This window comes from Schistocerca gregaria, chromosome 8 (genome assembly GCF_023897955.1).
Source record: "Schistocerca gregaria isolate iqSchGreg1 chromosome 8, iqSchGreg1.2, whole genome shotgun sequence".
Classification (NCBI taxonomy): domain Eukaryota; kingdom Metazoa; phylum Arthropoda; class Insecta; order Orthoptera; family Acrididae; genus Schistocerca; species Schistocerca gregaria.
The window spans coordinates 292407779-292551957 of NC_064927.1; the positions used below are offsets into that span (position 1 = coordinate 292407779).

Sequence of the window (144179 nt, forward strand, 5' to 3'; positions counted from 1 at the left end):
TCACCAATATCCTATGGCTGTCATAAGTTGTGCCCTCTAATCGTAGACTTCCTGAAAACTTTTCAATGAAATAATTAATTCCCATAATTCGTCGACGGCCTTTCCAAAAAGAGAAGGTCTTAGCAAATAAAGATTCTGGGTATTTCAGATTCTTGGAGCACAAAACTGGTACTCAAAACGAAAGTCTCGGTTGTGATCAAAGACACAGAAAGCAACGCTAAAATTATACTAAAGGCTAAGTATTTAAAGCATCCACAAAGTATGAATTAACATAATATCGTAATGAGGATTTCTTTCACAACAAAATTCGGTATGTGCAGTTATTCGTTATCTGATTAACCGGATATGGAACGTTTAACAAGACGGTGTCGGGAGAATGACGGTCCTGACGTCCTGCGAGCGAAGACTGGGGTGAATGGAAAACTTGATGTTGAGACAAAAGGGAAAAATCTGGATAAAAGGGAGGTTGGGGAGGGGGGGGGAGGTCAACTGGTTTGGAAAGACAATAGAGATGACCCGTCTTGTCCTAACTGCACCTAACGAAAACGTGATGCCGCCGCGCAGATCTGGCGAAAGAACACTGGTCTCGCAGGCGTTGATCGTATGCTGCCATCTAGTAGCGACAACCGTAGGCAGCAGCGCCCTAGTTACGGGAACGTCCGCGAGTCCATGGAAGCGCAGTTGATCAGGATAGAAGGCGCTTTTCCTATGTTGCTTTCCGGCTCGATAACAATACCGATGTGACGCTGAAATACACATAAAGAGCTAAAGATACATTAAACATCGTGCGTGCAATAACATCTTGACTTAAGACACATATTCCATGAGGCTCATTGCTTTACTCATTGTCATCATCAGATGGAAATGTTTTCAACTACCGCATTCGCATCAATTCGAGTAGCTGTCATGACTTACTGCATTATTAGTTTATCAACTTATTTCCACTGTCTGTATCACTTACTAGCTACACACATAAATCCATTTCATAAACAGCAAATCACTTTGAGCATAAAATAAAATTTCTAAGACACAGACCAATTTAGTGCTCACCCATTAGTACACGTTAATATCAAATGTTAAATTACCTTGTTTTTGTTTACACTTAATCATTAATTACAATGCACATTATACAAAACTATTTCTTTTGCACGCATTCTTTCCAGTTACGAGGGCTTGCCAAAAGTCAGGCCTCCGACATTTTATGTGAAAGGTCTTAAAGCTTTTTCGATGAAACAGACTTACGTTGTACATCCTCATTCCTCGTATTCTCGTATTTATTTCTCAACATACTCAACCCGGCGATGAAACCATTTCTGTCAATGAGAGATCAGTTTGCTTGAATTTGTTGATGGAGCCAGAACCTCACTTTTGCACTGTTTCATCGCCGTGAAAATGAAGTCCTCGAAAATGATCTTTAAGTTTTGGAGAAAGCTGAAACTCAGAAGGGGCCTAGCCGGAACTGTATGGAGGATGATCGATGACACTGAGCCCAAGGCCTCCGATTGTTGCAGATGTCACACCGCCCGTGTATGGTCTGGCATTGCCATGCTGAAGAAGAGGGCGCTCCGTGTGTGCAAGAATTCTTCAAATTCGAAAATCGACTACAGCTCGCTGCTTCTCGCACACCAGCGTTGTTACATTACATACTGCCTTCTTAGGCGTTACAATTCAGAGCAGTCTAGCTGTAGAGGGCCGCAGATACATACAGGTGTAGATTGATAATAACGGTTGTTGTATTTGAAAAGCTTTAGGAGTTTACACATAAAAAATTCGCAGGCAATAATTTTCAGTAAGCCCTCGTATTCTTTGTAAAATAAAAATAAAAATAAGAAAACGCTCAAATTAATATAACAGGTACCAGACTCCAGTCATTTAGACACCGGCCCTGTGGCTGGTACTATGAGAGGCGAGTACGCAGGATGCCAAGATCTATCCTCTACCACTATCATCTTCCATACAAACATTGCACACTTTACACTTAAGTAAAGTAAGCGATTACTCTCAGACAGCTTCCGGAAATGATAGTTACTTCCATTACAATATAATGGTTCACAAACTTTCTGATACCCCTTATAGTAATCAGACAGTAAGTCGCCCCCCCCCCCCCCCCCTGCCACACACACACACACACACACACACACATACACCGTCACCAAGATTAGTGCCAACAAAACTTTTGAGTGAAAAAGAATTTTATGTGAACACTTTTATTGTGTGTTCAGACATAATGACCTTTCTAGACTCTGAGAAGCTCATCTGCAGAAACCAGCACGATTTTAGGAAACAGCGGTCATGCGAGACACAGCTGACCCTCTTTGTGCCTGATATACAACGGGCTCGAGATACTGGCTCCCAGGTTGATGCCATATTTCTCGACTTTCGAAAGGCGTTCGACTCAGTTCCGCACTGTCGCTTGCTACAAAAAGTGCGCCCCTACGGTCCATCTAATGACATATGCTGTTGGATAGAAAATGTTCTAACGGGGTAACTTCAACAGAAACAGAAGTAACTTCAGGTGTGCCCCAGAGCAGCGTAATAAGTCCTCTGCTTTTTACGATTTACATAAACGATCTGTTTTATGGTATTGACAGCTGTCTTAGACTGTTTTTCGACGATGCTGTAGTCTACAGGAAAGTAGTATCACACGAAAGTTATGAACAAATCAATGAGGATTTGCAGAAAATAAATGCGTGGTGTAATGACTGGCAGTTATCTCTCAATATTATTAAGTGTAACCTACTACGTATCCCCATTAATGTATGAGTACAAAATAAATGATCAGTCTTTGGAAGCGGTAACATCAGTCAAGCATCGGGGTATGACTGTTAAAAATGATCTCAAATGGTATAATCAGATTACACAAATAACGGGTAAGACGAATTCTAGATTGCGGTTTATTGGTAGAATCCTGAAGCGATGCAGTCCTTCAACATAGGAAATAGCTTACAATACGTTAGTTCGTCCAGTCTTAGAGTATTGTTCGTCTGTATGGGACCCTTACCAGTTGGGTCTGATTCAAGAGATTGAGAAGGTCCAAAGAAGAGCGGCAAGATTCGTGACTGGTATTTTCAGCCATCGCAAGAGCGTTAGAAATCTCATAGAAAGTTTGAAGTGGGACACACTTGCAGATAGACGACGCGCTGAACAGAAGGGACTGCTCACTAAATTCCGAAATCCAATCTTCACCGAGGATGTAGAGCACATATTATTACCACCAACTTTCAAATCGGGTAATGACCATCATTCAAAGATAAGCGAAATAAGAGCTCGTACTGAGGCGTTCAGACAGTCGTTTTTCCCCAGCCCGATTCGAGAGTGGAACAGAGGGGGGAGGGGGGGGGGGGGGGAATATGACTTCGGCCACACACCGCTTGGTGGCTAGCGGAGTATATACGTATGTAGATGTAGGTGTAGAAAACAATGAAACATAAATTATATTTAGCTTCGTGGTGTTGTATTAAATCACGTACTAATGAGACAACTGGTACATTTTATTTGTAACGTTCTGTTTTTAAAAGAACGGTGAAGCATCTCTCAGTGCATACTCACCGCTATCTACGACTCCTCCTCACAAAAGTTAAATTATCCACATTGAAAACAGAGACTTTTACAAAACTTACCACGCCTCCCCCTAGTGACATATGTTTCACACCCAGTTTAAAATTAATCATTTTAAAAATGAGTGCTCTGTGCACTGTATTTGCTATATGTAAATTCCTCGCTTTATGAATTAACAGAAATTGCAAGAACGTTGTTCATAGATCCATTTCACAAGCTGTAACATTCGCCACAGTGTATCACACGATAATGCCATAATTTGAAAAAATACACTTCTGAAAATGGAAAAAAGAACACATTAACACCGGTGTGTCAGACCCACCATACTTGCTCCGGACACTGCGAGAGGGCTGTACAAGCAATGATCACACGCACGGCACAACGGACACACCAGGAACCGCGGTGTTGGCCGTCGAATGGCGCCAGCTGCGCAGCATTTGTGCACCGCCGCCGTCAGTGTCAGCCAGTTTGCCGTGGCATACGGAGCTCCATCGCTGTCTTTAACACTGGTAGCATGCCACGACAGCGTGGACGTGAACCGTATGTGCAGTTGACGGACTTTGAGCGAGGGCGTATAGTAGGCATGCGGGAGGCCGGGTGGACGTACCGCCGAATTGCTCAACACGTGGGGCGTGAGGTCTCCACAGTACATCGATGTTGTCGCCAGTGGTCGGCGGAAGGTGCACGTGCCCGTCGACCTGGGACCGTACCGCAGCGACGCACGGATGCACGCCAAGACCATAGGATCCTACGCAGTGCCGTAGGGGACCGCACCGCCACTTCCCAGCAAATTAGGGACACTGTTGCTCCTGGTGTATCGGCGAGGACCATTCGCAACCGTCTCCATGAAGCTGGGCTACGGTCCCGTACACCGTTAGGCCGTCTTCCGCTCACGCCCCAACATCGTGCAGCCCGCCTCCAGTGGTGTCGCGACAGGCGTGAATGGAGGGACGAATGGAGACGTGTCGTCTTCAGTGATGAGAGTCGCTTCTGCCTTGGTGCCAATGATGGTCGTATGCGTGTTTGGCGCCGTGCAGGTGAGCGCCACAATCAGGACTGCATACGACCGAGGCACACAGGGCCAACACTCGGTATCATGGTGTGGGGAGCTATCTCCTACACTGGCCGTACACCTCTGGTGATCGTCGAGGAGACACTGAATAGTGCACGGTACATCCAAACCGTCATCGAACCCATCGTTCTACCATTCCTAGACCGGCAAGGGAACTTGCTGTTCCAACAGGACAATGGACGTCCGCATGTATCCCGTGCCACCCAACGTGCTCTAGAAGGTGTAAGTCAACTACCCTGGCCAGCAAGATCTCCGGATCTGTCCCCCATTGAGCATGTTTGGGACTGGATGAAGCGTCGTCTCACGCGGTCTGCAGGTCCAGCACGAACGCTGGTCCAACTGAGGCGCCAGGTGGAAATGGCAAGGCCAGCTGTTCCACAGGACTACATCCAGCATCTCTACGATCGTCTCCATGGGAGAATAGCAGGCTGCATTGCTGCGAAAGGTGGATATACACTGTACTAGTGCCGACATTGTGCATGCTCTGTTGCCTGTGTCTATGTGCCTGTGGTTCTGTCAGTGTGATCATGTGATGTATCTGACCCCAGGAATGTGTCAATAAAGTTTCCCCTTCCTGGGACAATGAATTCACAGTGTTCTTATTTCAATTTCCAGGAGTGTATGTAGTTATTGTTAAAATTATATAATCAGTATTACAGTCTTATGAAATAATGATAACAGGAATCATGTTTTAAAAATAATTTAATTTCATGCCCGGAATACAATCGAACCCTTTTGTTTTAACCCCTCAGGGAATTTCATTTTATCGCTTTATCTAGAAATTGGGTTATCATTGTAATTGATGTAACAGCAGCCATATTTTTTAAAAGTGGATTTGAAATGGGGTTTTTCTCATTTCTGTTACAATCCATAAATATATTCCAGAACTATATTGAACAGCGAACTTCACTAAAAATGTTGTTTTACTGTTCACCAATACAATTTAGCTCCAAAATTTGAGAAAAAATCCTTTGAGTATATGAATTCATCTGTGCTTGGAATACGATAGATGGCTTGTTGGCCGGTATGTTTTGAAGCGAATTACAAGGCAGTCACTAACATGTCTCTGATCCACTGACGTAACTCTGAAAGTCATTAAAATATGACGGATCCAACATTCCGTTTTCGGCAGGAAGGACACTGCGAACTGAAATTTTAGTGCGTGCGTCAACTGGAAAATAAAATTTGTACCTAACAATGTAATGAGATTTTTCCACGCTCAACTTTACTTTTCTTTACTTCACGGGTAGCAGACGTTCTTTCTGAACATCGAATAGTCTGTCGGAGAAATGGAATAATATTTACTGAAGAGTGTAGTCTTGTTAAACGTAGTGTCATGGCAAGTGTTTAACAAAGAAGGTTGCTGTGTTACAGCAAAGCATTTTCAGGGAAATTTTTATTAAGTTGCATTGCGTGTAGTGGATAGATTTCGTTTCCAGTTATTTGTTTGGAGGAAAGATGTTCTATTGCCATTCCCGAAGTCATAAGTGTTTTCATTTTGTAGAAAAATAAGCGTGTGAAAGTCTGTGCCAACTGCCCTGATTCACCAGATCTTCATCCTGTGATACGATCTTACCATATTAAAGGGATGCCAGTCGAAATCCTCGACTTGTGACGGTATTTATCTTGCATGAAGGGGAACAGATTTTAGGTTCTTCATAAGGCGTCGGTAACCTTACAAGTAGTTTTGTTTATATAAATTACCTACGAAAATGAGGTGGTTTCATGTTGCGTTGCAAGGAAACTAACATTCCTGATAAAATACTACGAGTATTCACATTTCGCTTGCGTTTTCATCTACATCTACACCCACATCTACGTGATTGCTATACACAATAAAGTGCCTGGCAGAGGGTTCAATGAATCACCTTCAAGCTGTCTCTCTACCTTTCGACCCTCGAACAGCACGCGGAAAAAATGAGCAATTAAATTTTGTTGTGCTAGTCCTGATCTCTCTTATTTTATCGTGATGATAATTTCTCTCTATGTAGGTGGGTACCAACAGAATGTTTTCGCAATCGGAGGAGAAAACTAGTGATTGAAATATCATGAGAAGATCCTGTCGCAACGAAAAATGCCTTTGTTTTAATGATTGACACTCCAATTCACGTTTCATGTCTGTGGCACAATCCCCCCTATTTCACGATAATACGAAACGAGCTACCGTTCTTTGTACTTTTTCGATGTCATGCATCAGTCCCACCTCATGCGGATCCCACACCGTGTTGATAGCAGTCTCTTTAGTAGACATGTTGCACCTTCAAAGTGTTCTGCCAATGAATCGCAGTCTTTGGTTTGCTCTACCCACAACACTATCTATGTGATCGTTCCAATTTAGATTATTTGTAATTGTAATCCATAAGTATTTAGCTGAATTTACAGCCCTCAGATTTGTGTGACATATCGCGTAATCGAAATTTAGCTGATTTCTTTTAGTACTCATGTGAATAACTTCACACTTTTCCTTATTCAGGGTCAATTGCCACTTTTCGCATCATACAGATATCTTATCTAAATCATTTTGCAAATCTTTTTGATCATCTGATGACTTTACAAGACGGTAAATGACAGCATCACTTGCAAACAAGCTAAGTGGGCTACTCAGATTGTCTCCTATATCGTCAATATAGATCAGGAACAATAGAGGGTCTGTAGCGCTTCCTTGGGGAACGACCGGTTTTACTTCTCTTTAACTCGATGACTCTCCGTCTATCACTACGGACTGTGACCTTTCTGAGAGGAAATCACGAATTCAACCGCACAAATGAGGCGATAATCCACGGACACGCAGTTTGGTTAGAAGACGCTTGTGAGGAACGGTGTCGATAGCCTTCTGGAAATCTAAAATGTACGAACACAGTGTATGTTCCAAAACCGTACTGCAAATAGACGTTACTGATGTGGGCTTGTAATTCAGCGGATTACTTCTATTTCCCTTTTTGGATATTGGTGTGACTTGAGCAATTTTCCAGTCTTTAGGTACGGATCGTTCTGTGAGCGAGGGGTTGATTATAATTGCTAAATATGGAGCTATTGTATCAGCATACTCTCAAAGTAACTTGACTGGTATACAATCTGGATGCCTTGCCTTTATGAAGTGATTTAAGCTGCTTTGCTACACCTAGGATATCTACTTCTATGTTTGTCATCTTGGCAATTGTTCTTGGCTGGAATTCAGGAATATTCACTACGAATTCTTTGGGGAGTGAGTTTCAGAAAACCATGTTTAATAACTCTGCTTTAGTGGCACTCTCATCACTGACTTCACCGTTGATATCGCGCAGTGAAGGTATTGATTGCGTATTGTCACTGGTGCGCTTTATGTATGACCAGAATCTCTTTGGGTTTTCTGCCAGACTATCAGTACCATCGCTTATTAATTTATGTGGTATATATCTCGCAATTGCCGTCGATACTATCTCTTTGAAATCATTCCACAACTTTCCTACGCTTACATGATCAGATCGATAGGAATGGAGACTGTCTCTTAAAAAGGCGTTAAGAATATTTTTATCAGCTTTTGTACTTTGCGTTTCTTTTTGACGGTTGTGGGTGTTACGGAATTCAGCCTTGCAGCAACTGCCTTGTGGTCGCCAATCTCTGTATCTGTCATGATGCTCACTATCTGTCCAGCATTATTTGTTGCTACGAGGTCAAGTATGCTTTGGCAACCATTTACGCTTCGTGTGGGCTCATAACCTAATTGTTCAAAACAATTTTCTGGGAAAGCATTCACTACAATTTCGGATGACGTTTTACGCTTTTTTTTCGAGCACATCGAGGGTTGAATGAAGTCACCACCGACTATAATTGTGTGAGTGGGGTACCTATTTGAAATGAGACCCAAGCCTTCTTTGAACTGTTCAGCAACTATATCTTCTGTGTCGGCGGTTGGAAAAACGATCCAATTAATAGTTTAGTCCAATTGTCTAGTATAGCCTCTACCCATACTATTTCGCAGGACCTATCTACTTTAATTTCACTACAAGGTAAACTACTTCTGACAACAATAAATATTCCGCCACCAACGGTATTTAATCTATCCTTTAGGAACACTGTTATGTCGTTTGGAAAAATTTCCGTTGAACTTATTCCCGGCTTTAACCAGCTTTCCGTACCTATAATTATTTGAGCTTCAGTGCTTTCTATTAGAGCTTGGAGCTCTGGTTCTTTCCCCACATAGTTACGACAATTTTCAACTACAATACCGATCTTTTCTACAACTACATTACTGTGTTTCACCTGCCCCTTTTAGACGGACGCCCTTTGTGTGGTTTCCTGGGACCCTCTATCCTCAAAAACCGCCCAGTCCCTTCCACACAGCCCCCGATACCCGAGTAGCCGCTTCCTGTGAGTTGTGGACTCCTGGCCTATTAAGCGGAACCCACAACCCGATGGCGCAAGTCAAGGAATTTGCAGCTTACATGGTCACCGAACCGCCTGATCCTCTGATTCAGACTCTCCAGTCGGCTCTGCACCAAAGGACCACAGTCGGTTCTATCGAAGTTGGTGCAGACGGTGAGCTCCGCCTTAATTTCGCAAGCAATACTGGCAGTCTTTACTATTTTCGTTAGGCACCCGAAACCAGACAGAATCTTCTCTGATCTAAAGCGACACACGCTGCAGTTGGCTGCACCCTGTAGTCTTCGTGGCATCCGGTATCACCCTTTCCACATCCGGAATGGCTCCCCACGGTATGCACACGGAGGGCACACTGGCTCTCTTTCCCTGCTTGGTAGACATTCATGCTCCTAAGGAGCCTCATTATGGTCCTATTGTTGGAGCTCGCAACTACCAGCAAATCCACCCTCTGTGAATGCGGACTGAGATACTCCCTCTGGAACATGATGGACTACTGCATCCGGCTTAGAGACTTAGTTACCCACAGATAACGCTCGAAACCTGTTCGTTAAACGAACAGGGAAGGCCCTACGATCGATCCTTTGAAATTCTTTCACTTCCTGACAGACTTTGGAATGATCTCCCACTCTACCACAGCCACAAATAACGCACATACTACGATAATAATCCTTATCTTAACCATTTCTTGAACTCCAGAAATCTATCCCAAACACTCGGTAGTTTAACGTAGTTCCGACTCACCACAAGTGAGGGGTCAGTCTCAGTGCAGGCAGTACCCCGGGCAGCCACAGCAGTGGACTGATTGGGGGACATGTGGGACATGCTCGAAGTCCTTCCCGCGTCCAATCCCTCACAGTGTTGCCGTTTGGTAGCAGCCTCAAACTGTGAGATGGAAGCCAACACCACCTGGAGCTTAGAGGGAAGGGTCACCAACTCAGCTCGCATCTGTACATAGCAATCACAGTTCATATCCATTGCTGAAGTCGCTCCTGTTTGAAGTTCGTAAGAATACGTAACAAATAAACGGTGTACTTGCCTTATTAAAAGCAGAACACGAGGTGCTCTGTCGCCGACGATCTAACCGAAACGAAGGTACACTAGTGTGCTGTGGACGTGACATCCATGGCTGAACTGTTTGGACTTTACGGTGTATATGTATTATAAACATTTAGTTGACCGCTGACCATATGACAAGTGACTATCCTGGAACGTGGAATCCAACTCCAGTTGCAGACTGGCCTGTCCAACGACTTGCAGTGGCGACAAAACTTTGATTTTTCAATATTTGGCGTCATTGCTGACCGAATTAAAAATTTCAAATTGCTCTCATAAACTGTTCATTTAGAATCATACTCTCATGTTGAAATATTAACAGAATAAGCCTTGTTTTACAGTATAGAAACTGTGTAACTGTGTTGAGGCACCGTATCGGATGGCGAGCAAATTCCAGGATTTTATTCTTTCAGAATTTGAGGACAAGAGCACTTATCGACTTCCAACAAACCTTACAAATAATTCAAGAGCATAAAAACCTTTACTCCCTAACCCCCCCTCACACACAAAAAATTACGTTACACATAATTCAATCCCATACGAAACTTTTTTCTCGCTTATCCCCGCTCTACCACCACCATCACAACTGCGCTATCCATGCAGTAAAACTTCAGCACCAGATACAAAGTTTTATTACAATGAAATGCAAAGTTTTATTACAATGAAATGCAAACCCTTAGCTGCATACAGGCGTTGAAATAAGTCTACGGGACAGTTGAAAATGTTTGCGCCGACCGGGACTCAATCCTGGGATCTCCCGCTTGCATGGCAGACGCTCTGTCCATCTGAGCCACCAAGGACACAGAGGAGAAGGCGACTGCAGGGACTTATCTCTGGCACGCCTCCCGTGAGACACACATTCGAACTTTTTGTCCCGCACTATATTCATAGGGCCCCTGCCCATTATACTCATTACTCGCGGCTTTTTGCCGATTCCCGTAGGAGGTTTGTGCATCCGCACAGAAGAAGATGGTCAAATGGCCGGTGAGCCTTTTAAAGACAGATTTTCTGCATTTTTCCAATTCCATGTCAATGCTGAAGTTGGTGATGGGTTCCCAACGAATCTTGTTGTACTACTGCTTCTGTTAGTGGCGACGATATAATATAAAATTTGTTTTTATATGCTGATTATGTAAAGCTTTCAAATCTGAAGTTGTTTAATGGTATACTTTTCACGTCACTGAACAATATAATGCAAGGAGGAAGCGTTCTCGAGCTTCAGCAATGATTTATGGGTAAGTATTCCCCCAAACTGAGCTGCACTACATTTGTACTAATTTCGTCGGCGACAGGAGTTAAAACTTCGTCTTCTTTCTTTCTTAGGTGAAAATATACTCTGATGAGCCAAAGAAACTGGTACACCTGCCTAATATCGTGTAGTGCCCCTCCAGCACGCAGAAGTACTGTCCATAGGTTGGTGAGAGTACGAGGGGGTGGAAATGTCTTCTGAACAGCACGTTGCAAGGCATCCCAGATATGTTCAATAATGTTCATGTCTGGCGAGTTTCGTGGGCAGCGGAAGCGTTTCAACCCAGAAGAGCGTTCCTGGAGCCACTTTGTAGCAATTCTGGACGTGTGGTGGGTCGCATTTCCCTGCTGGAATTGTTCAAGTCCGTTGGAAGGCACAATGGACACGAATGGATGCAAGTGATCAGACAGGACGCCTACATACGTGTAACGTGTCAGTCGTATCTAGACGTATCAGGGGGTCCCACATCACCCCAATCGCACACGTCCCACACCATTACAGAGCCTTCACCAACTTGAAAAGTCCCCTGCTGAGATGAAGGCTCCATGGATTTATCAGGTTGTCTCTGTACTCGTACACGTCCATCCCCTGTATACAATTTGGAAAGAGACTAGTCCGACCAGCAACATGTTGCCAGTCGTGCGGTTCCGAAAGCCCATATCGATGATGTTTGATTCAATGGTTCGCACGTTAACACTTGTTGATGGCCCAGCGTTAAAATCTGCAGCAATTTGCGGAAATCTTGACTTCTGTCACATAGAACGATTCTCTTCAGTCGTCGTTGGCCCGTTCTTCCAAGATCTTTTTCCGGCCGCAGTGATGTCGGACATTTGATAATTTACCGGATTCCTGAGGTTCGCGATTCACTCGTGATATGGTCGTAGGGGAAAATCCCCACTTCATCGTTGCCTCGGAGATGCTGTGTCCCATCGCTCTTGCGGCGGCTATAATAGCAGACACTTGCTGTCTTATATAGTCGTCGCCGATCGTAGCGCTGTATTCTGCCTGTTTACATGTCTCTATATTTGAATAAGCATGCCTATACCACATTCTTTGGCGCTTCTGGGTATTTATTTATCATACACTGGAACACTCCATTCACGAAAAACATCTTTTGCACTGTGTGACAAAGCTGCGTCTATGTCTGATGTTGGAAGTTCACAGAAACACCTCAACATTAAAATTTTCTGCCGATCTCTAATCCACATTCCTTCCTTCCGACTGATTTATCTCTTTTGGTCTAGTAGTCCTAGAAGAAGAAATACCGAGGAGCAATAGTTTAATCTAACGTTGCTCACAGATTTACTCGACAGAGGAGTGCGCGTTGTTGTAGAACTTCCCGACTACCTTGCCTACCGCCAGCAATGCTTCTACCGATTGAGCTCGCGATCGCTCACCGTGAAAGCTGTAGTTCTTCAAGAACTCCTCTTTTACTTTCCCAACCTGATACACCTTACCTGCTGTTCTAGCTCAAGCTGTCACATTCCTTCCAGTATCGCTGAAGTACACAGTTTCATGTCTCCGAAGTTCTACAAAAGACCAATCCCCAATAAAGAAAGAAGGCAACATTTTTCAAATTGTTGTCCATTTGGAATGATCTCCAGAAGACACAAGTATTTCATATAAAAATTCATAATTCTTGCTAAATATTAACTGGCGAAATCACAAGGCTGCAGCCAAAACAACTCCTGCTCACATACAGTTTTATGATATCTTTGTACTTTTGCAAAGTGTCAACATTATCATCGCCTATTTTAAAAATTAAAGTGCCATACAAAAGACATAAATGTATTTGCAGATAGATTCGTCAAGATAAACTAAAGAGCCACCCAAATACGGAAATCGTGCTTGCTACTTTAATAGACAAACACTGTGTTTTGGCGTAGAGTGTCATGAAAAACTTACGAGACTCGTTTCACAAACCAGATTTCTTTTCCGAAAATACTTTTATTTTCAGCCATATGTTCAACTTCATTCGTAAACCCTTTTCACACTGTGTAACTTGTTAAATACTTCTGTCTGGTCTACCGACATTTTTCGGAGGAGAGTAGGAGAGTGTTCATCTCTTTCTGGAAGTAAAACTCCTTGGCTTTAACACTTTTAGGTTGTTAATGAAATGTGACTTATTGGTAACAACAGGTCTCGATTCTAACCTTCGATAAAATTAATAAGAGAAAAAGAAAATAAAACGATACACAATTGTTTTAACATATCAGACAAATTTATTAAGCATACAAAACCATTCATTGTTCAAAAATAAGAAAACAACTAATCTTAAACATTTTAACATGCAGATCTGTGTCATTAGTGAAGTGATGAGCATCTTTGTACAGTCCTCACAGCCATTAACTAGTTGTAGAATCGATCTGGTTAGTCGTATTCAGTATCCATAATCACCATCGTAGCCTCCAGCTCCAGCGCTGCCGCCTGCAACAGCATCGTCTAGTGAGCTACTAGTACATCTGCTACTGATCTACGGCAATGACACAGTGACCACGAACAACTCATGAGAAAACACTGCTAAATTGTGGGGTCTAAAACTGCTAGAGTCCTCCCCGTACATCGCACGCCGTGACAGATACCCACCTATACATGAAGGTACATTATTTCTTTATAACGAGGACTTACCGTGATGCGAGTGGTGCACGACGGGGTGGAAGCCGGACTTGTCTGCGTGGTACTTGACGGTGCGCACGCTGCCGTCCGCCTCCTTGAGCGAGTACTCGCCCGTCACCACGTCTCCGTCGCGGTGCTCCTTCTGGGAGTGGTGGTCCCCTGTGTGGCCGTCAGACACCCCGTACTCGAACTCGTACTTCGGGTACGCCTGTGGCAGATGAATGAAGATGGAAACATTGGTTACTCCGTTATAGACAATATTACTAGTGAAACTTCTTGCCAGTTACAATTACAAATCGGAGTAGCACTCGAATGGGAAACTTTCACCTTTCGTGGACAATGATTTACTTCCAGCAGTACCTCTCCCCTATTCTCCAGCCTCTGAACCGGGCCTGGACAGCTCAGCAGGTAAAAGCACTGCCCATGAAACATAAGGTTCTGGGTTCGAGTCTCTGGTGCAAAGTCTTAATCCGCTGGGAAATTTAAAAACAGCGCAATCTCCAAGTATAGTGAATAACTAATCCTGGAATATTAGAACTGAGGTTCTGCTTCCTATTGAGGTCTCAACAACGAAGTTAGTAGTAACTATAATACTGAGCTGCGGCTTCATGTGTGAGAGATAGCAAACATGGGAAATATCTTCAAAGTGACAGAAATATGTTGAATATTTCTTCTGTATGCTGTTCTTCAGCTACAAATAGTGTCAAATGCACTATAATAAGAGTCCTCCAAAGCATATATACAACACAATATTACACATTTACATATACTGATAACAAATTGATTATATTTAGGTACACTTGAATATACGCCATGCTCGAAACCGATGGCAATGAATAAAAAATACAAAAAAACAGCTCTGGTGGATTACCACTGCAAAGAAATATGAAGGCCTATATAAATAGAGAATCTAGATAAAATTCGTATGTTTGGTACATTGTTCTGCAGCAAATTATGTACTTCGTCCGCATAGATGCTTTGTCACACGATTTTAACGTTGGATCCTTATGGAGAGATTCATTTAAATTTATGACTTGCACTCAAAAATTTCCAAGTTCAGCAGTGTGCCTGTGGACTTATTGAATGGAATGACCATCTACTGAGCACAGAATAAATCAAAATGAGAAGAAAGTAATCATAAGTAGCAGAAATGGAGTCAGTGATAAAAACTTTACATCAAAGCTGGAGGTCACTAAATAAACAAACTGATGGCATTTCGCAGTCTTGGAGGCAAAACAACGTATTAAGGACGAAACAAGGACACAAAAAGTAGACGAACGTAGGAAAAAGGGCATTCCTGGCCAAAAAGGAATCTACTAGTTTCACACATTAACCTCAATTTGCTGAAGAACTTTGTGAGCCTTAAGGCACGAGAAGCAGCAGTGCGTGGTAATGAATCATGGACTGTGCGGAAACTGGAAAAGAAGAGAGTAGGCAGCTTTTGAGATGTAGGGCTCTAGGATGAACTGATAAGACAGTAAATAAGATTCTCTACAGAATTTGCGGAGAAAGGAACTTGTTGAAAAAACTGAAAAGAATTAGGGCCAGGATGGCAAGACTTAAGACGTTAGCGAGTATCTCCCATGATAATAGAGTAAGTTGCAGAGAATAAAACCTGTAGTGAAAGACACAAATTGGAACATATGCTACAAATAATTGACTAGGTTGGATGTAAGTGCTACTCTGAGATGAAAAGGTTAGCACGAGAGAGGAATCCGAGCCGGAACCAATCAGAGGACTGCTGATAAAAAATGACAAAGATAGAAAATTCTGCATCAGAACAGGAATTAGGACACAAGTAAAAAATAAAGACGCAATCGTACCTCTCTTTTTTCCCAATTTCTGTGAAATCTTCACAGTGCAAAGAAAAATACATACATATCAAAATACAGCCACAATCACAATGCCGAATATTGTACTCGTGGCAAACACTCGTAGCACAACTTCTCATGGGGAGGAGATATTTATTGAAGCATAATCATTCTTTTTCTTTATAAAATTAGCTTTTTAGACGTCCTTAACTGTGGGGACAAGTAAATTCTGTAAGTAACATGAAGTGGCCTAACCCTTTACAACACGTTATCCCGTCAGCATACAATATACAGTGTGGAGACTTACAAGAATAACTCTCACGATGTCCTCGTCTTCATTTGCGCTTTGCCTTGCATCTATCGCATTTTACTGAGAAGTTTGCCATTCAAGTTGCAGAACCTCATTTCCTTATACCAGTTCGTTTCTATCATTGATATCAGGCTTCTTCCGCAAACTCATACTGTTGCTTTCCCCACCCTGTTTCACCTTCTCTTACATATGTAATCTATCCACTAGTTTTTATTTGAGCTAGTAGCCTGCTTCTGCCCCGTGTTGGCTATTTGTGCTATCACCCTTTCCCGCCATTTCTCTCTCGCGCGCTCTCCCGCTCTATTTTAAGATTTTCTGTCCAATGCAGACTGATACTTTCATAGATTGCGTTTTCTTTTTTATGTCGTTCTAATAGCTGTTAATTTTCACAAGCAGCACTTTTGTACGACTTTGTAGGCAATCACTCCTGTTTAGCTCTCTTCCATCCGTCTGAAAATCTGGAGACACGATGATGGGTCGACAGAGGCGTTCGGATAACCGTCAACGCATTCCAGACTTCGTCCTTCCCAAATTATAATCACTATAGTACTTGAACAAACAACCATTCAAAAAGCAGATGCAGACACTCAAAAGGACGCTCCTGGCATCAACAATAGGGAAATTTGCAGATCTGTTAACATTCTCAAATTTTCGAGTGTCCTTCCTTTTTCGTGTCCCATTCAACTAGGTCTGACAATAAGCTTTTACAGTTCCATCCCACTTACAAGGCAGTCAACATGTACCTCACGAAACGAAAAGAAAATTGTTAATGAAGCAATTTAACAAAGAAATGCCGTTAACAACCATGCACCTTGTTAGCAATTGAAAATACTGACACATATTTACCGTCGTTATTTCGCTAATCGTTCGCGAAACTCTCGCTAGGTGGAGACACTAATTATATCATATTCAAGCGAATGGTCTCCCAGACTGTGTTCTGCGGAATACCGGTGTTCCGCAGTAAGTGAGCAAGTGTTGCTCGAAAAACTATTACTAAGATGGCCATTTTTGCGACGCTTTGGCGATAATAATTATTTTTTAAATAATTAATTATGATTTCCGTGTTATGATTTGAACTAGTCACTGAATAAAACAAGTATATTTCGCGTTTTAAACATGTTGATAAACTTTAAAATAAACGTAGTGTTCCCTCAGAGTATCAGGTGTCTCAAAGTGTGCCGTCAGAGGAAAAGTATGGGAACCCCTTTTCTAGAACCCTGTAGCGAGACGTTTACGAACTTGGCGTGCCTTCATTACAGCTGACAGAGTTGCCAGTGCCTGGAAAATAAAGTATCTGTAGCATCATCAGAACATTAATGTTAAACGTCGATTAGTGAGCATCAAAGGGTAATAAAGACAGATACAAAAAGGGAATCTAGAGTGTAATTTCAGATACTGTCAATGACACTTCACACTGTCAACTGGAGCACACGATGTTTCCAATTCGCTCTTTTATACGTATATCTCTTGACCGCACTTGGTAGATAAATTACGTTTGACAGGTTTACACTGTAGTCATAATCGGAACTAAATATTCTGTATCTTGCTGTGAAAGTAACACGGCGAGTCGTAATCAGTCACTGTGGTGATTAAGAATTAAATCAAGTGACCACAATGACTCTTTGCTTCACGGTTTTGCTTTCTAACAAGATTCCGAACTTTCGGTCCTGATAGTTACTGTCTGAGACGAAAACAGTTAACTGTTATTTATCTATCGAATTTGGTCAGGACATTTATAAATAAAATAGTGTTCAGTCACTCCACTTATCTGTAAGCAACGGAACGTGAAAATCATGTGTAGGTCGTTAGAACACCCACAATCTTAATCATGGACGTATTCCGCATGGGTGCAAAGCATGCAAGCTGGACAAGATGTGCTGCACCTGCGTGCGCTTCCTATAGGCTTCCTATAGGCTCGAAACCTATAGGCAAAGCGATGTGGTAATCTTTAGCCGTTTGTGACGTAACACCAAGCTCGTGTGAAAGATGGATAGAGGCATGCAGTAGGAAGATTGCATTCAGCACGTTTACGTTTTCTCTTCTCTTATCCTGGATCCAACATGCATTAGTGAATTTACTGATGGATGAATGCATCGTGTCAAATGTGACTGAATGTTATTTTAGCAAAACCAGTGACTGTAACAGTGACGTTGTTGTAAATGTTTTTAACGAATCTTACGGTTGTCGGTGAAAACTATTTCTATTAGTTCCCTGTCTCAGTAATTTAAATACAGAGAAAAAAACATAAATTTCAAACGAACATTTAATCCTGATAACTACAACGAAACAATTTGGTTACGTGGCAGTGAAACATTTCGTACACTGTTCTGTTGGCCATGTTTGTTTCTTGGAAAGGACAGATCTCTTTGGAACAATAAATATCATGGTTAAACGGATCTTAATAATCTGCACACTGCAATTCCACAGTACGAAAAATAAGAATCCCATATCCATGTATGGATAGCCCTGGGCACATCTGGAAAATGTTGGATTAATTTGCTATTAGATAAGAAGACACATGCAAGAATTTTAGAAGCACAATGAACCAGTGAAACACAGTCGTCAAACTGAGAGACGGACAGAAGCCACCTGCTATTTATGACATCTAGCATACAGGAAAAGCTGCGACTCCCACAATAGATACAATTACTTTGGAAACAAAAAACTAATACACAATTGCTATCAATTAAACACGTTGAATTCTCATTATGTTACGAGACATTCTATTTAACTTCCATTGGTGCCTGTCTGAAGATCACATTACACTGACAGACGTTATATTAAACATTGTGCAGTCAAAATACTTATAATTACATTTTGGGGAAAAGAAGTGGGAGACGTGAAATCTGTGCATTAAGATATACAATGGCTTTGAGAAAATAGGGTGCAAGGCTGAAGGAAGGAGGAGAGAAAGGAGAATTGCACAGAAACGTATGAAAACGATGACTAAAGGAGAATGTACCTTGAGATATTAGGTACTACAATCATGCAGTTAAACGTTTTATTTGATTTGCTGCCTCACTTACAGTTTAGTAATATGTTTGACTCAAAGAAGTTCTCAAGTTTGGCAGATGTGTTTCCCATGGAGGCATTTGAAAAATTAAGGACAATGTACAAAAAGTTTTTTCATATTGTTGGATTAAAGTCTGAAATGTAGATTATGTTTACGTCAAAACCTCTTACAGACAAGTTTTCGAAGGAAACATAAGGTTTCCTGCATCAAAATTTACTTCACATTGGACTTCCAGAATCTTATAAGCTCTATGTATTGATTTTAACCAGCAGGCTACATCGTCATCAGTAGAACGATCATTGACCACAACGAAAAGAATAAACACTTCCGTCTGCACTATCCATCTTGTTCACAGAAAAGGACCTGTTGATGCAGATTAAATTTCAGAACTCATTTTTCGATGACATTGCCGAAGAGTTTTGCAAGAAGAACCGCAGAGCTGAAGACCAGAAGGAGACAGTCCGACAGCAAACAGCTCCAGTCATTCTACCAAGAAGGAGGTACACGACTCGTCTGTAGTTCAACCATGCCTAGACGGTCAATACCGCCGTTCGATCGCCTCCACATGGTTTCTTTGTGCCAGGAATGGCTCTCGACAAGGGAAGTGTACAGGCGTCTCGGAGTGAACCAAACCGATGTTGTTCGGACATGGAGGTGATACAGAGAGATAGGAACCGTCGATGACATGCCTCGCTCAGACCACCCAAGGGCTACTACTGCAGTCGATGACCGCTACCTATGGACTACGGCTCGGAGGAACCCTAACAGCAACGCCGCCATGTTGAATAATGCTTTTCGTGAGGCCACAGGACGTCGTATTACGACTCAAACTCTGCACAGTAGGCTGCATGATGCACAACTTCATTCCCAAGGTCCATGATGAGGTTCATCTTTGCAACCATGCAGCGCGGTACAGATGGGCCCAGCAACATGGCGAAAGGACCGCTCAGGAATGGCATCACGTTGTCTTCACCGATGAGTGTCGCATACCATACAATCGTTGGAGACGTGTTTGGAGGCAACCCGGTCAGGCGCACCGGTTTAGACTCACTATCGAGCGAGTGCAGCAAGGTGGAAGTTCCCTGCAGTTTTGGATTGGCATTATATGTGGCCGACGTACCCCGCTGGTGGTCATGGAAGGCACCATAACGGCTGTACGATATGAAATGCCATCCTCCGACGGATAGTGCAACCTTATCGGCAGCATATTGGCGAGGCATTCGTCTTCATGAACGTCAATTCGGACCCCCATGTTGCACATCTTGTAAATGACTTCCTTCATGATAACGACATCGCTTGACTAGAGTCGCCAGCATGTTCTCCAGACATGAACCTTATCGAACATGCCAGGGATAGATTGAAAAGGGCTGTTTCTGGACTACGTGACCCACCAACCACTCTGAGGGATCTACGCCGAATCGCCGATGAGGAGTGGGACAAACTGGACCAACAGTGCCTTGTGAATAGTACGCCATGACGAATACAGGCATGCATCAATGCAAGTGGACGTGCTACGGGGTATTAGAGGTACCGGTGTGCTCAGTAATCTGGACCACCACCTGTGAAGGTCTAGCTGTATGGTGGTACGACATGCAATGTGTGGTTTTTGTGAGCAATAAAATGTGCGGAAATGATGTTTACGTTGATCTCTATTCCAATTTTCTGCACATGTCCCGGAACTCTCGGAAGCGAGGTAATGCAAAACTTGTATTGATGTGTACACATGTTTTGAGACGTAATAGTAGTAGTGATTCTGAACAAAAAACTTCATATGAACAATGCCCTATTGTGAATGGTTTCCGAGATAGAACACGTTTAATGTCACTTTTGTACATTCTTCTTTGATCTCTCGAAAACCGCACACACCAACGAAAATGTGTCTCAGTACACAATTGAACTAAATTAAATTTGCTTCAATATAGGTCCTCTTTTTTTGTCTAGGATTGTTTGCGAGAGACCGTGGGAATATTGAAAATCTCGCGAGACGCGGGTGCGCTGTAGGTTAAGTACTTTTTGGAGACTAGTTTGAGGTAGTTTTCCGACTTGATAGACCACAAGCGTCCTGTATCAAAATATTCGTCTCAACTTCCTCTATGTTATTGTGGTACACTGTAAATAATGACAATTAATAATACAGAAAATAAATAGAAATGTACGTTAAAAGTGTTCTATCTCAGAAACCATTCGGAATAGGGAATATGTCCACTTCAAGTTTTTTGTTCAGAATCAGTAATGCTATCACCCGTCAAAACCCGTCTCCTCCTGACAACCTGTACACACGTGGAACCGATAAGTTTCATTTTGCATGCCTTAACAACATTTTCAGGATGCGCTGCAGCGCTGAACTCACTGAGCCTTCTGGAACTGGAAGCCTATAAAGTCTAAACCTCAAAGATCAACGCCACCTAACTTCTGCTGCTAGGAGGTAATTGGCGTTTCGAGGCGCACCATTAATGCCAGCTACAATATTTTTTAAAAAAAGAAAAATATCGCTGTTATCAACAAACTGAAAAAAGTTGAGCGCAATTATTTACATCCATGTGTAAAGTAGTCGAAATGCTTACTGGCAATTTAAATTCTGTAATACATTATTGAAAAAATATTTTACTGTAACTTTCAGGGCGGCGGCTGCGCCTCAAAGCATTTATGAGCGGCATCTGCGTAGGTCTACTGTTGCACTCACCACGTAGTCGACGCTGTGTCCATGTCCGTGTCCATGGCCGTGACCATGGTCAACCTCTACGGGATGCCCGGGGCCCACGACAGGCGCTGATTGGTGGACGTAAGAGTGCGCGTGCCCACCGCACAGCACCTCCTGCCATCTAGCGGCAGCCGCCAGCACCAGCAGCGCGAACACCATCTGGCGGAAACAGGTGCGACGAGCGGTCAGAGATGGCGGTTACATTGCGAAACACTTGTGCTGGGATAAGGCCCAGCGGAAGAGAAACTCGACGGCACAGCATGCTCAATTCGTTTGGACACGAAGATAATGAGAACAAAAGGACCAAAATGTAAGAAAGGAATGCGAGATGGAGCACTATCTGGAGCGTTGGCGCTGTGCTACCAAGAAGGAAATGGGCACGAACGTCTTACAGGTGTGACCTCGTCCGTGACATTGATAAGTCTACAGGATGTTCAGGCAATGAACAAAAAGTGCATAGCTGCATCATAGCAGCCCAGTGAATGTTGATAATTTCAGTCTCGACACCTAGCTCTAATTACCGAACCATGTATGAAGGTCATCATTTGGACTGCCACCTACAAAACTGCAGTAGAACTTAGCATCTGCGCTGTGCGAAATCCCAGAAGGAAACATTTCCATCAGTTTCTCTAAATCACGACCGCATCTTGTCACGGTCCGCGCGGTCCCCCCAACGGAGATTCGAGTCCTCCCTCGGGCATGAGCGTGTGTGTTGTCCTTAGCGTAAGTTAGATTAAATAGTGCGTAAGCTTAGGGACCGATGACCTCAGCAGTCTGGTCTCATAAGGTCTTACCACAAATTTTAAAATTCCAATTTAAGTCACGTTCCACAACCGTTGTGAAGTTTCTTCTTCCTGTACTAACAGTGTAACTTACGATATTAGAAACAGGGTAGCAGTTACGTGAAGACTCAAACACTAAAACATAAGTTTTCATCTGCAGAAATGTTTGTATCAAAGTCACAGAGCCCATGTCTCTTCTATAAAGTCGTAGCCTCGATATTCTATTAAGAACTCAGAGTTGGTTGAAACCCAATGCATAAAGTAGTGATCTCTTAGGGGACGTTGATCCCCAAGCCAAAAAATTCATCAAGAAAGCTAGTAGAGTAGTTATATATGACAGAACTGGTAGAAAATTACTAACATCCTGCAAAGATAAAAATTAGTCCCAATTTGATGAATAGAGAAAACATGCAAGCACATATCAAACACGATAACAACTCCACTCTATATAAAAAATAACAATTAAAATACGACAAAAACCTTCTATACCTTAGTGCTACATTTCAGAGATCGTTCCAGAAAAAGAAAATGTTACAGTCTCACTAGAAAGAGAGACAACTGACATAGAAAACTTAAAGGCTAGCTGTGAGCCTTGCAGAAGTGTGAAACCTGTGACCTACAATATTTTCACCATACAGACCTGGCGATAGAGCTTCCAAAAAAATCATATGGAGTTCTGATCAAATAAATGTTTTCTGGTGTCGAAACTTAGAAAAACGAAATTTTAAAATATGCATTTAAAATATTGTTACATAGTGAGACACATTTACGAGAAAGCTCCGGTATTGAAAAATGTTTAAAATTACTAAAAGACTCCAGACCCTGACGGATTTTGTATTAGATTTGATAATGGCCAAAATTCCAAGCTCACATTTACTGGGAAATCACTTGTACAGCGAATAGTCTCACATGACTGTAAAATGGCGCCGGTCATTCCTGTTTACAAACAAGATGAACGAAATGGTGACAAGAGTGTAGGGCAGTATCGCTAATGTCTTCCTATTGCAGAACGCAGAGCATGTTCTATTAAAGGATCAGAATGGGTTCGGCAAAAACCAGTGAAATACAGCTCTGTCTTATCAGTTTAGATGTTTTGTAAATATGCAGATATATTCCGTCTTAGGAAATCCTTTCAACGTTGTATCATAGTGATGACTGACAACAATGATAGAAACCAATTTTTGCTTGGCTAGAAGAATTTTGAATAACAGAACCCAGTACGATACAATGGACGGAAAATGTTCAGCATAAATGAAATAAACGTTAGGTATGTCTCAAGTAAGTTTTGCAAATGTTCACAGTTTACATAAACGACTTATTACAAAGAGTCATCAGCAAATAGCAGATGTTCTCTGCACCAAAGCATTGTAGGTGGGCGATAGTCAAGAAATGGCAGAACGAGTTAAACACTATGTCCACCTGGTGCACTGACCTATAGTTCTCTTCATATGTGTGTAAATTTAAGATAATAACCAAAATAAAGAGCCCATCAGTGTCTGATTACGGATTAGTGCTAATCGTCTGTATTTCGTCACACTATTTAACCCTTTGTCACCATTAGGACGTTTGAGTCCCACGATAGTCTACCAGGGAACTAGTGGGAATTTGCTGCATGATATTACAACATATCGCCGTCCCACTGGTGAAAGGACGTCTGCTAATAGTTTGCAGAATTCTTACAGACTGCTCCTGTGCATTGCGCTGTCTTTAAGTTTCGTTGTTAACTCTGTGATCCGTATTGTTGCATCGAGTTAGTTGGCGCCTGCAGCCAGGCTACCCAACTAACAGGTATGCAATGCGGGCTAATATCACGCCGTCGCAGGCGGTTCGCGTCGATGAACTAACACACCTATTGACGTTTAGCGCATCACACAGCGTGCCCTTATTGAGCACCTGTGATGTGAGTTACAAAATGAGAGAGATACTCTATCCATTAATTTTTGTCTCTTTTCCGTATGTCTTGCAGCTTCTGGGTAGTCATCTTCTGAAGCCGCAAAGATACTGACAACAGACATCGAACTCCTTCACAGACGAGCTGTTTGTCCGTTAACGGGTCAGCACAGCTAACAGAAATATGTTCACGTCACTTGAATAGTTATCTTTCGAGGAAAAGGTTCCCGCGTAGCCTTATTAGGTAACTTTATGTATCCGTTATGCTAGGATGACTGTGAAATTATTCAGCTTCCTCCGTAGTACAGTGTGGTTACAATTAAACTTCGTTACTTGAGCCAGTGCCGACGGAAAACTATTTACCGTATGGTTACACAGCTTCATACGCATGATGCTCAGACAGAGCGCTGCAGGATTTGCATTGATAGTAGTGATAGTATTGAGTTGCCGTTAGGTGCCGGCAAAGGTACTGCGGCATGGGGTTGAAACATGTGCATCAGTGTGCATTACAGCTGGAGACGATCAAGGTGAGTATGGACAATTTGAGCAGGGCTTTAAATGCAAACCTGTTTTATTAAAACGACGTCAAATGCTTCTGGTCTATAAGCGTACCAATGCATTAAAAGAGTAGGGGGAGGTCTTCGGGGGTTGAACAACATGATTCGGAAATTCGAATTAACTGGCGATTTAGGAATTGTTGCACCACAAATTGTTTAAGACGTTGCTGTTGCCGTGGCTGGGAATTCTGGACGCAATGTGCGATCTTCAGATAATGCATGGATGGAGTCACGACAGCTGCACTTTCTGTGGTCCACCGTTCGAGAAGTTCTGCGAACAGTTGTGAAATGGTTTCTCCAGTGCGGTTCCAGGCTGTCGTGGATGCAGATGTTCGTCAGTCTGAGTAACGTTTGTAACCTTGGCGAACCATCAAAGTATCATTCTGCAACACAGAAGAACCGCCCATGTTTTTCATTGCAGTCAAGTTGCGGCAGATGTCCAAGCTCCTTTCTTCTGTAGCCACGGTATGTGAGTCAAACTTTGAATGCACAACTTTTTTTCAAAACTTTCTAGACAATGTCTGGTTTAGAGATGTTCAGTTCGTTGCTTCATTGCGATTTGTGATACAACAATGTTGACATACTACATTCGCACCTCTACTACCAAGCACTGCTTACTGGCAACTGAGTGGTCGAACGCACATCTGTTGTTTATAGTTTTTTGTTCAAGATGCCACCGTAGTAGTGGTACTGACGTCGCTTATGTGTCGGGAATAAAATCAGTCTATGAACATTATGGATGGATGCGTTAGCCTTGGACCTTTCCTTCTACCTTTTGGATGATGACTGAATGCCCTTGCTTGCTTCATTATGAACAACTTTTCCCAACAAATTATCGTCCTCATATTAATACATTTCCATAGATAACTTCGGCAAAATTTTGTCATGAATAGAAATGAGTCTGCGATGAATTCCAGTAGCTAATTCCCATATCACGACAAGAAACGGAATCGCAGCAGAATCTTCGCACTTCCTGGTATTTTGAATCGATATTTTCATTATCGTGAAGTCACTTTTTTACTATAAACGTACTTCATAAGTCAAACTGAAATCATCATTTAATGACGGCGACGGCGTTGTCATTAAACAGCACTAGGTGAAGTAGACGCAGATCGCGTAGGCAACTGGCCGCGGCCGGTTTAAACAAACCTACCTATCACAATCTTGAGCAATAAGGTAGTACAGGAATTTGACACCTGCCCAGTCGTGAAGCCAGTCTGGTGTCAATGCAGCCACCCTCGTGGCACACGTGAAGCTGACGATTAGCGAGACGTCAGTGCAACCAAGTGTGAAAAAGTTTCTCTAATTTTCAATACGCATGCCGTTGTCCGCATCTAAAAGGTTGTTTGGACCTGCTGTGAAACATAGACATTAAACGTAGCTCTCACACTTCCTTGTCGTTGTCCGGATCTTAAAGGTTGTATGGACCTGCTGTGAAACATAGACGATAAACATTTCAGACCAGAAGAGAACAGAGGCTTTTGAAATGTGGTTCTGCAGAAGAGATGGCTAGATCTACTAATCAGTGAGAAAGTACTGAAGAAAATTTGCAGACAGAAAAATTTAAGTCCTGACCTGATTAAAAAATGGTCATAAGACATCAAGTAAAAGCCTATTTTGTTATGGAGTGGGGTGAGAGGGTGTGGGTGCGGAATTTTAGAAGGAGACCGATGCTCGAATACAGTAAGCAGGTCCATATGGATGTAGACTGTAGCAGATTTGTACAGATGAAAGGACTAGTACATTGTGGACTAGCGTGGAGAGCTACATCAAACCAATCTTCGGAACGAGTCTAAAACAATACATTCTGCCTGCCTGCTGTGATTATTCCAGATGTTGCTTGGATTAGGCAAGGTTGGAGAAATAAACAATTGGTAATTTTTTCGAAATTAAACGTGGATATGGGAAGCGAAACTGAGATGTGAACCGCAGAGCCACTTCGCTCAGTTAACACTTGAACCACAGACACTCCGTAAATTAGCTAGTTTTATTACTTGGTTCAAATGGCTCTGAGCACTATGCGACTTAACTTATGAGATCATCAGTCTACTAGAACTTAGAACTAATTAAACCTAACTAACCTAAAGACATCGCACACATCCATGTCCGAGGCAGGATTCGAATCTGCGACCGTAGCGGTCGCTCGGCTCCAGATTGTAGCGCCTAGAACCGCACGGCTACTCCGGCCGGCAGTATTATTACTCACTGTCACCACGAAATACGTAGTTTCGCAGCAAAATGAGTCTTAACTTGTGATCAACACCGCAACTCACCTGACTGCGAAGCATTGTCGTGGCTATCTGTTGTCTCTGCTGTGTGGTTCACTTCACTGGTAACCAGTAGCTTGTAGGTCTCGCTTTTATACGGTGCCACTGGCGGCTGACGTTTTTCGTCAATTTGCTGGAGGCACGCGTTACACGGCAACCGCCGTCTGGACGCCACGCACTGGCGATTTCGCTGAAAAAAAAAAAAACAGTTGTCAGCTTGTTTTTTTGTTTTGTGGCTGATAGTGACAGCTAGCTGCATAGCTGCAGCCGACCGTGATGAAAGTTTGGGCACACTGCCCGCACGAGCGACATTGTGAAGGACGCAGAAGAAAGCCCTGACCACCGCGACGACCACTTGCGGCGATACCACTGCAGAATTACTCAACTGACGATGGCCAAACTCCTACGACAACTTTCTGTGTTTATGACAAACACTAAGACATGTGATCAACACATTAAGACTGATAATTTGTATTCATGCGACAGCATGATTACCGATATGTTTCAAAACGCCGCGCATAAATACGTAAGTTTTCGCTCTATTTCCTCTATTTCCAAAAAAAAAAAAAAAAAAAAAAAAAGTTGTGAGAAATGTTTTGGATATCCCCTGGGCTAGGGCCCATTTTTACAACCAATAGAAGGTTCGCGTTACTGTCACTATCCTACAGCATCAAAAGTAAAAATATAATACACTTCTTCTTCTTAGGCAGATGGAGACACTCGGTTAGTAATTCTTGATGGGGCTTGTAGAGGCACCATTAATTCATGAGCGGTTCCTTGAAACACCCTCCAAAGAGAGTTTTTTAATACATCTTCGCCGTCATCAGCGGATCTAAACCCAACCGAGAGTTCCAAAATGTCTATGTACAGCTAACTGCTGAAATTTGTACGATATGTTCCTAAGATCCTGATCTCGAACAGCCTCGAAAATTTTCTTGATATGTTTATCCCTTTCCCAGATACAGGGGTTCAAAGTTTCCTAACTTGAACACGTAAAATATGCAGGTAAAAATGAAATAAATTGCTTGATGACGGTATAACAGTGATAAACCCATGATTTAATTAAACTGACCAGTACGCTCGTGAATGAGTAATACGTTTGCGTAAATTCATAGCTTCTGAGGAAACCCAGAAAAGCGTTTTTCGCTAGTATTTTGCCATAAACAGAAGACCAAACCCCAGTCGCAGCTTCAAAGCTGGCTATGCCCAGCGAAAGGCTGTAATTTTTTTAGGATGTACTCCTAAGATTCTGGTCTCGAAAAACCTTGTAAATTTTCTAGATATCTTTACCCGTTTTTTATGCTTAGACAATGGTAGCAGAAAAAAGACGGAGAAATAATAAATACTCGAAAATAGTAGACAATGGTTGTCGTACAGAAAGAGCGAAGGAGATAATGGCATTGTGAGAGAAAACTAGGGACATAGTGCTAGTGGATGTTAGTAGACAGTGAAGGAACAGGGACAGGAAAAGAGTGAAGGAGACAGAGCCAGTGGAAGCGGGTGACAGGCAGTGGTAATGAGAGACAGAGACTATGACAGTGACAACGGAGAAGACAGTCAGAAGGGAAAGAACGAATGACGTAGTAGCATTAAGAGAGAACAAGAGGGAAACAGTGACAGTGGGAGGGGACAATAGTAGCAGGACAAAACGGAGGAGACACTGGCTGTGTGACAGGATACGGTGACAGTTGGAGAGCCACAGAGACATAATGGCAATCAGTTGGACCAAGTCAGTCAGTGAGGATGGGAAAACTGGGAGTGGATGGACAAGAGAGACGTACAATAGTGGACTACTGAGTGTGAGTGAATTGCAGTCAGGGCAGCTTGTGGGAGTAAGAGTTGAGTTGCATGTTAAAAACACCGCAAATATGTTCGCATGCCAATGTTTCTGTCAAAATTTTTAAAGGTGCTGAGGAAGACAGGATAAGTCAGCTGGTAGCCCACTTCTCAGTGAGAGTCTTTTAATAAAGAGGAGCATGCATTTTTTGTGCTCCGATAGGATCATTTTTCCGCTGTCTCTGATATCTTCCTATATTGAGATTTTTTTCTGGTTTTGTATGTTACTCCCTCAACAGAGACTTTTTCTGTCAGCGAGCCTATTAATATTTGCATAAATAATGAAAGAGAAATTAAGAAGAAGATAAAGGAGGAAACGATAGACTCACTAAAAAAGGAAGTCTGGTTCGAGGTTTCTAAGGTAGTTTTCCAGCACACCGTAAAGATTATAGCAAAGAGCCAGAGGGGGAGTCGTGACGACGAGCGACATGTCTTATGCCTCACTATTAGGGAATATGTTGCGACGTTACGGCCTCTTGGTCGCCAACTAAGGCGCAACTTCTGATCATGCACAAAATCACTCAGCGGGTCTAAGTCACTCGTTAACATGTCTAGTGTGGCAAAAGAATACAGAGAAAGCAAAGGCGAGGTGTAAAATGTCGTGTTCAAAAATCATTCAAGCAGAAGGTCTGTACAAACATACCGTCGTTTGACTATCGTATGGAGCAGATACGTAGAAATAGCAACGCTGGCGTAGAGAAACAACTGAAAGAGTTGAAAACAAATGAATCTCCAGGTCCGGATGGTATCTCAGTTTGGTTTTACATAGAGTATTCTAAGGCACTGGTCTCTTACTTAGGTTGCATTCATCGAGAATCTCTGGCCCAGCGCAAACTCCTAAGCCACTGGAAAAAAGCGGAGGTAACTCATGTACCTAAGAAGGATAAAAGAACGAACGAACAAAATTACATAAAAATATCCTTAACATCGGCTTTCTGCAAAATTCTTGTACTATTCTCCCCTCTAATACATTATATTCCCTTGAGACGGAACACTTTATGCCCACAAATCAGAAAGTATTTAGAAAGCATAGCTCGTGCGAAACTCATGTTGCCCTTTCCTTACAAGTTATCCACGCACGAAGTCCCGTGTTCGATTCCCGGCGGGGTCATTGATTTTCTCTGCTTCGAGATGACTGAATGCTGTGTCGTCTTCATCATCATCATTCATCCCCATTACGGTCGGAGGAAGGCAATGGCAAACCACCTCCGCTAGGACCTTGCCTACTCTACGGGTCTCTCGCATCGTCCCCTACGCTCCTCGGAGTATGGGACATCATCATCATCATCATCATCATCATCATCCTGCATACCATGGAGGAAATGCAAAAGACAGTTTCCATGTTCCTAGCTTTCCGGAGAACGTTTGACACAGCACGCCGCTGCAGACTGTTAGCAAAGGTACGAGCATGGGGAATAGGTTCCCAGATATGTGCTTGACTCGAAGATTTCTTAAGTAATAGAATCCAGTATGATTGTCCATGAGAGACAACGGTATCGCCAGGACTGTCCAGAGAAGTGTTACAGGACCGCTGTTTATATCAGGGCTTCCCAACGTGTGGTCCGCGGACCCCTTAGGGGTCCGCCGGCTCTTTCTAGGAGGTCCGCGGCCACCTTTCACCAAATCGTGTGAAATAATGAGTAAAATTATTGAATAGAATTGTGAAAATCAAAATCATCACTATTTTTTTTCGTGAAAAACATTTGCACTTTTACTTTAGGTCGTATGCCCAAGCAGTCTTTGCGGTTCCTAAGTGAGAACCTATACACAGTTTAGTGCCGGAGAATGCGACTTCCCTGATCGACTGTTTAGTAACAATACGGAGGTCGTTAGTGCCCCGGCTCACGGAGCTACGTGCGCTGAAACCTTTTACGCATGCGCGGAGCGAGCTTTGTCGACCAATGACAGCGCTCGCTGGCACGTATGCGGCCCCAGGCATCATTAAATCTTAAACTTGCTTTGTCAGTGCACTATCTGTTTCATAAGTCGATTTTTGGCCAGTTAATTACTGGTAACATGGATCGGTGGCTGAAGTCAGGATCATTGAAGAAGGGTGCAGTTTCTGCATCGCCTTCACAACGAGGGAAGTTTCCAGTTGAAATGAGTGAGGAGGGAGGACGACCAATGGAAGACCTTACATACATTTGAACATTTTTCTTCGGATTTCACGAAAAAACAACACACACACACCCACACCCAACCACCCACACACATATACAAACACACACACACGACTGTTACGAAATATGCATGCTCCTTACACAACAGTAGCCAAATAGTGGATGTGAACAGACCATAAGCGGCAGCTTGTCAACAGTGAACAGTTTGGACATGACGTTGATTGCTCTTGGAGGAAGGCAGCTCCACCGTGTGAAATTTCAATTACCAAGTAATTTTAATCAGGCTGTAGTGTTGAACAAAGGGAGTAAATTCATTAGTAGGTGTCTGGATACAGTGGGAATTCAAATTGAGTCGTTAATTTGAAGTTGTTTCCATTCATCTCTAAACCAAAGACTGTTGATACTTGGGGGGTGGGGTGGGGGGAGGGGGGTCATTGGCAACATGGCACTTGCATTAAGAAGCTTTCAGTTTCCATGGGTTTCGCTCTGAAATTTAAAGTTACTGTGCTCTTGATTGACTAGGGTCCACCATGGATTTTCGACTGAAGAAAGGGTCCGCCAGCTGAAAAGGTTGGGAAGTCCTGCTCTGTATACTAAAATGATCTGACAGCCTGTTTGCTGTTGGGCCCTACGGGTAGGTGTCGTCGTTGAATGACTCTAGGAGGATACAAGGTGACTTAGGGAAAATTTCTAGTAGGTATGATGAGGTAAGTTAATGCAGTTGAGGAAGAAAAACAATAATGTTAGAATATAGCATTTGTAGTCTGCTGCTTGACACAGCCACGTCGATTACTTAGACGTAACGTTGCAGAATGATATGAAATAGAACGAGCACGTAAGTACAGTAGCAGGGAGGCGAACCGTCGACTTCAGTTTATTGAGAGAATGTTAGTGAATCATGGTTCACCTATAAAGGAGACCACGTATATATCACCAGTACGACCCATTTTTGAGACTACTTGAGTGTCTGGAATCCCCACTAGGCTGGATTAAAGAAAGACATCGATCAATCAGAGATGGGGTGCTGGATTTGATATCGATAGGTTCGATCAACACGCGAGTATTATAGAGATTCTTTGTGAAGTCAAATGGGAATTCCTGAGGGTATGAAGACTTTCTTTTTTTTTTGCGACACTGTTGAGAAAATTTAGAGAACCGGCATTTGAAGTTGGCTGCAAAACGATTATATTGCCACCAGCGTGCATTTCGCGTAAGGAGCACTAAGATGAAAGAAATGAGGGCTCGTACTGAGATGTATAGATACTCGTTTCTCCCTTGCTCTAATAGGACAGGGAATGACTACTAACGGTACAAGGTACGCACCGCCATGCACTATACGGTGGCTTCCGAAGTATGTATATACGTAGAAATCGTCTTCATTTCTCACCGGGTCAGCGCAACATTGCCTAATATGACAGCGTCGCTTTTCCTGGGCGCAGATCGATCAAAACGCTTGACACAGATAAACTACTGCTGCTTAACGACGGAGTCGGGTGGCGGCGGTAGTCGAGAGCGATCCGAGTCCAAGGTCACGGCTGGCGATAGCTGATAGAATCAGCTGCAGTCTGTTCATTGCTCGACACATGATTAAATGTTGTCTACAAACAGTTGCATTACGAGAGCTGGATTTCGGCGAGTGATATGCGCAGTACTGTGTGCGATGGCGCAGGCGTCGATTATTATTAATTTGAGCAGATGTGTGCTAACTGGCAAGAAAATCATTTTTGATCGTTTATATCGATGATACTGTGGTCACCATTGTAATTAGCGAGTTTCATTCGTGACTTACGAAGCCGTCAGTCGTATGAAATGCTGTGTTATATGTAGTGATTGCATTTTGAGCAGTGTCGTGCGAAGAATTTCAACGTTGAATAAATTAATGGCATGCCTTAAAACGAATTTACGCACTCTTTACCGGAAGATAAACCAGGATCGTCCCATATCAGTTTCATCCAACTTTTCATCATAAACGGCTGTTACCTTAGAAGACACAAGGCGAGCAAATAGAGTAGTATGATGAAAGCCCGTTGCTGTTTGCATCCAACTGCATCGCTCCTGTGTACGGCCAGGCTGTAACCACCGGTCATCCTGCCTCGCCTCTTCGAGTGGATAAGAGAACTTTGGAGGAAAGAGAACTATCTGGATGAACATCAAAAGCTCAGATGGAAAACCAGTCCTAAGCAAAGAAGGGAAAGCAGAAAGGTCGAAGAAGTATTTAGAGGCTCTATACAAGGGAGATGCATTTGAGGGCAATATTATGGGAATGGAAGAGAACGCACAGAAATATCAGAAGGGAGATATGATACTGCATGAAGAATTTGACAAAGCACTGAAATACAGAAGTCGAAAATAAGACTCGGGAGTATATAACATTCTGTTAGAGCTACTGATAGCCTTGGCAGAGTCAGCCGTGACAAAACTTTTCCATCTGTCGAGCAAGATGTACGAGACAGGCGAAATACCCTCAGACACCAAGAATAATATAATAATCCCAGTTCCAAAGAAACCAGCTGTTGACAGTCTGAAAATTACCGAGCGATCAGTTTAATGGCTCACGGCTGCAAAACACTAACACGAATCCCTTACAGAAGAAAGAAGAAACTGGTAGCGGCCGATCTCGGGGAGGATCAGTTTGGATTCCAGAGAAATATAGGAACACGCGAGGTAATAATGACCCTATGACTTCTCATAGGAGACAGGTTAAGGGAAGTCAAACCTACGTTTATAGCATTTGTAGTCCAAGAGAAAGCTTTTGACAATACTGGACTGAAATACTCTTCTTCAAATTCTAAAGGTGGCGGGGATAAAGTACAGGGAGCAAAAGGCAGAAAACAGAGGGCAGTTATAAGAGTCGAGAGACACGAAAGGGAAGCAGTGGTTGAGAAAGGAAAGAGAGAGGGTTTTAGCCTATCCCTGACGTTATTCAATCTGTATATTGAGCAAGCAGTAAAGGAATCAGAAGAAAAATTTGGAGTATGAATTAAAATGCTGGGAAAAGAAATAAGAACCTTGAGGTCTGCCGATGACATTGTAATTGTGTCAGGGACAGAAAAGGAGCAGTTGAACGGAATGGACAGTATCGTAAAAGGAGGATATAGGATGAACATCAACAAAAGCAAAACGAGGATAATGGAGTTTAGTCGAATTAAATCAGATGATGCTGACGGAATTAGATTAGGAAATAAGACACTTAAACTAGTGAATGAGTTTTGCTATTTGGGAAGCAAAATAACTGATGATGGTCGAAGTAGTGAGAATACAAAATGCTGACTGTCAATGGCAAGAAAAGAGTTTCTGATGAAGAGAAATTTGTTACTATTGAGTATAGATATAAGTGTTAGAAAGTCCTTTCTGAAATTATTGTATGGAGTATAGCCATATATGGAAGTGTAACATGGACGATAAATAGTTTAAACAAGAAGAGAATAGAAGCCTCTTAAATGTTGCTCTACAGAAGAATGCTATTAGATGGGTTGATCACGAAACGAATGAGGAAGCACTGAACAGAATTGGGGACAAGAGAAATTTGTGGTACACTCTGACCAAAAGATTGGATCGTCGGTTGATAGGACACATTCTGAGACATCAAGTTACTTATCTGTAGTTACTTATGAAGAGGCTTGCACAGGATAGAGTAGCATGGGGAGCTGCATCAAACTGAAGACCATAACAACGTGTTGCAACAGGAACAGAAAAAAGAAAACATACTAATCGGTGTAGCCCAGGGAACACTAGTAAAGAAGATGATTCAAAAGAAGGCTGTAAGTACTGGTCAGAACACCAAAATAACTTCTATTATTTCCTTTATTTTTCTTTTCGAGTCATCAGTCTTCTAACTGGTTTGGTGCGGCCCACCACGAATTCCTCTCCTGTGCCGCCCTCTACGACTCAGAATAAGACTTGCAAACTACGTAATCAATCATTTTCTGGATGTATTTCAATCTCTGTCTTCCTCTACAGTTTTTGCCCTCTACAGCTCCCTCTATAACCATGGAAGTCATTTCCTGATCTCTTAACAAATGTCCTGTCATCCTGTCCCTTCTCCTTGTCAGTGTTTTCCACATATTCTGTTCCTCTCTGATTCTGCGCAAACATCCTCATTCCTTACCTTAACAGTCCACCTCTCAAATGCTTCGGCTCTTTTCTGTTTTCCCATAGTCCATGTTTCACTACCATACAATGCTGTGCTCAAAACGTACATTCTCAGACATTTCCTCCTCAAATTAAGGCCTATGTTTTATACTAGGAATGCCCTTTTTACCAGTGCTAGTCTGATTTTGATGCTCCATCCGTAGTGGGTTATTTTTCTGCCTAAGTAGCAGAGTGCCTTAACTTCATCTCCTTCGTAACCATCCATCCTGGTGTTAAGTTTCTCGCCGCTACGTGTCATTACTTTCGTCTTTCTTCGATTTATTCCCAATCCACACCCTGTACTCATTATACTGTTCATTGCATTCCGCAGATTCCGTAATTCTTCTTCATTTTCAATCAGGATATGTCATCAGTGAGTCAGCAATGTCATCAGTCTTACCATTGATATCCTTTCACCTTGAATTTTAATTCCACTCCTGAACCTTTGTATTGCTCCTTCGATGTAAATATTGAACAGTAGGTGCGAAATCCTACATCCCTGTCTTACATCCTTCTTAATCCGGGCACATCGTTCTTGTTGCTCCTACACTCTTATTATTCCCTCCTGGTTGCTTTATATATTGTAGATTACCTGTGTCTCTCTATCGTTTACCCACATTTTTCTCATAATTACGAACATCTTGCAAAATGTGAAATTGTCGAACTTTTTTTCCACGTAGGCAACTCCTGTGAATATGTCTTGATTTATCTTTAGTCTTGCTTCCATTATCAACCGCAACGTCAGAGTTGTCCCTCTGGCGCCTTTACCTTTCCTAAAGCCAAACTGATCGTCATCTAACACATCATTAATTTTCTTTTCCATTCTTATGTATATTATTCTTGTAACCTAATTGGATGCATGAGCTGTTAAGCTGATTTTCCGATAATTCTTGCACTTGTCAGATCTGCAGTCTTTTGAATAGTGTGGATGATATTTTTCCGAAAGTCAGATGGTATGTCGCCAGACTCATACATTCTACACACCGACGTGGATGGCCGTTTTGTTGCCACTTCCCCCAATGATTTTAGAAATTCTGATGGAATGTTATCTATCCCTTCTGTCTTACTTGATCTTAAGTCCTCCAAAGCTCTCTTAAATTCATCCGCCTTTTCTAAATCGACTCCTGTTTCTTCTTCTATCACATCATAGAGATCTTCCCCATCATAGAGGCCTTCAATGTACTCTTTCCACATATCCGCTCTCTCTTCTGCATTTAACAGTGGAATTCCCCTTGCATCCTTAATGTTACCACCTTGTTTTTAATTTCACCGAAGGCTGTTCTGACTTTCCTATATATTGTGTCATCGCTTCCGACTATCATGTCTTTTTCGACTTCTTCACAATTTGCGTGTAGCCATTTCGTCTTAGCTTCCTGCACTTCATATTTATTTCATTCCTCGGTGGTTCGATTCCCGGCGGGGTCAGGGATTTTCTCTGCCTCGTGATGACTGGGTGTTGTGTGATGTCCTTAGGTTAGTTAGATTTAAGTAGTTCTAAGTTCTAGGGGACTGATGACCATCGCTGTTAAGTTCCATAGTGCTCAGAGCCATTTGAACCATTTGATCATTCCTCAGTGACTTGTATTTCTGTGTTCTTGAAATTCCCTGGACATTTTTTTACTTCCTTCTTTCTTAGATCAGCTGAAGTATTTCTTCTGTAGCCCGTTATTTCTTCGCGTTTACGTTCTTTATACATATGTTTTTCTGTCCAGCCTCTGTGATTGCCCTTTTTCGAGATGTTCATTCCAATTCAACTGTACTGGGTACTGAGATATTTCCTATTGCTGTACCTATATCCTTAGAAAACTTCAAGCATATCTCGTCATTCTTTAATACTTCCGTATCCCACTTCTCTGCCTATTGATTCTTCTTGAATAAACTCTTAAACTTCAGCCTACTCTTCATCACTACTACATAGTGATCTGAGTCTATATCTGTTCCTGGGTACACCTTACAATCCAGTATCTGATTTCGGAATCTCTGTCTGACCATGATGTGATGTAACTGAAACCTTCCCCTACCACCCAGCTATTTCCAAGTATACCTCCTCGTCTTATGATTTTTGAACGGAGTATTCGCAATTACTATCTGAATTTTATTACAGAACTCAATTAGTCTTTCTCCTCTCTCGTTCCTTGTCCCAAGCCCTTATTCTCTCGTAACTTCCTTGTGCTCCTTCCCCTACAACAGAATTCCAGTCTCCCATGACTATTAGATTTTCACATCCCTTTATGTACTGTATTACCCTTTCAATATCCTCATCAACTTTCTTTGTCTCTTCATCTTCAGGCTATGACGTCGGCATGCATACTTGAACTATCGTTGTCAGTGTTGGTTTGCTGTAGATTTTGAGAAGAACAAATCTATCATTGAACTGTTCACAGTAACACACTGTCTGCCCAACCTTCCTATTCATAACGAATCCTACACCTGTTATATGGTTTTCTGCTGCTGTTGATATTACCCTATACGCATCAGACCAGAAATACTTGTCTGCTTTCCGTTTCCTTCAGTGACCGCTATTATATCTAGATTGAGCCTTTGCGTTTCCATTAGCATGTTTCCTAGCTTTTCTGTCATGTTCAAGTTTCTGACATTCCACGCACTGACCCACAGAACGTTATCCTTTCGTTCGTTACTCAATCTTTTTCTCATGGTCACCTCCCCATTGGCAGTCCGCTCCCTGAGATCCGAATGGGGGTTGGGGCTCACTGGAGAGACCAAAGTGACACTCTTTCTGCTACAAGCCACCTATCCTGTGGATCCACATTACGTATCTTTAATGCATAGCCTTCTGCATCCTCATACCGTCGATCGTTGTTGATTCTTCCGCCTTTATGTGCACTTTCCCATTCGAATAACAAGAGACTACCCTGCACCTCTGTTCGATCTTCCGCCCTTTCTGACTACACCGTTGGAACAGTGAGGGTGGCTTCTTATGCCGGATGCTGACCATTAATGAAAGTTTGAGCGACGGCGGGTTTCGAACCCGGGACCGAGGACATTTTGATAACTAATTAAAGACGCTACCCCTAGACCACAAGAGTATGACGTCCATAAGAAAATGTACAGTGAATTAACGGATTTAGTGAGGATATGAAGACTAAAAACATAAAACCAACTAATGAAGGAGTGTACGAGGTGCATTCAAGTTCCAAGGCCTCCGACTTTTTTTCTCCGGACTGGAAAGAGATAGAAACATGCGCATTGTTTTAAAATGAGGCCGCGTTCATTGTCAATACGTACCAGAGATGGCAGCACCGTACGGCAGATGGAATTTTACCGCCAGCGGCGAGAATGATAACTGTTTTAAATACTTAAAATGGCGACGTTTACTTGAACAGCGTGCAATCATTCGTTTTCTGAATTTGCGTGGTGTAAAACCAATTGAAATTCATCGACAGTTGAAGGAGACATGTGGTGATGGAGTTATGGATGTGTCGAAAGTGCGTTCCTGGGTGCGACAGTTTAATGAAGGCAGAACATCGAGTGACAACAAACCGAAACAACCTCAGGCTCGCATAAGCCAGTCTCACGACATGATCGAGAAAGTGGAGAGAATTGTTTTGGGGGATCGCCGAATGACTGTTGAACAGATCGCCTCCAGAGTTGGCATTTGTGACGACCTGAAAATGCGAAAAGTGTCATCCAGGTGGGTGCCTCGAATGCTGACGGACGACCACATGGCTGCCCGTGTGGCATGTTGCCAAGAAAAAATGACGCGCAACGACAGCATGAATGGGACTTTCTTTTCATCGGTTGTGACAATGGATGAGACGTGGATGCCATTTTTCAATCCAGAAACAAAGCGCCAGTCAGCTCAATGGAAGCACATAGATTCAACGCCACCAAAAAAATTTCGGGTAACCGCCAGTTCTGAAAAAATGATGGTGTCCATGTTCTGGGACAGCGAGGGCGTAATCCTTACCCATTGCGTTCCAAAGGGCACTACGGTAACAGGTGCATCCTACGAAAAAGTTTTGAAGAACAAATTCCTTCCTGTACTGCAACAAAAACGTCCAGGAAGGGCTGCACGTGTGCTGTTTCACCAAGACAACGCACCCGTACATCGAGCTAACGTTACGCAACAGTTTCTTCGTGATAACAACTTTGAAGTGATTCCTCATGCTCCCTACTCACCTGATCTGGCTCCTAGTGACTTTTGGCTTTTTCCAACAATGAAAGACACTCTCCGTGGCCGCACATTCACCAGCCGTGCTGCTATTGCCTCGGCGATTTTCCAGTTGTCAAAACACACTCCTAAAGAAGCCTTCGCCGCTGCCTTGGAATCATGGCGTCAGCGTTGTGAAAAATGTGTACGTCTGCAGGGCGATTACGTCGAGAAGTAACGCCAGTTTCATCGATTTCGAGTGAGTAGTTAATTAGAAAAAAATCGGAGGCCTTAGGACTTGAATGCACCTCGTACTAGCCTCTAAACAGATTCGATATTCCTCTTCTTATTTTAATACAGTGTTGAAATCCAACGAAATTTCCCCAGCTGTTTTATGAGCTTTTTACGAAATACAGCGTTTCTGTGTAAAATCTGATGCTAAATGTCTTTCCATCGTACCTTCTACACTTTAGTCACAACTGTCCCATCTAAAGTTTTAAGTAAGCAAAGAAAAGTAATTCAGCATCAGTTTGGTGCAGCGTGAAACTGTACCGAAAGCCTTCTAGATTTCGAGGAACGTAGAAACCACTTGTATGGCATTATCTGTGGCCCTCTGGGTAGGATGTACAGACAATAAAACTGTTGCCAGCAAATGTCTTTATTTATATACACATAAATGAACAGTGCTTGTTGTCTTACAATTTTTACTTTTGCTATAAGAGCTTAAATGTTATTTTTCAAACACTAACTTCTTTTCCTAAAATATCTACTGATGTGTCCGCAACTTGTGGTCTCGAGGTCGCGTTCTCGCTTCTCGAGCACAGGGTCACAGGATTTTCACCTGCCTCGAGATGACTGGGTGTTGTTGTGACGTCATCATCATCATCATTATTCATCCCCATTACGGTCGGAGGAAGGCAATGGCAAACCAATTCCACTAGGACCTTGCCTAGTACGGAGGTGTGGATCTCCCGCATTCTTCCTTGTTCCCCTACGCTCTGTAAAGGAGTATGGGACGTCATCATCATCGTGTCAGAGATAAGTTTTGTTACTCAATTTATATCTTCGACGTACATGTGTTAACAACATATGTAGAATTTAGAATTGTCTTACTTTCTCAGTTACCTACAACCAATAAGAGTTTTCTCAAAGTTCTCAACATAGTACTTGTTTCGAAGTTCCATTTGTTTGTTTAAAACGTTATTCAGTTTTATTTCCACATGTGTGTAGATTTGGATTCCTTTGTAAGACGTTCATGTAGCTTTCTTTTCCAGCTCTGGGAAGAATGGAAAGATTAGTGCTTATGTCTATTGTAGAGTATATTCTTGAAGATGAGTATTAAGTGCGAAGTTTTTCTTCCACTTTTGCATATGTGTTCATTGAATCCCCTAGTAAGTTTTCGCACTATTTGGGTGATGCAGAACACGACACAGTCACTGCATTTATTTTTATATACTCCTGATTGTCATACTTTTACTTTGTCTTTTCTGTGAATTACCTTCATTCCTGGTATATTCTCTGTGTATAAGCTAATTTTCACACCAATATTAAAAAACGTAGTACTTAGTTTCTGAGAAATATTTCACATACATGACAGAGTAATTAATTATTCTTTCCATTTTCTTTCTATTTTTGTTAATTTTATTTCATAATTCTTGTTTGTAAACTTGGCTCTAATTTTCTTTACATATTTTTATTGACTATGTTATGATTGTTGACATTGTTTGTGGGTACGATTTTAATTTATCCACGCCGGTCTTCATATTTTCCTTAGCAAAGAGAACTCTAATTACAAAACCTATCGTAGTATGAGGATATGCTGTTTGATCCAGTAGTGAGTGACACAATGAGTTCTTTTTCTTTTTATAAAGTCAGTTGTGGCTGGTTTATGAAATATGGCAAATTTATTGACTCCAATATCATTAGCTATTTTTCTGTCTAAGAAGTTTATGGTCTTGTCTATTTTATATTTGATAGCAAATTTGATTATATTATGCAGTTTACTCATTTGTTGGTGAAATTCATTTTGTTGATCATTATTTCCTTAAAATAAAATGACTGTATCATCAACATAAATTTCGAAATATGTAGATTTATTAGGTCATTGGATTTTCTCGGTAATAAAATTTGGTTTCTAAGTGATTTATGAAAATATTGTTCAGGTGTTCCTGTAAGTCAGCTTCCCATGGCCAACTCGCAATTCTGTTTATACATACTTCCTTGGAAAGTGAAATAATAGTATGACAGTACAGTTTCTATGAGGCCAGTCCACATATTTCTGGTTGGCTACTCCTGTCAAATTTTAATAGGTTAGTTTTTATGATACTTATATTTCCAATAACTAGACCATTTGTATACTTATGAAAGACATTTAATGAAATGAATATTTCATTAACTGGTACTCTTGTGTCTTAAATATGATTACTTGGGTCTATGGAATTCTCAATTGGTATTTATTGGTATATGTATATTGATGGTTAAAAAATATATTTGGGTTTTTAATATCTAAGTATATTGGTCTATTTATATGATTTTCAAATCAAACACAAATCCTTTGCGCATTTTGGGTCATACTCTCAGTTTAATTGTTTGAGCTTTCTTTGCTATACAACTATACATTTCTTTGCCAGGAAATAGAAAATCACATCCTTAATTGCTCGTTTAGTAGCTGTCTGAAATTTGCTCCTTGGGTCTTACTCTAAAATTCTTTAGGCTTTATGCATGACTAACATTTATTTCTTTTTCGGATTTTATTGCACTAGCACCATATGATTATAGATTATTATTAATTTTTTAAACTAGTAATGTCATTATTATAATTTACAAATGGAAAGGACTGAGAGAGGTATTCAATCTGTATATTGAGCAAGCAGTAAAGGAAATAAAAGAAAAATTCAGAGTAGGTATTAAAATCCATGGAGAAGAAATAGAAACTTTCAGGTTTGCCGATGACATTGTAATTCTGACAGAGACAGCAAATGACTTGGAAGAGCACTTGAACAGAAGGACAGTGTCTTGAAAGGAGGATATAAGATGAACATCAACAAAAGCAAAACGAGGATAATGGAATGTAGTCGAATTAAGTTGGGTGATGCTGAGGGAATTAGATTAGGAAATGAGACACTTAAGGTAGTAAAGGAGTTTTCTTATTTGGGAGCAAAATAACTGATGATGGTCGAAGCAGAGAGGATATAAACTGCAGACTGACAATGGCAAGGAAAGCGTTTCTGTATAAGAGAAATTTGTTAACATCGAGTACAGATTTAAGTGGCAGGAAGTCGTTTCTGAAAGTGTTTGTATGGAGTGTAGTCATGTATGGAAGTGAAACGTGGACAATAAATAGTTTGGACAAGAAGAGAATAGAAGCTTTCGAAATGTGGTGCTACATAAGACTGTTGAAGATTAGGTGGGTAGATCATGTAACTAATCAGTAGGTATTGAATAGGATTGAGGAGGAGAGAAGTATGTGGCACAACTTGATTAGAAGAAGAGATCGATTGGTAGGACATGTCCTGAGGCATCAAGGGATCACACATTTAGCATTGGAGCGCAGCATGGAGGGTAAAAATCGTAGAGGGAGACCAAGAGATGAATACACTAAGCAGATTCAGAAGGATGTAGGTTGTAGTAGGTACTGGGAGATGAAGGAGCTTGCACAGGATAGATTAGCATGGAGAGCTGCATCAAACCAGTCTCAGGACTGAAGACCACTACAACAACAACGATTTCCAAAAATTTATTCTCCTGTACCTGCTTGTTAATGAAACCTGCTGTTTTGGTTCTTATGTGCTTCTATTCCATTGTTGGCAACTTTGCTATGTCTTATGATTCTTTAGTATGGGCATTAATGGACTTAATATTAGCAACATTAAATATTGGAATTATGTTTTAGCTTAGTCCTTTATGCAATAATTCTACTTCTTTGTTGACAAAATTCATGTCAGTGGAACTCCTTCATAAAACTGAAATTTGACTTAGCTGAGGCTTACTCCTGATGTTTATTTATTTTCTCAATGAAAACAGCAATCTTCTTGATGGGTCTTTACATGACCAAAGCAATTTTTCTATATACTTATTTTGTCATCATTTCCCTTATTACATCAAAATAAGTATGTGGTAATTATGATAATTTTGCATGTAATGAATAAACCTGTTTGTGCGAAACGTCTTTGTGTTTGTAATCTTCAATGAATTTTGTCTCTCACTCATCATTGTTCATTTCTTTTGTTTAACATAATTTGCCATATTTGTAGTGTTTGTAATGTCTACAATTGCATATTCAGGTGACACATTGTTCATTATGCAGTGTTTATTGATTTCAATACTGTCTTTGGTTTTCATTAGCGTGAATTTGGTTCATTGGAACACTAGAGCTGCATTTATGGTCTTGTTATGCAAGTCATTGAATACTTCTTGTGTATTCTATTGTGCAGCCTCAACAAATTACACGAGAAGCAAGTTGTAGTAAGAGCTGGTTTTTTATATTTTAACTCCTACTACAAGTTTCGATCGCTGGCACATTCTTGGATGCAATCAAGCTGATAGCAGCACTGAACGGTGATCTCATTGAATTATAATACTTACTCATTTTATAAGACCTTAAAAGTTATTTTTTTACAAATAATCTACTTTTATTTTGTCATAATTATTTATGATTTTTTACAGTATCGATTTATGTATCAGAGATAATGTTCGTCATTAAATTTATGTCTTTGACGAAACTCAGTTATGTATGAAATATTTTGGATCGCCTTTTATTCTGAATTCTCCATGAAAATACGAATTTTATCTAAGTTCTCCCTTATGTTTCTGACCTTCTTTTTACTGTTTAAATTGTTATTCAGATTTCTTACCAAATGTGTATAAAGCTCAATTTTTTATAAGATGTTTGTGTGGCATATTTTGTAATACTAGTCTGAAAATTAGATGAATGGAGTATAAAGTAGGAATGAAGATAATACACACAACACACAAAGTGCGAAAATACAACCAACCAAGAATATATAAAGTCAAATGCAGTGTCTGTGACATACTCTACAACAGGCAAACAGGATGAAAATTTACCACAAGATTCAATGAACATAAACAAACTCCAAAGCAACTGTTTCACATTTAGTGTGCATCTTCTTTAAAATTGTCACTCTGTCAAACACAAACATGACAAAATAAAAGTAAACCATATCTGAAAAAAACATTTAAGATCTTATAATGTAAGTAAAATTTACAATTTAACTAAATACTGTACAGTTGTGTATACATTCTAGGTATTGCTTGAGAATGAGCCATTGTCTAAAACTGGTGGTGGAAAATAAAACATATAAAAATGTATTATAATTGTATGCATTTCATAAAATTTATAGACCCTAAAGACAAGCAAACACAAGAAGATTCAAGAAAGGCAACTAACTGAAGAACATGTAAGTCTCATCTGACACTTGGATGATGCCTCATGTTAGTGTTATACTATAATTCTCATGTGTGTTACACCATAAGCAATACAGATAATTCAAATGAGAAGGAAAATAGTACTGAAACAAACAAAAAACTGAATCGCCATTTCTCAAATTATTTACAGTTCAAGGCCAATGTACAGGCAGTGCAGATTAAGTGGTAGTCAACTCATTTCTTTTCTCCCCACTGTAAGAAAGACGTTTAAGTCTAATCCGAGCACTTTACACCGCTGGAGAAATCTTATAAACGATTAGAGGATTAAGAGCTTCTACTGTATGACACCATCGAAAGCTTTTTCCATGTCAACAGTTGCTATGAACGTGTGTTGATTGTTCTTCAGTCTTGCTTCCATTATCAACCACAACACCAGAACTGCCTCTCTGGTACCTTTCTCTTTTCTCAAGTGGAATGATCCTCATCTAACAGATCCTCAGCTTTCTTTTCCTGTCTACTGTAAAGTATCCTTGTCTTCAACTTTGATGCTTGAGTTGTTTAAGCTGATTGTGCGATAATTCTCGCACTTCTTGGCTCTTTCAGTCTTGGGAATTGTGTGGCTGATGTTCTTCGAAAGTCTGATGGTATATAGCCATACTCATGCATTCTACACACCAATGTGAATTATCGTTTTGTTGCCACTTCCCTCAATGATTTTAGAAATTCCAGTGGAATGTTACCTATCCCTTCCGTCTTTTAATTCAACGACGGTTGTTTTGACTTCTGCAGTGTATCAGCAAAGTCTCCCCGTGGCGACAGGCTCCACGTGTCTTGCCTTTTGGGGCGCCCAAGACTGATAGCACTTTCAACCCTCTGTACAAACTAGAGGCTGGGATTCAATGCTGGTGACTGGAGTATTTTAAGAGATGGGATTCAGGATGATTACAATTAAAACAATGAAATTAATTAATTATATTAAGTACAATGAAAGACACTATACTCACCAGTATCACAGTATGTGCTGGAAATGTATTCCTGTTGCCTTAAGGCATAATTCAAAACTGACATTTATTTGCTAACACCTTCACCAAACTTTCATATGTAATCGAATGCAGACAAACTATTATCGCTGTCTTCAGTTCATCTATTACCTTTGGGTTATTACAACACAATGTTTTAGCCGCACCCAAAAGGAAATAGCGGGTGGTGACAGATCCAGAAAATCGCCCCACAGCTACGGAAGTGCCCTGGCGGAGTGGAAAAGGTGTGGTCGTCGTGCATGTGGCAACTCGTCCTTTGTGACAGGTAAGGAGTGCGGGCTGAGCAGTGCTGTGGTTAGCACCTCGCTAGCAGTAGCGGATCATTGTGGCTCATATTCCTGGTGTTTTGAGGCCAGAAGAGCTTAACGGCAGTGAGCCATGCTGGCCCCGGCTTACGCGTTTATTTAAACCTTGACTGTTACCCTGCATTTGGTTTCCCGTGGTTATTGCGGTTATGCCATGGTCCTTCCTCTTTCTACATGTGGCAGCAGTGGTGTGTATAGATATTCGCACCTTGTACTATCTTCGGTCTGGTGCTTATAGTTTCCGGCTAGCCGGTGTGCGGCAGTCGCTCGGTTGGTGTGAATCAGCCAGGAAATCTCCGAGCGGCGCAGTGGGGCTGGACCCACTGGCGGTCTCTACACAGTGTCGGGGTGTGTGGGAGCTGTTCCGATTGCTACGAGGTTCGTGGATCGCCGACCCAGGACATCAAAGTTGAGTGGCGATTTAATTCCCGAAGCCAGTCTGTTCACATTGCGCTGTTGGTTTTCATGGTTGGCTGTTGAGGATATTCCAGTGAGTAACAGCGAGTGTTCGAGATGGCGAAGATTTGGCCACCATTCGGTGGAATTTAGTTGTATTTGACTGTATTTTGTTTATTTGAAGTCCAAGTGCGCCAGCGTTAGCGTTGCGGTGACCTGCCCTGGCCGCTGACGTAAGATCAACGCAGTGTTCTTTCCTCACCGTGTTGTCTCTGTCCAACACGTGTGTGTAATTTTGACAGCTTATGCATACTTGGTTGTGGGTGGCTACGCCTTTTACGTTTTTGCATTGGAGTTCCATATGTACTGGTCGGGTGGAAAGCAAGTCATCTTGTCGGTGGGTCCGTTGACTGTCTCTTGGTTGGGTTGTCGGCGGATCGGATATAGTTGGGCCGACTACCTGTCTCCCCCAAGCGAACTTTAATATTTCAAGTGCAGACCGACTCCCGGAATCTTCTGAGCGCCAGTGGCTGTACTACTTTTTCTTGTTGGCGTTTGATTGTTTATTGTAATGGCTCATAGCCGACGGTTTGAATTTGTTTGCTTTTAGTTGGGTTTTAAATAATGAGCCTGCAGCCGTTCTAAAATTGAAAGTTCCTTATTTGTCAAGTCCTGCATTGTTTGGGCCTTCAGCCTCATTTAAAATATTTTCGGATAAAACTTTGGGCCAACTGCCTTTTGAAAATTTATTGTAGTTGGTTTTCCAATCATGGGCCTTCAGCCGTTTTTAAAATTAAAGAGCTTGTGGCCTTAAGCCATAAGATTGTGTAATATTTTCAGTCGATAGTAAAAGTCGGAAATTTAGGCACTAATGTTTCGGCCACTAAATAAAGTTATGTGTTCGAGTGTAACTGAGAGCCACTTATTTTTTGTCCCTTTCCACCATTCCAAATACCTGTTCTGTCCTGTGATTTTAACCAGGCGTATCAGGCAGTATTTATGGGCCTCGGATGCTGCATTTGGTGACACCATTATCCTGGCATGGTTTTTGGCCCTATAATTATAATACCGACGCCAAGAAGATATGTGTCAGGGTGAGGTCAACAGTATTGCTATGATTGCATCGCCACCAGGTTTATAGGCACTGAAAATTACGTCACCAGTACCACCTGCCTTCCACAAAATGGTTGTATTCGGCAGTCTGTAACTGGACCAAGTATTTGTGAAATTTGGTTGATTTTATAATAATAATTGTGATGTTGCTAAGAACTCTATCTTACACACGTGATTATCACAATCCTGGACAGGAATCCTGTCCTACTGAATTTAATTCCGAGTGTCCTGGTTTATTATGAGAAAGTGATTGAGTTTGAATTTAATGTTGTGTGACATTTGTACAGACGATTATACTTCTGAGTAAGTCAAAAGACTGCTTGTCAAAGCACATTTGTTAGTTAAAGAGTTATAGTTTGTTGTGCTTTACTTAATTAATAATTAATAACAAGAATACTTACCATTTCTCATAAAAACTGATGTAGTTTTGTTAATGAACATGGTTCTTCGAACCATGACAGTTTGAGGGTCCTCGTGTACTAGGCTAGTTAGTTAATGAAGCAATGCAAAGGCCCCTTCAGAGCCAGCGCAGTTAGATCTGCATTATGTTTAGTTGCTTCAAATCGAGTTTAAGAAAGAACTATTTACAGTGTTATCCATTCTAATACACGTTGGTTAATGCACATGCATAGAGACCCTCACTAAACAATGAAGTTATAGATTATGATCATTAGTAGACCCCTAATTTAAATTCAGAATCATTTCAAGCTTTTCCCTGTTCAGTATTGCTACCAGTTTCATGTGAGTCGGTAAATGGTTTTATAAACTCTTACACCTAGTTCATTTAAGGTACGCGTTGTTGGGAGGTATATGTTACTGTTTACTATCTCATTGGCCATTTGTTTGTTGGTAGCTCATTTGTCTGCACGGTTAGGTTACTGTGCTGTAGTAAGAAACGGATATGAAGAATGAGTTTAGTGTGAGTGTCAATAAATATTGGGTTAGCCCTAGCATTGCCTTCTGCTTTATTTTATTGCTTGACACAATAATGCCTAATTAGGCTGGCTACCGATTTTAATATGTAATGTTACAATTTGCTTTTGCGATGGGAGAACGTCTGTTCCCTAATCCACTGGTTTACTGGTTTACTGTCCTACTCTGCTGGAGTCTTTCGGAATCGAATCCCAGGTTGATTGTCCTTTTTCCATTAGGCTACCTCACGGTCACAACATTCAAAAATTCCTCGCAGAGGTAAACGTTAGCATCGATTGCCGTTTTAAGGTGTTCGGTGGCACCGTTAGAAATAGTCACTGGTAGCGACGGTAGTGCCGAGAAAGAGCGGAGCTATAATTCGCGCCCGCTGTATGGAAACACACACTCCGATTTGCTTTGCGTACCGTTGTCGTTTCTCTTCAAGCATGTGTATTTTCTGATAAACGAATCTGAATTGTTCACAGTAAATCACCCCCTGTCCTATCTTCCTACCCATAATGAATCCTACTCACAGTATAGCATTTTCTGCTGCTGCTAATATCACCCTGTCTTCTTTCCATTTTAATTCATTCACACTGAGGCTTAGTATTTCCCTTTCCAGATTTTCTAGCAGCCATGGCCTAGGGGAAGCTTCTTTGATTAACAATCAAAAATCAGTCTCAGTTTCGAACCCCGCCACTGCTTAAATTTTGTATAAAAATAATCAGCAATTGCAGCTGAAGACTTTCGGCGTAAGAAGTTATCCTCATTCTCTGAACGGTCTTGTCAAACAGGGCAGAGCACCGTACAGAGGTTTGTAACAACAACGACTCCGTACTATCGCACCTATAAGTAATTCTTGTCATCTTATTTTTCGATAAACTTACGTCATTGATGTTCGGATTTCATTTCTTTTTGTTTCATGCCATTATGTTAAGAAAACTGTAAATAAGTTTCAATGTGAATATTAATGTTTATGTCAAATGTCAAGTAATATTGTAATAGAATTGGAATGTAACAAAATGTTGAAACTGTTGTAAGATGTTTAAAATTGTAACTGTGCGTCTGGTCTATACGTAGGTAATGCGTTAGGATATGTACAATGAAAAACCTCGGGTGAATACTCGGTCTGTCAGGGAGAGGTAAAAGGTGGATGGCAGGCGAGCGCGGTGAAATGCACGCGGGCACTGCACGGAACAACGAGCTCAGTAGTAGTAGTTGGAGTTTGGCACTGGTTTGAGCAATACCTTCTGGAGCGAGGAGGCTCTCCTGGAAGACATAGCTTCACTGAGCCTCGGGTATGCCGTTCCAACGCCCACACAGCATGGCAAAATTTCATAGGCATTAAATGGAAAAGTATTGCGACGCTAAGAAGAATGAAAGTGCCAATACGTTAATAGCCATAGCTGTGGTTGTATGTGTGCTCTGTGCCTCACCGTCTTGCCGCTCGCCAACCGCCGCATCGATAATAGCAGGTTGAAACTTTTAGTACTGTATTCGTGTGGATCAAAGAGTGAACTGTGTTTGGTGCAATAATAACCGAATTTTTACCAGAACTTTTCCATCATTTAATTATCCTCATAACTAACCTAGACAGAGTCCTTTGCAAACGTTGTGCAATCCAAGTGTCCCGAAACGAAAATTAAAAATTCTCTTAATAATAATTTCCAGAACTAGCTATATTAGAATGCTGTTTAAAGATATGTTTTGTTAATGAACCAGTAAATGAATAGTGAAGGTCTAACGAAGTCGGAAGATAACTTAAGTATTGACATAGTAATGAAGTTTATTATTTGGAGACAGATTTAACAGCATTTAAAAGAGCAGTAAATAAGATGAAAAGGGTAGTAACTTATATACTGGAAATATTGAATGAATAAAGAATTCAGTAATCATTTTTTTTTAAATACAGCAATCATAACAGTTTCAGGGTCCCCCCCCCCCCTCATTCATTTGAATTCTGAAGTGTTCTAAATTGGTTTGATTACCAAAAGTTAAATTCAATATAAAAGTTAAAATTTGTCAGTGTTTTATCTTTATCAAAATTGACACTTTGTGTGTGGCTCGAAAGTACAATTTCTAGGGTAGCCTATGCCCGATTTTAATTAGATTAATAGACAGTATAAAGTTTTGTAGTAAACATTATATTGTAGTGTTATGTATTCACGACTTTCCATATCAGCACAGAATGTGAAAGTATCAGTTCAATAGATTTTCTGATTCTAAAATTCTACTATATTATGCAGTGTTACAACTTGTTGTTTGGATGAATATATACCAACTTGTACAGGGAAGAAACTCAGTTAATGCCTAATTAGGCTGGAGACCGTATTATTATCACATTAGTAGCATCTTATGGGTTGCTTTTGATCCATCCTGACGTGTAATTGCATTTCGAACTTACTTGACGGGTCATTGTCATTACAGAGTGGATGTAAGTCTGATTTGCCACCATTCAGGTACACACGGTCGATATCTATGCGAAAATACCTTCTGATCAGGTGAATCCCGCTCACTTACCATAGCACAGGCTTTAACGAGTACTGTGCCAGGGATTACAGGTTCAGGGAGCTCTCTTGCCCTCTGGGTGCGAAACTGCACCTAAAACGTAGAGGAATCAGCAATGATCATAGGACATGTAGCCTGTAGTTGAAAAATGTCATAATGATCTCTCCAATCACAAAAGATTCCGGACTAGTCCCCCATTCGCAGTGGGGAGATGACTATGAGAAAAAGATTGAATAACCATCGTAAGAATAAATTCTATGTGTCGGGCAGTGGAATGCCATAAGTTTAAACTTATTAGTAACATCAAGGTTTGTTATTCAGGGTGTAGGAAAATGGCCAAGAACTTATAAATGTAGGGTCACCTCAACTGGCACTAGATGACCAACCTCAAAATCAGAGTTATGAGGTTGAGCACTATTCATTCTCTGGAAGACCTCACAAGAACATAAGGCCATCCTTTCACAAGGGAGGAATTTAAAAAGAAAACTCTCCAGCAGCGTAATCCAGAACCTAGCCAATTCGCTGCATAAAATCATTTCCCAAAAGGTTTACGGACAATTTCTTAACCACTATTAAATTGACAGACCATGAAAAATCGAATGTACTAAGCTGACCCCGCAATACCCCCACCAGACGCAAAACCTGTCTGTTAACAACCCCATATCTCTGAGAGGAAGTTCGTAAATATGGCATCTTACGAATGGTTCTACACTCAAGGTACCACTTAGAGTCTGACTGGGAATAGTGCTACCAGAATCGAACAACGAGCAGACTGGCTGTCGATGAAACTGAGCACTAACATACGACATCGCCTGGTTAGTAACTGTCTAATACTCCCTGAGTGGAACAGGAGCCCGCTTCCTTCCTCGTCTCTGATGACGTCAGCTGTCCCCACGCGTGCCACGTCTTACCGGAGAGTGATGCACAAAATTCCCCCTATCCCCACATCAAAAACACAGATTCGACTTGGATTCGCACGAAAGGATGCTCATAAGATTCCCCTGCTTGACCTGTGGATGTGGGGGAGATCGACTGCCCATCTGTGGCTTCTCATACTCGAAACTAAGGCTTTCGATGTCAAAGACTAAAGCAACAGCCTCCACGAATGGAGTTTTGCGAGAGGGCTACACACAAACGTTCCATGCCTTCCAACATGTTGTTAACGATTTCCCATCCAGTAACGTGTAATTCTAGAACTGAATTCACCATGCGAATCTGCTCAATATATCTTTCCTGTGTTTCACTCGGACATTGCACTTTCCAAAAATGTTTACATCCATGATCACTTCTAATATTGGGAGATAATTTTAACTTAATAATGCACTTTCTCAAATCACGCAACATTCCTTGCACCTATGAAACCTCCGAAAATATCCTGCATAATACCAACGGATTAACGAGTAGAAGAGCTGGGGAACGAGACAATGTGATATTCCCAAGGCTTCAGCATGAAATTTAAAACAAGCGGTCAACCATAATATAGCATCAACATGAACAACCTGTTCAACCAAAAAGCCAGTAATGCCCCGAAACAAACTAGACAGACTAGCGAAAGATTCAGCACCCAGTCTACTTTATGTAACCTCCACTTCATGATCACTAGGTTGGACTAGGTTGAGCAACGGCCGAAGTACTTTCGTCGCTACCTCCCATAACATCATCTAAACCAAGAACATTGACGCGCACCTGTAATTCTCTACGCTGATTGAGCAACTGATCAATAGAACTAGCTTGTTCGGCACCCACATATAGTTGCTTTAAATCCACAAGATGAGTAACCCAGTGAGTGACTTGAGGCTGAATCCTATACATCTGCTTTCGGGTAAGTTGGCTGACCTCCAGAAATTCGATATTAAAAAGTAACAATGCAAGAGTCGCTTAACAAGCACTGAGCGTTACACATACGTTGCGAAGGACGCCGGGGAAGAGGCTCAATGGTCTCTCCAAGGCGGCGCCCAAACGGGCAGCTAACTCTGCTATGGTACTCACAGCCACCTGCTGACGAACTCTCAGTACACATGAAAACTGCTCTCAGTTCACAAAGGTAGTTCCCAGACATACTATGACGTCCATGCTCGCAATGGCTCCGTGAAATACACAATGAATTATCGCTAATATATGATTCACAGTAATACATATATACAAAAATTGGTGAATTGTGTCAACAAGGGTAGAAGAGAAACCCTTCCCAACTGCCCCCCGCTGTTTGCTTCGTACCAGAACAGCCACACTCCGAGATAACCACTTGGAATGGACAAATGATGCCCCCACGGAATTTCTAAGAAATGCAATTAAATGAAAGGACTAGAAGCTTGTTCAACGGCGTTCACCGTTTAATTTAACCTACAATGTATATTTTTATAACCATTCGAAAACAACCAGTTTACATAAACAGCTAATTACTTTAAAACAGTTCTTTTAAGGCTTCACTGATTCCGAATTTATTTTACCAATCTGCAAACAATGTAACGTGAAAAATTAATAACATCTCGATCAAGATTCAAATGTCGATTAATTCTTAGAATAAAACTGTACATTCAAATTTCTTTCTTTCAAATAAAAATTAAATTCATTTACCATGGGGAACCAGCCCTTGAGGGACAAATAGATAAACAAAAACTTGCATAATTTAAGAAATTCATGAAAAATTAAAAGCCCCAGATCAATTTAAAATGATAATGAAGAAAACCTTAATTTTTTCCGTTATTTATGTGGATTAGTTGCAACAGGCACGATATACAGAACTGAATGCCTATCATGATCAGACTCGCGATATGTTAAGGTGTCACTAGTGGATTACAGGTGTGTGCACAATGTATTACGACCCTCTCAGCGACCCAAGAGTGCAACATTAACACAAGCAAGTTAGCCCCAGACAAGCAAGTGCACCAAACTAAAATGGGAGACAGACCTATGGTACAAAAATCTATTAGTTGAGGTACAAGCAAAAATCGCGTTAACTGCACACGGGGTGAGCCATATTTGAACTACACTATTAGTATGAAACTGTCATTAGTGAAACCTTGTACCAGCCCACTATGCTTGATAGTGACAAATTTAAGCTTATTATCTTGAAACCTCAATAACCGAATGATCTCACAAACGCAATAAAATTTAATGAATATGCTGACTCGATAGCTCAAGAAAACTTAAATATATAATTTGCAATAACTTGTTAAGTAGGTTACAAATTACATCACCAAGATCTAAACTGTTGCACATTATGTTACATGTTAAATCCCAAAATTGAAAAGAAGGCAAATTAGGCTTCAATATCTCACAGTTTGCCACAGTCCCAGCAGTGAGCGAGCCCATGAGCAAATAACAGCAGCATAATCACCCAATGATATACTGCAGTTGAAACTTAGCGGTCCATGGTGGGCAATACTAAATCACATCAAGATTTTCATTAATATAGTACATATAAATTCATGGATTTAAAACAAATTGTTCAGCAGCATTCGCCATTTAATTTCATGTACGGTGTGTATTTATTATAATCATTCAGAAAACAATTAATTTAGTTAAACTATTAATCAATTGAAAATGGTTCCCTTTCGTGCATTCAACACTCATTCCGTGTCGTTAACCTTTGTATTTACAGTATCAATTAACCTGAGAATGATTTTTGATGTTACTGAGCAACAGTCATATAATAATTTTTGTTGAACACAGCGCCATTTGACTGTAGTGTTGTTTATTTATGACCCAGGTTTTGGTGTTTTATGTCATTTTCAAGCGATTGAATTTATGTTATTAACATATATTGCAGGACATCAAGCTCAAAGTAGGCCATAAATTAAAAAACTTAATGTCTTACAATGCACATTAATGACATAAACTCAATGAGTTGAAAATGACATAAAAGGCTGAAACCTAGAGCGTTATTAAATAAACAATTCAGTCAAATGGTGGTGTGTTCATTTAAAAACATCAGAATGATTCTTATGTTTTCTTCCAGTGCATTTCTTCACCTGATGACTGTATCTGCCTCTTTTAGACGTCAGAGTTCGCTACAGACGCCTCCTGCTGCATTGCTTGACAGTCACCCTGCAGCTCAGGTAATCGAAATTCAGTAAAGCCAATACACACTAATACAACAGATGGAAAAATCTTCACTGTTCTAATAGCTCATTGTGAAAAAAAAACAGCGCTCGTAATCAACAAGTCGTAATGAAACACATGTACTGGTGCCTAGGGAAAATCTCATCCCAAAATATTGCAACAGGAGAGAGAGAGGAGGGGGGGGGGGGGCAGTTGAACGTGCGCTCTCCTCGATGCATGGTCAGGAACTACCGAAATTAGAGCAACTCCTCCCTGCCATCATCCCTCCCTCTCCTAACCGTAGGTGGGAGTACAGGCGTTTTCAAATGGTCAGCTGCTACTACTTCCACATGGCACCTATGTTGACCGCAGCCTCCCGTCGATATGGTGGCAGACTCTCAGAGTCTTTGAACAATGGAGCACATGGGTAGGTGGTTAAGGCGGCTAAAACAAAACGAGATAAATTATTGGCACCCCGAGGACAATTTGCTTTTTTGTCTAAAATTTAGCTGCGCCCTGGCTGGAGTAAATCTGTCTTGGGTGATCACATACACACTGGACACACACCCCGCCCACAACTAGAAGCCGTTCTGCATTCCTAACGCTCCTCCTAAACTGAGCATCTATAAAGATGAAAAAAAATACAATAAATGTCCTCTTTCCACGAAAATAGGCGCAGTCCATTTTCTTTTAGTTTTATGAACAAAATCGGTAAAGTTTTCATGTTCAACTGCAGGATAATATTTAAATATCTCTCTCCCTCCCACCTCCTGTTATTTAATTTTGCAACATCCAATGAAGTGAAAAAAGAAAACTACAGCACTGCTGCTGATTACAGATGACCAAACTACAGAACTCATAGTGATTACTTTCAGTATTATGAACGAAATTAAATGCCTGGAGAGTGTCCCTTATGTTCAAATCAGAATCTGTAAATAATTTGTCATGCACATGTGTAATGCACACATTTCAGATATGTGGAATAACATTAAATAATACAGCCTTACATGCCATTTTCTCACGTTGTAACGTTCTTTTAATTACGAAAACTTGTTGAATATCTGAACTGTGGAACGGGTACTGAACTCGAATTATCGTATTGTAAGTGCAAGTAGTGCCCTTACTCTGTGTTATGCTAGCAAAACTTTATACGAACTGATTGGGCAATGCAACTCCCAATACCAGTAAAGAAATACAGTCACTGCGAAATACATTCAACCCCTTAGGCTCTGAATCCTCTGGCACTATTCAGAACTGATAACTATGCTCCCTATGCACATAACAATAAATTAAACTGTCTTACCTTCTCATGAAAAAAATAAATTCGCTTGCTACAGGCTCAGCGGTGTTCAATTCTGGCTGTAACATTGTGAAATACATATGAAATTGTTTTGGCAGATAAATGAAAACATTTATGAAAATTCCAACTTCTTTGAAAAACATATGACCCCGACTGGGAGGCGGTACTGATTATGATCAATTACTAACACTGAATTTTTTTAATAAAATTATATTGCAAGTTAAGTTTACTATTCGAAAACATCTACAATTGAAATTACATTGATTAGGATAATATCATATTTACTAATTGGTCCAAAAACAATGAGATTTATACAAGTATTATCTACCCTCACTATCAGCATAAATGCAATTAATCAAATTACATATAACTCTGATAAGAAATCATCGACACATTGCTAAAGTGATATATCTAACAAGCCTATTTATCAAATCAGTTGACGTACATTCTGAGGTTACCCAACAATTACAAATTATCAGCCAACACATCTATACTAACACACTGGCAAAACAAAACTCAGAATTATTTAACATCCTCACCTTCCTTGCATGAAGACTTGTGCTTCCATGTATAACAATATTGACATACCTACATTAACCTAACACTTGGGAGCTTCACACAGCACACCACGAAAACTGTCTACTCCATCGTCTTTCGTTCACAGACAGTTACCTACAACTGTGCGCCCAATCTTCTCTTCCTCCAACACTGCAATCTCAGAACAGAAACAGTATCTTTGACTCTGCAGTCGTGCACAGTCAGCGATCCGCTTTTTGAAGCCTATCACAGACATACATCGTTTATAATATCATAGTTTCAGTTTAGTTAACATTAATATTCTTATCACATTCTGGTGCCACATACAAGTGTGTCCCAGTAGACTTCTTTCACAACCCTCCAGCGGGGTTTAACAAATTTCACACAATATTTGGAAGTACTTTGTAGTGTGTAGTAAATTCAATCGCATTACTGATGAGTAGAAATGTTGAGGAGCATAAAACCATCACAGTGTAGTAATAAGGATCGTTATAAAGTAACGTGTCATGACTGTACGAAAAAATCGAACTGTATATCATCATTAAACTTGAAAGAAATGATAGTGTTCAGATGCACTTGAATGAATTATAATCTGGCTATATTATGAGTAAATTATCTCATAAACAAAGCTGCTGACAAATAAATCATGTAGAACAGAATCAGTATACAATACTAACTGTCATGAGGATGGTGTAGGATTGGGAGAGGGAAAGGAAGAGTCATGGCTGAAGCCTATGAACATGTTGAAGTGACTGCATCATAAAGTCTATTTCTTTTTTAAATGAGTGGTGACTAACGTGGGCTGCATTCAGTGTACCAAGGGATCTGAACTCCATGTTATTTTCCACAGTCATGTGCAGAGATATACAAGAGGTACTCAGGAACAAATTACCAACAATGATAGTTGAGAATTATCATAATGTCAGTAATGTGAAGACCAGCATCAACACTGTTCTTCAAAGTAGAGATTCTTCTGAAATCCAAACGACATATATAGTCACTTACATTGAAGTATGAATACCAGTAATAAATTGCTCCAATAATACCACGAACAGAGGTAGGAGACTGGATTATGGAAGGTATGAAAAGGTAGCAAAAATAAGGTAGGGGAGGATGAGCATTTCTATCTATGTCAACATCGAATAATCTATCTGATCGGAAAAGGTCAGTATCCTAATGAAATTACAGACGAGATGAAGCAACAATTCTTTACATCAGAGTGAATAGACAAAAGTGGACTCTGAATAAGACAGCATCAGTAAGTGCAGCATCAAATTGCCAATTAGACATAGAATAACCTAACATGATAGAGAACATCACTGGTTTATATTACTATACTGTGTCTCTCAGTCGCCTTGTATATGCAATATTGAGACATAATTACTTAAGAAAACCTAACAGGTGTCCTTGTACTTGGAATACATGCAAATCTTAATAACTAAAACAATTGTAGGCTCCAAGTGGCCTTTCTGCATACATAAATGCTGATTTTAGTAGCTATAAAATGTTTGGGGCTCCAAGTGGCCTAGTACATGATATACATGCAAACTTTAATATCTAAAACAAATGAATAGGAAATATCAATCAGAGGCCCTAAGTGGCCTTTTTACATACATAAATGCTGATCTTAATAGCTAAGAAAACATTACAAAATCATCTTAGCAGCTCAAAATGACCTAGTTTACATGAAATTAATGCTGACCTTGATAGCAAAAATGTGTGTTAAACAAGAGGGCCGAGTTTTACACAGCATAAACATCAAAGCTGAGAAAGTATTGTAAAATGTCGTTAACTGTAACTTCATATGTCCCTCAGAGGTCCATGCAGAATTCATAATGAGAATACGTAACTCGACATGGTGCTGTACAGGTATTAGTCTTAGTTGTAGGAAAGGGGAATTTTGTTAAAATTCAATAAAGGCACGTTTGGGAGATGAAGTATGGGGCCGCTGGCAGTGTGAGGTAATGGTCGGCAGCCAGTAGGCCAGGCAGAGTAAACATGGCGGGGAGCTGCAGCGGCCTATTGCACACACGATTTGTTTGGAGTGGAGCAATAGTGAGGCAGGGAACTGCAGCATTGCTTTTAGTTATTGCGATGTATGCGGCGAGGCAGTAGGCCAGAGCAGGGAGTGGTGATGTGTAAGTGGCTGATGTATGGGAATTTACCGCTGCTTTAGTTTCTGTCTCTCTGTGACACAACGTCAGAAGCAAGGGGAAAAGCAACATAAATAGTCAGGCATTTTTAGCTTGGGGGGGGGGGGGGAGGGTGTGCCAGGTCAGTTGAGAGTCGGGGTCGGACCTGTGCTGGTCTGACAGCGATGTTGTAAATATTCTGTGTAAACCTGTACTTTGTTTCTATGTACTTCTTCGGGCTGTATTCCGCCTCCGGGGAAACAACACCGGGATGGGACGGAACGGCAGCCGGGTACTTGGAGACTGCATAGTCTGCCTGAAGGAGGTTAGTGACAGCAGTCTGCATAGGGTACAGGACAGTCCATGATCGCTTCCCACGTAGTGTACTGGGGTCCGGGCGAGACGCATGCTGTGGGAGGCTCAGCAGCGCTGAAACAGCGTTAGGGACAGTGGCGAGTGTTGCCATCTGGCAAGCACCGCGATTGTTGCAAGTTGCGGCACAGCGTCCAAGAGGGCGTGGGTTCGAGTCCAGTCGTGTTGTGGGAGCAGCAGCAGCCGAGGGCCGCAGGTGACCAGTACAACCACCTTAAAGTGGTGCTGGTTACAACGCTAGTACCGGATTTCCACTGCCACATCTTATGTCGATCAAGTAGCAGGTGTCCTTGTGTAGAGGGGTAGTTGAGGAGTTTGGTTGCGCTCGTGATGGGTGGCTGTACACTTCTTGTTACATCTTGTCATTCAGGAAGTGTTTGTTCATACCAGTATAGGGAGGAAAGTAGGATTGTCGCCTGCGCACGAGCACGATGGGGATTGGAGTCTAACATTTGATTTATAGTTTATGTGTCATTCTTTTGTGTTTTAAGGGGTTAAGTGTCAATTAGGATGGACTTTCTGAAGGTGTCTTTTGTAAGGCTAGAAGAGCCTGTAGATTTATCTGAATTCAATGGAAATGGAGGACATGACAACATAGCGCCTGAGAAATGTAATTTTTGTAACCTGGCAGGTCATGCATTACCCTGTACGAAGTGGGTGCCAAAGAGTTGTTTTATTTGTAGCAGATTTGGACATTCGGCGCACAATTGTTCCGAACATAGATGGGCGATGATTCACCGCAAGAACGAAGTTTTAGGAGTAGCGGAGTGAAATTAATACTAACAGTAGAGCCAAAAGCAAGAATGGTGGAAACACAGAAAGCAGCAGAGGCTGCGGCAATGACTACAGCGGAAGCTGTAGCCGCTCTAACTGAGCAAATTCGGGTATTGTCGGAGGCAAGGATAAGGGATAAAGAAAAAAATGAAGTATAAGCGAGGAGATTTGAGGCATTGCAAGTAGGGGAAGGGATTTCAGGTGAAAGTAGATTGCAGCTCGGGAAGTGTCATAGACCGTTTGACCCGGCAATCGTGGCATTGAGTAACCCCATTTTGGGTAAAACAACGGAGGATGTGTTGGTATTCCTTAATGACATTATCACAATGGCTGAGGACAATGGGTGGTCGGATGTTGTAATGTTGAGAGTGGTGAATTACCCTTGATAGGGGATGCCAAGTCGTACGTACTGTACCATGAAACGTTTAACAATGTGAGGGCGTTTGCAAAGCTTGAGACTGGATTACGGCAGAGGTACCAAAAACAGAATAGTACCAGGTTTTATCGGGAAAAATTAAGTGCGTTAGTTACGAGAAGAAATGAGACTGCCGGCCGCGGTGGTCTCGCGGTTCTAGGCGCGCAGTCCGGAACCGTGCGACTGCTACGGTCGCAGGTTCGAATCCTGCCTCGGGCATGGATGTGTGTGATGTCCTTAGGTTAGTTAGGTTTAATTAGTTCTAAGTTCTAGGGGACTGATGACCTAAGCAGTTGAGTCCCATAGTGCTCAGAGCCATTTGAACCATTTTTGAAGAAATGAGACTATGGAGGTTTTCTCAGGATTGGAAAACTGAATGCACAAACGTTCGAACTGTCACCGAATGGGGAGACGAATAGAGTGCTGTTACAAGAGGCCGAGAACAGGGCGTTAGATGTGTTTTTGCAGGGAGTGCCGCTGGAGATGTCACGTCGGGTGAGAATGGAGAATCCCAGTGATCTTGCGGCGGCTCTAAGGATTGCCACATACTTAGAGAAGGTGGAGTATGTGACGAAGCAAAGGATGGAGTATAAAGTTTTGCCAGCGGAAATTAAATGTTTTGGTTGTGGCCAGGTAGGGCATATTAGGAAGCAGTGTCAACGTAGTTGCGGTGTTACTCGTGTGGGAAAATGGGTCAGCAGCCGTTTAATGAGAATGGGACTGCTTCAACCGTCGGAGGGCGGTCCCAGTGAAATTAGGTAATGTGCTAGGTGCGCAGACGGAATGGTGATTATTAGGCTTGGTGAACGGAAAGAAATAACTGAGGTTTCTGGTTGACACGGGGACACACGTGTCTGTTATTAGTCAAGACTTGGTTAGCAGCAAACGGCTTGCGCCACCACGTTGTAGGTTATGTTGGGTGGGGGATAGTAAAGTGGAGTCATTGGATACGACGGTACTTCAATTTGTTAACGCATGAAGTAAGTTTAGTGAGCAGGTAGAGGTGTGACCATGTGTGGGTGGCGGGTATTTGGTGATTCTCGGACAGGACTTCAATGACAAACAATGTGCAAAGCTAGATCTTTGGCAACAAACAGTGTAACTCAAGAGAATAATGTTTTCCATGGGGGAAACGGTTGCAAATGGACGAATGTCGCGAGGGACACTTAACAGTAGACCAAGTATGGGGTGATTTGAGGGATGAAGTAGTGAAAGCAGTAGAGGATAAAGTTGGTAAAAAGACGAGGGCTAGTAGAAATCCTTGGGTAACAGAAGAAATATTGAATTTAATTAATGAAAGGAGAAAATATAAAAATGCAGTAAATGAATCAGGCAAAAACGAATAAAACATCTCAAAAATGAGATCGACAGGAAGTGCAAAATCGCTAAGCAGGTATGGCTAGAGGACAAATGTAAGGATGTAGAGGCTTATCTCACTAGGGGTAAGATAGATACTGCCTACAGGTAAATTAAAGAGACCTTTGGAGAAAAAAGAACCACTTGTACGAATATCAAGAGCTCAGATGGAAACCCAGTTCTAAGCAAAGAGGGGAAAGCAGAAAGTTGGAAGGAGTATATACAGGGCGATATATACAAGAGCGATGTACTTGAAGACAATATTATGGAAATGGAAGAGAATGTAGATGAAGACGAAATGGGAGATATGACAGTGCCTGAAGAGTTTGACTTAGCACTGAAAGAAATGAGTCGAAACAAGGCCCCGGGAGTCGGCAACATTCCGTTAGTACTACTGATGGGCTTGGGAGATCCAGTCCTGACAAAACTCTACCATCTGGTGAGCAAGGTGTATGAAACAGGCAAAATAGCCTCAGACTTCAAGAAGAATATAATAATTCCAATCCCAAAGAAAGCAGGTGTTGACAGATGTGAAAATTACCGAACTATCAGTTTAATAAGTCACAGCTGCAAAATACTAACACGAATTCTTTACAGACGAATGGAAAAACTGGTAGCAGCCGACCTCGGGGAAGATCAGTTTGGATTCAGTAGAAATATTGGAACTCGTGAGGCAATACTGACCCTACGACGTATCTTAGAAGCTAGATTAAGGAAAGGCAAACCTACGTTTCTAGCATTTGTAGATTTAGAGAAAGCTTTTGGCAGTGTTGAGTGGAATACTCTCTTTCAAATTCTGAAGGAAGCAGGGATAAAATACAGGGAGCGAAAGGCTATTTACTATTTGTACAGAAACCAGATGGCAGTTATAAGCCTCGAGGGGCATGAAAGGGAAGCAGTGGTTGGAAAGGGACTGAGACAGGGTTTTAGCCTCTCCCCAATGTTATTCACTCTGTATATTGAGCAAGCAGTAAAGGAAACAAAAGAAAAATTCAGAGTAGGTATTAAAATCCATGGAGGATAAATAAAAACTTTGAGGTTCGCCGATGACATTGTAATTCTGTACAGCAAAGAACTTGGAAGAGCAGTTGAACGGAATGGATAGTGTCTTGAAACGAGGATCTAAGATGGACATCGACAAAGCAAAACAAGGATAATGGAATGTAGTCGAATTAAATCGGGTAATGCTAAGGGAATTAGATTAGGAAATGAGACACTTAAAGTAGTAAATGAGTTTTGCTATTTGGGGAGCAAAATAACTGATGATGGTCGAAGTAGAGAGGATATAAAATGTAGACTGGCAAGGGCAAGGAAAACGTTTCTGAAGCACAGTAATTTGTTAACATCGAGTATAGATTTAATTATCAGGAAGTCGTTTCTGAAAGTATTTGTATGGAGTGTAGCCATGTATGGAAGTGAAGCAGGGACGATAAGCAGTTTGGACAAGAAGAGGATAGATGCTTTCGAAATGTGGTGCTACAGAAGAATGCTGAAGATTAGATGGGTAGATCACATAACTAATGAGGAGGTATTGAATAGAATTTGGGAGAGGAGGAGATTGTGGCACAACTTGACAAGAAGAAGAGAATGGTTAGTAGGACACGTTCTGAGGCATCCAGGGATCACAAATTTAGCATTGGAGGGCAGCGTGGAGGGTAAAAATCGTAGAGGGAGACCAAGAGATGAATACACTAAGCAGATTCTGAAGGATGTAGGTTGCAGTAAGTTTTGGGAGATGAAGAAGCTTTCACAGGATAGAGAAGGATGGAGAGCTGCATCAAACCAATCTCAGGACTGAAGACCACAACAACAACAACAACAACTCTGCCCTGAATATACACAAGACGGTTTTGATCTCACGATGCACGAGAAAATTGGAATCAACATTTCTGTTATGTCTCCAGACACTCTGAAATCTCGCCGTGTGATTTTTGCTTGTGAGGAGTTCCTCAAATAAACTGTTCCTGTGTTGTCTCCACCAAATGACGACGAATGCATTGAAAAACTTAATTTCAGCTATTGTGATCTCAATCAAGCAAAGTATGGGATGAATTCACTATCGTCTGAAAGTTATCTGTGAAGCCGAGCCGGCCGCGGTGGTCTCGCGGTTCTAGGCGCTCAGTCCGGAACCGCGTGACTGCTACGGTCGCAGGTTCGAATCCTGCCTCGGGCATGGATGTGAGTGATGTACTTAGGTTAGTTAGGTTTAATTAGTTCTAAGTTCTAGGCGACTGATGACCACAGATGTTAAGTCGCATAGTGCTCAGAGCCATTTGAACCATTTTTGAACCATTTTGAACCGAAATGCTGTAGGCTCTCCTTTAAGCATTGCTAACAGGGCTTATCACATCTGACTCATGTTGTGTACTGTTAAAACGACGATATCAAGAAATACACTATGTGATCAAAAGTATCCGGACACCCCAAAAAATATACCTTTTTCGTATTAGGTGCATTGTGCTGCCACCTACTGCCAGTTACTCCATATCAGCGACCTCAGTAGTCATTAGACATCGCGAGAGAGCAGAATGGGGCGCTCGGCGGAACTCACGGACTTCGGACGTAGTCAGGTGACTGGGTGTCACTTGTGTCATACGTCTGTACTCGAGATTTCCACACTCCTAAACAGCCCTAGGTCCACTGTTTCCGATGTGATAGTGAAGAGGAAACGTGAAGGGGACGTAAAGTACAAAAGCGTACAGGCCTACCTAGTCTGTTGACTGACAGAGACCGCCGGCAGTTGAAGAGGGTCATAATGTGTAATAAACAGACATCTATCCAGACCATCACACAGGATTCCAAACTGCATCAGGATCCACTGCAAGTACAATGACAGTTAGGCGGGAGGTGAGAAAACTTGGATTTCTTGGTCCAGCAGCTACTCATAAGCCACACATCACGCCAGTAAATACCAAACGACGCCTTGCTTGGTGTAAGGAGCGTAAGCAATGGACGATTGAACAGTGGAAAAACGTTGTGTGAAGTGACGAATCAAGGTAAACAATGTGGCGATCCGATAGCAGGGTGTGGGTATGGCGAATTTCATGTGAGCGTCATCTGCCAAAGTGTGTAGTGCCAACAGTAAAATTCGGAGGCAGTGGTGTTATGGTGTGGTCGTGTTTTGCACCTCTCGTTTTTTTTTCGTGCCACTATCACAACAGAGGCTTACATTGGTGTTTTAAGCACCTTCTTGCTTCCATTTGTTGAAGAGGAATTCGGGGATGGTGATTGCTTCTTTCAACACGATCGAGCATCTATTCATAATGCACGGCCTGTGGCGGAGTGGTTTTACGACAATTACATCCCTGTAATGGACTAGCCTGCACAGAGTCCTGACCTAAATTCTATAGAACACCTTTGGGATGTTTTGGAAAGCCGACTTCGTGCCAGGCCTCACCGACCGACATCAATACTTCTCAGTGCAGCGCTCCGTGAAAAATGGGCTGCCATTCCCCAAGAAACCTTCCAGCACCTGATTGAACGTATGCCTGCAATAGCTGAAGCTGTCATCAAGGCTAAGAGTGGGCCACCGCCATAATGAATTCCAGCATTACTGATGGAGGGCGCTAAGAAGTTGTAAGTCATTTTCAGCCAGGTGTCCGGATACTTATGATTACGTAGTGTAGCAGCCCGTTATACCACGATCAATTGTTTTGTCTTATACTAACCTGAGGAGTATCAATGACGAGCTAAACATTTAGGAAGCGTACAGCAGAATTCGTTGTGCTATCTGTAACATGAAAATTCCAAAGCAGTATATGAATCCAAATATTAATGAAAGTATATATCTATGCAGGTTTGTCTCTGCAATCATACACTGCCACTCACCTGTGACTACTGTGTGTGTGTGTGTGTGTGTGTGTGTGTGTGTGTGTGTGTGTGTGTGTGTGTTGGGGGGGGGGGGGGGGGGGATTCGCAGCCCTGCGACTTCCATTGGGGATTAGGGAGTGACAGACAGCGGCAAAGGTTGAGAATCGGACGATGTAGCAGGTGGCTGTTACACTCCCATAACATTTGAATAACGGGAAAGTATTTTTCAATTCAGAAACAACTATATCGAAATCTAATTCTACTCCAAAACATTCTGTATGTTTCCTGGATATTTCAGAAATGTTTTCGAAACAAAATTTCGTGAATTTCTTACAATTCTATGAAATTTATTAAATGTTTCGTAAATTTCTTCAAGTTTCTGGAATAAGGAAAACGATATTTTTGAATTATGTTGAATATTTTTGGATTATTGTCAGAACTGGAACTTAAAATACGTTGTACCATGTTATAGAAGCTCCTATAGTGTATAGGTTATGTTGTCTTTAATTACAGAATGATGCCAAACTTGACTGAATGCTCACAGCGCCGCTAAAAAATAAAAAGGAAGAATGTCACATTCTAGAATGTTTGTTCCTTGACAGTATAAAAGGTAAATTTCCGGTCGAATATATTGATAACTGAACACTGAGGGCGAATATTTAATTGAGAATTTTGGAGTAACATGTGCTGATTTTCAGTGTTCTGTGTCCTTGCATAATCTCAAGTTAAAGCACGGAATACACGATTAAATGAAACAAAGAGGCAGAAATTTGGTTCAGAACAGGAACTTCACTAATAAACGAGAGCGAGTTAAAATGATACAAGTATCCCTTCTTCACTATTGACAGGTAAGGAGTCGGAAAAATGTATAAATTAGTTCTCTGCCTTCACATGAAAATGTATTGTGCTGTTTGTCGAATGAGCCCCGTTACCTGGTTACCATACTCTACAAAATTTAGACATATGCTGACATATCCACAGCACAGTCAGACACGTGTGTCGCTTGACTTTCTTCGAAACACTATGTTCCATTCACCAAAATGTCAGAGATACATTTCCTCCAATCCGCTACGCCACTCACAATGCTTCATATGCAGTTTTATAGTACGCAAAGAGGTGGCTTTGATGACAATGAATGTTATTGTTTGTGCTGCTATTCTCTTCGTCGTCGTCGTCTTCGAAAGCGTGGCAACCGACTTGACAAAGAAATATATATGTACCGTGTTCTTTTTCACAGGATTTATAATATTCTGTCCATAGACTTTCCTCTTGAATCTCATACAGTGTGGCGTTAGCTTAACTATTCGCTCTTAGCAATTTCAGAAAGAACTGCTGATCGACAATGAGATGCAGAGCAGTAGAATATTATATCAGTAAGAATATAGAGGCTACTAAGGTTTCCATCTGAAATATATTTTTACACACCCCATTTTAATTTTATTGTGCGTAGCTGGATAGCAAAAGAAAAACAAAAACTACACATATATATTGGCATCACAATACGAGTCTATGAACCAGTTCATTAGGTAAAACTTTTCACATACTGCTCCCTGCGTCCATGTTTTGGTATAGAAATCTTGACCTCACTGACAATGAAGACTGTAAAATTGATGATAGCGACAAATTGATACCTAGGATTGTAGCTGCAAAGCAAACATCGGGTGTGAACCTCGAACAAAGATCACGTGAAGATAATACCTCAAGGATGCTGACGAAATCGGCCACTCAAACAGAAGGTGCTATCAAGTTAAACGTTCGAGTATAAAGTGCTCACTCATGTCAGATCTTCAACTGTCACGAACAACAACAAGTAGAGCAAAAAAAATATGTTAGTGCTAGCTGGCAACACTGTCGTAATACCACAGTCGTTCGATCAGCAGTAACGAGTCTACCACTTCATTTACAGTCTGTAAGTTACTCATAGGTAAAACACATCTATTCCGCAACTCCACTAGAAAACCTTGGACTTGGTTACAGGCTTTTCTTGTTCTAAAAGTAATCTTCCTTTCCTTTAAAGTCTGACAAAAGTGAGTTTCAAACGAAATGACACATGTGAGATTTAGAATTGTTTTATTTCTCAAAAATGTAAAAAACATATTGCAAATAAAATCTTATATTTAATAACAGGTATGTACAATGATGATATGCAGACACGTTGTTGCAGTTGGTATGCGAAATGGTTGGGACTGAAGGTGGTTACTCCGATAATATTCTCCTACAGCGAAGTTTAGAATTTTAGTAGTAGCCCAAGCCATTTCCAGCACCGACGGATGTTCCTATAGCAGATCCTGCCGCATGTCCTGTAACAAATACAAATACAGATAGTGGCGTGACCTTGTTCAGTTTGAACACTTTATTAAGGTAAATATTTACGAAATTTAACACCTCCAAGATAAATAAATAGAAATGACAGGAGAACTACGTAAACTGAATAGCCATAACATGGCTATGAACATTTCAGATAAAGACCATTGTGCCCACTGACGAAGAACTACACATATCAAAAAAAAGTTTTCCACCACCCTGGATTCCAGAACTCCTGAAGATTGACGTTGACTGTGGATATTGTATCACAGACACTGTCCCTTTGACTGTTCAGAGATGTCACTAAACCGGCCCAAAGACGTAAACAACCATCCAAGAGCAGCGCCTATTAGACAGAGGGGGTTAGCCGATCAGTTCCAGTCATTAAACCAGGAAGGAGGTACATGGCTCGTCTGTAGTTCAACCATGCCTAGACCCCGTCAATACCGCGGTTCGACCGCTTCCGCATTGTTACTTTGTGCCAGGAAGAGCTCTCAACACAAAAAGCGTCCAGGCATCTCGGAGTGAACCAAAGCGTTGTGTTTCGGATATGGAGGAGATACAGAGAGACATGGAGGATATACAGAGAGACAGGAACTGTCGATGACATGCCTCGCTCAGGCCGCCCAAGGGTTACTACTGCAATGAATAATCGCTACCTATGGATTTCGGCTTGGAGGAACCATGACAGTAACTCCGCCATGTTGAATAATGATTTTCGTGCAGCCAGGATGTCGTGTTATGATTCAAACTGTGCGAAACAGGCTGCATGATGCGGAACTTCACTCCCGACGTCCGTGGTGAGGTCCACCTTTGCAGCGCGGTCAGATGGGCCCAACAACAAACCGAATGGACTGCTCAAGATTGGTATCACGTTCTCTTCACCGATGAGTGTCGCATACAGCTTCTACCAGACAATCGTCGGGGACATGTTTGGTGGCAACCCGGTCAAGTTGAACGCCTTAGACACATGTCCAGCAAGGTGGAGGCTCGCTGCTATTTTGGGGTGGCATTATGTGCTGCCGACGTACGCCGCTGGTGGTCATGGAAGGCGCCGAACAGCTGTACGATACGTGAACGCCATCCTCCGACCGATAGTGCAACCATATCGGCAGCTGATTAGCGAGGCATTCGTCTTCATGGACGACAATTCCAGCCCCTATCGTCCACCTCTTGTGAATGAGTTCCTTCAGTATAACGACATCGCTCGATTAGATTGGCCTGCATGTTCTCCAGACAAGAACCCTATCGAACATGGCTGAACGACGTGACCCACCAACTACTCAAAGGGATCTACGCCGAATCGCCGTTGAGGAGTGGGACAATCTGGACCAACAGTGCCTTGATGAACTTGTGGATAGTATGCCACGACAAACACAGGCATGCATCAATGCAAGAGGACGAGCTACTGTGTATTAGAGGTACCGGTGTGTACAAGCAATCTGGACCACCTCGTCTGAAGGTCTTGCGGTATGGTGGTACAACATGCAATGTGTGGTTTTCATGAGCAATAAAAAGCGCTGAAATATTATTTATGTTGATCTCTACACCAATTTTCTGTGCATGTTCCGGAACCGACTGATGCATAACTTTTTGATGTGTTTATATGAAAAAGGAAGTAAATTAGTTACAAATTACGGCGTGCACACACACGTTATTCAACATGTAAACGTGACTACCGATCTTTGGTTTTAGGTTATGACATGTTCGACATGCCTCCCATCATTGACGATGATGTGGATCAGACGAATATCGAAATTCTGCATGACCCGCTGAAGTGTCGGTACGTCGATGCTGTCAATGACTTCCTGAATGGCTGTCTTCAGCTCATCGACGGCTTTGTTATTATTGAGGTACACTTTGTCTTTAACATAGCCCCATAAAAACGAGTCGCATGTGTTTCGATCAGGAGAATACGGCGGCCAATCGAGGACCATGCCAGTGGCCTCTGCATACGCCAGAGCTAGAATGCGGCCCCAGAGTGCTCCTCCAGGACATCATTCTCCTGCTTCAATGGAGTCGGTCTTGGATAATGGGGATGAAATCATCTTCCAAAACCTTCACGCATCGTGCCATCAAGGAATATCGTACTGTTTATTCCGTAAGTTGACATTTCAGATGACACGGTCACCTGTGGAGGGTGAGCAGACTTCTCGAACGCGAAATGCGGGTTCTCAGTTCACCAAAAGCGCCTATGTTACTCATTGACGAACCCAACCAAATGAAAGTGGGTTTCGTTGCTAAACCAACCATATTCATATCGAATTCCTGTCCGTCAATTCTGTAGACAATAATGTTGGCGGAACACAACAGCTGTTCCATGGCCCTGGAGCTTAATGGCTGATGGGTTTGAATGTTGTATGGGGAGTTGAACAACAGTTTGTTACAGTGTCTCCCAGTTGATTCCCCAGTTGTACAGCTCGTCTGATCGACGTCCTTGGGCCGGTTTGAAGCACAGCGCGTGTCGTCTCGATGTTTTCAGAAGTTTCCAACCTTTTTGGAGGACCGACATTTCCAAAACTGTAATCATAAGTACTACCTGTTTTCGCAAACCTGCAAATCAAATTCTTGGTTGTTAGCACCGGTTGTCTTGAGCTTGAGCTCGGTTGCGAACTTCCTTTGAGCCTCAGCTGAGCTGCCGTTGCTTGCACAGTGGCCCGCCACAAGCGCTACAGGCTCAGGCACGCTGTACCGCGACACTGTCACGAGCAAACGCCCCACAATAAGGCGCGTGCGCATCCGCATATTAGTCCCCGCGGCCAACACTACAGTTTGAACGTCTTAACGCAAACCGTTCACAAATCGTTACGATTTTATTCCATATAGTCCAATAATTGTCACGCTGTAACTATGTATTAGGAAGATGAAAATATCAAGGCAACAACACGGAATTTTATCCTAATGCGACTAAGAAAGCCATTCTTGGTGACGAAAAGGGCATTAAAAATTATTTTTCTTATATTCAGAATAGCAGGTATCATACACATTTGAATGTATTGTTCATTTCCATATTTTGTTCTGTGAGAGAATAAAAATAAAATAAACACGCAAACACAATAATATTAGTTGTGCTACTGTTGCTCCTGTTTGACTATGTAAGCTTTGTAAATGAAATATTTTGCTGAACGAAACCTTTTTTTTTTTTTGCTCGTCGTCCATACAAAAATGTAAAGATGCGGCGGAAGATCACTGCAACCATGGTTGAAACGTACAGGTTTTTTCCTTATGACGCGGTGTCATACCTGGTAAGACTTTCATGTCGACTGTCAAGGGGAATGTCATATTAATTCCTAAAGATAGTTTCACTCTGCATGGAATATAATGGTTTCATAGGCACAGTAGCAGGCGTGTCAGTTTAGAACTGTGATGAAACCTAAGGTGCATCCCGACTAATCTAATATCAGTCAAAAAGACTTCTCCCACTATCCTATGCTAAACTACATTTTTTAACGTTAGCCTATTGCACCTTATATCATCAACTCCATTTATCTTATTCCGACACATTTAAATCCCTGAGCAACTCATTTTACAGTTGTGTGAAAAGCAACGGAAGTGATAAATCTTAACTTTTGGTTTACGACAACCATGGTTAATACTTTTATTTACCATATCATCGAATAATTGAATGTTTCACATTGTTCTGTGCAATTCAGACAGTCAGTTTTCTTTTTCAAGCCCTAGCTTTGAGTCCAGGAAGTTCATAACGGAACAGTAGTAAGCCACCACAGTCAAGAAATAGATATGAAATGGGTGGCAGATTTAAGAATCATTGAGAGACATGGAGAAAACGTTTGGATATCGCACTGGGATTGGCTGAAAAATTGAAAATGTAAGTTTCAGGTACAGGACGTAAACAGCAAAGAGTTTAATTGTTGAAGAAAAACAATAGTTGATAGATATTCCTTCGGGTTTCTAGCTGGGTGTCAGTTAATTTTTTATGTTCAATATTTCAAAGAAAGACCTAATCGTCTTCTTTAACACTTCGAGTGAAAATGTAATATGTGTTCGCTTGCTGGACTGCAGACAGCATAAACAGAAATGTCAGACCTGTGGACACCGATGCGACAAAGAATCGGAAATCACAAAAAACTAATTATCTTTTGAATGGAACATAGTACGTCACAACGTATTAAAGGCTTCTGGCCTATCTAAAACACAGGCATTGAATCAGATGCACGCTGAGAAAGGGATAGAAGGAAAGAAAGAATTGTGAATACTCTAGCGACTGTGAAACTCAAGTTAGAAAAGTAAATGAATGCTGAGTAAGAAGATGATGAATACACTGCATGGGATGGAGTACTATAAATAAGAGTGGGACAATAATAACAAAACTCAAATGAAACTCGTATCAAAGTGGTAAAGTATATATACACACGTGAGACATTGTATTAAAAATACCTGCTCGTATAGATCTTCTGGTATGTGTTAGCAAGCAAGGAGCACCCTTGTGCCTCCATCTCTAGCTTCCTGAGATTACCAAGAGATTTGGATGGGCCTTATAGATGATGAGATCCACTTTTGCTTGAAGTGAATAGTCTAATATACCAGACTGTTACTGACGCTCAGCAGTTTTTGGGGAAGATATCGGTGATGGTTGTGAGGATGGCTGACCAAATCGACAAGTGTCAGACTGTCATTTACCGACTGTTTCACCTCTGGCAAAGATTTGTCATCTGAAAAATGACGAGTTGTAGCGTTATTCGCAATCCACCTCTGACTGCTGACTGGGTAAACCAGTTAAAGGGTCAGGGGAAACCCAGTGCATGCCGACACTGGCACTGTCAAGCCTAGTCAAGCAATGTGGTCCTCAAATTGGCCTAACAGTGGTATAGAGACGATTGTACTGCTATCTGTCGTGAATTACGACTTGAGGACTTCGGTACAGAAAAACGATATTTTTGATATTAGTTACTCACCATGGTGCGAGTGGTGCACGACGGGGTGGAAGCCGGACTTGTCTGCGTGGTACTTGACGGTGCGCACGCTGCCGTCCGCCTCCTTGAGCGAGTACTCGCCCGTCACCACGTCTCCGTCGCGGTGCTCCTTCTGGGAGTGGTGGTCCCCTGTGTGCTCGTCAGACACCCCGTACTCGAACTCGTACTTCGGGTGCGCCTGCCAAAGTAAAAGATATTTGAATATTAATTTACCAATCGTCGGCTCTGTCTTACCCGCTTACACGTTCACCGACAACTGTCTTCTTCCTACCAGACCAACAGAGTAGTATGCTACGGCATCATCTGTACATACACAGGACTGCCTGCCATAGACACGTAGCGACCGCCGAAGTCGGGTTACAATTTAGAGTATACAATTACGTTTTTATGTTGTCACTCTTGCTGTATCCTACATAGCCTGTCAAGCATTAATATCAGTGGTACGACCAAACCATTTAAAACGCATGGTACATGGTTTGGTTACTGGGCATTATTACTCTGTACAATCGTACAGGAGTGGAGCCTGATGAAAGCAATGGCACCAAATGGTGACATATTGTCAGAGAGTTATTGTACCAACAAGACGTCTTCTCTCGGCAACACACAAATACAAATAGTTGTCATAATACAGGGTTTATGAAAAAGAATCATCCGATTTGACACATATGAAACTAATAAACATACACAATGAATTTTATTTTTGATGAACAGGAAACTCAAAGTTGTTTTGTTTTTCATACCTTTTCATAGCTGTTCAATATGCCCCCCTTGAGATGCATGCTATTTGTCAATACGGTATTCAAATTGTTCCCACACTGCAGCGAGCATCTCTTGAGTTACAGCGTCCACAGCTGCTAATATGCAATGTCTCAGTTCATTAAGTGCTGTTGTTAACGGAGGCACATAAACAGAGGGTTTTTTTTATAAACTACCACGAGAAATAATCACATACAGCTAGATCTGGTGATCTTGGAGGCCGGTAATGTAAGGTTGGATCATTTGGTCCAGTGCGACCGATCCATCGTTCAGTAATACTTTAATTTAAAAATTTCCGCACTTCCAAATGTCATTGTGCCATCCTGTTGGTAAATCAAGTCGTTAGAATCAATCTCCAATTGTGGGAAAAGAAAGTTCTCAAGCTTATCGAGATATGTGCTTACTGTAACAGTGTTCTCGGTGAAGATAAATGGACCCGTGAAAGTGCATAAAACAAGTTAAATTTTGTCGAGTCCTTCTCATATTGAACAATTTTGTGTGGATGTTGCGTACACCGTATTCTTACATTACGACGGTTCACCTTTCCATGTAAATGGCATATTGCCTCGTCACTAAACACTAAGCGTGGAAGAAAACTGTCATCCTCCATCTTGCCAAGAATGAAATTGCAGATCTCCACACGTCTTTGTTTGTCGCCTTCACGAAGAGCTTGCAGTAGCTGATTTTGTGCGGTATCGTGTGTAAAGGTCGACGCAACACACGCCAGACGGACATCAGGGCCATGTTGAGCTGTCCAGCTGCACCGCCAACGGATTTCTGCTGACTCATTGTGAATGTATGGCAGATGCGTTCGACGTCTGTGTAAGACACTTGGGGGCGGGGCGGCGGTTTGCCTTTAAACAAACGACCTGTTTCTCTGAATTGTTCATGCCATCGTCTAATGCTCTGTGCTGTAGGAGGATCCACACCATAACTTGTACGAAAGTCACGCTGAACAGTTATTACTGACCCGCACTGCGCAAAATGTAGAACACAAAACACTTTCTGTTGTCCCGACACCGTTTTTACTAGAACTGAAATGGGCGCACACTGCTACTACCTAGCGAAAACTATGTAAAACTTGAGAGTTTTCTGTTTCCAACGGTGTAGTGTGGCGCGTATATATCAAATAACAAAGTAGTTATGATTTGTTTTGTAAATCGGATGATTCTTTTTGATACATGCTGTATTACTTGTACCTGTACGTCAAATACTCTGAGAGAAACTATGTACTAAGCTACAGTATTAAGATAAACTGCACATACCTCAATTCCAGCTCGTCTCAAGCCCTATTGTATGTAAATATGCTACTTGGCCGAATGTCCCGAACACGTGTTGCGGTTAGTTCCAAAGGCAATTACGATCCTAATAATACGAACATCATCCTCATGCTATTCTACACCGTTTAGCCGCAAATGAGACTTACGTTTAAGTCGTGTTACATTGAACATGCACGTCCGCATTTATCGTTGTTCATGAGAGGTCGGTGTAAGTTGATTTGGTACGCAACCGACGTTTTAGTTCACCATAAAGCTGTTTGACGTTACTCACTCGGGTCTAGACTAGATCAGTCGAGTAAATGCACTCGATGTTCCTCGAACTACAATGGAATGATCCTTACTTTGCGGGCAGAATTATGGAGGTCCGATCTCAAACTGTTGCCACAGGGTGAGAATTTTCCTGTTGTCTTAATCATTTTCATAAAAACGTGCTTTCAGTTTGCTATGGAACCTTGAGTATTGGTGTGCGGGAGCTATACGCCAGGACCACAAATACCTCAGGGCACATCAAAATACGTGATTCATCTCCTCCTAAAATCTTTATACGCTGTTCCACAAGACAGTTATGATCCTTTTGGTGTTATTGCAAACTGTGTTAGGCATTCATTTTGTGACCAGCAGCTTCTTTGCAATGGCGTTAATAACCAAACCTAATCATAAAGCATCTTGACTGATCATTCCGAACGTTACCTTATGTCCTTTCGTAAAAGGAACAAAAGTTATCTAAAGTAGTGGACAGTGACGTTTCACGAAAGGTTGTTACGAACTTCGTTGGTACCACTTAATTTATTCGCAATTCGAAACCTCTGAGTTCAAACTTCCCTGCCACTTCACAGAAACATCTTATCAGTTGATCTAAGGGCACTTATAATTCCTACGAAGTCTAGGGAGCCTTTATGATCATACTTAGTTCTGTCTCACTTCGTTTCCTCTGTTGACTCGTAAGAATAATAAAAATCCATGATGTTATCACTTTTACCCTCTTTTATAAACTCGTATGCGTAGCATTCAGTGGGATGTCCGGAGAGTTGTAGCTACGTGGGAAACAAAGACCACACTCTTTGGAACTTTAAGAACAGAGTTAAGTGAGACTCTAGTACACTATACGATCAAAAACATCTGGACATCTATTAGTGGACTACAAGATGGGGTGCGTCCACACTTTGCCTTTATAAGGGTTTCAGATCTCCTGGGATCACTTTCAGTGAGATGCCTGAACGTCTGAGGAGGAATGGCAGCCCATTCTTCAGCAAGACTGAAGCCAGGAAAGAGAGTACTGTTAGACACTGGGGTCTGAAGCCCAAGTTCTAACTCATCTCAACTTTAATAAAACGAAATACCTGCAGCCGTCTTTTTGACGTTATTTTATAATATTGCAACTCATTTCGGTGACTCATTACATCATTTTCAGGGCTTAACTGAGGCCTGAAGATGGCGTACTGAGACACCGAAACTGGTTTAAATATAAAAAAATAACATCAAAACGACGGCTGCAGGTGTTTCATTTTATTACGTACCTGATCGGCCGAATCCCACAGACCACCAGTCAGAAGGATCGACATACAAAAGATCCCAAAGGTGTTCCTACAGCTTCAAGTCGGAGCTCTGGGTATGTCTGTTCATTTCAGAAATTTTATTGTCCAAAAACCATTGTCTCAGAAATGCTGCCTTACGACAGGGTGCGTTATGTCGGTGTCCGTTATCACGCTGATACAAAGAATCATCGTCAGCGTACGCAATACATAATGTTGTAACATACATTCATATCCTTCCGTATTTAAAGTTTTCTTGAGGAAAATAAGGGGATCCAATCTTCACAACATAACACCATCTTCTCCAAAGTTCACTGTTGCCACAACATTTCGTGACAGGCAACATTCTCCAGGCATTCGACAAATCCAAACTCTTCCTTCGGATTGCCACAGAGTGTAGCGTGATTCATCAATCCGTATCAGCCATTTCCAGTCACCCACTGTCCAGTGGGGTCGCTCTTTAGTATTGAGTACAGAAATGTGCGGCATATGAAGAGCAGCTCCACCATTTTACCGAATATTTTAACACACCACGCACACTCATTGTTCTAGCTGGACTCTTGGCAGGACTGTGGAACACGCGAGTGTTTTCTTCCACAGATTTCACGCGATTTTTTGCAACCACCCTAGGCAATACTTGACATCTCCGTCCGTTAGTACATAAGGGATGCCTGGTCTTTGTTTAGATGTGGTTTCCACTTCAGAACCATATCACCAAGAGTAGCACAGCTTCAGACGGGTTGAAATGTCCCCGATGGGTTTGTTGCTCTGGTGACGTCCAACGACTAGTTCTCGTTCGAGGTCACTGACCGAGCATTTCTGCTTTTACTGCTTCCCACCTGACAACACAATACCTCCCGCCTCCATTTACAATGGCGGGTCTCCATCTCTTGACATATACCCCTCAATTCCTTATTACGTAAGGGAGTCCGCACACTTTTTATAAGATAGTGTGTTCTGAAACATCTACAAAACCCACGTGGAAATAAGGCCAAGAAAGATAAGACCATGTTGCGAAGGAATTCATAGTACCATCACTGTTATTCAACTTGAAAGTCGAGGACGCACTTAAGAAATTGAAGTAAATTTCGGAGAAATAAAAGTGCCAAGGGTTACAGACGACGTGACGCTTCTGGCTGAATGAAAGGAAAACGGCCCTGTTGAGTGGAATGGGGAGCATACTTAGCACAGAATCATGCATAAGGATACCAACAACAAAGGCGAAGAATCATACTCAACAGAATAAAGACATGCTCATCATGAAAATTGGGAACGACACAGTGATGGAAGAAGTGGGAAGCATTCTCCTATCTGGAAAGTAAGTACATGGCAGAAGTAAACTGAAGGTTAAGAAAGCTTTCTTTAATAAAAGAGCTCTACTGGTATCACATATTGACGTGGAAATTAGGAAATCCAGGTAAGAAAAGGCTAGATACATTTTAAATGCCGCGCTACCATAGAAAGTCAAAATTTAATTAGTCAGTAAAATGTGAACAATCACTAAACAGAATAGATGAGAGAAGAAATCTATGGAAAGACCTATACAAAAAGAAGGTCCAAGTCCAAAAATGAGAACGGCTGTGAAGGAGGGTCTGATTGGGACATTGTTGAGTGGAGGCTGCCTAGACGGTCTCGCCTTCAGACACGACAGGTTATTCTAAAATATTTCTCTTTGCTGATGAAACTAGTTTGTTAGGGAAGGATGATGATTGCAATATAGGTAATACACCAAATAGTGGAGTTCACGGTTATAGAATTATAGAAAATAAATTGGTGCTAATCAAAACAAGACAAACTTTTCACAGTTTTAACACACAACTCAACAAATTTCATTTTTTTTTTTTTTACACAGAGTATATGACTAGTAGGTAAAAAGACGAGGGCTAGTAGAAATCCTTGGGTGAGCAAGATGAACGAGACAGGAGAAATACCCTCAGACTTCAAGAAGAATATAATAATTCCAATCCCAAAGAGAGCAGGTGTTGTCAGATATGAAAATTACCGAACTATCAGTTTAATAAGTCACGGTTGCAAAATACTAACGCGAATTCTTTACAGACGAATGGAAAAACTAGTAGAAGCCGACCTCGGGGAAGATCAGTTGGGATTCTGTAGAAATATTGGAACTCGTGAGGCAATACTGATCCTACGACGTATCTTAGAAGTTAGATTAAGGAAAGGCAAACCTACGTTTCTAGCACTTGTAGACTTAGAGAAAGCTAAGCTTTTGGCAATGTTGAGTGGAATACTCTCTTTCAAATTCTGAAGGTACCAGCGGTAAAATACAGGGAGTGAAAGGCTATTTACAATTTGTACAGAAACCAGATGGTAGTTATAAGAGTCGAGGGACATGAAAGGGAAGCAGTGGTCAGGAAGGGAGTAAGACAGGGTTGTAGTGTCTCCCCGATGTTATTGAATCTGTATATTGAGCAAGCAATGAAGGAAACAAAAGAAAAATTCAGAGTAGGTATTAAAATCCATGGAGAAGAAATAGAAACTTTGAGGTTCGCCGATGACATTGTAATTCTGTCAGAGACAGCAAAGGACTTGGAAGAGCAGTTGAGCGGAATGGATAGTGTCTTGAAAGGAGGATATAAGATGAACATCAACAAAAGCAAAACGAGGATAATGGAATGTAGTCGAATTAAGTCGAGTGATGCTGAGGGAATTAGATTAGGAAATGAGACACTTAAAGTAGTAAATGAGTTTTGCTATTTGGGGAGCAAAATAACTGATGATGGTCGGAGTAGAGAGGATATAAAATGTAGACTGGCAATGGCAAGGAAAGCGTTTCTGAAGAAGAGAAATTTGTTAACATCGAGTATAGATTTAAGTGTCAGGATGTCGTTTATGAAAGTCTTTGTATGGAGTGTAGCCATGTATGGAAGTGAAACATGGACGATAAATAGTTTGGACATGAATAGAACAGAAGCTTACGAAATGTGGTGCTACAGAAGAATGCTGAGGATTAGATGGGTAGATCACATAACTAATGATGAGGCACTGAATAGAATTGTGGAGAAGAGAAGTTTGTGGCACAATTTGACTAGAAGAAGGGATCGATTGGTAGGAGATGTTCTGAGTCATCAAGGTATCACCAATTTAGTATTGGAGGGCAGCGTGGAGGGTAAAAATCGTAGAGGGAGACCAAGAGATGAATACACTAAGCAGATTCTGAAGGATGTAGGTTGCAGTAGTTACTGGGAGATGAAGAAGCTTGCACAGGATAGAGTACCATGGAGAGCCCTATCAAACCAGTCTCAGGACTGAAGACCATAACAACACCAACATATGACTAGTGACTCCATAGGTCCTCAGATATAAAATAAGATGTGACGGAAGCCTATATTCAATATCTTGTTTAAAAACTGAATCTTGCTATATTTACCATTACAACAGTATCTTCATTTCGTGATAATTCGACACGAAAATTAGTCTTCTTTGCGTATTCTCATTCGCTTAAGACATACGGCATTGTATTCTGGGGTAACCGCATTCACAAAGGGTATTTTTGGCACAGAAACTGGCAATTTAAGCAACGTGTGGTAAAAGTTCAAAACCCTCTAGACAACGCTTGTTCAGGAATCTGGAAATTCTGACACTGACCTCTTAATATAAATCTTCCTTAAGGTCATTTGTTGTTAACAATGTGATATTATTCTCAAGAATTATCATTCAGCTAATACTAGGCAGACATCCTACGTGCGTTTGGATCACATTTCCTTGACTCTTGTGCAGAAATGTATACAGTACACTGCTGCATTCATTTTCAGTAAGCTATCACAAGAATTTGAAAATCTTAGCACTGACCCTCGCATTTTCATGTACAAAGTGAAGAATGCACTCATGGCTCAATCCTTATGATCTGCCGGGAAGATTTTTGGAGAAGCTCAAGCAAGTTTCTGTGTTAAATTGTCGATTATGCGATACACTCAGTGACTAATTCGTAAAGGATTAGTGTAGCTTTTGTTTTATTGATGACTAACTTTTCTGATGTACTGACTTTTTCTTCGACTACGGACATTGGTTTTTCAGTTTGGTCCCACGGAACTAGTCGTGTAAATAAAAGAAAATAATAAATTAGTGGAAGATTATAGCACCGAGTAATAGTTAACTCGATGTTGGAGAGAGCGGTTGAAGGGAAAAACAGTAGGTATAAGCAACGCAGATTGTAATGTACGTTTGACGTAGTACGTAGACGGGAAAAAATTAACACAAGACAGAAACAGATAGCGAGCAGCATTAAACCAGTCAAGAGGCAGATGAGTTGAAATGAAAGCTAGGCGATGTCGCTCACCACGTAGTCGTAGGAGTGAGCGCCGACGCTGACGCGATGCGCGGGCCCCACCACAGGCGCCGTCTGGTGCGCGTAGGAGCTGCCGCGCCAGCACAGCGCCTGCTGGCAGCCGACGGCGGCCATCGCAAGCAACAGGGCCACGGATACCTGCGACGACATACAGCCATGTACAGCACACGGGCAACAAATAAGGGCTTCCTCACCTACTCACTGAGCTGGCTGGCCCCATTTCTTTCAAAGTGTTTCTTTCGCTGCAAAGCACTAACTCAGTTTCTCTCACATACTGGGTGAAAGTTACAATCTTTCAGGGACGATGAGGTGGGTAAGTGTATCAGGCGAGGGACCCTGGTCCGAAAACGAGCGAGTCGAAATTAATGTGCGAAAATCTTTCTGATGCCTCTGACAGTGGAATACATGTACCGGTGCTGTTGCTGTTAAGATTAAAAGGTAGGCGACTTTCAGAGGCGGTAATATGGATCAAAACAAGAAAAATACGTCCGGTAAACAAGGGCTCTCAGGAGCATACCTTAAGAACTATGAGCACTTGTCCATCTTCCCTGCTGTGAAATACATCTCTGTTACTGAAGAAGTACCCATAGCTCTTAAGGCACGCATTTTGTAGTCTGTGTTTACTAGTCATTTCTTGTCTTGTTCTAGTCCATACTACCATGTCTGAAAGCTACCTTAAGAACAACAGTTGCGGTACATGTGTTCCACTTTCGCTTATAACTTTCGACTCGGTCGTTTCCGAACCTGTGTCCTTACCTCAAACTGATACGTTTACTCCTTTTCGTCAACACGGATAGTTTGTAACAGTTATTACTGACCTTTTACTTTATCTGAATCTTAGTATAACTGTAATTCGTTTTATCGTTGCATGGGTTTGCTTACTAAATGTAACAGTTTTAATATACAGAATCTGATTGTGTTAGTATTTTATACCAGGCTGGGGTAATGGCACCCAGAAGGAGAACAGGCGTGTACTCCCCATGAAAATGAAGCTGGAAGAGGCTGAAATGTACAGGAAAGCAAGGAATGAAAAGAGGAAACAACAGATTCGAATGAGGGACGAGAATGGGAAATCAGTAAGTGGGTGTATTACTTGCAACCCGGAAAACAAGAAACTGAAAATCAGAAGTAAGGGCGAACCCCAGTGTCATAAGAGGTATCGGATGTTTCCAGCATTTGTGACGATAAGAATTACGATAATCACTGTACTGGTACTTTACTCCTCGTAGGAAAGAGCCCAGTTAGGAGACGTACGTAAAGACAAAAATTGTTCCGCAGGTGTGCTGGGTGCTCTTTGAAATCATGCTGCCTGTATTGGAGAAGACACCTTAAGGCTGTCTTTATGTTGATTGCTTAACCAAGAAATGAAAATTCTAAAAATTGTTCAAATATGCAAATTATATCGATTCAATACTACGCGTTCCCTATTAGAAATTAGCAGATGCTTTAAGTGGCAGTTACTTTCACTCATGTACATTTAATATAATTTTCCCGTCTCGGATGCACAAATCCCCAACAACAGCGGATAATTATCCCATTGGGTGATGGAAATGTTCTCAGTTAAATCCTATTAGCTTTTTTTTAATGTTTAAATGGACTTAGTACGGTAGAAGTAGAAAAACTACCGGAATCTTACATGCAGCTGAAGTTACTTATAATGCACGAGCCAAAATGTTAATTTTGGCTTAGGTGCACACTATTCCCCCATTTTCCTTTAAATTGCGAAAACGACATAGTGACTGCGAACATATTTAACTAAAATAACAGAGTAGGCAGTTACTCTGTTGTTGTTTAAATGATCTAATTCCGACTGATCTTTATTAACCGAAACTCATCGTCTACGACAAATTACGAGGCGAAATTAAATAGCAACACTGGAACTCTGACCCCTTCCTTTCACACGTAATTATTATACCAATGACTCAAATGAAGACTTCTTTTCTTAATGTGACGTTGTAAGTAGGCTGTTTAGGTTTTTATGTTGGTAACGCCACACAGCGCTCTGTATGAAAATCACTGGCTGTGCTGTGTGCAGTCAGTGGCTGGTTGGCATTGTTGTAATACTCGCCATTGTAGCGTTGGGCAGCTGGATGTTAACAGCGCGTAGCGTTGCGCAGTTGGAGGTGAGCCGCCAGCAGTGGTGGATGTGGGGAGAGAGATGGCGGAGTTTTGAAATTTGTAAGACTGGATGTCATGAACTGATATTAAGGTAAATACATTGTGCGTTCTCTATCAAAATTTTTCATTTGCTATCAGTAGTTAGTGCCTTCAGTAGTTTGAATCTTTTATTTAGCTGGCAGCAGTGGCGCTTGCTGTATTGCAGTAGTTCGAGTAACGAAGATTTTTCTGAGGTAAGTGATTTGTGAAACGTATAGGTTAATGTTAGTCAGGGCCATTCTTTTGTAGGGATTTTTGAAAGTCAGATTGCGTTGCGCTAAAAATATTGTGTGTCAGTTTAAGCATAGTCATGTATAATTGTTCAAAGGGGACGTTTCAACGTCTGTGACATTCTTGAATAATAACCGTTATACCTTAGACCACAAAACCAAAGATATGGATTCGATTCCAAATTCTAACTTCACGTTGGTTACTCATAAATATTGACACCTGGAGACGATATCATTGCGAATCAAACAACATATAAAATCAACATAAAAGTGCTCAAAGATGTAACTGTCATTCATTTGCCGATTTACTATGTGACATAAGAGCACAGAATGCGGTCAACAGCAAGCTCACGGCTTAAGCATCAGCTACTGCTCAATACAGATTCAGGGATCATTGGTTTTAAAAGCAAAAGCTACTCTGCAAAATGTCTGCGCCATTTGTAGAGTGTTTTATGACAGGGTCCCGTCAGCACAGCGTTCTTAACTCTCATCAAACAAATACATTACCACGTTTTGGCAAAAGTTGTCTTCAGAAATCAGAATGTATCACCAACACATAATACTCGGTGCTTACATGTGTCACTGACTATCTCTAGCTGTGAATGACTACCCACAAAATTGTTAATGTTATTTGTGTTATTCGCCTACCCAATAAGTTTCACTTAGTTTTGAAACGTGACCAATAGACAGCACTTTTACAGCATCAATGTGTCCATCTTATTCATGACGCTCATCATGATTTTTTTTTTTTACAATTGTGTTCAAGTGTCACAATAAAAACATTGCACTGCGCACAACCTGTCCTGCGCATATGGTCTGAGATGTCATCAGAACTGTTTGCAGGAAGAATGTAGTGGGTGTAGAGCGAAGCGTTCGGTTATGGTTGTGGAAGGTGATAGGGAGGCACTGAGTGTGTGTGTGTGTGTGTGTGTGTGTGTGTGTGTGTGTGTGTGTGTGTGTGCGCACACACTCTTGCTTATGGTAGGTTATGAATCAATAAGAACGTTGTCCCTCTGCTATCGCTTTTTAGTCATATTTTGTTTTATTTTTATTTGTGGCCTCCTGCATGAAATAGTCTTCCTGTAGAACAAACATTCTCTTTCTTTCTTTTTTTTCTTTGTTGTAGTAAAAGATTTCCATGACTGTTTTAATCCCTGTGTGGAGGTGATTTTCTTTTATTAGGAGTTCTGCATATATGGAGTGGGTACTTTCGCTCTTCAGTGGCCTTTTATGTCCTTTGTACCCGACATTAAAATTTCTTGCAGTTTTCCCAGTAAATTTAGAGTAGCAGCTCATATATTACTGAACGATACCATGTTCAGTATACAACAGAACAGGTAATGTGCAATGAATTTAAATGTGACCTATCAACTGGAAGTCAGAACTATGTGCATCTAGAACCTACAGAAGAACACATCAATGCGTCAAAAGGACATAAAAAATGAATGAAAATGTGAAAAAGGCGCTGCCATATATTTGTAACTAGTTAAATAACTTAAATGTACCGCCAAGACTAACAAAATAACATGCTCACGCCAGCGTGTGACATTGGTGATATATCGTCCCATCAGGCGACCTGTCACCCCGGTGTCTCACGCTCGACTCTACCAGCTATGGTACCAGCAGTACTCGATTAGCCAGGAGCAATGAACGGCTGAGAATAAAATTTTGTGTGACCCTTCAGCGAGAGAGCTTTCTAAACTAATAATTTGTGATTAGTTTAGCGTCAAATCATTTTATGCGATCTGCCGTTGTTCTCAAGTAAATGACTTCCAACATAAAAGTTCAGTATATTAAAATAGTAGCCTATGGCGTTTAAAACAGGAAAAGCAGTATCGCCAGATGAATGAGAGCATGAGTAGGTGCCACACCTCAAAGCGAGAAACGTAATTCTCACCGCCGTCGTGAACGTGTTACATTATTTTCTTCATATTATAGAGCACTGATGATGCCTTGCATGAATAGGTGAAACATGTATGTTGGCCACGAATAAAATATTCAAGTGCAAAACAAGGATTTTTTCTTGTCTTTATGATAAAGCACAACTAAACATTACACACTTCCGCGTTAGTTGTGCATCTCTAAAAGCTATTCTGAAGCTCGTTCCCTTGATAAAATCTAGACAGGCTACCAAGGCTTCCTCGGACATCCAAAGGAATCAGCCTCTAATCCCAGTAGATCGGTCTCTTACCTGAGCACGAGACATTGCTGTAATGGTGTGAATCGTTGTGTTGCTAGCGATCGACTACTTCTCTACTGCCTGAGTTTCCCCTTTTATACAAGACAGAGACCCAGACTTCCGCTTTTTATCGTTTTGTTGATCCCCGCGAGGTGTTACATGTGTGTTAATGACGAAGAACAAGCAGACACAGAGTAGCACTTGCTAAGAAAGCGGCCTGTAGCCACATTCCTCAAACCTTTTTACTGTCCGAAGGCGCCAACAATGGGTAACTTGCTTGGAGGAAGGTTTTTAGTTAAACGTGAGGCAGACAATTAAGACCGCTCGAGGGCGAAAAGCAGGGCCTGGCTGACATAACTTCTGTAAATAGCACCTGCGATATTACCAAGCTAGAGCACAGGACAGTTACGTCGGGGCGAGGTACCGGTGGTTGGGAATCGCGAAGTACAGAGCACTCTCGTCCATCTGTGATTAGCTTCTAAATTAGTATGAATGATTCGTTTTTCTGGAAAGCGAGAACTCAGCGGCGCGGCAAAGGACGGTTGCGTTCCAAAGGGAGCCGTCTGAGTTATAAATCATAAGGCCAATCGAACATAATAAAACGTCAAGTAACTTGAGCAAATTCGTACAGCATATTTCCATGAGACAGTCGTTCAGAAAAAGTCTTCCTATGAAACATATATCAAATTATAGAAATTACAGTTGTCGGCTGTCTCTATATAGACCTTGTTTGTTATCTTTGTTACTGGTGCAGACCGTAACAGCTGACGGAAAATGGTAATAGGAAAATCAAATGCTCTTCTGCTTGTATCGTTATGTTCCTTTATTTCCAAGATTTGTAGTAAACCAAATTCAAAACAAGATGGCTGTTGGTACCACACAGGTCTGATTACTGACAGTGGAAAGAAAAGATTTAACGTAAATTGAAAGACAGCACACTGTGGTCGTTTCTCTGGCTTATTGCTAATGTAAACCAGCTTTCTACCAAAAAAAATAATAATCAGTCGACTAGACATCAAATGCTAGCATACAAAATAGCTGTGAAAATACAAACATTACAAACTGATAATAAATCAGGGAAGATCCACATTTAATTTGGCAACGCACAAAGGACTGAGTAGTAGGAACTACGTTTAATGCATTATTAAATCCAGAAACACAGTACTGTGCACAGAACATGCTACAGCCAGATCACGCTTTACACTACGAAATGGTATTTTCTTTACATGTAATTAATAACTGTGATTTACTCACACAAAAATGTTCTATAAACCACAGGAGAGATGTGCACCACTATGAAATGGGGAAGAAACACAAAGCAAGAACATACAAAGGGTACAATGTCTATTAGAAGTACCTTTCAGCACATCTGCAGTTACTAATTTTTGCGGCTTACCTACACTATTATAAATATAAATCCAGAGAATAAGACTATCACAAAGAAACAGATATAGTATTTTCCACAAATACATTCGATAAGATATTCGAATGCTTGAAGAATAGTCACAATTTTGATTTTTATTCGTACAAACGGTTTCCTCTGTAAATAACAGGAGAATGTATTTCTACACGCAGTCTTATCAAAACATATAAAATCGGACACAGTGAAGTTTTTAATACATAATTTGTATGCAGTTCTAAGTTCTTCTTCGTTAGTTTATAATATGTCATATTTACTTACCTATATGCGGAGAATTAAGTCATTCAGACAAGGATGGATTCTTGGTGACCTCGTTGGAGAAGTTATCCTACAATTTTGCCCAGCAGTAAATATTTCAAGAACGATGAAATGAACCCAGTTTCTTTTATATACGAATTACACACCTTAACAGATGTATAGTTTTGATCCACATTAAGAACTAACAGATATAGTATATCTGCACACACGGTAAGAAGGAAAACATTACTGCCCCAAAAGTTGAAAATTCAGTTGATGAAGAACAACTTATCAAGAACAGTATTTTCTTAAGAATAGAAAGATAGTAATGTAGCTTATTAAGAAAATTCTTTTTCTTTTCGCTATGACTGTTAATTTCTATGAAATCATACACTTTATTCCACCGAATGACCAATTACGATTGTTGGGTTATTTTTAAGGGGCAGCTGTAAATAGGTTATAAATAAGTTCTTCGTATGTAGAGCTGTAGACAAATGTCAGAACAAAAACCAAAACTTGGGAGAACTTTCAAGAAAATCATACCTTGATGATAGTCTAATGTTTGATTGCTTATTCTAAGATCACGTACGATCTTTTAATACTCTACGTATCAACATTTGTATATGCGCACTTGAAAATGACCGCACAGTTGCAATAGGCGTACAGGATTAAATAAAATATGTCGTGTCAGATGAAGCGGCTTTAATAGAAATATAGTTTCTGCAAAAAAATATGGCTTCCAATCATACCCACCAGTCAAGTCACTCTCTGTTTTTGGAACATCCCTGAAGACGACTTTCTTGGCTGGTAGATTATTCATTATTCCGTTACATCAAAATCTAACGGAACAATTTTGAAAGATACCCTTTGTTGCACTATTCACGACCTGGGTTCAGCAATGCTCTGGTATTAAATACACTGACAAAGCGACGAGAAAGTAGTTTGACAACACTTCGACTTAGGGGGCGTTACAATGGTTGATTCGACGAAACAAATTCTGATGCCTACTATTAAAAGCATGCCCTGCTCCAAATTCGCGTTCATTTAACCGTTAAAAGTGTTTTGGATTTCTTATCGCGTGATTTTTTAACATAAGTGATATTTATAAGCATCATTTTATGGGAGAAAATATTCTCTTGACAATTTGAAAAGCGCTCTTCAGAAAATTGGAACCCTCTTCCCACACCTTTTGCTGCGGAAATCTACGTCTGCACAATTTTTACTCAGAACTCAGCCCTTCAGTGATAAATCAAGAATGGTTTGGATTCATTGTTATTTCTTTGGTTTGTTTGGTAATTCAAAATGCTTTTAATAGCTTGTTTCGAAATCTGACAGAAAATCCACAGAAATTCTGGTCGTATGTATAGTATACCAGTGGTCAGACACGATCTGTACCTTCACCGCGCTATACCAAAATATCATTTAAGCGGAGTTACGAAACACATATTTTCGAAATTTCTTCACGAAGACGAATACGAAGTTGCACAATTCGGATGCAGAACAACTGTTAATATGATAAACTTAGAAGTAAATGTCACTGGCGTAGCGAAGCAGCTTAAAGCAATTAATAAAGGCACGACTTCCAGTGCAGATGACACATCAATAAGGTTCACTTCAGATTATAATAGCCCCATACTTAGCAGCCATATACAACCGCCCACTCAATCCATACAAAAAGATTGGAAATTGTACAGGTCACACCAGTTCTCAAGAAAGGAAGTAGGAGTAATCTTTTGAATTACAGACACGTATCACTAGCATCGATTTACAGCATGATTTTTGAATATATTCTTATTCAAACAATATGAATTACTTCAAAGCTAACAGTCTATTGATACACAGCACGAATTCAGAAAATAATGATCTTGAGAAACACAATTAGATCTTTATTTGCACGAAGCAACGAGTGCTATCGACAGGGCATCTCAAATTGATTCTGTATAATGAAGGCTTTTGACACCGTTCCTCACAAGAGTCCTCTAGTCAAATTGCGTACCTGTAGATAACCGCTTCAGTTGTACGACTTGATTCGTGATTTCCTGTCACTAAGGTCACAGAACAGCACAGCACTGATCGACAGAAAATCATCAAGTAAAACAGAAGTGATATCCGACGTTCCCCAAAGAAGTGTCGTAGGCTTTCTGTTGTTCCTGATCTACATGAACAACTTAGGAGACAATCTGAGCAGCTGTCTTAGATCGTTGGCAGATGACAGATGATACTGCAATTTACAGTCTTGTAAAGTCATCAGATGATCAAAACGAATTCGAAAATGACTTACCCACTATACTTAAAGATGAGCCGGTCATCTCGAATTAAGAAATGTCAGTCATCATATGCGAGAAAATTATGAATGTGAAGTCAACAGTCTCTTCAACCACTATTGAGAACAATGTTTAGAACACATATTTAGTCTGTGGACTGTACTATTTATTCAGCTTATGGCAATACAAACTAAAATGCATTTTCTTAACTTCAAACTTTCTGGCTAACAGACCGCGGTCGATGCATAAAACTTTCTCCTAAAGTTTGTTTCCTCTCCGACCGCGGGAGACGTCTTCAAGAAGTAAAGCTCTTAACTGCAGTCAGAAATCGAGGGAGCACCGAATATGTGGACAATAAGGAGAGCGCCACAGTCCATAACGTAACGTCGGCTACGAGATTATCCGATTATAAACTGCAATTTACATACATGAATTACATAATTTTACAAAATAAATAGAACTAAATCACTAAATCTATAAGCTTTTCAATCCATTCAACAGCTGCCTCTGTCACTTCAAAGAAATGTTATAGATTTACAGGATAAACTCATCTGCTACAACTTGTTACAACGTTCATTTCCACAGTCACATTGAGAAGATACAGCCTTTCCCCGTATGCGGAGGCTTTCTGCTGTGGACTGTAATTTAAACTTTCTGTCAAAAGTTAATAGCCGTATTTCAGAGACTAACAGAAGCATTTGAAACGATTATCAAAAAAATAAAAAAGTTAAATTACTCACTTGTGCAAGATCTATTCCTTCGCGTTGCACAACATTATGAAATTTATTTGTATCACGACAGATTTCGTGTGGGGCATTGAGGTGTTCTGTTTACTACAAGAGGAATTTTTATCAAGAAACTGAGATAGGCAGTATTGCCCACTAACTCCATTTGTGTGTATGCTTGGGGATTTTGTCTCTGCAAACTTGATGTACCCATTGCTTGTAGTTAGATGTCCTACATAATCGTCTTTCTACTCAGCCGTACATTCTCCACTATACTTCCACTTTCACATTAACAGGGGCAGTGTAATTCATCTCTTATTTCATCAGCCTGTTTCTACTTCTGTCGAGAGATCTGCAGACACTTCTTCATTTCGTCCTTCATTTTCCGTATATAATACTTCAACATTCCACACTTCATCTCTTCAGCACACATTTACATGGTATATAAATTGCGTTTTTTTTACCCGTTTTATGAGTGTTAATATTCACTTCCCTGCAACGCTGTGTTCAAGATCTAGGTTAGGAAATTTTTCCCCAAAAGTCAAATACAATGTACGTCTCCGGTAGCAGACCTACCCTTTATATACTCTGTACGTAGTCCATTCTTACGTACTTATTTCTAACACAAAATTTTTGTTTCCAATTTTCTGTGGCTGTCTGAACGTAAAATTTGCAATATGCCAGAAAGTAAGGATGCAGACAAGCAAACCACATCGTTTATTGAAACCAGCTACAAACATTTAAGTATGGAAAATGCCGTTATTAGTCAGAAGTTAAGAAGACTCTAAAATTGTTGAATATAATTAACAGTATTTTTTTCATCGATTTTCTGGCTGGTTTGATGCTACCCGCCACGAATTCCTCTCCTGTTCCAACCACTTCATCTCAGAGTACCACTTGTGAACTAAGTTTGCTGGATGTATTCCACTCTCTGTCTTCCTCTACAGTTTTTGCCCTCTACAGCTCCGTCCAGTACCATGGAAATAATTCCCTGATATCTTAACAGATGTCCTTTTATCCTGTCCCTTCTCCTCGGCAGTGTTTTCCACGTACCCCTTTCCTCCCCGATTCTCATTCCTTAACTTATCAGTCCACGCAATTTTCAATATTCGTCTGTAGCACCTCATCTCAAATGCTTCTATTCTCTTCCGTTCCGGTTTTCAGACAGACCATGTTTCATTAATATATAATTCTGTGCACCAAATGTATATTCTCAGAAATTTCTTCCTAAAAGTAAGGCCCATGTTCGATTCTAGCAGACTCCTCTTGGCCAAGAATGCCCTTTTCCCCAGTGCTAGTCTGCTTTTGATGTCCTGCTTGATCCGCCCATCATTGTTTATTTTGCTGCGTAGGCAGCAGAATTCTTTAACTTCATCTACTTCGTGACCGTCAATCCTGATGTTAAGTTAATCTCTGTTCTCATTTCTGTTACTTCTCATTACTTTCGTTTTCCTGTGTTTTGCACTCAATCCATATTCTGTACTCATTATACTGTTCATTCCATTCAGCAGATCACGTAATTCTTCTTCACTTTCGCTCAGGATAGCCTACGTTACATATATTTCCGGTAATATAAATAAAAGGAAGACGAAGGTAACGATGCCCTTTCCTCAGTCAAAGAACTGTATTTATGTTCACACGAACGTATTAAGGAGGAAAATATTACTGGAACTGTACGTCTGGAGTACAGAACTGTACCATAGTGAGCAGTAGACAGGAGGAAAATCAAACAAAAGGAAATAGTTTGCATTTGAAATGTAGCGCTCCTAAAATATTTTGAAATCAAGTGAACACATAAGGCATAATATGATGAGATAAATGTAAATATCAGACAGCGCTTTTGGCTGCATTTGTGGTCTTTGAATAATAGTGTTATTTCTGTTCGTCCCATTGCGTATTTCTTAGAGTTACCTTCTGTACTACACTGAAGCCCCAAAGAAACTGGTGTAGGCATGCCTATTCAAATACAGAGACATGTAAACAAGCAGAACACGGCGCTGCGGTCGGGAACGCCTATATAAAGCAACAAGTGTCTGGTTCCAGTTGTTAGATCGGTTACTGATGCTACAATGGCAGTTTATCAAGATTTAATTGAGTTTGAACGTATTGTTATAGTCGGCTCACGAGATACGGGACACACTATCTTCGAGGTACTTGTGCAGTACCAACCACTTCACGAGTGTACCGTGAATATCAGGAATCCAGTAAAACATCAAATCTCCGACAGCGCTGCAGCCGGAAAAAGATCCTGCAAGAATGGGACCAACGCCGACTGAAGAGACTCGCTCAAAGTAACGGAAGTGCAACCCTCCCGCAAACTGCAGCAAGATTTCAATGTTGCACCATCACCAAGTTTCAGCGTGCGAACCATTGAACGACACATCAATGATATGGGCTTTCGGAGCCGAAGGACCATTCGTGTACCCTTGATGACTGCACGACACAAAGCTTTACGCCTCGCCTGGGCCCGTCAGCACCGAATATGGATTGTTGTTGACGGGGAAAATGTTTCCTGGTCGGACGAGTCTTTTTCAAATTTTATCGAGCGGATGGAAGTGTACGGGTATGGAGACAACCTCACGAATCCATGGACCCTGCATGTCGGCAGAGGACTGTTCAAGCTGGCGGAGACTCTGTAATGGTGGGGACCTGCACTGTTAAAGTGATATGGAACCCCTAATACGTCTAGATACGACAGTGGAGGATGACACGTATGTTCATTCATGTCCGCTGTACAGTTTCAATAGGACAATGCGACACCCCAAACGTCCAGAATTGCTACAGAGTGACTCCAGGAACACTCTTCCGAGTTTAAATACATCCACTGGCCACCCAACTACCCAGACATCAACATTATTGAACATATCTGAAATGGCTTGCAACGTGTTTTTCAGAAGAGAACTCCACCCCCTCGTTCTCTTATGGATTTATGGATAGCCCTGCAGGATTTATGGTGTCAGCGCCCTCCAGAACTCCCTCAGACGTTAGTAGAGTGGCGTCAGGCGTTTCTGTGTGTTAACGGGGGACCTACACGATATTAGGCAGGTGTACCAGTTTCTTTGTCTCTTCAGTTTATACTGTAGCAGTTCCTTCTATATATGGCTCAAGTTTCTTGGATATATGTTGCTTGGTAGTGACATATCATGCGAAAGTTACTTTCGTGATTAAGTTTTGCACACCAGTGTAGTTCAGTAAGAGTGAAATATAACAAACATAAATAAAAAATAATGTTTCTGAATGGAGAGAGTGAGGACGAAGATGATGAAAAGTAGCGGAAAGGAGAATAATGACTTATTTAATGTCAAGAGGGAAACGGCACTAGTTGAGAAGTGAGAGATGTAGGATTAGACAGAATGGGCAAAAGAAGAAAATATCACAACTGTATTGGTACAGGTCAAGGATTTTTTTTTAAATATTGATATGGAACTGAAAAAGAAATTTTTGAATTTGGATGTCTGAAGCACAGTGAAACATGAAACATCTGAAAGTATTTGAGGTGTATTCAAGAATATTAAAAAACGGGCGGATAGGTAAAGTACGAATTGAAGAAGCACAACAGTACAAAAAATGAGTAAATCTCTTTGGAAGAAGCTTGCGAGAAATACGATATTGTAGTGCCTGTGTTGCGGCTACTACAGCCGTTATGAAATACATGACTGTTTTTTTCAGATGCGCAGTTTCCTTTTTTACTATACAGAAAATGCTTGTACCCGGGGGGCAGAACGGGCACAGCCAGCTTCAGAGACACCACGACGCCGCTCCACAGTCTGTCACTGCACTAGTCCCGCACATGGTACCGGCCTTTCTTTTTTTTTCAAATTCTTACAACCGTACAATCATGGCAGATAAATCTACGTTGTAGTGTGTCTAAGGCTGGACAGCGACTTCACTGATCCGTGACTCATTGGTGCCGGCCGCGGTGACCGAGCGGTTCTAGGCGCTTCGGTCCGAAACCGCGCGACTGTTACGGTCGCAGGTTCGAATCCTGTCTCAGGCACGGATGTGTGTGATGCCCTTAGGTTAGTTAGGTTTAAGTAGTTCCAAGTTCTAGGAGCTTATGACCTCAAATGTTAAGTCCCATAGTGCTCAGAGCCATTTGAACCATTTTTGCTCATTGGTGGATAACAGATAGTGTACCACGTAATACCACGAGAACGCCTTCTGTCGCGTATTAACGAAAACGTGCTGCCTCTGTAGAATATCAGCCCCCAAATAACTGACAGCAATATAAAATTCATGGATGTGTTTTAATTGGAAATTCTTTCGACCAACATCAACAGGCTGAGTAAGACAGTAAAATAATGGCGAAATGAACGCGCGGATTACGTGAGAGACAGTCAACATGGTGCGCCGTACAAGTAAGACGATGCTTTCCTCTGAAAACCGGAAAAATCCAAACCTCCGAGAGAACGCACACGCGCAGCCATCTCGTATCGTTACGAAACGACTAGACACCTATTTTAGTTTACTAGCCATCATCGCGGGAAGGAGAAAGATCTCAGCAAAGTAATATGCTTTGCACAAGACGTAGGTATCCACAATCCGAACTTTCTGAAGCAGGCTAAGGGAACGCCGTTCATGTTCCAGGACTACTTCTTGTATCGTCACCGTAACCGACTTCTAATTAACTATAGCCATTTGGAATGGAGAATCGCCCAAGAAATGACAGCACTATGAAAACCCCGTAGTTTCAACAACTGACATTTGGTTTCGTTGATTTGGACACCAGACACAAGATACCAGACATCCATCGTAGCCTTGAGCAATGGAATCTCGACGGGAGAACTTAGTCTCACCATCACACCATCCGTGTATGGGCGCACCGAGATCGTCTCGCCCAAGAGTGTCCCTCCTTGTAACTGAGCGACGAAGGGGCTCAAGTGATAGAAAAAACAATGACACTGAAAGCTGACTTCCCTGAGGAAAACCACTACAGATGGTAATATCTGGTGTCTGTTGACCATTGACAGTCATCAAAGCCGCGATACACGTAAACAAATTGTACAAGACTCTGAGCGCGTCAATTTTGAACCTAACGGCTTCCAGTACCCGTAACAGGAAGTCATGGGTGATCCGTTCGAGCGCCTTGCCCAAATCAGAAAATACCAGATCAACTGGAACAGAAGTAATAGCAGCCTCCAATATGATACTATCACGTTCTGCTACCGGGGTCAGACTAGACGAACCAGGAAAACAACTTTGATGGTTAGCAACAACTTTCCCCAGCAACGCAGACTACCAGCTATTCACCGCCCTCACTTATAATCAGAATTTAGTAAGGTAATCGCATGAAATTCATCAATTGCTGCCAGACCAGAGCTTCAGGAATTAACACAATTTTACCAACTTTAAACGAGTTGGGCCCAAACCCTCCTCTCAACACTTTGTTCAAAAGGCATATAAAAATGAACCCCAACAACCCCTGTCAAAAACGCGTCTAAAACTCATCAAGCAGACCATCCAATCCCGGCGATCTGCCAATAAACTCATAGACATCGTCACGTTGAAAAGCTTCTAAACACGCAGCATTATGAGCACGTGTAAAAGTACGATCCAGAACCTGAACAAATAAATCGGATGACGTATCGACAAGAACTTGTACCTAATACAGCCCAACACAGAACTGATGTACAGCACGCAACATGTCCTTTTGTGCCGTCACAATACTGCCGGCCCCTGTCTTGAGAGACGTGATACACGCACGTCGACGACGAGTCTGATGTCGAATGAAATGATGTAAAGAAGTCACTTCATTTGTTACCAAGAAATGGGTTTGGATAGCATTTTAATCCTTCCATTTCACGCTGCTAAAACCGTTACATACGCGTCTTTACACGTCTGCCATCTGCAATCCTTAGCGGAGCCTAATACGCACTTTCATAAAGGTGACGTTAGACAGAGTAGTAAAAATCTTGCGCGCTTCGAAATTCTCGCGCTCTATCTTCACACAATCGTATTAGCGTTTGTCTGTCAGTTGAGCAGGCGTATCGAGCAGTTTAACGAAGATTGGTGCCTTACAGTTCCCGATTCACTTCATCGAGAGAAGGACCCTACAACTGCGTCACATTCAGCTTCCAGGGTGATAGAAATAATTTTAGAGACTGTCGCGCGTGATTTAAAGTAACAGTCACCGTACAGTGGCCCGCGAAGCTGGCGGGGATGACATCGACAGTCAAAATCCTATCAAGCATCCCACCAGATAAAGAAAATCTGTCAATCGTACTGCTAGACGTACTAGTAAAATAGTTATATTTGACAAGTCAGATATTCACAGAGCCAGACATCTTGCAGTTTCAAGGAACGAATAAAATTTTGCAGTTCTCGAAAAAAATTTAAATTGAGAGACAGATCTGTAGGACGCAATACACAGTTAAAATCACTACCTACCAAAATATTCAGCGGAATTTTCCGTAAAAAATAAAGCACCTTTTTCTAATAAAAATCAGGAACGGTGCAAAGTGCGTCCATTACCGGACGCTGTGTATAAGGAAATCAATGTCAGGTGAAAAGAAAGTACATCCTATTCCCCTACCATTATCAACAAATTCGATACCTCCAATGGGCAGTCCCCATGGAACATTCGAGAGTGACGTTAAACACACCCCAAAATCCAGGGAGAGAAAAGCGAATAAATGATACCTCTTATAGTAATACGACATTCGCACAGAAACCACATATAAACTGACGCAACGCAGCGAGCCGCATTTCCGATTTCCGATTCCCTCCTATTAACATTCAAAGAAAGAAGTGTATAAGTCAGCACCTTCTGGCTCTCATCCCCGTCTTTGGGAATCTTTGTTTCTTCTTCTCACGGGTTGCCTCCTGCTCCAGTTGGATGTTTGGTTACAACAACTGCGAGGTAGTAAAGCATTTGCAGTCGCAGAGTTAGGAGGTTCATGAATATTAATGGAGCAGGTGACAACCATGAAGCCGCAGAGGCCAACTCCTTAGGATGGGATCCTTGCAATTCAGACAGACAAGCAAGATAGGGCTCAGCACCACAACATCTGAGTCGACAGGTAGGATTCGTGGCAACCAATCGCCTCCATTGGAGTAGCAACAGTAGGTCATTCCGACGTCACCTGAATGGGTGGTATCAAGGCAACAGGCAATTTTAGGGACACCTCAGTTTGCTGCTACTGAATCATTGGAACATCAGAAGGCTCAACAACTTCACCACCATTGGGTGGTTCCGGAGGAGCTACCTCAACCGCGGGAGAATACTAGGAAAAATTACTAGAGACCTCAGTAGCTGTTTGCGCATTATCCACCCCATGAGGAATTCAGGACTTAACACTACAAAAATCTTCAACCGACGAAGTTACTTCACAGAGGGATGGGTGACGAATAGACGTTTCTCACTCCTCACCATTCTGCTTACGATATTTCTTACTGTGCGTTGTGGACACTGCCGCTTTGGCAACAGCAATTTCAGATCCGTGCTGCGACGATAAAGGCGGAAATTTGGTAGCAGTAAATTGCGGATCCCTCCGTTGTTCCATTGCAGCCGGGGAAGACGTGGCACCGACCTCGTGAGCAGTAGGAGCGATATCAGCTAACGTCGATTTTCCAAGCTGTTCAAAATGTTCAAATGTGTGTGAATTCCTAAGGGACCGAACTACAGAGGTCATCGATCCCTAGACTTAGACACTATTTAAACTAACTTATGCTGAGAACAACACACACATCCATACCCGAGGGAGGACTCGAACCTCCAGTGAGAGGGGCCGCGCAGTCCATGACATGGTACCTCAACCCCCCTTCTCCCCCCTCCCCCGCGGGCGCTACGCTATTTAAATGAGGACCTCAATAAAAATACCTGCAGCGAGCAATTAGATCTAAGGTGGACTTTTCATTGGAGAGAAAGAGCGTCCCCACCTACCCACAATACGTGATATGACTGTTGTTACCAAAGACCTGCAGATGGGAAAGAATGTTACCGTTTAACTACCATCTCCAATGAACGGATTCCGCTCTTACATTGCAACCTGTGTTGAATGGACCAACGTTCTCATCCTATACCCCTCGTATCATCATAAGGGAGGAGAGCTCCTTCAGTAAACTGTTGTCAATTGCCGGTGGCAGACTGAACACTCGAACGTTGATACAATCCAGTTCTGCTTTAGCAAGAAGCACTATACTTATGGAATCATCACGACGCTTAAAAGGAAACTGGCAGCCATGACGCAAAAGCAACCTGCCTACTTGTACCGGAACCAAAGACTATAGAAACGAGACATAGTTATCAGAATCAAAATAGGCAGTATGAACATCATCAGAACTTACATGTGTTGTGCTAACAACACAGTCATGAATCTGCAAAGATCCGGGCTTCAGGTAACGCGTTATTTATCAAAACTAAAGCTGACTATACCTTTCATTAGGACACACTTGGAGTCCATGGCCGACGTTATGAGCAGACTACACGCTGCTAACGGATACATACAACACCTAACGTTACAAGCCAAATAACGATACTCTACACAGGAAGAGACAAGCAAGACTGAGGAAAAGCCGTCCAGGAGCGCGTGACCCTGCAGCAAGGCGATTAACTAACAAACCTCATGTCGGCGCTGGAGGCGGAACTCCCATCATTAGGCTATCCGAACACGACTCAAGGCCACACCCAAAACTCGATATGTCGTCAACCATGAATCAACAACCTGTACTCGTGCATTCATTATGTATATTCATGTACAGGTGAGACATTTTACTTGAAAGTCGCTTGCCTGGTGTCTGTAGATAAATACGATATTGCAGGGCCCGTGTTGTTCAGAAGTACGATGCAAAATACCTTCAGACTTACGTGCGTGTCGTGCTCAGAAAAGCCTAATGGTAAGGCGACCGCTGACAGTAAACGGGAAATCCGGGTTCGAGTCTCAGTCCGGCACAAAGTTTCACTTTCGTCATTTCATTAAGCAGCTGATGATTCTTCGTATTTGCAATTGCACATACATTTGATGTTTACCTTACGAGATGAGTGAATCAGTTAGTGAGAAATTTTTTCGGTATCCACAAATAGTCTACTCATCGATAGAAAAAGCAGTGGAAGGGGGAAATAGTTGGAGCGGAGGAAAACTAGACTATGTAAAACATTATGGCGAAAGTTGAGAGCATTAATTACGTATAGAAGAACAGATTATCACAACATGAGAAAATATGGAAGACAGCGTCGTACCGGTCGAAATCATCATATTATAAAAGTCTCTCACTTTAGATTACACGTTGTTCTGCTACGCGCCTTCATCGAGAAGTGGTTTGTTATTAGCTGTGGAGAGGCTTGAAGCATTGATAAGTAGAAAATGTGAGAAACCAGGCAAACATTCTCATTCTGTAAAAACAGTTTAACAAACCTCAAGAGTTGCTCGCAAGCTGTCAAACATGGAAGTCAGTGGAAGAGGGTGAGTCTAACGAGATCTGGACTAAAGCCTTCGTTACCTAGATGAGGTGTGTTATCGGCCGATTCCAAGTTCCGTAGACGCACGCCTACGTTGTTTTATAGCAACAACTTTGAACGATAGTCGTGGCTTTCAGCGTCAAGTCTATCATCACTTTGCCAAAGCTTGTGGTGTTACGTGGTGGTAGTTACGAGATGGACCACCGAGCTGATACTTGGCTAGACGACGTGTTGGTCAAAGAAATGGCGAAGTTTGTGGAGGTGGTAATAAACCATATTTTCCTGGCGAAACAGGAGGGTTTGGTTTTCCTGTAATCATATGATCTTCATATCTTTGGAATCATACCCTGCGATTTATTGTGTGCAGAGACTGCTGGGGAGGCTGGAGTCTAAATGGGGCAGTTATCGGTACGTCCCCGAGGATGAATCACGGTACTGAATACAACGCCGCAAAGCGCAATCATGTGTGTCGCTTGGCAGCGAGTGCGTAGATCGCGGTAGGGACGTGCATCCTTGACTTGTGTCTTTTACGAAGAGAGAAAGCAGGTTGTTACAAGCCACATTAGAGGAAAATTCTTACTTCATTTCTGCATAATGGGCATCTTTCCATAGTGAAATGTCTTGTTTCCTAATTAAAGTTGACTGTCGTGAATAAGTGTTCAGTGTAGCGTCGTGTTTGTAATGTTGCTGACGACAAGTCAGGAACGGGCGAGTATAAATGCCGAAGCTGTCACATGGCCCAGGGTGTTGATATGAATATGGCTGAAGAAATAGTGCCCCAACGTTATCCCTTGCTGGTCAGATATTGGTGATGGCAGTTTCTGACGCCAACATTAAGACCCGTTATCTCTGGCTCAAGCACGGCTGACCACGAAGGTGTATGCTAATTGAAGGTGGAGGGAAGAGAAAGGAAAGGGAAGGGATTATTGATGTCAGTTGCATCGGGATATTAAGGGGAATCAGCGGCGAAGAGTGAAAATGTGTGCCGGACTGGGCTTCGAGCCTGAGATCTCCTGCTTACTAGGCAAGTGCGGCAACCACTGTGCCACCCGGGACACAGTGTTGAGAGCCACTGCATTAACTATGTCGGTACGTCTCTCGGTCGACCCGCATTCCTAGCGAGTGCTACCTCTCTGCATCCTCGACCATGTTCTCCATGCTCGCTATTTCTAGATTCTCACTAGAGATTGAAAGTACTTGTGCATCCGCACAGGAGATGGTGGATCCATTGCCCATCTAGGCGAATCAGTATGAAGGCATCGTGTCTGTTCTTTCCGACATGTCCGAAAGAACACACTCGATGTCTTCATATAACTAACTGGGAAGAGTCAGCAATCACGATTATGGGAACTTTTAAGTGGGTACTAATAAAAGCGGGAAAATGTGTTCTGGATCATACGTATCAGAAGGAGAGTATGATAGTGCAAAATATACTAAAGATGGAGAAATAACTAACTTGGCAATACATGGAGCAATAAACGGAAAAAAACTCAAATGTGACACATACACCATGTGATCAGAAGTATATGGACACCCCAAAAAACATACATTTTTCATATTAGGTGTATTTTGCTGCGACCTATTTCAAGCTACTCCATATCAGCGACCCGAGTAGTTACACAGCACAATGAAGCGCTCCGCGTAACTTACGGACTTCGAACGTGGTCAGGTGATTGGGTGTTACTTGTGTCAAACGTCTGTACGCGAGATTCCCACACTTCTAAACATCTCTAGATACACTGTTTCCGATGTGATAGTGAAGTGGAAACGTGAAGGGACACGTGCAGCACAAAAGTGTATGGGCCTACCTCGTCTGTTGACTGACAGAGACAGACGTCATTTGAAGAGGGTCGTAATGTGTAATAGGCAGATATCTATCCAGGTCATCACACAGGAATTCCAAACTCCATAAGGACTCACTGCAAGTACTTGACAGTTAGGCCGGAGGTGAGAAATTTCATGGTCGAGTGCCTAGTCATTCGCCACACATCACGCCGGTAAATGCCAAACGACTCCTCGCTTGCGGTAACTAGCGTAAACAATGGACGATTGAGCAGTGTAAAAACGTCGTGTGGAGTGACGCATCACGGCACACAATATGCCGATCAGATGGGAGGGTGTGGGTATGACGAATGCCCGGTGTACGTTCTCTGTCAGCGCGTGTAATGCTTAACAGTAAAATTTGGAGGCGGTAATGTTATGGTGTAATCGCGTTTATCATGGAGGGGGCTTGCACCCGTTTTTTCGCGTGGCATTATCACAGCACAGGAACTACATTGATTTTTTAAGCACTTTCTTGCTTCCCACTGTCTAAGAGCAATTCAAAGACGGCGATTGCATCTTTCAACACGATCAAACACCTGTTCATAATTCTCGCCAGTGGCGGAGTGGCTACACGACAATAACATCCCTGTAATGGAATGTCCTGCACAGAGTGCTGACCTGAATCCTATAGAATACCTGTAGAATGTTTTGGAACGCTGCCTTCGTGCCAGGCCTCACCAACCGACATCGATACCTGTCCTGAGTGCAGCACTCCGTGAGGAATGGGCTACCATTCCCCACGAAACTTTCCAGCACCTGACTGAACGTATGCCTGCGAGAGTGGAATCTCTGGCCAAGGCTAAGGGATGGCCAAGACCATACTGAATTCCATCGTTACCGATGGAGGGCGCCATGAACTTGACATTTTCAGCCAGGTGTTCTGATACTTTTGATCACATACTGTACATGTGAGGTTGTTGTATTTAGCACTTATGCACAAATATGATGAAGTCGAGACACGAAAACGATTGATTATTGCTACAGATGTAAAAAAGAGAGTAATCAGTTTTAAAATAACGGTTCAGCCACCTAATTACAGCATAAAAAACAGTATACTTTACGCATTTCGAGAGTCGAGCTTTCGTCAGCAGAATAACTCTACAAAGACTTCTAAAAGCGGCCAATTTAAAACATAAACAAAAACAATTCCGTTTGTAGCGGGTTTTCTTTGGAACCGTCATCCAGCATGTTTCAGAATATTTTATGCTAATTTCCCCTGATCAAGTAGACAATGACTTACGCTTTATAATAATTGCAATCGAGACTCAGTACTCCAGTGACTGTTCCTTTCTGTTGGTAACAGAACGCTTTACTTTACGTTAAAGAAATTCTATAAAAGCAGACAGTGCATTCAAAACGTCCTTCTTTAGAATTTGGCAGAAGAATATGAATAACTTGCAGCGACTTGGGCTAAGTTAAGCTTACATTCAGAAGTTCAGTTTTAGTAATGCCGTCACCTGGTTTCTGCATGAATACTGTGACTTTTGACGAAAAAGCGAAATATTTTTACTACTTTTCTTAAGAATTACTCGGTTACATTTAAGATTACGTGCATCCCACTCTATTTGCCACTTCTTTCCACCTCTGCTCGACGCAGCGACAAATGTTCTTCAGGTCGCGTAAAAATAGTCGCAGAGCTGAGATCAATCAAATTATTACACTTCAGAAGAAGTATAAGAAAAAAGGATTAGTGGCTTTGACTAGTAACGAAACCATCCAGGGTCCTGGGCTCAAACCCTGCCACTGCTTAAACTTTGACTAAAAATCATTAGTAACAACAAGACTTTCGGCAAAAGAACTCACCCGGTTTCTGCCAAATGTCTTGTCAATGAGGAAGGAAGGGCGGACAGAGGGTTAGGATATTCTCTTACCCCTGGAGCGAGAAACTTCACCTACATGGCGGATAATCAACAATAATCAACGGTATGAAGATGCAGAAGGCAATAGAAACCGTAGCACTGAAGAAGATGTATCCACAGATATTTGCCTGTAATTGAAAAAGTACCATCATGATCTTTCCAGTGGCAAAAGATTCTGGATTAATCCCCGATCCGGATCTCCGGGGGAGGTCTGTGAAGACGGCCATGATAAAAAGACGTACTAACAAACGAAAGTGTAACGTTCTACGATTCATAACGTGGGCTATCAGAAGTTTGAACGTGGTGGGGAAGCTCGAAAATAGCAAAAGGAAAATTCTAAGGCTCAATCCGTATTTTGTGGGCCCAGTGAACTGCAATTAAAAGAAGACAATGTTTCTTGTAATATATAGAGCAGCAGAAAATGATATGATGGAAGTAGGATTCGTTATGAAAAGAAAGATAGGAAAGTGAGGTGAATTACTCTGAGCAGTTCAGTGATAGGGGTGTTCTCATTAGAGTAAACAGCAGACCAACGTCGACAATAACATTTCACAAGAAGAAAATGAAGATGTGGATTAATTATGTTAGGATATTAAACGGATAATTCAGTACGAAAGTACGTTGAAAATCTGATAATAGTGGAGGACTAGATGCAATTGTATTGGAAGAAGAAGAAATATTCTTACAGAAAAATATGGACTTGGTACTAAGAATGGGAGGGAACAGCTAGGAACAGTGAATACTCTGTTCAAGATCACAAGAGGAGGAGCTATAGGTAGAAAAGGCTCTGATGCATGGAAATATTCCAGCTGAAATATATCCTGATCAGACAGAGATTTCTAGATCAGATATTAGATTGCAAGGCGTATCCGAAAGAAGATAGAGACGGAGATGATAAGTAGATTGGAGCTTAAGCGAATCGTTAGGGAGAATCAGCGTGGGAAGATGTGGGATCCTGAAATTATGAGGAAGGAAGAGATGGTTTCTCAGTTCGTTAAAGATGTGGATACTGATATAAGTCGGGCCACAGCAGAGATTTCAGATGAACAGTGGTAAACATCTCTAAAACAGAGCAGTCGCAGATGTTGGAAAGGCAAACACAGGTAAGTATTTGAAAGGTAACTACTACGAAACCTTTGGTAACAGTATAAATACTGCGACTGGTCAACAAAAGACAGCAGTACAAAAAGTTCAGGAAAAGACGGGAAAAGAGCAATATAAATCACTTAGGAATAAAATAAGTAGCAAGTGCACGGGAGCCAAGGCGAAATGACTGCAGAAAATGTTAACAAAAGAGACAATATTAAGAGCGCAATGGGAATCCCACTGTTGGAGAAAGCAAATAGATGGAAAGAGCACATTTCCACCTTTACGATAGGGAGGAATTGTCTGATAGAAGAAGAAATTGAAGTCGATATGGAAGAGACAGGGGATGCCGCATTACAATTCAAAAGAGCTTTGTAACATCAAATAAAGCATAAGGGATAGGTAGTATTATTCCATCGGAGTTTTTAAAATCATTGACGGAAGTGGCCAAAAAGCAACTGTTCAAGTTGATGTATAGAATCTATAAGACCGGCGACATACCATCTGACTTCACATCCATTCAATTCTGAAAAGAGCAAGAGCTGACAAATGCGAGAACTATAGCACAAGTAGCAATAGAAAAGACAATTAGGGATCTGTTAGATGACGAGCAGTTGGACTTTAGGAAAGGTGAAGGCACTAGAGATGAAGTTCCGATGTTTTGCTTAGTAATGGAAACAAAACTGAAGATAAATGGAGACGCGATCAAAAATGCAGCAAGTTTTTGCAGTTTCTGAGAGAAATAATAGAAAGCTACAGGAAGAAATGAGTTATATACGATACGAACAGTCGACAAAACAAAACTGTTCGCATGTCTCTATGTGCTAGGATACCTTCGGTTTTGTACAGCCCACATCAGTTGTAACGTTACACATAATGACAACGGCGGCAGCATCGGACGTAACACACTTAAAGCAGCGTATTTGGTCCCTTCTTAATGTAACGATTATACTTATTGAGCTCTTTTTTATTTCTGTGATAGCGTATAATAATGTTTATGTACAAGTATTATAACACATACTTTCATCTTTCACAAACACGTAAGGGTGCCCATAGTGCATATCTCTCTGATGATCACTGAAGGCACTGAATTGAATGTAGCCTATGACTGGCACGACGTCATCTTTCCAGATGATTCAATATTTCTCTCAGTGTATGGGGGAATCCGTGATAGCCTACGGGTGACAGGGAGCACGTTACGACCCGCAGTACAGATGTAACATTCGTGAGATGGTGGCATCACAATTTCGTTCAGGGGATGAATGTGGACAGAGACACCGGTAATTCATCGAAGCGCCTAGAGAGACGTTGCGCTTTCCATAAGGAGTGATCCATTTTCAGCTGGATCGCCCACAGGTTCACACGAGTCGGACCCTTGAGCAGAGATGTTCGCAACAAGCTGATGTCGACCTTTTCGACTGGCAGTTTAGAGCCCCGGACTTGAATCCAACAGAAAATATGTGAGCCAAAATGAAGCGTCACGTAAAGTTAACACTGGCCGACGCTCAATTGTGGGGCCTACAGGGAAGTTTCGCGGAGGAAGATCTGTGAAAGCATCACGCGTAGACGTTTCGAAGCGATATGCGATGCCTGAACACATACATATAAAATCAGCAAATGATTTAACCCTGTTCTCGGTTTCAACCATGCAACGATTCGAAGTGAGCCCAACCAAGTGGTGTAGCGCAGTGGTTAGCATACTGGACTCGCATTAGGGAGGACAACAGTTCAAACATGAGCCCGGCCAACCTGATTTATGTTTTCAGTGATTTCCCTGAATCACTTAAGGCAAATGCTATAATGGTTTCCTCAAAAGTGTACGGCCCTCTCTAACATTCCCTAATCCGAGCTTGTGCTCCTTCTCTAATGACTTCGTTGTCGAGGGAACCTTAAACAGTAATCTCCTTCTCCGCCTCCTCAGACTGAATCTGGTCCACAGACAGTACTAAGGTCCTTACTGACAGAATTAGGCAAGGAAGAGAAAAGAAATTTTCCATAGTCTTAAAGGTATTACTCCAGCATTCATCTCAAGCAGTTCAGCGAAACGCGATTAAACATCGACTATAACGTAAAAGATCATTGAGTAGACCAAGAAAGACGTGGAGAGAACTGCAGCAGAACTCAACCATATTATGGATGCCTATAGCAGAGGGACTGTTGAAAGTCTAATACCTGAGGAAAGAAGAAAAAGAAGACGAAGAAATCCTAATCCGAATTAGTGAACAAGAATTTGAAAGTGACTCTTTCCAAACCCTCTTAACCATTAAGTCTTGACAGTAGGTATTTAAAAGCTAGCTGACCGCTGACCTCCTGCTTAAAAAAGAGAGGGACCGTCATTCAGATTTAGATGAGAAAACACCATTCAGTAGACAAAGTGCTGTTCTTGCAGTTCAATAGCCCACAAAGTCGTGGATTTCGTTTACGCCGTACTCGTGTGGAATGCTTCTCGTCACGATGGGAGCATAGTTGTTGCTGGAACGCGACAATAGTCACGGACCTTGAGCACAGTTTTTCTGAGTTTGGTATGTTGTGTCGGCAGAAAAAGTTGCAAGCCAAGCGACTACGAAACAGGTGCTTGTGTGGAACTTTATCTAACACCTTTCCTCGCGACTTTTCCTCCACTAAACCTGACTTACAATTCGATACGCTGTGCCGAGAACACGTTCGCAGCATTGCATGGAGTTACGTACCGACTAACTTCTGTGTCACTTCACGCTTTCGGACATTTTCCACTCCCAGGTGAAGAATCTCACTTGGGAAATGAACCAGCGTTTGATTTTGAGTATAGGACAACACATTCATCAAGCGTAAATGGAAACATTGTCCATTGTAGATTATATACTTTTATCATGTTTTGCTGTGCTACTGGCCAATTTCGACTAAAACGTCATTACCAATCACTTATAAAAAGAACATAGCAACTTAGAAGAGCAATACGTAACGTGTATATTCTGTAGAGAACTCGAGAACTTAATAATAACACAGTCGTAAATCTGGCTTAAGTTACCGTCCGTTACTGATGTAAATACACACACCAAGAAAAGATTTTGCATCACTCCAGTTCCCAGAACTCCTGACTGTGGATATTGTATCACAGACACAGTCCCTATGACTGTTCAGAGACGTCACTAAACCGGCCAAAAGATATAAACAACCATGCATGGAGAGCGCCTCTTAGACGGAGGGGGTCCAACAGCCGATCAGTTCCAGTTATTCCACCAGGAAGAAGGTACACGGCTCGTGTTGTCTGTAGTTCAACCATGCCTAGAGAGTCAGTATCGCTGTTCGATTGAGTCCGCATTGTTACTTTGTGTCACGAAGGGCTCTCAACAAGGGAAGTGTACAGGCGTCTCGGAGTGAACCAAAGCGATGTTGTCGGACATAGTGGAGATACAAGAGCCAGGAACTGTCGATGACATGTTCGCTCAGGCCGGCCAAGGGCTACTTCTGCAGTGGATGACCGCTACCTACGGATTATGGCTCGGAAGAACCCTGACAGCAACGCCACCATTTTGAACAATGCTTTTCGTGCAGCCACAGAACATCGTATTACGACTCAAACTTTGCGCAATAGACAGAATGATACGCAACTTTACTCCCGACGTCCATGCCCAGGTCCATCTTTGCAACCACGACACCATCCAGAGCAGTACAGATGGGCCCAAGAACATGCCGAATAGACCACTCAGTATTGGCGTCACGTTCTCTTCACCGATGAGTGTCGCGTATGCCTTCAACCAGACAATCATCGGCGACGTTTTTGGAGGCAATCCGGTCACACTGTCCAGAGAGTGCAGCAAGGTGGAGGTTCCCTGCTGTTTTGGGGTGGCATAATGTGGGGCCGACGTACGCCGCTGGTGGTCATGGAAGGCTCCGTAACAGCTGTACTATACGTGAATACCATCCTCCAACTGATAGTGCAACTATATCGACAGCATATTGGCGAGGCATTCATCTTCGTGGAAGAGAATTCACGACCTCATTGTGCACAGTTTGTGAATGATTTCCTTCAGTACAACGACATCGCTCGACTAGAGTGGCCAGCATGTTCTACAGACGAACTGTGGCGTCTACTCAAGGTCCGCTCGGCTTCCCCCGTCGGAGTTTCGAGTCCTCCCTCGGGTATGGTGTGTGTGTCGTCCTTAGCATATGTTACTTCAAGTTAGACCAAGTAGTGTGTAAGCTTAGGGACCGATGACCTCAGCAGTTTGGTCCCATAAGACCTCACCACAAGTTTCCAAAAATAGACTGAAAAGGGCTGTTTACGGACGACGTGATCCACCAAAAAAATCTGAGGGATATACGCCAAATCGCCGTTGAGGAGAGGAACAATCTGGACCAACAGTGCCCTGATGAGTTTTTGGATAGTATGCCGCGACGAATACAGGAATGCATCAATGCAGGAAGATGTGCTGCTGGGTATTAGAGGTACTGGTGTGTACAGCAGTCACTACAACCACCTCTTAAGGTCTCGCTGTATGGTGGTACAGCATGCAATGTGTGGTTTTCATGCGCAATAAACAGGGCGGAAATGATTTTTATGTTGACCTCTATTCCAATTTTCCGTTCAGATTCCGGAACTCTCGTAACCGAGGTGATGCAATTTGTGTGTGTGTGTGTGTGTGTGTGTGTGTGTGTGTGTGTGTGTATTAATAATACGCACATTGTCGCACGAGATGTGCCATACAGATCAAACTGTCAAACGCATTTGAAGCCACACTTGAATAACAATGTACTGTGTATCGAATGCAAAAGAAAGAGCATTAACACATGTAAAAGATCCAAGTACATTATAACCTGGTGACGAAAATTCCATGCCCGTGCAGGATCACATAGCATTATGTACGAATAACCACTAATCTACTAGGAACATCAACATACAGACTGAAGTTGTAATAAGCTGTTTTTACTTCTGCCAACGATACATTCAAAAATTCTGTACAAATCTACTGATAATGTATGCCTATGCGTAATATATATTTTGCTGGCGTACGTATTAGTGACAGTTAACTCTTACATTCTAAAATACACTGTATGTAACATCTGGTACAACATCAGAGTGGTAAAATTCCAATTACATGAATGTGGAATACATAAATTTCTCTGCAGCAAAAATGGACAGTTCCAAGAATGACAAAGCACAGCAGTATAACACAACACGCGTCACGTTAGCCTAGCCAAGGATGAGATGGCAATTAGGAGAGTTTGGAAATTAACAAACTGCTTGTTCACGTAGTGTTTGTAACACATATCTGATTTACTTACGTACGAAGTACAATCGTAGCAGTAACCTATAACTGAAAGTGTAATAATACACAGGCCGAAGGCTAGAGAGAATACTGTAGATCCAGCTGCCGAAGAGAAAAAAAAAAGGCTCAAATGGCTCTGAGCACTATGGGACTTAACATCTGTGGTCATCAGTCCCCTAGAACTTGGAACTACTTAACCTAAGGACATCACACACATCCATGCGTGAGGCAGCATTCGTAACTGCGATCGTAGCGGTCACGCGGTTCCAGACTGAAGCGTTTAGAACCGCACGGCCACACAAGCCGGCACTGAAGAGAATTTCCGGCACAAGTGACGAGTAACGTTATGATAAAAGGATTCCTAAATTGTTATACATGAAAAGTAAACGTTAATTGTTTATTACATGATGGGTAGAAACATTGTTTTCTTCATCAGTGGTTTATAGTCTCATGTAGGGCATACATTTACAAAAAGGGTTACACATATATGGGTGATGAGAGACATGACAGTGTACCAAATTGATTTTTTGTTTGTGTTTCTGGAAAATTATTGGGGTTGCAAGAATGTCATTTTTTTCGTTCAGTATTTCTTCACTCTTCTCCAACTTGAAATGAAAGTTATGTGTAATGCAGAAAAAAATCATTTTTCTATACACATCTTAAGATTTCTTCTCACTGTGTTATCTGCAGTGAGTCTCAATTTTCTCTCGTTAAGTAATGTATTCGTACATTTTTATTCTATACGCTATAGTTTCACGAAAACTGGACAAACATTAACTGAGAAATAGAGCGTACAAAACGAAAAAGTTTTCAGGAAAACAAATTCCTAATCTGAATAAATTCCTGTAAAATACTCTTTTGTCTTCACTTGGAGTTGACAGCTTTCCCTCAAAATCAGAGAAAAAGATTACTGAATATGTAGATTTTGGCTTACTGTTTTACATTGTTGGCTGGCACATTTTCTTTGAATTTCTGAAGGTGGCTGGAAGAATATGTAGGTGTTTATAAATTAATTATACATAAGTAAACGTTATGAAAAGAGTAAATAACTTATAGAAATGTCTCGTACAGTACTCAATACTTCAAGCATCTTCAAGCTTTACTTTCTCCTAACGCTGTTCCCGATGTTTCCAGTAATTTTCGTCGGCGATGAGTTACTGTAACAGTGACCATGCAGTCGCATGACAGTGCAGAGCAAGCGTAATGTTGTCTATGGCTTCATGAATTCATTTCCGCTACTGCAGTTCAGAGACAATTCGGGACTTATCGCAAGCCACCGCCTCAGAGAGAAACTGCGTGTGAGTTTCGTATAGGAGGTGCAATGTCGAGTTTTAGTTACTGTAATCGTAAATTCAGCAGATTGTAGCGCAGTCGTTAGGCATTTGTACAGGTTAGTTGATACATTCTTTGCGTGTTCCGCTTGCGTTATCTAGGCACCGACTCGTGTTTCAGTAACTGTTGTCAAACATCGATTAGAATGGACAGGGACTGCGATTGCTGTGTTCGGATGAGGGCTGACTTGGCATCCCTTCGCTCACAGCTGCAATCGGCGCTGACTTCGGTCGCGCAGCTTGAGGCTGTTGCCAATGGGCACCACTGTGGGGAGCCGGACTCGGGTATCACGGGGATGTCAACCTCATCCCGTCTGTCCCCAGATCGGTCTGCCGCTGTGGTTGCCCCGGTTGCTGCCCGCAGTGGGGCTGAGCCCTCGCCTGTGGTTGATTGGGAGGTCGTTCCAAGGCGTGGCAGGCTGCGAAAGGCGTCCCCGGAAGCTGATCAGAAAGCCTCCCCGGTGCGTCTGACAAACCGGTTTCAGGCACTGTCTCTGGCTGAGCCAGATGCAGCTGCCTGCCCTGTTTCAGAGGATCATTCTCAGCCTTCAAGGTCCGGGCAATCGCAGAGGTTGGGCTTACTGGTAGTTGGGAGCTCCAATGTTAGGCGCGTAATGGGGCCCCTTAGGGATATGGCGGCTAAGGAGGGGAAGAAATCCAGTGTGCACTCCGTGTGTATTCCGGGAGGAGTCATTCCTGATGTGGAAAGGGTCCTTCCGGATGCCATGAAGAGCACAGGGTGCAGCCAGCTGCAGGTGGTGGCACATGTCGGCACTAATGACGTGTGTCGCTTTGGATCTGAGGAAATTCTCTCTGGATTCCAGCGGCTATCTGATTTGGTGAAGGCTGCCGGTCTTGCTTACGAGATGAAGGCAGAGCTCACCATCTGCAGCATCGTTGACAGAACCGACTGCGGACCTTTGGTGCAGAGCCGGGTGGAGGGTCTGAATCAGAGGCTCAGACGGTTTTGCGACCCTATTGGCTGCAGATTCCTTGACTTGCGCCATAGGGTGGTGGGGTTTCGGGTTCCGCTGAATAGGTCAGGAGTTCACTACACTCAGCTGGCGGCTACACGGGTAGCGGAGGCTGTGTGGCGTGGACTGGGCGGTTTTTTAGGTTAGAAGGCCTCGGGAAAGTGCGGGATGGGCTGCAATGTCAAAGGGTGCTTGGCAATTACAGGACGTGCTTGGATCAAGGAACAGTCGGAATTATAGTTGTAAACTGTTGTAGTTGCGCTGGAAAAGTCCCTGAGCTTCAAGCGCTAATAGAAAGCACAGAAGCTGATATCGTTATAGGTACAGAAAGCTGGCTAAAGCCTGAAATAAGTTCTGCAGAAATTTTTACGAAGTCTCAGACGGTGTTCAGGAAAGATAGATTAGGCAGAATTGGTGGTGGAGTGTTGGTGTCTGTCAGTAGTGGTTTATCTTGTAGTGAAGTCGAAGTAGATACTCTGTGCGAATTGGTGTGGGTGGAGGTTATACTTAACAGCCGAATTAAGTTAATAATTGGCTCCTTCTACCGACCCCCAGACTCCGATGATACAGTTGCGGAACAGTTCAGAGAAAGTTTGAGTCTCGTAACAAATAAATACCCCACTCATACGGTTATAGTTGGTGGGGACTTCAACCTACCCTCGGTATGTTGGCAAAAATACTTGTTCAAAACCGGTGGTAGGCACAAAACGTCTTCCGAGATTGTCCTAAATGCATTCTCCGAAAATTATTTAGAGCAGTTAGTCCACGAACCCACGCGAATTGTAAATGGTTGCGAAAACACACTTGACCTCTTGGCCACAAACAATCCAGAGCTGATAGAGAGCATCATGACTGATACAGGGATTAGTGATCACAAGGTCATTGTAGCTAGGCTCAATACCATTTCTTCCAAATCCATCAGAAACAAACGCAAAATAATTTTATTTAAAAAAGCGGATAAAGTGCCACTAGAAGCCTTCCTAAAAGACAATTTCCATTCCTTCCGAACTGACTATGTGAATGTAGAGGAGATGTGGCTCAAATTCAAAGATATAGTAGCAACAGCAATTGAGATATTCATACCTCATAAATTGGTAAGAGATGGAACGGATCCCCCGTGGTACACAAAAAAGGTCCGAACGCTGTTGCAGAGGCAACGGAAAAAGCATGCGAAGTTCAGAAGAACGCGAAATCCTGAAGATGGGCTAAAATTTACAGACGCGCGAAATTTGGCACGTACTTCGATGCGAGATGCCTTTAATAGGTTCCACAACGAAACATTGTCTCGAAATTTGGTAGAAAATCCGAAGAAATTCTGGTCGTATGTAAAGTACACAAGCGGCAAGACGCAGTCAATACCTTCGCTGCGCAGTGCCGATGGTACTGTTATCGACGACTGCGCCGCTAAAGCGGAGTTATTGAACGCAGTTTTCCGAAATTCCTTCACCAGGGAAGACGAATGGAATATTCCAGAATTTGAAACACGAACATCTGCTAGCATGAGTTTCTTAGAAGTAGATACCTTAGGGGTTGCGAAGCAACTCAAATCGCTTGATACGGGCAAGTCTTCAGGTCCAGATTGTATACCGATTAGGTTCCTTTCAGATTACGCTGATACTATAGCTCCCTACTTAGCACTCATATACAACCGCTCGCTCACCGATAGATCTGTACCTACAGATTGGAAAATTGCGCAGGTCGCACCAGTGTTCAAGAAGGGTAGTAGGAGTAATCCATTTAACTACAGACTTATATCATTGACGTCGGTTTGCGGTAGGGTTTTGGAGCATATACTGTATTCAAACATTATGAATCACCTCGAAGGGAACGATCTATTGACACGTAATCAGCATGGCTTCAGAAAACATCGCTCTTGTGCAACGCAGCTAGCTCTTTATTCGCACGAAGTAATGGCCGCTATCGACAGGGGATCTCAAGTTGATTCCGTATTTCTAGATTTCCGGAAAGCTTTTGACACCGTTCCTCACAAGCGACTTCTAATCAAGCTGCGGAGCTATGGGGTATCGTCTCAGTTGTGCGACTGGATTCGTGATTTCCTGTCAGGAAGGTCGCAGTTCATAGTAATAGACGGCAAATCATCGAGTAAAACTGAAGTGATATCAGGTGTTCCCCAGGGAAGCGTCCTGGGACCTCTACTGTTCCTGATCTATATAAATGACCTGGGTGACAATCTGAGCAGTTCTCTTAGGTTGTTCACAGATGATGCTGTAATTTACCGTCTAGTAAGGTCATCCGAAGACCAGTATCAGCTGCAAAGCGATTTAGAAAAGATTGCTGTATGGTGTGTCAGGTGGCAGTTGACGCTAAATAACGAAAAGTGTGAGATGATCCACATGAGTTCCAAAAGAAATCCGTCGGAATTCGATTACTCGATAAATAGTACAATTCTCAAGGCTGTCAATTCAACTAAGTACCTGGGTGTTAAAATTACAAACAACTTCAGTTGGAAGGACCACATAGATAATATTGTCGGGAAGGCGAGCCAAAGGTTGCGTTTCATTGGCAGGACACTTAGAAGATGCAACAAGTCCACTAAAGAGACAGCTTACACTACACTCGTTCGTCCTCTGTTAGAATATTGCTGCGCGGTGTGGGATCCTTACCAGGTGGGATTGACGGAGGACATCGAGAGGGTGCAAAGAAGGGCAGCTCGTTTTGTATTATCGCGTTATAGGGGAGAGAGTGTGGCAGATATGATACACGAGTTGGGATGGAAGTCATTACAGCATAGACGTTTTTCGTCGCTGCGAGACCTTTTTACGAAATTTCCGTCACCAACTTTCTCTTCCGAATGCGAAAATATTTTGTTGAGCCCAACCTACATAGGTAGGAATGATCATGAAAATAAAATAAGAGAAATCAGAGCTCGAACAGAAAGGTTTAGGTGTTCGTTTTTCCCGCTCGCTGTTCGGGAGTGGAATAGTAGAGAGATAGTATGATTGTGGTTCGATGAACCCTCTGCCAAGCACTTAAATGTGAATTGCAGAGTAGTCATGTAGATGTAGATGTAGATGTAGATGTTGTTAATTGGCACAACTGTTCACAGAAACTGGCTGTGTATCATATAGGAAGCCGGGTTGGAGAGGTCAGCAGTCGCTAACGCAGCGATTAAACAACTTACGTTTGTAGTTCAGGTAAACCAAGAAGACGTGTTAGTTCAGAATTCAATATGCCTAGTGTTACAGTGTGGAATGTATTACGGAAACGCCCGCCATTCAAACCATGCAAACCGAAACCGTAGCAAGCTTTAAGACAGCGAGAGAAAGAAAAAGGAGCTGATTTTTGTGTAGAAATATTTATCACAGATTGAAGATATTTCCTTAGTAAAATTATGTTCTGCGACGAAGCCACCTTCCATACCTGCAGCAAAAGAATCGCCGTAATATTCGGATTTGGAACAAGCAGAAACCACGTCATTTACGGGACTCGCCTAAGGTAAATGTTTCTTGCGTTATAATCTGTAATAAGAATTACTGTTCTTTCTTTGCCGAGACAACTGTAACCTCGACATCTACATCTACATGAATAATCTTCAAATCACATTCAGTTGCCTGGCAGAGGGTTCAACGAACCACCTTCACAATTCTCGATTATTCCAACCTTGCACAGCGCGCGGAGAGAACGAACATCTAAATCTTTCCGTAAGATCTCTGATTTCCCTTATTTTATAGTGGTGATCGTTTCTCCCTATGTATGCCGGTGTCAACAAAATATTTTCGCATTCGGAGGAGAAAGTTGGAAATTCGTGAGAAGATTCCGCGGCAACGAAAAACGCCTTTGTTTTAATGATGTCCAGCCCAAATCCTGTGTCATTCAGTGACTCTCTCTCCCCTATTTCGCAATAGTACAAAACGTGCTGCCATTCCTTCAACTTTTTCGATGTACTCCGTCAATCTTATCTGGTAAAGATCCCACACTGCGCAACAGTATTCTAAAAGAGGAACACATTTTGCAGCATCGTGTACTGCGTGCGGTAGAGGAACATTTAGAAAAGGATGATTGTTTCTATCAGCATGAAAATGCACTCTGTCATAAAGTAGTATCTGTGAGACAATGATATTTGGACAACAACATTCCTGAATTGGACTGACCCGCACACAGTCCCAGCCATAACCTATTAAAACGCATTTGGGATGCGTTCGACTTCGCTCCACACCCCATCATTCAGATCTCTATCAGCTTTAGTTTCGGCTCTTGAGAAAGAATGGGCTGCTATTCCTTTACAGATGTTCTGATCACTCACTGAAAGGGTCCATAACAGATTTCAAGTCTTGATGAAGGCGAAGAGTTGACACACCCATATTAGTGTTCACTAATAGAAATTCTTCCAGTCCATATGTGGCATACAGCAAACCAGTGATTAACAGTATTGGTTAAAAACAGTCTTGGTTGCAATTTTGGTGTTTTATTTTTCAACGACGCGTTTCGCCTTAATTAGGCATATTCAGGTTATCTTTTCTAGATGGACGCGAGAGGCACCAAGATCTGCATAACGCGTTCCCGTTCACAGGAGCGAGTAACAGAGCATTATGCTTACTATCTGAGGCCCCACCTAAATAAGGCGAAAGGCGTCGTTGAAAAATAAAAAACTAAAATTGCAACCAAGACTGTTTTTAACCAAAATGTTCATTAATGTCTGGATACTTTTACTCGGATCAGGTATATCCAAAAAAACAACTGAGGTCACTGGACGTAGGTGTTTCACTGAAATGGAAAGAACGGTACACGAGAGGTCATACCCTATCACCCCCTCACCCACCCCACACGCAAAAACTAGTGCACAATGTTTTTTTCTTATTTTCTTATGCACCATAAAATCTGTTATGGTTCCAGATTTTTCTTTTCTAGCTTTCAAATAAAGACAACACTCTCACTATCTTCTTAAGTTAGTCCTCATTAGGTTAGACTTCGGTAAGCACTAGCGTCTGCTTTGGAGTGTTGGCTCATGTTCAGATGTACAAATGAATATCGACACGTCATTCTCACATGTATATAACGAAAGTCAAATGCAGTGTACAGTTACACATCGCATGGTCATCAGAGGACACCGCTGGAATGTTGAGGTTGTGGTCTTCACTCTAACGGATTATTTGATGTAGCTCTCCATGATATCGTGTCCTGTGCAAGCCTTTTCCTCTCTTCATGCCTGCTGCAACTTTCATCCATTTGGATCTGCTTACTTAACCTCCATCTACAATTTGTACCCCCACACTCCACTCAGTTGTCAAACTGACGATTCCCATGATGCCTCAGTATGTGTCCTATCAACAGATGACGTCTTTTAGCCACGTTGTGCAGCATAAATTTCGTTTCTCCTCAGTTCGATTCAGTACCTCCTCATTAGTTTTCCGGTCAACCCGTCTAATTTTCTCCTCCAGCACTACGTTTCAAAAAATACTTTTCTCTTTTAGCCTCAAATGACTATCGTTGACAATACTCCCTAAGATTTAAATTTATGTTCAAGTTTTGTCTGTCTCTACGCGCTGCGCTGGTGAAGTTAATCTGAATTTCCTGGCGGTGTTGCCGAACGATATATACTGATAAGCCAAACGTTGTGACCACTGCCCACCGCGACGCTGGATCCAGCCAGGTGGCGTTGCGGGCACGTGACAAGGTAACAAAAGTGTGTACGGGAAGAAGACACGGACAGGGAATCACCCTAGCGAAAATATGGGCTTCAAATGAGGAAATCCATTGAGATAAGCTGCTTTGACGAATTGCAGATTATTATTAAGCTGTGCTTGTGAACGAGCATCTCCAAAACGCGAAGCTGGTCGAATGTTCATGGAGAGAGGCAGAAGAAGAGTGAAATTACCATTAGGCGCTAAATGGTAGAACGTCCACGATTCTGCATTGAACGTGGGGTTCGGAGGCTTGTCTGCTTTGTAAAGTAGGATAGATTACCATCTCTGCCAAAAGCTCACAATGCTGGTGCATGCACAAGTGTTTCGGAGCACACTATGAATTGTACGTTGTTGAATGTGGAGCTCCACAGTGGACCACCCACACGTGTTCACATACTAAACCAATGATATCATCAATTACGATTGCGCTAGACACGAGAGCATCGGGATTCGGCCGTCGATCAATGGGAAAGTGTCGGATTTTCCGCTGAATCACAATTACGGTACACTTGGTCGATGGTCGTCTCCACAAACCCGTCACCGAGGTCGGCGGCGGGTCGAAAAGTGCCGCTCGCCGCGAACGCAGGCTAGTGGCAGCAGTAATATGCTATGGGGAACATTCTCCTGCGTTTGTATGTGACCTGTGGCAGTAGTCGAAGACACGCTGACAGCTGCGAACCATCTGCATTCCTTCATGCTTGATGTCTTCCCCGACGCCAATGTCAATTTTCAGCAGTGTAGTTGTCTGTGTTTCGGAACCAAATCAGTGCTACAGTGGTTTGAGGAGCATTATAGTGAACTGACGTTGATGTCTCGGCGACCAAATTCACCAGAGGTAAATACTATGGAACCCATCTGGATCGCTATCGCGCGCCACCACCGCGCACGCAAATCAACATCTTGTAATTAAGCGAACTACGTGGCCTATGCGTAGCCATCTAATCCCACATACCTCCGCAAACGTACCAACGAGCTATCGCAGAATTAAAAAAAATGTTCAAATGGCTCTAAACACTATGGGATTTAACATCTGAGTCCATCAGTCCCCTAGACTTAGAACTACTTAAACCTAACTAACCTAAGGACATCACACACATCCATGCCCAAGGCAGGATTCGAACCTGCGACCGTAGCAGCAGCGTGGTTCCGTACTAAAGCGCCTAGAACGGCTAGGCCACAGCGGCCGCCGTCGAAGAATCGCTTATGTATTTCGTTCCAAAGAAGGAAAAGCAAGCTATTAAGCAGGTGGTCGTAATTTTTTGGCTCAAATCAGGGTAAGAGCGCTGTTGTCCGCGCCTTGGGTGAATTGGACGAATACACGTCGCCTGTGGAAAGTATCTGGCCGGAGTTGCAATGGACAGCTGTCAGAAGAAGCAACCACAGAATGTTTCCGATCATTGTTATTCGAAATAATCTAACTGAATGGGTCATTTTCGTTTTGTTCACCACAGTCATCAGTGTTAGTGTAGCCCCAAGCAGCGGCTTCTGCCTTTACCATTCTCTTGATTGTTGTCATGTTCTTGCTATAATATCTGCAATTAGATTGTTGCCTCGCTGAGGCTTGTTCATAATGTTGTTTTTTGCCGCGAAAAAATACTCTTTGTCATTAAAGCAGAAACGTTAAATTATTTTATATTTTAAAACTTGCTAAGCGCATTATTATTTTAAACTCGTTTTAGTGTTACAGTTCACATTTTTAAAAGGAACTGGCTGTACCAGGATTATGCATTTTGGTTTGTTCATAATTATGTTGGATTCTCTACCTAAATCAAAGTGGAATGATTAAAATATTTATCTTCTGTGGAGTTAACTGTTAAATGAATCATTTGAAAATTATTTTTAACTTTATTGTAAAATAGTCATTCAGTTCTCTGCTTCTTAATATCAGTGATAACGAATTGGGTTTTATAAAAATTATTTTGTTGCTATAGACATTCTGTATCTTATATCCTCCATATTTCGCCCATCACGTTATTTTGCTGTACAAATAATAAAATTCTAGCACAGATTTTAATCTCTCATTCCCTAATTTAACTACCACATCATCACATGAATTAATTCTACTATATTCCATTAAAACTATTCTATTCTTGTTGATTTTCATATTACAACTTCTTTTTAAGACGTTATCCATTTTGTTCAACTGCTCTTCCAAGTTCATTACCGTCATCGGTAAACCTTAAAGTTTCAATTTCTTCACCCTGAACTTTAATTTCCTTTCCAAATTTTTTCCTTCGTTTCCATCACAGCTTGTTCAGCGCACAAACATCAAGAATAGGGTACAACTTCGTCTCACTCTCTTCTCACATACAGCTTGTCTTTCATGACTTTCAACTTTTATAATATCAGCCTAGGTTTCGCAGATAATCTTTTTTTCCTGTACTTTGTTCCCGCTACCTTCATAATTTAAGAGAGCGTGGTCCAGTCTATATTAACAAAAGTGTTCCTTAAATCTAAAATGCTATGTTTGGTCAATATTGTCTGCTTCCTACGACATTTCCCCGGAATCCAAACTAATTTTTTCAAGGTTGTCTTTAACTAATATTTATGAAGGGCACCAGTATTTCTAATGAAACTAATGATTTCGTAATGTTCGCACTTGTAAGCAGCTGCTTTGGAATACGGATTTATTACATTCTTCTTGAAATCTGACGGTATTCATCCTGCCCCGTGTATCTTGGATATTGAGTGAAATAGTGATGACACGTCGTCCCAAGGATCGCAACTGTTCTGAGGAATATTGTACACTCCAGGGGCCTTGTTTTCACTTGGGTCTTCCAGTACTCTCACGAATTCTTCTCACAGTATCACATCGCCCGTTCTTCTTTCGTCTCAATAATCTTGTTTTCATGTCCGGAATAAGTATCCATAGCGCACGTTGGCGAGGTTTGATCATTCTTCGTTTCTCCTTTCGTTTGACGACTGTTAGCATCTGATCATGGATTAACACTTTAATTTGTGAGTCACGCAAGACAATGTGCCGCAGGTCCTACTTCGTGAGGTATCCTCAGTCATCATGTGTTACCACTCATGCGAGAGTACCAATGTGCCATTTATCAAGAAGACAATTCTCGTTCACAAACGACACGTTTCTCTATGATCTCCTTGCGTGATTTTGAGGTAGTCGGCAAGATTCACAAATGTGTCTCCCAAAACAAGTATGTGGGACCAGCTTGGGCATCAACTCCGTTCAAGTGCTAACGCCCAGGACAACGGGGAGCAGCCACAGTAGTTGTGAGCGAGCTTGCTTCAGGAGAGGATATCACAGCTTTATGAGTTCCTTCCAAAGCCGATCTGTGTGTGCATCCAGGTCAGAGGGGACGCAACGTGGCAGCGATAAGCGGGCTCACACTGCGAAGTTGTTCGTAAATTTGACTGCATTTTGCAGTCAGTTAAATGACATCACATACCTTCTACCCACTCAACTCCATCCATCCCAGTTTCATTTCATTTTCTCCTCCCCTTCTCTGTGCTTCACAGTTTTAGTGAGGCGGTATGTACAATGTGTCCCAGGAGGAAAGGGATACGACAGCTACTATCGTTCAAAGCGAAAAGACCTAGTAAACATGGGCTCTAAACTGCTTACTTAAGAGCTATGAACACATCTTCATCTTTGATTTGCGAAACAAATGTCTTCTCTTCCTATATTTTGGCAGCAGACAGTATAAACCAAAACTAGTTGCCGCGCAGGGCAGCCGCGTGGTATAAGGCGCCTTGTCACGGTTCGCGCTGCTCCCTCCGTCGGAGGTTCGAGATCTCCCTCCCAGGTATCGGTGTGTGTCTTGTTCTTAGCGTAGTTAGTTTAAGTTACATTAAGTAGTGTGTAAGTTTAGGGACTGATGACCTCAGCAGTTTGGTCCCATAAGATCTTATCACAAATTTCCAAAACCAAAAAAAAAAAATTGGCCAGTAAACATCGGCTCTCAAATCCATGTCCTAAGAGCTATGAGGACCTGTACAGCAGATATTCTTCACGGTGGTGAAGATGAAAAAGTACTCATAGGTTTTAAGGTAGGCACTTTACAGCCCATGTTTAGTGGACATTTTTTCATGTTTTGGTCCATATTAACATGTCTCAAAAAATGGAAAGCAAAGAGCTTGCAATAGACGAAACTTGTTTCACCGTACCAAAGATGAAGAATTTCTCATAACTCTTAAGGTATGCATTTTAGAGCCCATGTGTACTGCACTTCTTTACTTAGAATAATCGTTCTTGTCATATCCCTGAATATTGAGCACCCATCCTGGGACACTATGTACATGAAAAAAGTATTTAACTGGCTACTTGCTGTTCATTTACAGTTTTTGTCTCTTCAAGAATTCCTCTGTAGTACAGAAGGATTTCTTTAATTTACATTTGAAAGCACTTCTGCTATCTGTCAGAATTTTTTTTTTTTCATCAGCAGATCGTCAAATAATTTTATAGCCCCGTATTTCCCTCCTTTGTATGTCAAAGTTAGTTTCGTTGAAGATAAAGTAGGTCAGTTTTCCTTCTAGTGTTGTGCTTTTGAATGTATCTGATTACTGTCAAGCTGAAATGAATTGTTGATGAACAAGAAATGTACTGCGAGGCTACAATTAATATTCATAAATAATTTATTTTTTAAATCCTGAACGTTGACATTTATTCCTATGGTGAAAGCAGCCAAAACAACGTGTTTCAGCAGCTCTGTTATATGATATTTACAGTTTACGTTCGCGTCAATACGCACACCTAAAAAGTAGCAACTTCCTACACACTTTATTTTTTCTAGTTACTGTTTCAGGTAACAAGGATATGGGATACTTTTGACAATACAAAAATAGACGCACTATGCTTTCCCAAAGTTAAAATCTAGCCCATTTGTCCAAAAACAAGCACTAATGTTTGTCTAAGTTGTGCAGAGATGAAGTTGTAGCTATAATGTGGAAAAAATTAATAACCGCATCAGTGTTGAGTGATGACTAGTGAGTACAAATAACAGCTGTTTCTCAGTTTCCAGAATTTTATTCATGTCAATAAAATAAAAAACAGTAACAAAAATATAAATCATTTCACACGTCATACATCATCTGGCAATTGCAGTCTTCTGTTATTGAGTACGATAAATCAGCGAACTGTCACGAAGGCTGGAGCAGGAGGGAGCACGCGTGGCTGGAGCAGCTCTTCCTCCGCCTGCTGCCCTGTGCTGAGCTGTACTCAGTAGACGCCGTTTCCGTACGCATACCCTGCGTAGCCGGCGTCCGTGCTGTGTCTGTCGCCGTGCCCTGGACACACAACACAAGTGCAGTACACATTTAGCGTTATTTCGTGTGTTTTAGAACGTGAGGGAAGGTGAACACTTAAATCTCATTTGCAATACATCAGAGGACAGTAACAGTTGCAGAATTTTTATAATTAGAAAGAAATTTAGAAACAAATGAGCGTTGTAGTCTTCTCAGTAACGCTTTTCATTTCTTCGCGATCGATTTCTACATAGCAATATGCAACAGCTGTGTGTCCCTACAACTTCATAGCGTTACGTTTGTGCTGGGCTGTACCAACAACACATAGTATTAAGGTACATACTTAATCGATATGCATTCATTCTCTTCCTCGGTATTGTGATGTGATATACTAAATGTATGAAGTGTCAGTAACCATCGCAGTATTCATCAACACCACAGGATGGCTTGATCAGGTAACAGTCCTGAGTCCTGTAACTTCCAGACAGAACTCGAACCCGCAATGTTGCCTTTGACGGGCAGTGCCTCTCACCTAACGAGCTATCCAGGGAAGATTTTACGGTTTCAGTCGTGCTATTTCCTCCCCATTTGTTTCGAACTTCACGAAAGCTCTCCTCCTGAACTGCCTTGACTAGCGGTCTTCGAAGAAATCGAATTACGAAGAAATCGTCAGTAAGAGCATGCCTGCGAAAATGTGGTCGGAGTCGCGGCCGGGACACATTTTTAATCTACGAGGAAAGTTGGGAACACCACACAATTGATGCAGAATGGTAGATTCATTCCAAAATCAAATCCCTTAGCTATTAATCCTCAGTACTGAAGCCTCGACACAACCACACGCACACACAAAACTCCATTCATTTTATTAACTGTGAGTGAAAGATTAATTACAAACACAAACCTCTTAGCCATTTATTCTGGATCCTAATAACTCGACACAATCAATTTCAGTAAGTAGCAATATCAACAATCACGCTTAAAAAGATCTTAGTCAGCACATAGACCAACGAGTCAGCGAGGTCGAATGGAAGTATTTTGTGGCGCTGTGAGCTAGAGAATTAATTTATCATCTACAATGCCATGTCATATTATAAACTGAGAGCACAGTATCGATACCTATAACAAGCATATCCATCAGGGCACTTACCCATTATGAAGAAACTTTGGTTGTATTTTATTACGTAGTTCGGTAATTATATTCCGTTTTTGGGCAAACTTGTTTTTTTTTTTTTAATGCAGCAAAGATGATTTCTGTGTCCCAGATAATAAATTTATACCTCGTTTACATTTTTACTTAGTTTGCTGTTTTGATCACTACTAAAATAATGGTCAAGCTAGTGACTAATTCTTACCATGAGCTGTGGAAAACCAGATTGACGGCTCGCAATTGGACACGTCTTTAAAAGCAGTGGGGTTCAGATCTCCGATCGACCGTTCTAATTTACATGAGAGGACATTGGACAAACCTTTTCGAAAGGAACTCCCACCTAAATTAGCAGATGATCAGAGATCTGAACCCCAATTCCTTCCTCATTTTCCCGTAGGAGATTAGGATCCCTTTTTAATTATAATCCGTCAACGGGACGTCAAATCCTAATCATCCTTCCTTAATCAAATTGTGGAAGAGTTCTCAGCATAAAGACCAAAAGTAATATAGTTAATTGATGATTCTAAAGTAAGATAGAACAAAATCCTGAAGGTGTTTGCTATGTTGTAATTACATAACGTTGCTCTTGGTCACAGTGGAGGACGTTTCATTGCGTCGGAGTGGTGTTCTTCATTTTTGTGAGCGACAGGTGTACAATATCAATATAGCAGAAGAGTTAGCTGTAGCTTGGGGAGCCTATCATTTCAAGAGTATCTCGGGGTACTCACCGTGATGCGAGTGGTGCACGACGGGGTGGAAGCCGGACTTGTCTGCGTGGTACTTGACGGTGCGCACGCTGCCGTCCGCCTCCTTGAGCGAGTACTCGCCCGTCACCACGTCTCCGTCGCGGTGCTCCTTCTGGGAGTGGTGGTCCCCTGTGTGACCGTCAGACACCCCGTACTCGAACTCGTACTTCGGGTACGCCTGCAACAATCAAAAGTATTAGATATTTCATTCAGCAAAGTCTTGACCCCTTTACGACGAAGCAATTTACATATCGGTTAGCAATACGAGAAGACATTAGCGAGTATTTAGTAGCAATTGTATGATTTCCCTAATGTCAGAGCAAAACCATTTTCAGCCTGCTGTGACTTGTTGACGAAATACCGAAAACATAAAAGACTGTAATTACGTCCAGTACTTTAGGTATACTAATACTAAACTCTCGTCCGAGCAGTCCTTGGAAGGCCCAACGTTACCGACCGACCGGCCGCCGCGTCATCCTCAGCCCACAGGCGCCACTGGATGCGCATATGGAGGGGCACGTGGTCAGCACACCGCTCTCCCGGCCGCGTGTCAGTTTACGAGACCGGAACCGCTACTTCTCTATTAAGTAGCTCCTCAGTTTCCCTCACAAGGGCTGAGTGCACCCCGCTTGCCAACAGCGCTCGGAAGACCGGATGGTCACCCATCCAAGTATTAGCCCAGCACGACAGGGCTTAAACTCGGTAATCTGACGGGAACTAGTGTTACCACTGCGGTAAGACCGTTAACTTAGATATATTAATAACTCCAGAAACATCATTTCATTCATATATTCTGGAATTTCGGAATAATAGTGAATGACTGCATGCTACTCCCATGTATACGACTATTAGCGATTCTTGTCCTTTCTAAAATCGCGAAATGATCTGTGTAGATAGAGAAAGCTCAATGTTCAGTTTCTCAGTGAGGTTGCTTAGAAAGTAGTGAATGTATATATTGAGACTTCTGATATTTTGGCGACTACAGTAGTCCAGCCGTTAGTACAGGGTGACTGAAAACACACAGATCGAAAACTACTGATTTTAGATACTTCAAGTATTTTTGTAGTGTGCTGTTAGTTTATCTATCTTAATATCCTACAGGTAGTATTCCATATCGATAATTAAGCTCCAAACGTTGTAAATAATCCTTTAATTACTACTAGAACGGGTGTTAATCACAACGTTTTTATCCCATAATATTAAGTGAGCGTCTGTGTTCTTGTGAGCGGAATAGCTGTGTTTCAAAGTAGTCAAGTTTCTTGCCATCCCAGTAGCTACTGAATAGACACATACATTTTCCTCGCTACATGCGTTCTTTATGCTACATATCCGATGTAGATATTTCCCTAATAATTCGCAATATAAAATGTAAATGTCGTGTGACTAGGGCCTCCCGTCGGGTAGACCGTTCGCTGGGTGCAAGTCTTTCGGTTTGACGCCACTTCGGCTACTCGCGCGTTGATGGGGATGAAAGGATGATGATTAAGACAACACAACATCTAGTCCCTGAGCGGAGAAAATCTCCGACCCAGCCAGGAATAGAACCACTCAGCTACTGGGGGTGGACATTCACAATATGAAAAATACCAATTACCAGCGCTTATACGAGGGATCCGTTCCGATCGGTCAAGCAATAGAAACCACTGTGAAAATCTAATAAAGCTCTGCACATATGTGTTGGACAGTGTCTTTAGTATGGCTGTCGGTTGCATCACTTCGCTCTTTTCTGTTCTGACCGCATACTGAGTACATAAAGATGCGTAGAAAATAGTGTCTCTCGCCATATATGAGGTTCTGGTAAGGGATTTCGCCTGATGTTATGCAGCCCACATTAGAGAATTATCATACGGTTACTACTTTGTGATAATTCTCGGTTACAATCAGCAGGGGCTATGAAAATGCTCCTGCAGCGTTTTCGATGGGAAGTGTTTAATCACCCGCACTACAGCCCGCAATTGGCTCCCGCTGTGTTTCATCCTTGCTCACATTAGCTACTGGCTATGAACACAACATTTTCGAACAGACAACGAGCAACAGATGAGCGTAGAGAGTTGGTGGGAAGCGCAGGCGGCTGCTTTCTATGGCGAGGGTATAGAAAAGTTGGTACAACGCTACGACAAATGTCTAAGTCGGAGTGGTGGATATGTAGAGGAGGTTGCAGATAAAATATTTCTGATTTCAAAATGGTTTCCATTTTGCGATCAGTCAGAACGTAGTTTCCGAATAGCCCTAGTATAATATTTGAAGAGTTGTAGATATAGTTTTGGCTTCAATGCTAGGTTGGAAGCAGTCGACTGAAACACGACTCTCTCTCTCTCTCTCTCTCTCTCTATCTCTCTCTCTCTCTCTCTCTCTCTCTATATATATATATATATATATATATATATATATATATATATATATATATATATATATATATACCGTAGTGTGTGTTTATAATAGTAAAAAGATATCAAAACTATACATCTTGATTGGATTGTCTTAATGGGATTAACTAAAAATATGGCATTTCAGTCTTTTGATCGCTATTTTTTATTTCCAGTGACCGGTTTCAGGCTAGCTGCCCATCTTCAGATCATATATTGCAGTTACAAGGTAACTTGTCACAATAGAATTATCGGTTCTCTGTCGTAACTCATGACAGAGAACCGATAGTTCTGTAGTGACAAGTTACTTTGTAACTGCAATAGATGATCTGAAGAGGGGCAGCTAGCCTGAAACCGGTGACTGACAATAAAAAATAGCGATCAAAAGACTGAAATGTCATATTTGTAGTTAAAAAGATGCTTCTGCAGGAGGAACAAAATTAATTTCGCTGTACTATGCATTATGTGATGAAAAGATCCATCTGATACCTGAAATAAATAAGTTGAGGAGAAAAGAAATCCTCATTTCCTAGTGGGACAGATCGCCTAACAATTCTGGTTGGAGATGCACTACAAGCTCCGCTGCTGAAGATATTATGTGGTAGAAGAGTTTACTCTTTAACTAAAGCGACAGTAAAATCCACACGGATCGAGAAATATGACTTCGAATTCAAGACAACAGTCAATGATGAGAAAAATATGACCGTTCTCGCTGAGTACGCTGGCGGCCACGTTTAATGTCACTTACGACGTAGTCGACAGCGTGGCCTCCGATGTGGACTGGGTGAGCAGGCCCCACCACTGGGGCCGTCTGGTGGGCGTGCGAGTGGCCGTGCCAGCTGTGAGAGTGCTGGCATACAGCGGCGACGACCACCAGCACCAAGGCAGCTGACATCTGCAAGCACAGCAGCACAGTAAATACACTCTGCGTCCTCTCTCTCTTTCCTCCTCTTACCCAGCCTACATTTTCAGCCGACAAGTACGGGGTGATCTCTAATTTTTCGGAGTTTCTTCAGGGATATCTTCTGTCCAACTTGGTCTGAAGCGTCCACAGTTTCCGGTGGCTCGTTATGAGTAATTTTCTCGTTACATATTTTAGCCCGTTTTATAGTTGTATTGTATGACGCTGAATATTTGTGTACAACAGTGCAAATGTCGACAATATGAGCTTCATATCTTGTTTGGAAACAAATCTGTTCTGTTCACTTGCTACTGACAACAATAATGCCCACATCATTCGTCGCCTTTACTCTGACATTCAGTAATTCTCGCTAATGTCTCGATTTTGCATTTACGGCAGTAATAGTTCTACGATATCATAGACCTTTTGCGTCGGCAAATTGCTGCATCGCTCTGTCGTTTTTGTTACATGCCTCTTGATTGCATATGAAAGGTTTTTTCGCTGTTGTGGAGGTACCATATATGTACAGCCACAAAGATAATTGGGGTAACAAGCCGAATAAATCACAATTACATTACTGTGTCAGAGGAGAACACGGGTCTCTCAAATCAAAACACTCAGAAACTATCCGTCAAAAACTCAGAACATTTGCCCGTCGACTTAGTGTTCACCATGTACAACGGTAAAGTAACTGTTTGTTTGCTGAACGCAGATCAACAACAAAACAGTGTTCAGCTAGAAGAAATATTCCTATGCTCTCTCTCTCTCTCTCTCTCTCTCTCTCTCTCTCTCTCTGTGTGTGTGTGTGTGTGTATGTGTGTATGTGTGTTTCCCACAAATAAATAAAAAGCCATTTGACAAATTTTCTAATGTCTCCCTCTAAATCTCGACGCCTACGGACTTATCGGAATTGTTTTGTCTATAGGGATACTCCATTCTATTTCAGTTGCCAGTCCACATTCATGTTAAAATGTTATCGAAAAATATCTCTTATGTTGCACTGTTCGTAACTCCGATACAACAATTAATTCTTCCCCGGCTATCTCTGTTATTCACTAACTGATAACTATATTGCAGAATTCACATCTCTGCACCCAATACGTATTTAAAATGCAATTTCTTCAAGCCTTATACGCCGCCTCCTTTCTAAAGTAATCTTGACACTATAGTATTTAGCCAAGGGAACTACTACCTACTTTTCAACTGAAGCATTTCTTTAACACATCGTCCATTTACATACTGGTTGTGTTTACTTCATTTTCCAGTTAGCATGAATTTTCTGATTCGCGTAATAGGGCTTTTTACTGAAAATTTACCAGCCCCAAATTAAGAAACCTGTTCGTTACATTACTTTTCTGATACTCAGAGTCGACGCACGAATAAACACTGGCACCTCACCTGTGAGTGGGCCATTGTTATTCCTCTGCTACGATCACCTGTAGACTAATGAAGGTAGCAAGTCACAAGCCTTTTATACTCGACCGGCACCTCACAGGAATCAGTTTTTCGGTCAGCATTCTGGTAGCCATTGTCGTTACGTTAACAGCAAAAGAAACACCTGTTACAATATACAGGCGTGCTGAGAGCTAGCAATGCGACAGTCGTCACGGATTAATGGGCACATCGGTTCTTATGTTCCATTTCTTCTGTTGACACCTGTGAAACCAAACACATTACACAGACAATTCATTCTGATCACGTAACAGGTGACATGTTTATTTTACGTAACTCCCACATAGGATTATTTTTAATTTCACCTGCTCCTTTGTTGGATCTTATTACTATTTTTGTTTTATTTTAGGGACTATATTCGACCACTTCAGTCACTATTATGAATTAGAATCTTCTTCTTTTTGTTGGCCCAATATTTTTTCATTCTTTCAGATTGTGCCCTTCGCCCCTCATCCAAAATGACCCTTCCCACGCTATTCTAATTTTATTGCTCCTGTGATATGTTTGTCCTGAAGTATCTTGAGCGCGTCTGTATTGCCCTTCAAATCCTCCATCGTAATTTGTAATTCCGTCATGTCCTCCTTGATCTCTGCGATCCATCTAATTATTCTTCTCAATTTTTCTCCCGCTAATTCTATTATCTGTTGTCCTCATTAAATCTCCTAGGAAAGAGACCCGTTTCTTTTTCATTGTACTTCTCACTGTGGGTCTACTTCTTTATAAACTGTTTCGTTTGAAGCTATTTTTCAAACTCAGTCTTTTTGATATTTTTTATTTGTGCGTGTCCTGACTAACCTTTTTTTCTGTTTTCAGTATTCTGTCTATTGCTACAGTGTTGGTTGTTTTAAATATAGTTTTGCTAAGCTAAACTTAACTCCATCCAAATAGGCCTTGGAAGGCACAACGGTAGCAACTGGCCACCGTGTCATCCTCAGCCCACAGGCGTCACTACATGCGGATATGGTTTAGCTAACATACGTTACATGCGGCTGTGTGAGTTTTGTAGTGTTCCAGATTTGTGATTATTAAGAGGCGTTTTTTGTTATATGTCTTCTTGAGAACATAATGTGTTTTAATGGGTTTGTTTACGCTGCCATGATGTTATCTCATTCAGGTTGTGTGTTATTATTTATCCCAAGTAATTAAACTTTTTAACAATTTTAAAATAGTGTTCTCCAATTCTAATTTTGTTTGTCGATGGCGGTTCCATTAGCATTATTTCTGTTTTCTCATAAGATACTTTAAGGTCAATTCTCTGTGCTATTTCCTATAATGATTGTATTTGTTGTTTGGTTTCTTGAATGTTGGTGAAAAGAGTGAGGATATCAGCAAATACTTTGTTTTTTTCTTTTGAGTCATGAGTCTTCTGACTGGATTGATGCGGCGCGCCACGAATTCCTCTCCTGTCCCAACCTCATCATCCTAGAGTAGCACTTGCAACTTACGTCCTCAGTTATTTGCTGGGTGTATTGCAATCTCTGTCCTCCTTTGCAGTTCTTGCCCTCTACAGCTCTCTCTAACACCATGGAAATCTTTCACTGATGTCTTCACAGATGTTCTATCATCCTCTCCCTCCTCCCAGTCAGTGTTTTCCACATATTCCTTTCCTCTCCGATTCTGCACAGAACCTCTTCATTCCTTACCTTATCTGTTCACACAATTTTAAACATTCATCTGTAGCACCTCATCTCAAATGCTCCGATTCTCTTATGTTCCTGTTTTTTCCACAGTCCATGGTTCACTACCATACAATAATGTGCTCTGAAACGTACATTCTCAGAAATTTCTTTCTCATATTAAGGCCTATGTTTCATACCAGCAGACTTCTCTTGGACAGAACTGTCCTTTTCACCATTTCTAGTGTGCTTTTGATATCCTCCTTGCTATCCGTCATTGGTTATTTTACTGCCTTGGTAGTACAATTCCTTCATCTGATTCGTGACCATCAGTCTCGCTGTTCTAATATCAGTTACCTCTCATTACTTTCGTCTTTCTCCAGTTTACTCTCAATCCATACTCTGTACTCATTAGACTATTCATTCCATTCAGCAGATCATGTAATTCTTCTTCACTTTCACTCAGGATAACTATGTCATCAGCGAATCATATCACTGACATTTTTTCACCTTGAATGTTAATATCACTCCTGAATCTCTTCTCTTTTTTCCTTCATTGCTTCTTCGGTGTACAGATTGAACAGTAGGGACGACAGACTACATCCCTGCCTGACACCCTTTTTAATCCAAGCGCTTCTTATTGGTCGTCCAGTCTTATTATTCCCTCTTGGCTCTCGTGCATATTGTATATTACCCGTCACTCCCTACAGCTTACCTCTATTTTTCTCAGAATTTTGAACATCTTGCACCATTTTACATTCTCAAACGCCTTTTCCAGGTTCAAAAATCCTCTGAACACGTCTTGATTTTTCTTTAGTCTCGCTTTATTTATTAAGCGCGTCAGAATTACCTCTCTGGTACCTTTATCCTAAAGCCAAACTGATCAACACCTAAACATCCTCAATTTTCTTCTCCATTCTTCAGTATATTATTCTTGTGAACGACTTGTTACATGAGCTGTTAAGCTGATTGTGCGATAATTCTCACACTTTCCAGCTTTTGCAGTCTTCGGAATTGTGTGAATGATGTTTCTTCCGACAGTCAGATAGTCGCCAGACTCATACATTTTACACACCAACTGGAATACTCGCTTTGTTGCCAACTCCCCCAATGATTTTATAAATTCGGATGGAATGTTATGTATCCCATCTGCCTTATTTGATCTTAAGTTCTCCAACGCTCTCTTAAATAGTGACTCTAATACTGGATCACCCACCTCTTCTAAATCGACTCCTGTTTCTTCCTCTTACAGATCCGACGAATCCTCTCCCTCACAGAGGTCTTTCCACCTATCTCCTCTCTCCTCTGCATTTAATAGTGGAATTCCCGTTGCATTCCCCTTGTTCTAAATTTCACCGAAGGTTTTTCGAGTTTCCCACATGCCAATTCAGTCCTTCCGACAGTCAGTTCTTTTTCGATTTCTTCACATTTTTCAGGCAACCATTTCGTCTTAGCTTCTGTGCACTTCCTATTTATTTCATTCCTGAGCTTCCCGGAACATTTTTGTACTTCCTCCTTCCATCGATCAGCAGAAGTATTTCTTCTGTTACCCATGGTTTTTTCGCAGTTATCTTCTTTGTACCTTCGTTTTTTTTTTCAACCTCCGTGATTGCCCTATTTAAAGATGGCTATTCTTTTTCAACGCTACTGCCTATTGAACTATTCCTTATTCCTGTGTCTATAGCTTTAGAAAACTTCAAGCGTATCTCGTCATTTCTTAGTACTTCCGTATCCTACTTCTTTGCGTGTTGACCCTTCGTGACTAATCTCTTTCACTTCAGTCTACTCTATGTCAATACTACATTGTGATCTGAATCTATACCACTTCCTCGATACGCCTTGCAATTCAGTGTCTGATTTCAGAATCTCTGTCTGATCATGATGTAATCTAACTGAAATCTCCCCGTATCACCCAGCCTTTTCCCAGTATACCTCCTCCTCTTGTGATTGTTGAACAGAGTATTCTCTGTCACTAGCTGAGTTTTATTTCAGACCTCAATTAGTCTTTCTACTTCCTCATTCCTTGTCCCACGCCCATATTCTCCTGCAACCTTTTCTTCTGTTCCTGATGGTCATCTGCCCCTTGGTAGTCCCTAGTCCCCTCACGGAGATCCGAGATCCGAATGGGGGATATTCAAGAATCTTATGCCAGTGGAGAGATCATCATGACACGTTTTGAGCTACAGGCCACATGTCCTGCGGGTATTCGTTATTGTCTTTAATGCGTTGGTTTCCATGGCCTTCTGCATCCTCATGCCGTTGATCGTTGCTGATTCTTCCGCCTTTAGTTTCCCATTCTTAGGACAAGAGAGTGCACTGAACCTCTGTCTGCTACTTCACCCTATTTGACAAGGACGTTGTCTGAGTGAGGGTGACTTCCTATGCCGTAAGTCTTCGGTCGCCAGTGCTGATCATTAATCAAAATTTAAGCGGTGGCGGGTTCCGAACCCGTAACCGATAACACGACATTTTCATTACCAATCAAAGACGCTACCCCTATACGGTTCAACTATTTGCTATCTTTTTGTTTTCTAACCTTAATGTTACTTCGATTGTCCTTGTACCACTCCTTCATTATGTACTGAAGCGCACATTTGAGTGTTGACACGGCTTCTTCCTGTCTTAAACCAGTTTTTACCAAGAATGATTGAGAAAGTTTCCTTCTGAACTTAATTTCCATATCTGTGTTTGTTAACGTAAGTTATTTCAGTTTAATTAATTTTGGGTGGAGTCCGAAATGTCTCAAAATTGTTAACAGTGAGGGTCTATAGATAAAGTCATGCTTTCTTAAAATCTATAAATGTAATTGAGAGTGGCTTGTTTCGTTTGCGGCAATAAGCCATGCTTAATTTCAGAGTAATTATTTGTTTGGGACAAATTGTCCAAGGTCTGAAGCCTCCTTGGTAATCCCCCTAGTTCCTTATCTAGTTGCACGGTGATCCTATTGTGTTAAATCTTGGAAAAAATCTTGTAGGTACAGTCCAAGAGCGAGATTCCTCTGTTGTTGTATGGATCACTTTTGCCCCCATTCTTTTAAAGTAGGTTAATTGTTGCTGTGGTCCATTCTTCTGGAATATTTTAAGTTGCCCAAATTTTTTGTAAAAAAATACGTGAAGATGTCTGAATTGTTTTACCAGCATACTTCCTCCTTTCCGCAAACACTTGATTTTCACCATAAACTTTGTGGCTTCTCATTCCTTGAAGTGCAATTTCTATTTCTTGTACTGAAGGTGGGTTTATATCTTCTGGTTTGATTTTTACGGAGGTGCTTGTGTCTATTGTTAAAAGCTTTTCGAGTTCATCACAGAGCTTCTTGAATGCTTCTGCGATGATTTCTGTATTGTCCTTGTTATTATGGGCTATTCTTGCATCTTTATTACTCATCAATAGAGTGGGAGGGTTGTAATTACGTAATTGTTTACCAAAGGCTTTGAAGTACTCTCTGGAATTTGTTTGTAGTAGTTTTCTTCAGTGCAACGCTGTAGATCCTTTGGATGTTGCTGCTTTGTTTTTCTGATAATTTGAGAGATTTTTTTCTGGTTTTATTTTTAGGTTAGTTGCATTTTCTTCTGTTTCGTGAGTTTCAATTATTGTCCAAGCTTGACGTCTTTCATCATGAATTTCATCACTTTCCGTAGTCCACCAGGCATGTCTTCTACGTTGACTTACAGGGGCCGATTTCTCAGCTGATTGTTTTAAAACTGGTACTAGTGCCTCAAGATTATCCGTTACTATTTTATTTTGTGTGTTTTTTTATATCTGTCATTTCTTATTAATTTATGTGGGTCATACTTCTTTATCTCCAATTGCTCTGTCTTTTTCTCCTTTCTGGGGTGAATTTGATTTAGATAATGATCTGAACCTGTCTCTCTCTCTCTCGCTACGTTAACATTTCGAATTTCTTTATGCAAAAAATTTGTCCATGCAGACATGGCCCAACTACCCCTTTTCACTTATCCAATCAGGATGTTTCCATGTCATTAGTTTTCTTGGTTTTCTTTAAATTGTATAGATTTAAAGATGAGCCCATGGTTTCTGAATCTTTCAATGAGACTTTGCTCGTTTCTATTACTTTGTTTCTGTGGAGCCCATTTTCAAGTAACATCTCGGTACTTCGTTTCCTTTCCCAGTTGGGCATTAAAATCTCCAATTAAGATGTCTCCTAATAAGATATTTATTGACTAGATTTATTGTCTGATCCAAAACATCCCATAACTTTTCTACTTCTACCATAGTTATCGTTAAAAATAATTTCCCATTGGTAGGGACATGGACGTTTATGATAGCATAGATCTTGTTTCTGGGTTTCAGAGACAGTTGCGATTCGTGAAGAAATAGTCTTAAAATCGGTTATTCAGTCTATCATTTTCAAATTGACTGTAAACCTGCTCCGAATAGTTGGCTCTGTTCCATAACACTTTGTTCTGGTTCTCCACTTTAAATTACACTACTGGCCATTAAAATTGCTACATCACGAAGATGACGTGCTACAGACGCGAAATTTAAGCGACAGGAAGAAGATGCTGTGATATGCAAATGATTAGCTTTCCAGAGCATTCACACAAGGATGGCGCCGGTGGCGACACCTACAACGTGCTGACATGAGGAAAGTTTACAACCGATTTCTCATACACAAACAGCAGTTGACCGGCGTTGCCTGGTGAAACGGTGTGATGCTTCGTGTAAGGAGACGAAATGCGTACAATCACATTTCCGACTTTGATAAAGGTCGGATTGTAGCCTATCACGATTGAGGTTTATCGTATCGCGACATTGCTGCTCGCGTTGGTCGAGATTCAATGGCTGTTAGCATAATATGGAAATGGTGGGATCAGGAGGGTAATACGGAACGCCGTGCTGGATCCCAACGGCTTCGTATCACTAGCAGTCGAGATGACAGGCATCTTATCCGCATGGCTGTAACGGATCATGCATCCACGTCTCGATCCCTGAGTCAACAGATGGGGACGTTTGCAAGACACAACCATCTCCACGAACAGTTCGACGACGTTTGCAGCAGCATGGACTATCAGCTCGGAGACCATGGCTGCGGTTGCCCTTGACGCTGCATCACAGACACGAGCGCCTGTGATGGTGTACTGAAGGACGAACCTGGTGCACGAATGGTAAAACATCATTTTTTCCGATGAATTCAGGTTCTGTTTACAGCTTTATGATGGTCGCATCCGTGTTTAGCGATTTCGCGGTGAGCGCACATTGGAAGCGTGTATTCGTCATCGCCATAGTGGCGTATCACCAGGCGTGATTGTATGGGGTGCCACTGATTACGCATCTCGGTCACCTCTTGTTCGCATGGACTGCACTTTGAACAGTGGACGATATATTCATATATTTTACGACCCGTGGCTCTACCCTTCATTCGATCCCTGCGAAACCCTACATTTCAGCAGGATAATGCAAGACCGCATGTTGCAGGTCCTGTACGGGCCTTTCTGGATACAGAAAATGTTCGACTGCTGCCCTGGCCAGCATGTTCTCCTGATCTCTCACCAGTTGAAATCGTCTGGTCGATGGTGGCCGAGTAAATGACTCGTCACAATACGCCAGTCTCTACTCTTGATGAACTGTGGTACCGTATTGAAGCTGCATGGGCAGTTGTACCTGTACACGCCTCAAACCTCTGTTTGAGTCAATGCCCAGGCGTATCAAGGCCGTTATTACGGCCAGCGGTGGTTGTTCTGGGTACTGATTTCTCAGGGTCTATGCACCCAAACTGCGTGAAAATGTAATCACATGTCAGTTCTAGTATAATATATTTGTCCAATGAATACCCGTTTATCATCTGCATTTCTTCTTGGTGAAGCAAATTTTAATGACCAGTAGGGTATATAACTTTGAGTTTCAAAAGTATCTTCTGTTGTATTTCTTATTTCTTGGAGTCCTGCTATTATGGCGTTTTGTCTGTCCAATTCATTTATGAAGTTTTTGAGCTTTCCAGCTTTCCAGAGTTTATGTTATCTGTAGTGATATAGTTAGCATGTTTATGTTTTAATTTGACATTTTGCCCTTGATGAGAGTGAGGTGATTTCAAACTCTGCGATTAATTTGAGTCTTCTAGCTGGCTACCCACCGAATCCAGTGTCAGATTATGTAATGGAGCTTCTACCTGCAGCTGAGCAAAGTTATTAACTATTAGCTCTCGGCTAACTTCATTACTCATTTCCTCTTTTAATTATAAGTGAATTAGATCTGGAGGCTATGTCTCCTGAATATTTAAGGGTGTTTTTATGTGTACCCGTATTCATCTTTCTTCCTTTGTTTATATAACCTGGATCAGTGGTTTGCGAAGGTTGCTCAGAAAGTAATGCAACGTATTTTTTTTATCAGCCGAAAACAATGTTACGATTGCGAAACGCTACGCATCTATTATTTGAAGTCTCCTGAATGAGAGTTCCATGTTTCCGTCACTTCCGACACAAAGCATAGCTGCAGAACAGTTTTAAAGTGGTGTCTATAGGTGATGTACGTTACAAGCAACGTGCCGTCATTGAATTTCTCACTGCAGAGAAAGAAACTGCAGGGAATATTCACAAACGCTCGTGCAAAGTCTATGCAACATTTGCTATCGACAGAAGTGAAGTTAGTTGCTGGATACCCTGAGGTCATCAGAAGGCGGTTCGGCGAAGCTCCACGATTTGCAGGGGTTGGGGAGACCATCCACGGCTGTCACACGTGACACGCTTGACCCAGGCCCCTCGGACTTCGGCTTGTTTGGACATTAAAGGATGCCATTCCTGCTCCGCCAGCAGGACAATGACTGGCATACACGCCCTTGTTTCGAGCTGGAGGAAGGCCATAGAACGGGATGTAGATTACGTTGCAAAATAGGGTGTGTACATAAAACATCATTCTTTCGTGTGTGTAGTTCTCACTATGTTCAATAAAGAATTGCTGAAGAAAAAAATGCGGTCCAATACTTTCTGGGCAACCCTCGTAGTTATAGCAACTGTTTCAGTAATTGTTTCTGTTCTGTGGTCCATCCCCCCATCATCAATAGCCTATTAGGTCTTCACTGTTACCTCATTCCCAACGTCCTCCCGTCTCCTTCCACTTTTGCTTGACGCGTCGACACAGGTTTAAGGCGCTTAGTCTTTTTGTTTCACAATTGAGAACGATTTTCATCCACGTTGTCTCAGGGAACTACACCGTCCGTTCAAAAAACTCGAGACTGATTTTATTCTTGTTATATAAGTGATGTCAGCGCAGTTGCGAGCAGGGAGTGTTAAGCAGTGGGCGTACAACTATAGTATGTCAATTTTGCCGTGTCACAAATAACAAGAGAGCGACATCTCCTAATCAAGGCTTAAAGACATTCTGTCAGATGTTTTGAAGAACGGAAAAGTTTGGGCAAAATTTATAAGGCACACCTTGACTCTCTAACAACAACGACGCGTGCACCCTGTCGCGACTCAATTGACACGTAAAACTCCGACAAGTCGTCTGTGAAAAAAATCATCATGGGTGACGATACGGCATGTTAGCAATTCGAACCTACCGCAATACGTCAAAGGGCAGAAATTCACACCAAGAATCAACGCTTTGACGGCATAAACGACTTTCAGCCCATGTTATGCGCGAGTTGTACAACATCCCAAACAAGGCCTTTTTTCAGTTTCTCATGGTTGTATGAACATTTTTTGTATGTTACTCAAATGAGGGGAGACTATTATAAAACATCAAGCACTAAAACCACCATGTCGGCCGAGGTGGCCGTGCGGTTCTAGGCGCTACAGTCTGGAGCTGCGCGACCGCTACGGTCGCAGCTTCGAATCCTGCCTCGGGCATGGATGTGTGTGATGTTAGGATTAAGTAGTTCTAAATTCTAGGAGACTGATGACCTCAGAAGTTAACTCCCATAGTGCTCAGAGCCATTTGAACCATTTTTTAAAACCGCAATATTAACTTTTCTCTAATTTTTGTTAACCCAGTCTCAACACTTTTTGTACCGACAGTATATATAAATCCTTTAGTGTCTGCTCTTGACAACTGATGGTCAATAATCTCTAGGCTTCAGCAGCTATTGACGTTAACCAAGTCAAAATAAAACTTCAGTAGCAACTTATTCAGTAACCACTTTCCTTGGATGGAAGAACCATAATTTTAGCACGCAACAAATTCTCTTTGTATTTTAGTCCACAGAGCAAGTGGTCGACGTCGCGGTTTTGACATCATATTTTCCTGATTTTTCGAAATACACTTGAGTGCACAAACGTCTAGAGTAATTGGAGTGTCACGCTGCCTGACAAAAAAGACATGGTCAGGTGTTAGTGTCACTTCGTGTACGTACATACCAGCGGCGGCTACGAGAACGATTAGAGTTGAAATTCTTTGTTACAGGTAGGACAGCACACCAGAAGTGATTTTTTTTCTTCATGCTGTTGTTACCAGGTCTAATAGGGTATACAAGGGGCAGATGTGTCAATGTTTGGTAATCAGAGTGAAGGACGGGATAGATAAAGTACTCATGTGGGACAGCATTTTCAGCAGCTGAATCGTTTGAAACGGACCTCACTGTGGGTCTTCATTTCGTCGATTGGCCGAATCATGCAACATCCAAACGTGCTGGACATACGGATGTGACCACGACCTGATATTGGACTGCATGAGCACGTGAGAGCAGGCACACTCGTCGTCAAGACCCTGCTCGACCACAGGCGATCGCCATAAGGGGGGATCGCCGTACTGCACACTCTACACACCTGCACTTGCCATCCAAGACCAAACAATACAGTTGAGCATGCTCTCTCAACGACACTAGCAGTAGCCGGACTAGAGAATGACGATCCCACGCGTTGGCTGTCGTTGAGGTCAAAATATGAAGGGCTGCGTGAGTGGTGTTTTCACTGGGAGCCACGGACTGCTGGTGAATAGCGTAGCATTGCGTTCAGTGATGAACAGCAGTTCCGCCCTACCTCGGAGAGCCATCGTCGGTTAGTATGGCGGCGATTTAGAGAAAGATACCAGTCTTGTAATGTTTTGGGAAGGTACAGAGGTGTTACTCCTGGAGTAACCGCTGATAGTGGTTGAGGGAACTCTGTCAGGACAACGGCACGTACCGACATGCTCCTTCATTATTCGTTACCTCTCGTGCTACAGAATCGTGGTGACATTTTTCAACAGGACGATGCTCGACCACACGTGGCACGTTTCTCTAAGAACTGTCTTCGTGATACTGAGCTTCTCCTGTGGCCAGCGATATCCCCGATCTGTCCCCGATAGGGCATATTTGAGACCAGATCGAAAATCAACTCCGTCCCAGCGCCAGCATCCGGAATATCAAGTTCCAGTAACAACAACTGAGGGCCAGCTTGCCTCAAAAGAGGACGCAGCGGCTTTTTGACATCCTTGTCTACGGAATCGTGCGTTCATTCAAGCTGGAAGGAGTGCAACTTCATAATGACAAATGGGCTCATACTTCCAAGCTATTAAAAATTTGATTCAATATTGTATTCACTTAACTGATATAACAAACACTCTTAACCCACGAAATTTCCTTTCGTCTCCTCCTCCCCTTATGGGTGTATCACTTTTTTATGGCAATCTTTATTACCGATAGTAACAACTTACACAAAGTAGAAGGGGCGATCAAAAAGTTTCTGTTTGTGCAATGTAGCGTGATCCCGATGCGCATATACTACTACTACTACTACTACTACTACTACATGATCAGGCCCAGTGGACCGCACGCATCTACAAGTTTCCTCCTCCACTGTATTCTGTCCGTTGCTACTATCCGCCATTTGTCCACATCTATTGACATTTGTTTTAAATCTTCATGGAGTCCATCCCTCCAACGCTTCTTGGGTCTCCCTGGCGGTCTCTTTCCTGTAGGTGTGAAATCCAGGAGCTTCCGAGGCCATCTGTGATCCTCCATTCGGGCTACATGGCCGGCCCACTGCATTCGTTTGGCTTTGACAGCTCCTGCTATGTTGGGCTGCTGGTATAGTTCCTCAAGCTCTTGGTTGTATCTGATCCTCCATTCCTCGGTATCTGCATCCAAAACCGGACCGAAGATCTTCCGAAGAACTTTTCTCTCAAAGACAAGGAGCTTATGGAAGTCCTGTTTCCGGATACTCCATGTCTCACAGCCATATAGAACAACAGGCTGGATCAGGGTTTTGTACAAAGGATGGGGCCCCTCCACGCCCGCACCAACGTGGTGACCAAACCAAAAGTTCTACTGTCACCTCCGTATAACATGTTAGTTTTTAGAATCAAGAGTCACAGGATGCAGGCTGTGATGTTATCCATGCGTCTGGGTAAGATTACTCATTTACATGGTCCATCAGGAGATAGAAGTGGTCGAAAGCGATTGAAGGGTAGCGGTTTTTAAGGGCAGAGGGAAAAAAGTGCCAAGGCAAGGGCCAAGGGAAAAAAACCTCTGCGATAGTAGGACGGGTAGTAAGGGCAGTAGCGGATTACTAGCTGCGACAGCGCATGCAAGGTGTGGTTATGTTAGTGCGAGGTATCGTGCATCGTTACCGTTGTCGTTGCTGGCGTTCGTTCCAGGATCTGCTGCTGCTGCGTCCCTGAAACATGACATTGTCATCATATATTAGTGGGCGATCGGTCATAGATCAGCTCACAGTGTGGGGGGTGTGTGTGGCTGGTTTGCGTGCTGTGTGCAGTACGGTTTCCCTGCGGTTGCCGGTATTTCGGCGGGTTAATCATCTGGGGTTGCCAGTAGTAGCTGAGTTGCAGGGGCTCGCCAGTACTGTCATGTTAGCGTGCTATGGACCATAGATGTTTAGTTTCGTGCTAATAGTGTTTTTGGTCTATTATGTTTCCATCTATGGTTGTGGTCGTAGTTACCCAGAGAAAGAATAAACGGGTTACGCGACTGTCTCGTGTTCCTGTATAGTCGTGTGGAGAGTTTTTGGAATACCTGCAAGATAGTATCTAGCCGATATTCCCGGTGAAGGTCCGCGGTGCGCGTGTAGCGCGGAGCGTTGCTTATGATTCTGAGTACTTTGTTCTGTATGAGCTGCAGACGGCGCACACGTGTGGGCGCAGCGTATCCCCAGACGGGAGCAGCATACGTCATCAGAGGTCTGATAAGTGTGGTGTACATGGACCTGGACACCCTCCTATTCAGTGTGCTACGCCTGTTAAGCATAGGGTAGAGTTGTTTGAGCCTCGCGTTTGCTTTGTTGGTCACGTGTTGGATGTGGTCCCCCCAGAGTAGTTTCCGGTCCAGCCAGACACCGAGGTATTTGACCTTCTCTCGGAAACGTATTGGGCGTGCGTGTAGTGTTATTTGATTGCAGTGTTGATGTTTGCGCAGTTGTTTCGGTCTTCTGGTGAACAGAACGGCTTCGCACTTGTCGACGTTTACTCTGACACGCCACTTCACCAACCAGGGCTCTGCCGTTCTGAGTGCGGTCTGTAGTCGTGAGTTAATGTTAGACGGCTTCCAATCTTGCGCTAGGATGGCAGTGTCATCCGCGTAGATTGCCATCGTCGTGTTATGTGTATCTGGGAGGTCGTTAATGTAGAGGTTAAACAGTAAGGGCCCTAGGATGCTTCCTTGGGGTACCCCTGCCTGTATACCGTGTCGTGTTGATTGTTTGCCCTGCACGTCAGTGTTGAAACTCCTGTCCGTGAGATATGAGTGTATGAGACGTACGAGCCCGTCGGGAAACCCTGCGTCGTTTAGTTTGCGTATGAGGCCGTTGTGCCATAGACGATCGAAAGCCTTCTCGATGTCCAGGAACACCGCACCAGTTGCTTTGTTCATGTTGTATCCGTGTGTGATGTATTCGACGACGCGGAGGAGTTGTTGTGTTGTCGAGTGGTGATTCCTGAAGCCGAATTGCTCCGGCCTCAGGGTGTCATTTGTGATGCAGTGCCTAGTGAGTCGTTTTAGTATTACCTTCTCAACAATCTTGCTGAGCGCGCTCAGCAGGCTGATGGGTCGGTAATTTTGTGGGAGGGAGTGGTCTTTCCCCGGCTTCCTGAACATCAGGACCTTGGCCGTCTTCCAAAAGGCGGGGAAGTGTTGGTGTTTGAGTATGGCATTCGTGATGTGCGTGAGATAGTCTATTGCTTTATCCGTGAACTCCTGGAGGACACGGTTTTGAATGCCATCGTGACCAGGGGCCTTCCTAGCAGTGGTATGCATGATGGCCCATTTCACTTCAGCTGTGCTAGCCTGGCGGATGTTGTTGCGCGCTGGTTGGGCCAGGATGCGAGTGACCTCCTGGTCTGTTGCAAGTGTGAACACTGGATCTGATGGATCCATGTTCGGTGTGAATGACGCTGCAAGTGTGAGGGCCATCAGTTCAGCTTTTTCTTCCGCAGAATATGCCGGTCCGTCGGGCCCTTGTAGTGTGGGTGTGTAGTGTTTCTCCCTGGTGAAGTGTCGGGCCATCTGCCACACGCCAGGTCGCGTGGTGTCTAGCCCTGCGAGTTTTTGGTCCCACTGTTGTGTTTTAAATGTTTGTATTTTGTCCCGGATTATTCCCTGGAGCCTGTTAATGTGCCGTTTGAAGTGCTGGCGCCTGGTACGCTGCCAATACCTCCTGAGGCGGTTCCTCATTGAGATAAGGCCCAGGATCTCCTGGGGCAGGGCAGCACTGTAATGTTGTGGTGTGCGGATTGGTATGGTGCCGGCTATTGCGTCTTGGACGGCGTTTGTAAGGGTTTCAACAGCATCATCTATTTGGGCTGTCTCATTAATTGCGTGGGTAGGTGGGATGTGACTGTCGAGCGTTTCCTTGAACAATGTCCAATTCGCGCGCTTGTAGTCGAGCATCCTGCGTTGGTCGATGTGCTGCAGTGTTTCTTCAATGTACAGCATAACAGGTTGGTGATTTGAGGGCAGATCGTTTTCAACAGCAACGTTGAGTGTCGTTGTTATGCCCTTGATGAGGGCCATGTCTAACACGTCTGGCCTGTGTCCCCTCCGGTAGGGAATGTGCGTCGGTTCGGTCGGCGCTAGTGTAATGTAGTTTCGTCCTAGCGCGTGTTCATATAGTTTTTTGCCGTTGGAGTTTCGTATACGTGAATTCCAGTCTGGGTGTTTCGCGTTAAGATCTCCAGCGGCTATTACGCGCGGTGATATGTTGAGTATAGTGCTGATGTCGCGTGTCACTATGTTCTTAGGACTGTTGTATACTGACACCAGTGTGGTATAGGTTCCGTTGAACTTGACCCTGACGGCGGTTGCCTCTAATTTTTCAAGTTCAGGGAGCACTAT

General features: G+C 42.0%; 2 protein-coding genes across 2 annotated transcripts; both read right to left on the minus strand.

The window, feature by feature from the left end:
* Positions 1–13493: 13493 nt before the first annotated feature.
* On the minus strand, positions 13494–85577 carry LOC126285154 (cuticle protein 18.6-like). Its single transcript, XM_049984466.1, has 7 exons — positions 85529–85577; positions 80942–81088; positions 73059–73254; positions 53004–53104; positions 21728–21904; positions 13923–14118; positions 13494–13721 (listed from the first exon to the last, which is right to left on the minus strand). Exons 1-7 carry the CDS (start codon positions 85541–85543, stop codon positions 13675–13677), a joined length of 879 nt encoding a protein of 292 aa, XP_049840423.1. The 5' UTR covers positions 85544–85577; the 3' UTR covers positions 13494–13674.
* Positions 85578–122492: 36915 nt separating this feature from the next.
* On the minus strand, positions 122493–129331 carry LOC126285400 (cuticle protein 8-like). Its single transcript, XM_049984747.1, has 4 exons — positions 129291–129331; positions 127740–127886; positions 124608–124803; positions 122493–122774 (listed from the first exon to the last, which is right to left on the minus strand). Exons 1-4 carry the CDS (start codon positions 129303–129305, stop codon positions 122707–122709), a joined length of 426 nt encoding a protein of 141 aa, XP_049840704.1. The 5' UTR covers positions 129306–129331; the 3' UTR covers positions 122493–122706.
* Positions 129332–144179: the final 14848 nt, after the last annotated feature.

Bases quoted from the DNA above. Each gene is read 5' to 3' on its own strand.
- LOC126285154 (XM_049984466.1), bottom strand. The intron at 73,255-80,941 runs GTGAGCGACATC...TTACTTTGGCAG, and splicing joins CTCACTCCTACGACTACGTG to GCGCACCCGAAGTACGAGTT. The intron at 53,105-73,058 runs GTGAGTAACTAA...GTGTACTGAGAG, and splicing joins CGTGCACCACTCGCACCATG to TTCGTCAGCAGGTGGCTGTG.
- LOC126285400 (XM_049984747.1), bottom strand. The intron at 124,804-127,739 runs GTAAGTGACATT...TGATTGTTGCAG, and splicing joins GCCACGCTGTCGACTACGTC to GCGTACCCGAAGTACGAGTT. The intron at 122,775-124,607 runs GTGAGTACCCCG...TTGTGTGTCCAG, and splicing joins CGTGCACCACTCGCATCACG to GGCACGGCGACAGACACAGC.